We start from the raw sequence: 144,179 nt of genomic DNA, 5'->3' as shown, positions 1-144,179 counted from the left end.
CACAGCAAATATCATTCTCAATGGGGAAGCACTGGGAGCCTTTCCCCTAAGATCAGGAACAAGACAGGGATGTCCACTCTCACCACTGCTATTCAACATAGTACTGGAAGTCCTAGCCTCAGCAACCAGACAACAAAAAGACATTAAAGGCATTCAAATTGGCAAACAAGAAGTCAAACTCTCCCTCTTCGCCGATGACATGATACTCTACATAGAAAACCTAAAAGTCTCCACCCCAAGATTGCTAGAACTCATACAGCAATTCGGTAGCGTGGCAGGATACAAAATCAATGCCCAGAAGTCAGTGGAATTTCTATACACTAACACTGAGACTGAAGAAAGAGAAATTAAGGAGTCAATCCCATTTACAATTGCACCCAAAAGCATAAGATACCTAGGAATAAACCTAACCAAAGATGTAAAGGATCTATACCCTCAAAACTATAGAACACTTCTGAAAGAAATTGAGGAAGACACAAAGAGATGGAAAAATATTCCATGCTCATGGATTGGCAGAATTAATATTGTGAAAATGTCAATGTTACCCAGGGCAATATACACGTTTAATGCAATCCCTATCAAAATACCATGGACTTTCTTCAGAGAGTTAGAACAAATAATTTTAAGATTTGTGTGGAATCAGAAAAGACCCCGAATAGCCAGGGGAATTTTAAAAAAGAAAACCATATCTGGGGGCATCACAATGCCAGATTTCAGGTTGTACTACAAAGCTGTGGTCATCAAGACAGTGTGGTACTGGCACAAAAACAGACACATAGATCAGTGGAACAGAATAGAGAACCCAGAAGTGGACCCTGAACTTTATGGGCAACTAATATTCGATAAAGGAGGAAAGACTATCCATTGGAAGAAAGACAGTCTCTTCAATAAATGTTGCTGGGAAAATTGGACATCCACATGCAGAAGAATGAAACTAGACCACTCTCTTTCACCATACACAAAGATAAACTCAAAATGGATGAAAGATCTAAATGTGAGACAAGATTCCATCAAAATCCTAGAGGAGAACACAGGCAACACCCTTTTTGAACTTGGGCACAGTAACTTCTTGCAAGATACATCCACGAAGGCCAAAGAAACAAAAGCAAAAATGAACTATTGGGACTTCATCAAGATAAGAAGCTTTTGCACAGCAAAGGATACAGTCAACAAAACTCAAAGACAACCTACAGAATGGGAGAAGATATTTGCAAATGACATATCAGATAAAGGGCTAGTTTCCAAGATCTATAAAGAACTTATTAAACTCAACACCAAAGAAACAAACAATCCAATCATGAAATGGGCAAAAGACATGAAGAGAAATCTCACAGAGGAAGACATAGACATGGCCAACATGCACATGAGAAAATGCTCCGCATCACTTGCCATCAGGGAAATACAAATCAAAACCACAATGAGATACCACCTCACACCGGTGAGAATGGGGCAAATTAACAAGGCAGGAAACAACAAATGTTGGAGAGGATGTGGAGAAATGGGAACCCTCTTACACTGTTGGTGGGAATGTGAACTGGTGCAGCCACTCTGGAAAACTGTGTGGAGGTTCCTCAAAGAGTTAATAATATACCTGCCCTACGACCCAGCAATTGCATTGTTGGGGATTTACCCCAAAGATACAGATGCAGTGAAACGCCGGGACACCTGCACCCCGATGTTTCTAGCAGCAATGGCCACGATAGCCAAACTGTGGAAGGAGCCTCGGTGTCCAACGAAAGATGAATGGATAAAGAAGATGTGGTTTATGTATACAATGGAATATTACTCAGCTATTAGAAATGACAAATACCCACCATTTGCTTCAACATGGATGGAACTGGAGGGTATTATGCTGAGTGAAGTAAGTCAGTCGGAGAAGGACTAACATTATATGTTCTCTTTCATTTGGGGAATATAAATAATAGTGAAAGGGAATATAAGGGAAGGGAGAAGAAATGTGTGGGAAATATCAGAAAGGGAGACAGAACGTAAAGACTGCTAACTCTGGGAAACGAACTAGGGGTGGTAGAAGGGGAGGAGGGCGGGGGGTGGGAGTGAATGGGTGACGGGCACTGGGGGTTATTCTGTATGTTAGTAAATTGAACACCAATAAAAAATAAAAAAAAAAAAACAAAAAACTTTCTTTGGGATGCCTGGGTGGCTCAGCAGTTGAGCACCTTAGGATCAGGGTGTGATGAGTCCCACATTGGGCCCCCTGCGGGGAGCCTGCTTCTCCTTCTGCCTGTGTCTCTGCCTCTCTCTATCTGTGTCTTTCATGGATAAACAAATAAATCTTTTAAAAAATCAAAATATTTCTTAAAAAAAGATTTTTCAAGAGCACTTTAGATTTAGAGCAAAATTAAGAAGGAAGGTACAGAGATTTCCTATATATTTCCCCTCCATACACATGCATAGCCTACCCCATTACCAAATATACCCCGACCAGATTGGTATATCTGTTACAACAAATGAGCTTATATTGATACAACATAATCACCCCAAATCCATATTCTACATTATTGTTCACTCTTGGTCTTGTACGTATGTGTGGGCAAATGTATAAAGACACAATTCATTATTATGGTATTATAGTAGATATTTTCATTGTCCTAAAAAACCACCTATTGTGCTCCACCTATGTATCCCCAGCAGCAATAAATGAGTCCTTGCTTTTTCACATCTTCACCAGCATTTAGTATTGTCAGTGTTCTGGATTTGGGCCATTCTGATAGGTGTATAACGGTATCTTGTTTTGATTTGTTTTTTACATTGCTTAAAATTCTTAAATTTCTATCTTTAGAAATCACAAAAGTACTCATAAGAGAGTGTTGATTTTTAAGGAATTTAAACTTTGTAACAAAATTATTATTTGAACTGGGCTTTATTTTCTTCACATATAAAATGCAGAGTTCTGATCAGATGATTTCCAGAATTTTAAATCATGGAAAGAAAATACACTATTTTCTAAAATATTAGAGAAATTCTAATTTTTATATAGTCTTTTTAATTTCAACAGAGATTGCTACTTCCTTTACTGGAGTTATACACTTGTTTTTACACATTATATTGTACCTGTTCCCTTTATACACATGTAGAATTGTCACGGAGATAGAGAAAGAAATTAGTAGGGGACACACTTAACGTGGTTTTAATTTTTCCAGATCTATGGCTGGGTATTACGTAGCCTGTTTTATATACAAAAACACATTTTTTTTAAACTGTTGTGTAGTGACTAATTACTGAAATCAGAATTATTAAAACATACTTGCAATAGAAACCTTTAAAAGTAATGAAGTTATTACTGATATTTTTCTAAAAGTTTTCAGAGAAAAATTCAAAATAAATCAAAAATTCTAATTTTAGTTCAAGGATTAGTTTGATGAAAATTTCTACAACATGCATTGTAGTTCTCTTTCAAGTGGGGATTTAATTCAGAATTCCAAGAATAGGAGGGAGGGTGTCAGATCTTGGGTTCCTCAGAAAACAGACCCTCAGGCAAAGATTTGAGTCATGATGGTGTATGGGGGAAAGCTGGAGGGATCATAATTATAAAGGCAGAGGGAAGCGGGGTTGGGCAGGACAAGCAGTTGAACTGCAATTTGGTTCCAACAGAGGCTCCAACGGATCACATAGGAATTCTGGGCAGATGGACCTTCTGAGATGTCCTGAATTAGAACAAGAGGAGTCAGATTTATATATCACTATGTTGACCAAATATTGAATGAGCACTGCCAACTGGGAAATTCTCAACCTTAAGATAGGCAGCTCCTCTCTGCTGAGGGGAAATCTCTGGAGGGGGACTCAGCTGTGAGTCCTCAGCAGTGACATTTCACAGTCACTGGAAAAAAAGAGAGCTTCAGTCCTGCAGGGCAGTCTGGGCGGCACATCTCCCAACCTATATAAATGCATTAGGGGAGTCTATGCACAGATAGTCAGCTTTTTCTTGATTTTGTGTTCAATATCATTCTTCCACATGGGATCTGCATATCAGTGGATACACAGGTAGACAGAAATACCTGAATCTTAATCATAGTTTAGAGATATGAACTCAGCCAAATGGTTTCATTTTTCTAAGCCACATTTGTTAAAATAAATTTTTATAACATCCACCTTACAATATTTTTCAAAAGTTGAAATAAGATGGCATATGTAAAATTCAACCCAGTGAGTAGAAATTAATATGTACTCTGCAAATGGTATCCATAATGGTATTTACTTTTTCTTTTTTTTTAAGAATATTTAAATTGAAGAAGGAAAGTCATTGTATATGATGAATATAATATATAATTAATGTATATAACATATAGTTAAATGATAATAATTCTTAACTTTTTACTGAGTAGGTTCTGTGGTGGCACTATTCTAGTTGTTTTACACATGATAATTGACATTATCTTCACATCAACTCCAAAATATAGATATTTCTCTTTATTCAAATGAGTGAACCTAGACACAGAGGTGTGACACTATCTCACAACTAGCAGGTGGTGAAGACAGAGTGAAAACAAAGGCTGATTAGCTCTAAGCCAGTGTAAATCCTTATACTGTATATCAAATTTGGTAGAGAAGCTTTAAAATGGGAAGACATGAGATGCCTAAGTGGCTCAGTTGGTTAAGCATCGGTTAAGCATCTGACTGTTTTGGTTTCGGTTCAGGTCATGGTCTCAGGGTCCTGAGTTAGAGCCCTGAGTCTGCTCAAGGATTCTCTTTGCCCCTACCCTCTCTTACACATTCTTTCTCTCTCTTAAATAAATACATCTTTAAAAGATAAATAAATAGATAAAAAATAAAATGGGAGGAGGTGATTTTGTGAACATAAACACTTAAGAAAACTTAAGCACAGTGATGACTTTGATCTGGTTAGCAAGAAAAGAAAGAATAGAGTGTAGGATAATTATGTTATCATGTTATAAGTGCTATACACCAAGGAGACTCATTGATGGCACATGGGGAAAAACTACACCGAAAATTAATTTATACTTGAATCTCTTCTGGTTACTAGGATTACAGATTTCTCTTATGCATATATGAAAACAGAACTTCTATTAATTTTTTTTTTCATATTGGGCTACTTGTTTGTACTTCCCCCTGCCTCCCAAGGTTTTATGAAGATTTTCCAAAGTGTAAACATAGACATATGTTTAAGAGACCTAGCTTTAAGAAAATAAATTTCCAGACCTTAACTTTCCCAAGTATTCTTTCTAAAACTTGATCCCCCAAGTACATATCATGGCTGCTGCTTTTCCCACTTCCTCTTCCCCAATTGCATTTCTGCCACCATTCCCAATCCTACAGTGGACCATTGTTTTTAAGCAAAAATGACCTGTGGTATCAAATCAATGGAGGGTTCTAAATATTGGTATTGGCCTTATGAAGTGAATGAGATTAATGATTGGGTAGCAAATGCTTTAGAAATTCAGATGTTTGTGATTCTTTATTTTTGCCAAAATTAAAGGAGAACCTAATCAAGTTGCCAGCTGACAGATCATAAAATAATTTCTAATGATAGATCGCTATGTGATTTTGTTTATAATTCAAAAAGAATTCAAAGTCTTTGACATTTAGCAAGATCCAAATTATTTTATTTTGTTTCATTTTATGTATTTATTTGTTCCCCAGGGTTCTCTTCTGACAAATTGTGATCGATTCAATATTTTAAGTCTTATTCGGGAATCAGACTACTTGTATTTTAATTCTAGCTTAACCAATTACTAGATGTGTGACTCTGTGTAAGAAATTTCACTCCTCTGTACCTTACTTTTCTCTTCTGTAAAATGGAGATTATAATAGTACTTATCTAAGATTTGTTTTGAAAATAAATAAGTTCATATCTAAAACATGCAAATTACCCTTTGAGCCATACTAAGAGCTACATAAGAGTTAGCTACTCTTCTTATCATTGTAATTATTACTATAATTATTTGTATATGTCAGGCTTATAAAGCTCATTGCTTTACAGAATTGTCAGAGAAACTATGCTGTTCTTTGCATTCATCTCATCCCCTTGGGGAATGAGCTCCTTTACGCATAACTTTCTTAAAGCACAATACTCTAAAAAATTCAGTTTGTGTAACTTAGAAGCATGGAAATTTTTAAATAAGAAAACAATTATACATAGTAACCATTCAGAAAAGTATAAAAGCTAACAAATATTCAAATGCTTCCTAACACAATTTTCTTTACAATCCTACTCTTTATTTTCTTTAACCTTTCTGTAGGTGAAAAAAAAAGTTTTGTCAAGAAATTATTTTTGGATTGAATTGAGTGATGCAAAGGGTGATTCTTTAGAAAAGAACAGTGTTTTAACAGTTTAACCAATTAATTACACATTGGAGGGTGTGGATGAATGCAAAGGCTTAGAGAGAAAATAATAAGAGGAGAATAATTAATGAAGAATTTGAAATTAATAAATAACTAGCTATTCACCAAGTCAGCCATGGATGTGGGTAGTTAATGAGTAATATTAGAGAACAAAAACAAAGGCTATTTTTGTGTTAGTCTTCCACTCAGCAGTTACAGTCCTAGAGTCCACATTTATGTGACCATGAAGTCTCTGAAGGCATCAGTGATTGATTACAGGGGGAATCCTGAGCTCTCTAAATGGTACTTAGAAGGCCCTTATGGGTTGTTTCCCTCTTCTTGCCTTTCATGCTGAATGAATGAAGTCTCTAATAAATAACCTTTGCATAACTGTAATTAAATTACCCAACAGGTTTAAAACACATTTAATTTTCAATAGAAATAAATGTGTGCATTTCCATCTATATTTTGAACTTCCTACATGTAAAGCAATATGCTTCCAAATGTCATACTTGTAATATCATCTTGTTTTTTTTTTCCCCTTGGTTCTTAAGACCAAATAAAATATGTTGCATTTGTCAAATTGTTTGCAGTGCTGAAGAAGCATATCATACAGACACACACAAACATATGCATATATACACACACTGTTCCCCAGCTATACTTTTCTCATGAGCCACAATTTTAATTAAAAATGAAATGGTTTCTTAGAGCTGGTCAATTGCTTAGAAAATGTTAATTATCTGATGAATACTCACTGGGCACATTGTTAACTTTATCTAACTATGTGTGAGGACATTTTATTACGAATACTTGCATCCTGTTCCTTTAAAATGTCATTTTATCTCATTGAGAAACATTACAACCCATAAAACTTTCAGCTTCCTCTGAGACTATAAAAGAGTATCTTGTATGGATTAATAATAGTTTCATTGAAACATTTAGTGGGTGTCAATTGATAAGATTTTTTAATCGTTAAAGAGTTATGAAAACAATATCTGATGAAATACTTAACCATTATTCCACTTGATTATAAGGTTTTGTAATGAACTACAATTGATAAATCTAGGCCTGGTTATTAGTCGTAAAATAATTCATCTGTAGACTTCACAGCCATTAATAATTGCAGAAGAAACCTGAGTGAAATCCAGAACCCTTTTACAAGAAATAGTATACAAGGAAGAAAATATGATCAAATACTAGAGCTGACATTTTGTTTGTGGAGCCTGAGACAGAAATATTTAAAGAAACTTTAAACACAGCCAGGATCTGGCCATCCATTCTATTTCTTATATTGGTCCAGAGCCCACATTTCTTTTAATGTGGAATCTGGCCCTAGGCTAATATGATCTTACTTTCCAAACCATATAAACTTAGAACCAAAACAAAAAGATGTCTTTATGCCATGAAGCAGCTGGAAACTTGCTAAAATGCATATTTTTAGGAACCACAGGTAAATTATATGATCCATTTGATCCCAAATCAGACCCAGAATTTATCATTTATAAATTATCCCATCAGGAGATTTTGAAATAAATGGTCCATGGATTATTTTTAATAATAATATTAGTTTAATATTATTAAATAATAGTCAAATAATAATATTTTGATAATAATTATTAGTTTATTCCTCTAAACTAATATGTTTCAAATACCTATAATACTAAGGTTGTTTATCTTTAGCACTTAGAAAAGTACCTGGTATATAAGTTTCTCAATAAATATTTATTGAATGAATGAATTAATGCACACCTAATTTTTAAAAACCCTATTGTTCCTAAGTTATTTTTTTTTTTTAACTATAAACTCTAGGGATGCCTGGGTGGCTCAGTGATTGTGTGTCTGCCTTTGGCTCAGGGCATGATCCCGGAGTCCTGGGATAGAGTCCCTGCAGAAAGCCTGCTTTCTCCCTCTGCCTATGTCTCTGCCTCTGTCTTTGCCTCTGTCTCTGTGTCTCTCATGAATAAATGAATAAAATCTTTAAAGAAAAAGAAACTATAAACTCTAATAATTTCATAAAAAGTTTTAAGTCAGTCTTGAAAAAATTGTAAACAATTTATTCTCTTTAAAAACAAACATCATTTGTGATTCTTAACGTACCATTAAGCTTGGTTGAGCTTAGAACTTACACAAAGCTTGACAATACACACATAGGCTTCAAATGATGATGGGGGAGTTGTTAAGATTCCCCCTATGAACTCAAGAAGAGAGGTAAGATCAATAAAGTAAACCTTTGGAAAACTAGGAGGCTGATATTTATATAAACTTGGGAAATTTATGTCAACATTTTTGCAGCCAGAGATTTTTAAATGTCAAATAGCTATTCAAATGTGTGATGAGACAATCTAGACCATAAATTTTTAATATTTGCTATCCTCCAAATGTACAATTTTCTAGCTTAATTATTTTTCTCCCATTCTCAGGGAAGTTTTAGCAATGAATCCATAATCAGAAAAAAAAATACTTTTGTATTTGAGAGATTGAATTGTTATAGTGGGAAAAAAAAAAAAAAAGATACAAAAGGTGTTGGGGAAAATAGATGCTCTGCTTTCCAGGTTCATCCATCTGGAATGCGTTTCACATTCCAGTGGCTAAATAAAATTGGATTTCTTCAGTCACATAAACATAACCCAAACTTAAGAAGAACCCCCTGCCTCTAATGTTGTGACCTAAATACCCACTCAAAGAACAAGTCATCGTGGCCTTAAAGGAAAGCTATGCATCCCATTTTCAACCCAATGAGCTTTATTCATAAGGTGATTACAGTAATGTTATAAATCATATTAACTTGTTGGAAAAGAGAAGAAATTATGGAGCCAAATTAACAAATTTGGTATTTTTTCCTTTAAAAATACAGTAATATTCTTTTTTTGTTTTGTTTTTGTCCAGGTGATAGGGGTAGGATAACAATATGAGGCTGATAAGTTAAAATGCTAAGAACATCCGTTCAACTTTTCAGATTATAAATGAAATGTGAGATATTTTTACTTGAAGAAAATGTAAATTTCTACCACAAAATCAAGAATTAATGGTACAAACAACTTCATGCATTTTACCTAGTTTCTACCATCTCCCTATAGTTCCTGAAATTATTTTTATAATCTACCTACATCCACTCACTCCATAACAAAGGTCAGTGCTGAAAAAAAAAAAAAATCAATTACTACAATTGGAAAAAAAAGTTATCAGCATGGCATTCACATTCTTTGCCTTTTTGTCAGTCCTTAGCTAGACAAATAATAGCAAATATCTACACAGAAGCTTACTGAAATCCAGTCATGGCTACTTATATATTTAAGGTTAAAAAGAAATATACTCCAAATAGCAATAAACATTCAGTCAATATGGTATGCTATATATTTGCATATATACTACTTTTTATTTATACTATAGGGACCAGAAATTATTTAAAAATAGCATTCACTTTATATCTTTAGATGTGTGAATTTCTTATTCACTTTTAAAGTCATATGTTTTCTACTTCAGCTGTGTTTGCTTCTCTTTCCAATTAGTAGCTTTAAAAAAATACTCTTGGGGATCCCTGGGTGGCTCAATGGTTTAGCGCCTGCCTTTGGCCCCGGGCACGATCCTGGAGTCCCGGGATCGAGTCCTGCATTGGGCTCCCTGCATGGAGCCTGCTTCTCCCTCTGCCTGTGTCTCTGCCTCTCTCTCTCTCTCTATGTCTATCATGAATAGATAAATAAATCTTAAAAAAAAAAAAAAAAAAAAAAAAAAACCTCTTTTGGGCAGCCCCGGTGGCACAGCGGTTTAGCACCCCCCCGCAGCCCAGGGTGTGATCCTGGAGACCAGGGATCGAGTCCCATGTCAGGCTCCCTATGTGTGTCTGCCTGTGTCTCTGCCTCTCTGCCTGTGTCTCTGCCTCTCTCTCTGTCTGTGTGTTGCTCATGAATAAATAAAGAAAATCTTAAAAAAAAAAATACTCTTTTATCCCAATTATGGAATATGTCTAGGCAAACATGGACTAACTATATTATTGGTGTTAAAGAAACTTTATAAATAAATCAATTTCTATTTAAGGCATTCCTTGACTTATTGACTCTTGCATTATGCCTAATTAAAAAGAAGAAGAAAAATCAGCATCAGGAATGTACCAAATATTTGTGCACCTACTTCCATACCATGGTGAAAAGCACAAAGTAGAAATATTTTACAACATCCCTGTTCTCAAAATAAAAGTTTTACTTGCTCTATTTTATCTTTTTTTGTTGTAATTCCAGCAGAAACTGTGGCCTCTGCCAAACGTGGCCTTTGAATTCACCCAGGCTCAGCTGGATTCACTCCTAGTAACCCAGGAGAAACTAACACTTCAAATAAATAAAAGAAACTAAATTTTCACTTAAACTCACCTATGTGCACAGAAGCAGCTTTTCCCCGTTAAGCAGAAATTTCTGAGTTAACAGGTATATTAGCCAGAGCCTCAGATACTTCAAAGACTTCTTATAATTTAAGGAACATGTGAAAAATTTTAATGTGAAAGAATATCTGATTTTATCAATGACTGGTCATATAAACTATATAATCATCTCAAAGGGTTAGTTCCACTGTTGAAAACAACAAAACATGTAAATTATAAGTATTAGAGCTGAGCAATAAAATGTATAGGATTTGTCATTCATTTTTAAAATAAATATCAAGAGAAATTTTGAAGAAAAGGAAAACAAAGAAAATTAAACAGCCGTATTTAAACAATTGATTTCATATTCTTTTAAGTTTATATGTAGTTTGTTAATATAGAGATAATAGGATCTTGAAAAGGTGAAGAGCCTATACAGAAAATTTCCTGATAGCTGTGTGCTCAGTAGAATCATCTGGTAAGCTTCCTTAACAACTGATGTCTGAATTTCACCTTCAAATCCCAAGTTGATTGGTCTGAATAGGATAGGTCAAAGGATGGAAAGTTTCAGTTGTGCAACAAGAGTAAATTCTGGGGATCCAATTTGCAGTCTGGTGACTATGATAACAATACTATACTGTATACCTGAAGTTTGTTAAGCAGGTGGCTCTCAGGTGTTCTCACTACACATGGAAAAAACAAAAGAATAAAAAAGGTATGTGAGACAATGGGTATGTTAATAAACTCGATTGTTGTGCTCATTTTATAATGTTTACATATTTTAAAACATCAGACTGTACACCTAAAATGTATAAGATTCCTATTTGTCAATTTTACCTCAATAAAACTAAAAAATAAGAAAAAAACTTATGTTGATTCAAATCACAGTCTTGAGAACTGTGCTTCAGAATGAAGACCAAATAAAACAAATTATCCTAATATTCGTTCTTCTGCAAAATGTGTCACATTTTATTCAATAAAATTACTGTGCTTTGTTTTGTGACAGTAAATTTCCATAAAATATATCCTGGTAACTTCTTTAAATTTTTGTATTATTGCTGTTATGTTGATTATAAATTTATTTCAGTTTATGAAGGACCAAAATAAATTAATGAATTCCTAATATATTTTGTTTATATATGAAGCAAAATATTTCATCCAATTTTTATAGTCAGTTATTTATTAAGCTTCTAAACTTTATGTGTGCTGTATTAAACATTCTTATAAAAATCAAAACAATAAATTGAGAAAGGAAATTTCTAAATGTAAAGAATAAACAATAGTCAATGAAAACTACATTAACTGTTAAAGCACAATTTTAATGAAAAATGCCAGTATTCCCCTTTGAATTGAGTAGTTTAACTAAGTGTATATAACCTATATTCACTAAATAACTACAAATTTCCTACTTCATTCTGTACTCTGAAATGTTATCAAGAGAGTATAGTTTCAGATTACAGTTCTTGAAGAAAAGAGGTAAAATTTACTTTCCTAATTTCTGTATTTTTTTCACCAATTACATTTTCAGTTCATTTACATTTTCATTCCTAACAGTTGTGGTATTCTGAATATGAAGACCGAATGCCTGTTACTTGAATATATTTAGCTTAGTATCTTATCATGGTGCACTTTACATTGAAATATCTTGATAATTAAAGTTTCAATGGGTGATTTCTTAAATTTATTAACTACATTATCATTTTATGTACATTTTAATTTACAACCTGAATTAGTAGCTTGTATTATTGTCATTAAGAAAAATAGAAAAAAAATACTAGCAATTATAAGCAGTATGAGTTGATGTAAGCATTTTTGTTAGCCCTAAAGCAGTTCTGATAGTTTTATTGTCTTAATCAACTTAGTCAACTCTCTTTATTGCTCTTTGGAGGTGGTAGTTTTGAACACATGCTGGGGTGTTAGTTCACTGCTGCCAAATTAAAAATGATAATTCTCATGCGTGAAATAACTGTATGGACTAATGACCAAATATCTTTATAATGTGAGACACTGTTGCAGCAGGTGGCCAAACAATTGCACAACATAACATAATATATCCCTAAAGTAAAGGAAAAATAGACACTTTGATACAATCAAAGCAAAGGCATTAGAAAGAAAATATATGTATAAATAGATAATATCATCAATAATTAATACAAACTGAAGATTTAACATTTTATTTTAAATAATAAAAAATCAAACCTCTATCCTAAATGTTTGATTCCACAGGTATTTATAGAATATATATTTATAATGCATACATGAGAAAAGTGAAAATGTAATTAAAGAACCAAAATGATCAGAGCTCTTGACCTTGTGGAATTGATAATCATTTTTCAGGGGATTTACCTCTGGTTAAGTGCACCAATGGCTAGAAAAATTTCTGAAAATAAGACTGATTATGGCAAATAAACGTCTGGGAAGAGTGATTTGGGGGTAGGCAAAGTGTAGATCATGAAATGTGTCACATTTAAAGTTTGACATTGAAATTTATCTTGAAGGCAAAGAGTAGTCAAATAAAAAGTCTATATTTTTGGATCAAGATGGAGGACATGCTTGAAGAAAGTAGATTGATTAGGAGTTTTCTGTAATAATCCAGATTAAGTTTTAGTGTAGGCAGTACTGAATTAATGGCTATGAATGGAGATCAGAGACCAGATTCAATTACTTTATAAAAATTAAATGTACATAATTTTTACTTTAGACTCCCTAAAGACCTGTTGAATCAAAATCTATACTTGGGACACCTGCGTGACTCAGCGGTTGAGCGTCTGCCTTCAGCCCACGGCATGATCCCCGAGTCTCAGAATCGAGTGCCACATCGGGCTTCCTGTATGGAGCCTGCTTATCCCTCTGTCTATGTTTCTGCCTCTGTGTGTGTGTGTTTCATGAATAAATAAACAAGATCTTTAAAAGAAAAACAAAAAACAAAACAAAACCCCTAAATCTATAATTAACATAATACCTAGGTAATCTGAAACCACATATATGATTTAGAACATGTAACATTTTGGGGCACCTGGGTGGCTCAGTTGGTTAAGTGTCTGACTCTTGATTTTGGCTTAGGTCATGATTTCAGGGTTGTGAGATTGAGTCCTGTGTCTGGCTCTGCACTCAGCAGGGTGTCTGCCTGAGATTCTCTCTCCCTCTGCCCCTCCCCCTGCTCTCTCACTCTTTCTTTCTCTCTCTCTTTCAATCTCAATAAATAAATATATAAAATCTTTAGAACATGTTAAATTCGAGCAGCTTATATCACACAAGGTAGAGAGATCACAAGGTAGGTGTTGAAATCAGAAATTCAGAAATATAAATATCAATTTTAGTAGAGAGCACAGAACAGGAATATAAATTTGAGGAACAGCAGAAGATATAGCCATGAAAAGAATTAAAATTTTCTGAGGAAAATGTAGAAAAAGGAAATAGATTGGGAACTTTAACATTCAAAGAGCACTTAGATGAAGGAGCAATGTAAGAAGCTAAAAAGAAAGTCTCTAAAAGGAAATTAAGATTACAATGATGTCATAAAATTCATTCCAAGGGGAAAGAAAGAGAATCTTACTAAGATTGATATTTTCACTAAGAAAGCATCTAAAAAAGATCTCCTGGATATGATAATCAGAGAGTTATTGGTCTACAGTGCAAACACTTTGAGTAAAATAATAAAGTCAGAAGACAATAGGTTGAGTGATTGGCAGGGGAGGAAGAGTATAAAGAAATTTCATTGTGTCTTAAAGAAGAGAGATAAGATGGTGGTTAAGTGTAATAGTGAATCTATAACATGACCCCCAAGGATTTCGACCCTGGTATGATGCTCTCCTCCTGAGTGTGAGGTGGCTTTATTGAATGGCTTCTAATGAATAAAATCTGACTGAAGACATGAAATGTCAATTATGAGATTATATTACAAAAAGACTATGGTTTCCATTTTAGGCAACTGATCTGCTATTCTGTAAAGTTGCTAGGCAAGCGATTGAGCTTGGAAGCAGAATCCAGCCCAGAAAACCCTTGAGATACTGCAACCCCAGCCAATAGCTTAATTGTAGACTCTCGAGCACCAGACACAGAACCACTCAAGCAGCACCCAAACTCCTGACCAAGAGATACTCTCAGGTAACCAATGATTGGGCTTTTCTTTAAGCCAATAAGATCAAGGGTAATTTTTATGTAGCAACAGATCATTATTAAAGGATAACAGTTATAATGGGTAATATAGATTTTGGTACCTAGAATTGGGCTGCTCCCCTAATGTTTATGTAGAAAAAGCATTGGAATCAGATAGTAGACATTGAGGAGAGTGATTGTAAAGGCTTAAAAGTGCACTGAACACATTTCACGGAATGTAGGAGTTTGAGGAGCCTGTGGATGGGTAAGGAAACTACTACTGAAAACTGAAGGAAAGGCGATCACTGTTATATAGTGGGAGAAATTCAGTAAACATTGTCTTCTGCAGTTATGCAGAAAGCTGAACATATGACTAGTTATCTACATGATCTATGTAAGATTTCAAAGCAGTGTGGATGGTGCCGGCTGGTTAATTCTTGCTATTTAGAGTAAAGTGTGAGAGGAAAGAGATAATTCGAGAACAGAATTCATGAAAAAAAGAAGCCATGATTGAAAGGTTTGAAAAAAAAAAAAAAAAATCAAGTGCTAAAATTAAGAAAAGACTTCAGCAAAGATTAAATCCAGGGCACTACCAGGAAAATATGGTCTGAAGCTAAAGGTGTGACTGTGAAATCTTTTATTAAGACCTCACAGAGATCAAAGGTAGTGCCTCAGAGTACTGTTCAGTCACATAAAAGTCCCTTTAAAAAGATTAAGAGTGCATTACCCAGGCCTTCTCAATCAAACAACAGGGTCTCTATGAAGTGTAAGGGCTTGCCCGTCAGCCTCCTCAACAGGAGCCGAAGGTACAGATGGACTTGTACCTACGAGATTTGGTGGTGTGTCTTTTGTCTAATGGAAAGAACCCAAAAAGACGTATAAAAGACCCACAAAGTCCTTTTAACATTTATATATGCAGAAACATTACCAGATTGAACTAAAAAAAAAAAAGGCCCCCCAAACATCTATGGTCAGAAAGTGGCTCTGAGAGCAGAATTAGCCCTCAAAAGGAAAGATCTGGGAAGCCCAGCCTCCCCTCAGTCTGGACTGACACAACCAGAGGGTTTCTCAAGTTGTACTGTAACCTTTTGTGAGAATCTGAGCAAAAGGCACCTAGTCAAGTCTCACTGGATTTCTGAGTCACGAAAACTGAGATAATAATAAATAGTAATGTGTATTATTTTAAGTGGTTAAATTTTGGCATAATAGATAAATTACTGTTAGAGAGGGAAAGATGGATACTAAACAGCATTCTGGATAGATAGGAGTTTGTAGAAAAAGCAAGAGCATTGGTGTTTGGATTAGTCTTGACTATGAGATGTGATATTTCCTTCCTGAGATAAAGAAGATCTAATTATTAATTTGGGGATAGAGTTTGAGAATATACTTTGATGATGATCTGTATTTCCTTTTGTAAAAAAGATTTTATTTATTTATTCATGAGAGATACACAGAGAGAGACAGAGACGCAGGCAGAGGGAGAAGGTTCCCCATAGGGAACCCGATGTGGGACTCGATCCCAGGACCCCAGGATCACGACCTGAGAAGAAAGCAGATGTTCAACCACTGAGCCACCCAGCCATCCCAATGATCTCTCTTTTCTTGAGAAACTAAGATGTAGAGGCCGTCTGCTTAAACTAACCAGTTGGAGTTTGGATAAAAAGAAATCCGGAGGAAGTTTGGGCAAGACCAAACCAGAGACAATACATAAGAATGGTCAGAAAGTGTTGAAGGCAAAACATGAATTAGGGTTAATATATATTGCACAATGGTTAGAATGGAGGCCCTTGGGATGAATGGCCTACGTGTAGTTTCTGAGGAAAAAAAAAGAAAAGATGCTTTACTTGACTCAAGAAGAATAGGGACAAGCTATTCTTTGATATTGCCAAGCAAATATTGAAGTGATAAATTAGGGGACCTATTACAAAAAAGAAAATGCCCAAAGCTAAAAGGGCTCAGCAGATTTGAAGGAGGTGGTGGGGTCTAATACTTGATCTATTGGATCTGGGGCATAAGAAAAAGAAAGAATGCGATGGAGATTGTGATTTTGATTTTGAGTGCTCAGAGCTTAAAGTGCATGGTTTAGCCATTACAGTGCATGATAAAGAAAAAAGTGCACTTCAGTGATACCATATAACATGAGGCCTGGATTTTATGGATACGGCAGGGGTGATTATAGATTGCAGAGATGAGTCAAAATGCTACGGAGGATGACCAATCCCAGAGTATAGAAAATATGTAGATTATAGATGTGAAATATTTTATCTGCTCTGTGACTATACAGAGAAGAAGCATACTCCTAGGACAATAGTTGTAAGTATTAACAAGTTAGTGAGGCTGGTTAGATGCTAAAATATCCACATTTCACAATATTCTCTGGGCCTAAGAGAAATAATAAAAAATAATTTGTGTCACAAATGATATTTATTGTTAAAATACCTGAAGTATCTCTTTGTTGTATCCTTCTAAGCTTAATAAAATATATCTTTGAAATATAATTAAATATGTTTTATCATTACGAAAGCAATAGAGACAGAGAATTTGGAAAATAAGAAATTTAAATGCAATAATACCACTTATTATCTCTGCATTAAGAAATGATATTCTCTTGATATGAAATATTTTCATTTAGCCTTTCATTCACTTACAAACTTAAACCCAAGAATGCACAAATATATATATAAATTGTTCTTGCATATTTGACCCCACTTTAAATGATCAATTATAGCAGTAATATTTAAAATATTAAATTATACCATTGGTATTTTCCTACATTGATATTTTCTTACACCTGAGAGACTTCTTTTAATAATTCATAAGTTTTTCATCATACGGATTTATCCTAATCTACTTAACTATATTATATTCTATCAAATATATGGATGTTTCTATTATTGTTTAATTTGAAAGTAATACAAGCATCCAAATTTAATATCTTTAGGTGCAATACTATTTTTTAGGCTAAATGGTGGAAATGTGCTTGTTAGGTTATAGGGCATGATTTTTTTTTTTTTTTTTTTTGACTGAAGATGTGTGCTGCCAAATTGGGATTATAAATGTTTTCCCTCATATCTCTCAGCTTTGTAGTAGTGATTTTTCTCAATTTGTCGTGATCATTATTGAGTGTGTCCTCTGAGGGTTGACAGACCACAAAATTCAAATATATAATATAATATATAATTCGGCATATATACCGTCTTATTATCTGGCACCATAATTACCAGTGGCTTTTCGTTAAATGAAAAAAAAAATAGCTGAAGTAAGAATCGCAGGCAAATGAATTGAGTTGAACTCACAGCATATTAAATTACATGTTAAATTTGAAACAGTATACGTGTCACCTTCATGTCTAATGCTGGGGCTTGACTTCTGCAGGATGGGCTGTTGGAAAGGGAAGATGAGCTTGAAGTGGGGGAGAACTAGCACCACAGGAACCCCGCAAGCAAATGTGGGAACCCAGGTAAGGACTGGATCCTGTATCAGGTCTCACTAACGTGATGTGGATGTGGACTCCTACAGGAGAAGCTGACAATCTTCTCAGAGCTAAACACACAGGTGAGGCAGGAATCAGTCTGAAGGACTGAGGGAGGTAGAAGAGTCGCAGGCTGAGCTCCACGCCAACAAGGTAAGTCACCAAATGACTGACAATACGAGTCAGCTACAAAAATGCCCAGTGACCCTCACTTGATCTTCTGAGCATCAACAAGCAATATGTGTGCTGCTTTCCTGCAACCCTTTAGACCAAACTCAAAAATCTTTTTTGTAGGGATGCCTGGGTGGCTCAGTGGTTGGCTCAGGTCTTGACCCCGGGGGTCCTGGGATCGAGTCCTGCATGTGGCTCCTTGCAGGGAGCCTGCTTTTCCCTCTGCCTATATCTCAGCCTCTCTCTCTGTCTCTCATGAATAAATAAATAAAATCTTAAAAAAAAAAAAGGAAATAAAAATCTTTCTTGTGGCCTTCCTTAACCAGAAATCTACAGGAAAGAGAATTCTGGGAAACCAAGTTCAGCCAGGCAAAGATATAGCCTCCACATACAAAGTCTTTTTTTTTTTTCCTTGATTTACTATGTTCTTCACATTATTATTTTATTGCATAAAGCATACCGTCTTTGACTTCAAATTTTGATTTAAAGGGTGTACTTAATAACACTTAAAAAATAATTTGAATGCAGAACATTCCTAGACTTTTAAAATATATATTGCCCAATATTTTATAATTTTCTTGTCCTCCCCTGAAAATGACATCAATGATTTTTTTTTAATTTGACATTATTAGGTTATATAAAATTACTTAATTTTGTTTTTACAGAAATAACAAAGCTCTTTCTTTCTCATTTACATTTTATAGGCGATTTTGATTGTTAAATAAATGAAGCATTTATTAAGAAAATGTGCTACCAGTCAAAACAGACTTGGGAACAATACAACAGAATGTTGTTAAGCACACAGCTCTTTTGGTGGGAGGAGAAGTTCATGACCATAATTGAGAGTAACCTACTAATCGCTAATTTTCAGTCTGCCTTGGGCAACCACGGTCAACATATTTCATGGATGGAAAAGAGACACTGGCTAGTGTGTTGTGCCTTTGAAACAGGGATCTGTCAGGAAAACAACTCCAAATTTACACCAACTTCAGTAACTACATAGAAATCTTTTTTTTTTTTTTTTAGTTTTTTTAAGATTTTATTTATTTATTTATGAGAGACATAGAGAGAGAGGCAGAGACACAGGCAGAGGGAGGAGAAGCAGGCTCCATGCAAGGAGCCCGACGTGGGACTTGATCCCAGGATTTGGGATCAGGCCCTGAGCCAAAGGCAGATGCTCAACCGCTGAGCCACCCAGGCGTCCCTAGAAATCTTTAAATATATGCACATGCCTATAAAGACACACTTAGATATATAAATACACACAGTTAATGTTGGCAGAGTGATAGATGCATAGATATATAGAAAATTAGAAAGGAAGGCTGTGAACTCTATAGCTATATTGTATGTTGGAGCTGGCTCATACTGCCTTACAAAAGCATTTTTCCCCCAAATCTAAGTTAAGTCACATTTTGTTGGTGACTTGATATGAGCTATAATGGAAATATTTACACTATGAAATTGATAAATACTATAAATGTGGACTTGGGAGAGAGTCACTGTAAGGGAAAAGCCAGTTCCCAAACTTTTGCCAGCATGCCACCTGTTGTGCGTATGTGTACACACATATGCACAAACACCCCTCCCAACTCTTTTAGAACTATTGCAAGATATATGAAACATTTCATTATTTTAAACTACCCCCCCTGGTAAACTATATTTGTTTCTAATATATAGACTTTTCATGTTTACATATCAGATTCTCCTCTGATTCTGCATTCAACCTGTTGTATCTCTTGTTTTGGTTGAAGTACATGAAAAAAATCTGGCCTCATGCAGATGCGTGGTTAAGAAAGGGAGGAGCATTTTAATAGTCTTTTCAGAGAAGTGTGGAGAGTTTTCTTTCCTACCACACCAAAATTCAACAAGTGGCAGTTTCCAAATGTATGGTTGTGATGTGTAATCTGAAACCCTATCAGTGAACATTTTGTACTCTGACCACAAAACCCATTGGGCTCTTCTGCAGTTAGAAAATCTTTTATTTTTGCATTTATCACACCTTGATCATTTAGAAATAATGATTCACTGGGAAATGTAGATTATCCAAATGTTGATGGGTTTCATGATGCAATATCAAACACACATTCATTAATGTCACCACTGATCTCTTCAGAAAAATATTAGGAAATTGACAAGCTAAAGATAAGTTTTCCAAAGTTCTACTGTTTTTTCCCCCTTGAGATTGTGTATATTATCATTGGCAATAAATACTGTTTCTTGAAAAAAAATAATAAATACTGTTTGTTTATTTATTTATTTATTTATTTATTTATTCCCTCAGTTTTCTTTTCCCCTTGGTGTGGTATAAATAATGGCACATCTCATGATCAGCAGTGTCACATGTGTGACGTTTTATGCACTAGGACACATGAAGTCTATGGTTAATCATTTTATTTCTGCTGAATTTTTAGTTTCCAGATTTTCATGATTATAGATGATACAATGAATATATTATTGGTACACATTTCTCAATTGGTCACCAATTTAGGGACCTATCAAAAAGGCTCAGATGGCCATGGAAACTCCTGGTCAACTCTAGCAGAAGCAGCCCAGAGCTTGAGATCCCACACAGAGCAGGACTGCATTCGGGACTCAGGTGGCAAGAACTGAGAGCCAAAGCATCTGTCAGTGGCAGCTGGGAAGCCAGGCACCTGAGTCCAAGGAGTAAGTTTCCACCCATCTGGGGGTACCTGGAGTCTACTTCACTTGCTGGCTCACAGAGGTCAGCCTAAGGGAGGACCAGCAGGGTGCCCAAATCAAAGAGGCCATTCCTTCATACTTTTCTGCCAACCCGGTGGCTGCCTCCAAAATAATGATCTGCACATTTAACAGGGCAAATGTGAGACAAGGTGAAGCTGGGTGTAGACATTATTGTAAATACCTGGACAATGTCTGACTGCATCCCAAGGAGAGGTACCAAAAGATCAAGTGGCAGAACAAGGTTTTCTAGGAGTGCACACACTTTCTAGAAGGGACCCAAGTGTTTTTTGAGGCCAGCATTTCCAGAAGGCAATACTTCTCAATTAGGAGGGCACCTCAGAATTTTTTGTCTGAGCCAAGTTGCCCCAGCCCAGCCCCAGAGACCAGAGAGGGACAAGGAGCAGCTGCTAAGCCTGGTGCCAGAGCCAACCAACTGAACCTCCAGGGCGGGGTGGTTGGCCCTCACCCCTGCCAACCAGTTCCATCTGCTCTGGGGACTCCTTCAACCTCAAGACAGAGTTGATGAAGCATGAAGAGAGGCTCAGCTGGACCCTGAGGTGCTGGAGGTGCAGGGTGCTGCTGCCCAACACCAGGTGGGAGAAGGAAGATGGTAAGAGAATTGAAACTGCACCTACAAGCTGCTATATATTTGCTTCACTGAAGGCCACCTCCTCTTGGGGACCTCCTCTGCCTAGGAGGCAGGTCAAGTCAGTCCTGTACAGGTTCCTCCCTGGGTCTTACAGAACCACTGGCCACCTTTTAGCTGCTGCCCTCAGGAGAGCAGGAGTTGCTGCAGGATGAGGATCTGGCTTTTAACAAGTATGAGCAGGTGCCTTCAGCCCTCCTGATTTTCTCCTGGGACACACCTGGGCTAGAGGACATGAAGGCCATGGGGACCAAGGCAAATTCATCAGTCTTGAAGCTCGAGCTTCTGGAGGCCATGGAGAAGCTCTTCAGAAATAAAAGCTAGATTGGCTTCACAATAAATAAAAGCATACATACTAACATAAAATAAAAATATTACTAATAATGTATTCATTATATAGCTATAGCTGAAGGTTAGATTAAAGGAGTAGAAAAAAATGGAATTAGTATTTCAAGGGCATTTTTATCTTAAATCTTGTTAGATAACGCCACTTTTTCAATCTAAAAAAAAATACCATCAGATATGACTGCAGCAATGAATATTATAATCATATTTAGTTTCTATACAAAATTTCTTTTAGTGAATATTTATTGTTTACCACAGAAATCACTGAGAAAGATTGTTGAATAAAGTAGAGTGGAATTTACATTATTTTAGGGAGTGAAGAGCAATGTATAAACTAAATGAATAAGAATAAGAATAGATATATCCTGTATAAAAAGAAGATCACTGAAATAAGATGCTATAATTTAGAATGAGATAGTGGCTAATTTAAATTGGTGAGCTTCTAAGATGAATGACAATGAGCCGATGAGGCAAAGAATAAAGGAAGGATATTTTCTGTTTGGAGTTCCCAATATTGAGATAGTATTCATGTTGAAGGTATGATAAGAAAGCCAGTATGGCTGGGACATAGTAGAAGAGTAGAATAATATAACACGAGATCAGACAGGCAAATAAGAACAAGGTCAGGAAAAAGAGTTGGGGTTTAATCCAAAGAGAAGGAAAGCCATTAGAAGGTTTTATACAGAGCAAATATTTAGGTATTTAAATTATCAACCTGGCTGCTAAACAAAGAAAAGGTAGTAGGGAATCAAAAGTGGAAAAAGGGGGGCCACCTGGGTGGCTCAGTGATTAAGTGTCTGCCTTTGGCTCAGGGGATGATCTTGGGGTCAGGGATCAAGTCCCACACCGGTATCCCTGAAATGGAGCCAGCTTCTCCCTCTGCCTATGTCTTTGCCTCTCTCTCTGTGTGTCTCTCATGAATAAATAAATAAAATCTTAAAAAATAAAAATAAAAAAGTGGAAAAAGGGAAGCCAAATAGTCTGCTTGGGCTGCCATAACAAAATACCATAGACTGGATGGCTTAAACAACAGAAGTTTGTTTCTTACAGTTTTAGGGACTGGAAAGCCCAAGATCAAGATGTCAGCATGGTCAGGTTCCAGTGAGATGTCTCTCTTTGGCTTCCAGATGGTACCCTTTTGGCTGTGTCTCCAGGTGGCTGAGAGAGGAGGAAAGGAGCTGATTGCCGTCTCTTCTTATAAGGTACTAATCACATCATGAGGGCTCCACCCCTAAACCAAATTATCTCCAAAACCCTATATCTAAATATCATCACATTGAGGGTTAGAGCTAGAACATATGATTGGGGCCAGGGTGGGGGTAGGAGAGAACAGGACAAAATCCAGTCCATACCACTGAAAACAACTGCAATAGTATGGATGAAAACAGATGGTGCCTCAGACCAAGGTCAAATTGATGGCAGAGAGGAACAGATAACATCTCTTTAGAAGTTGCCCTCTACTCTAATGGTAGAGCTAAGAATGGTCACTAATAGAACAATTACGGCTTGAGGAAATTAGATGATTCAAGCGTAACTCCAAGCTCTTTGACTTGTGTGTTCAAAAGTGGTGCCATTTATGAATATGGAAGACTCAGATTTAAAGAGAAATATTAATAATTCTGCTATAGCCAACTTGCCTTCAAGCTTCTGAACAGGGATCCAACTTGTAATATCAAACAAGTCATTGAATTCATGAGTTTGTGTTTTTTTAGGTATTCCTGGGAAAACACAACATAGAGGTAGCATATAATATTAGGCAATTGGACAGATTCACCTATGTAAATGTGTAATTAGAGATTAGTAGGAAGTTCAAGGCTGAGCCAAGACCAAAGAGTACACAAGTTGAGCAGATTGAGGAAGGGCCAAATTGGATAGTAAGGGAGATTGATAAAAGAGAAAGAAAAATGGGAGAATATGAATTTAGGAAGTCAAAAGAAGAAAGTACTTAAATGATGAAGTTAGGATCCACTGCTTTGACAACTTAAATGGTGTGCTGACAGTAGAAGACTTAAATCATAAATAGAATGTGAGGTGGGGAAATGAGGATGCTGAATATGAACAACTATCCAAATGATTTTAGCTGGGAAAGGGAATGGAAAAAAAAATGGGGATATAGCTAAGGGGAGAGTGAGGCCAGAAGATATTTTTATCTTAATTGGAGATAATAGTACATATTTATATACTGATGGAAATTATGGCATGGAGGAGAAGAAATCAGAGATGCATGAAGAGAATAATCAAAGGGCATGTGTTGAGAAGGCAAAAATAGATGGGATCCAGAGCAGATGCCATCGACAGGAGCAGGGCACGGATCTGTAGAAATAGGGCTGAAAGCAGAGGATATGTATGTAGATGGACAGAGATTGGAGATTTGGTGTGAGGGTGAGAGATTACCCAAAGGATATTCATATAGTGCATTTCCATAATTGCAGAAAGTTTCATCATGCAGCACTAATCTAAATGATTCTTATTATCCTAAATTTATACTCTCTTCTATTTTCTCTTAGAATTTACCTTTTACATATTTTATTTTAAATCTGAAAATTAACTAATTTGATTTTTCCCCAATAGTTAGCCAAGTATCTTTAATCCGTATTAAAACCCTCATCCTTTCCCCATGTCATTAAAATTTCAACTTAGTTATATATCATGTCACTCTTTCATATGTGCATAGGTTCCACTTATAGCATATATGAAATATATAAATGCATATTAATATCTGATATTAGTTATTTTGCTTATTTCTGTCTTTGCTGTTAGGTTTCAAATTGTTTGTATTTGATAATTCATTTGTCCTATTTGTGATACCTTTTTTTATTACTGTAGATTAAGGTATAGTATGACAATTAACCTGGCATTATTTCCCCTATTCAAAAAGTTATCAGCTTTTCTGCTATATTTTTCCTTACCGGGGAACATTTGAATAAGTTTACTATGCTTCCATGCATGTGCATATATTTTAGAAAAGTTCTGTTTGATTAGGATTTAATTATATTATAAATTACTTTGATGATATCACCATTTTAATGCTGTGATATGTTCCTTAATTTATCAGGAACTCTTATTTGATTAATTTTAATAATTCTCTATTCATAAATCCAACATGTTTCATTCCTAATTAATAGTTGTCCTTCCCATAATAAATATTGTATATTATTTTATTAATTTTTTTTCTTATCATATGTTGATTTCCTATGCAAATAACATACTATATGTACCACTTTCTTAATTTTCATGATTTAACATTATCTTGGGTTTTCAAGGTGTAGAAGTATCTTATTTCCCGAAAAAGACCAACCCTACAAATGATGAAAACAATTTTTGATGATTATATGGTATATATAGCTTTTCCTTTTCCTTGGCTAAGATTTTAATTTCCTGTTGAATGTAGTGGAGGGATTTCTATTCTTTTATTTCCAACTAGAATTTCTTTTTAGTATTTTCCAAAAATACTACTGATCAGACTAGAGATATTTTTTTGATAACTAACTTATTATGAGTGAATATTAGAAATGAATGTTATATTTAATATAATAGATTAAAAAATAAAAATAAAAAATAAAATAAAAATAAAAATAAAAATAATATATAAACAAATATAAATATATAATATATAAAATAAATATATGAAATATATAGTATTAGTATATTTTATGCTATACAAGATAAATTTTTAACATTATAAATTGGATGAAAGTATTTTATGATGTGAAAATATCATTTAAAAAATATTCCACATCCTTCGCTTTCTTGAATGATTTTCAAATTTTTGTTCCAGAACAGTTGTGGATAATTCTTTCAGAGTACATGGTAAACATCTGAATCTTTGCCTGGATGAGAATATATTTTGCCTTTGGACTTGAATACTTGGTTTCCTTGACTTAGAAGTCTTTGTAAAATCACTTCTCGGCCTTTTGGCTAAGTTCAAGTTTAGAAGTCTTTGTAAAGAACGTCTCCTGGAGAATGTTGACTTATTATATTTTATCATCTGGTCATAAAAAACAAAAAAAAAATTCTGGTGCCAATCTGATTATCCACACATTGCAGACAACTTTCTTTTCCTTTCTGAAAAATTTGACTTCTAATTTTTTATTTGTTAATTTCTATTTTGTTATTTTATTGGATTTTATTTTTGCCTTTGGGTCTGAAATTTCATTCCTCCAGCCATAGGTAGCTCTGATGATTTGTTCTTATTATTACTATTATAATTTATTATTACAATGGATTCCTTCACATCATTTTTCCTTCCTCTCATTATGAATTTGCTTTTAGATTGTTATGAGGAAAATTAGTCTGTTCTCTTTTTCATAACCTTTCTCTCACCCTTTATACCTCTTTGGCCTTTTACACTTACTTCTTAGTGAATGCCACAACTCAGGCTCTCAGCATACAATGCACTCATCAGATTTGTCCATCAATGTTTTTAATTCATCTAGTAGGACTTTGATATTTTAAATTTTCACATACTCTGTTTCCTGTAAGGCAGTCAGCCTTATTATTTATTTTGATTTGGATTGTTTATATTGTAATATTTTATACATGTAACATAATCTATGTAACACAGCAAAAGCCATAAATCACAACATAAAATGAACAAAGACAAAAAAAGTCAGAGCTGCTTGTGTCCCTTTCTCAAATCCCATTCAACTGCTTTTATGCTTTGAATTTTTATTATTTATTCTTTTGCAACTATTAAAAACTGAATTGTCATATTTGTATATAATTCTAAGTATATTGTTAATTTTTTTTAAAAAAAATAGTGTCATATACTGTTTTTCACTCAGCTTTATGTTTCTAAGATTCATGGATGTTGTATTTACCTTTTCCTCAAGAGTGTATAAAAGTCCACTATAAAAACGGTCCCCAATTTTTGACTTACATCCTGTTTATGAACAAGTGGTTTGTGTTTCTGTTTTATTTTTATTTTTGTTTACCATATCAGTCAATGATGTGCATGTCTCTTCATGCACATTTGTAAGAGTTTTGTAGATAATATACCTAGGAATGGAATTTTCAGAGTGTACATACTTTCAGTTTCATAAGATAATACTGATGTTTTTGCGAGTGTTATACTAACTTGAATCTAATGTTGAGTTATTACAACTCCATAATTTTGTACATTTTAAAAACAGTAAAAAAAAATCACTCTATTTTTTCAAAAGCATTGAAGCTAGGTTTTTGCATTCATTCTCCTGTTTACTTTTCAATATTCCACGCCAAGTTATTGTGATTTTTGAGCAGAATGCCATTAAACTTTGCAATTTATCTTCCCATTCATTTTATGCAATGCTGCATCATTTATCTCAATATTCTCTTATGACTATCAAGAACACATTATAGTTCTTAGTAGCTCATTCCTATTCTATTGATTCAGTGTTATTGGATATCCAGATTTCTTTCTCCCTTAGCATTTTATAGGAATATTTATTGGGGTGAATCACTAAAATCATATCGCAGAATGCTACATGTTTGTTTTTGCTTGCTCATCTGTTTGTTTGAATAATCCAATCTTAACATACCCCTTGAAAGGCCAGCGCTTGATCTTTGAACATTTTCCACATCATCCTAACGTTGTGGTAAGATCCTTAAAGTGGATCCTGCCTGGGATGAAAATACTGTATTCCCTTGAATCATTCCTTATTCATTTGGCAGCTCAGGTAAGAGTCCATATCTGACCCAGTAGGGGTATGGATTTAATCTAAAGTGCAGTTGGGGACAATGATAGAATATAAATAATCTTGGACAAAATTTCACATTTTAACCCAGATATTGGCTGTTAAGTAAAATCTCAATAAAATTGATTTGAACACTTTTCCACAGCATGGACATTATTCTATTTCCATAACTTGAAGCTTCTTGAGTTGGGTGTTGCACCATGTCCATCTTCACAGTTACCTCTGCCTATGACTTGGTGCTTCTATTCTCTTTTAATTCTCTGTTCAGCATCATTTGTTTCTGGAATGTTTGTTTGCTTTTTGCATTTTAAAAATTATTTATATATATAAATTGCCTTGTAGTGAAGTGGTCGTAGGATACCACTTTCTTCTCATGCATGATCTCTATGGGTCAAAAAGAGAAGACTATTTGGGTAGGAAGGAGAAGGGACAGTATTTTGCATCTCAGCCAAATTCGGTATTTTGGAATATAAAGAATGTTCTAATATATCAGAGTTTTGTTTGGATATACAGTCTTTCACATTTTCTTTCAAGCCAACCCACTTCTCAGAAAAAAAATAAATAAATAAACATAGGCTCTCCCATTTTTGCATGCAAAGAAACTTTCTTGCTCTTTCTAAAGGGGCTTTTAAAAATATATTTTACATAGTAATTTTATTTTTTCTTCCATATCTATGTTGAATCCATTGCTGCTTTTAACAGGCTTAGCCAAAAGTAAAGATTGAGTAATGAGTAGGTAGGTGTGTCAAGACTCTTCAAATTGCTGGCATGAAAGATCAATCAGGCAAGAAAGAACTGAATGAAAAGACCATCATCAGGAAAGAAGAAACTGTTGAAAGAATAAATACTTTCTATATTTTCAGAAAACAGCCATGTGGAATGATAGAAATGATTTTTTTTTCTACCTATGTTGCATTTATTTACAACAAAATAGTGAAAATAAAACAAAACAAAATGTCTTCAAAAATCAAGCAGGTGAACATGGCAATTTCTGGGTTTGGAGAGACTCTCCTTTATTAGATGGCCTTTTCCTAAAAGTAGCATGAGTGGAGGACTTGAATCAAGATGATTATTGTCAGTGATGTCACAAGAAGCAGAGATGAGGAACCAGAAAGAAAAGAAAAATTCAAAGCAGGATAAGGGTCCATTGTATAAATGGCTGCTCTGTTGATCCCTTAACTTTAAAAGTAGCAACTTAATGGAATAGCCAATTGAAATATAATCTGGAAGAGGGAAAACATGTCATAGATATTACTAAATCAAAGACTTCAACTATAACCTGGAAAGTCCTACTTAGGGAAAAGCTAACCAAAACAATTCTCTAATTTTCTCCTGCTAAAGAATAATTCAGGCTTTTGGAAGGGTGATAACACAAAGTTCAAACACTTAATTTCAGAGTCAATAAGCCTCGCTTCACTAATTTATATACATGTTGCTTATTTATTCTTCTCAATTTATCTTTTAGATGAAAATGTGAAGAAACAATTTAGAATTTGATGCCAGTGGGGAGAAAAGTCTCTAATGATTCTGGTAAGTTTCTTGTCATCCTGTGTTAAAATTTGTTTTTAAATTTCAAATGTTTCTCTTCCGTTGAAATTGATCACTTATTTTGAACAATCAAGGACATCTCTCAAATTATTTCCCTCTCATGTGTTTCTTGGTCTAAATCTCCTCTGTTGAATTATTTTAAAATTGATTTTGAAAATAATAAGAACCACTATTGTTGCTTATACAATTTATAATTCCAATATGCTCTAGATGGGATTTATCTATTTTCAGCTTCCATCTTCCACAAATACAGGGTATAAGTAGTATACATATTGTTTTGCATTTAAACACCCAGGCAAATGTATTCATGTTTTCTTTTTTGTTTTTTGCCTTAGACAAAAACCATGAAATTGAATGCTTTAAGAAATTATTATTCCTTTTACAAAAGATCAGTACTACTCAGAGTATTTCTGCATATATTATATGTGCAAAGTTACAAGGTACAGTTGAAGATATTATTCTCCAATGTGAAGATGATTTACAACTCTTTAAACCCACCCCAACTCACACACACATACATAAAATATTCAGTGTACATACTGTGTTTAATTTGATTATTTTAACCACTGATATCCTTTCATAACTTGTATTTTTAATGCCATTTTAAATGTAGGTAGCAAAGCAACATCTGTTTACTATCCTTGTTTTAAACCTTATATAGATAAAGAAAAATCTGAAATCTGCAGAAGGTATTTTCAGTTATAGTAACATTGGGCATGTATGACAGAGGTGTTCATTCGCCTGCTAACATTTTCACACAAATGTGGGAATGGAAGCCTGAGGCAATGTGAATAGCAGCTCTTCAAACTTCAAAGGATCTGTGAAGGATTCTTGCTCTGCTCTTGCCATCATGAATTGGCCTATGCTTGGGGAGCAATTAAAATTAAATAGCCTCTGAACAGCAAAAAGTGAAAAGCTCTAGTTCTGAGTATGAACATACTCTATCACAGTTAGTGGCAAAGGAGAAGTGTTAAGAAAAAGCAAAATAACTGAAGAGAGAGGGACATGACATTTTGTATTTAGACTATATATTTTCCAGGCAGCATTTAACTGTAAACATATATCTTCATGTTTCCTACTCTTTTAGAAAAAATACCTGTGTGCAGTATAGTGATATGTATATAGACACACACACTATGTATATAATAATCATTAGTGCACTATTACAAGATCAATGAATCCTTGGAAATTAATCCTTTAAGCATGTTAAGCAGTTATACCTCCTCACTTTGGGACTGTAAAGAAATCCCTCAGATTAGGGCACCCGGGTGGCCAGTCAGTTAAGTGTCTGACTCTTGATTTGGGGTCAGATCATGATCTCAGGGTTGTGGGATGGAACCCCAAATTGTACTCTGCACTGCTTAAGATTGCTCTCTATTGCTCCTCCCCAGCATTAAAAAAAATAAAAAATAAAAGTGAAAGAAAAAAAGAAATCCCTTGTTAATCACAAAATTATAAAATGCCTATTAGAATACAATAAATTCTCACTTTTTTGAGATTAGCATGGATAGTGTGTTCCCCTTCACCACAGAAAGCAATAAACTTAGTCATGCCCTGTTAGAAGTTTGAAACGGTGGCATATTCATGATGCCAGCATTCAGTAGTTGCTGTATATCTAGTCACCTGAAAGGCAAAAGCAATCGAGAGGGGCCGAAGCAGAAGATATGAGCCTAGGTCCCTGACACAGTTATTCAACAGTTTAAGAAAAAAAAAAAAAAATGACATGATGGTCAACCCAACAAACATATATGGGATCTAATCACAGAACTTTCACACACAAATGAAATATTTATATACATCATCTACAATGCTGAAGTCCAGCTTTCTTTAAGATACCGTCAATTTTAGAATTTTGTCATATCGTATACAAAATTTCCCTGTATTCCTCTTAACTCCAATCCATCTGAAATATACAAATTCAAAACCAGAAAGGTTGAAGAAGAGGAAGAGGAAGAAGAGAAGTTAAAAATGATGAAGAAAAACTTATACTTGATTGTCTAGGAAATTGGGAAGGGTTAAAACAAGGGAGTGCAGAAACCTAAGCTTTGGACAGCAAATTAGCACAAATTTATGATCAAAGAATCTCTCTGGGAAACATACTTTTTTGAACAGTGCTAGAAATTATGGTTACCAGAGGAAGCTAAAACTGATTTGGAACATTATTTTAAATAAAGTACTAAACTGTTTTCATATATATTGATTATATTATGTTGTAATCAATATATATATTATGTGCATACTGATTTTATTATATTGATACTATTTTTAATCTGATTCCCATTATTACAGTATTGCTTTTATTTAAGATTCTTGCCTTTGTTCCCCCTGTTTATTTCTCTTTCCTGAGACTTACCTCTTTGGGAGAGAGGATGCAATTTGATAAAATTGAAATTAAATCTTGAAAATTCAATGAGATTGTGTAAATTCTTAGTAAAGCATTACTTACTAGTACAAAGTATCATTCACTAAATGGGGACTGACATTACCCTTTGCTTTGTGTTTATTCATAAATAGAAGTTTAAAAAATATCTTAAGAACCTCTATGTTCAATGTAAAAAAATTGGAAAACACAACAATATATAATGGAAAAATCAATAATTATCCCACATCCCAGGATAAACATTGTTAACAAACAACTGTTATATTTCGTTTTTCAAAAAACTTACTTTTCTGGGCAGCCTGGGTGACTCAGCTGTTTAGCTCAGCCTTCAGCCCAGGGCATGATCCTGGAGACCGAGGATCGAGTCTTGCCTTGGGTTCTGGGCATGGAGCCTGCTTCTCCCTCTGCCTGGGTCTCTGCCTCTCTCTCTCTCTCCCTCTCTGTGTTTCTCATGAATAAATAAATAAAATCTTTTAAAAACAATTTACTTTTCCAAATGCCTGTTTGCATGTATATACATGATTCTAAAGTTTAAATATGTTGAATATACATTTAATATTCTGTCATAGTTCATACATATTTATGAAAAAATTTCTTGGTCTTAATACTTTCTTGAAAGCATGCTTTTTTGGTTGAAAGCTTATGAATGTTTCTTAGAAACTACTTGTGCTTATATATATATATATATGTATGTATATATCACATTCATCTTGAAATATGGAATATTTTTGCTATACTAAAGGATACAGAACTATGTTTAAAATCATCATAACTGCACTAAATGGCTCTTTTTATTCCAAAATTCTTACATTGTACCATATTTTTTAGTACATCATTAATCTTATGAGCTCTGAATTCAAATTGCCAGCACTTGGTAGTATCAATTATTATCTGTTTCACTTTGAATTCTGAACAACCCTTTTACATAGGTATTATCTGGAAAAAAAGAAAAGAACACAGTTCATAGAAATACTGTACAATTAAGTAATGTAAATCATAATATTTATTAAGTTACATAATAACTGCTCAATAAAATTCATCAATATGCCTATGGTCATTTCCTCATATATACTTTCAAAAGCAAATAGATTAATTATTACTTAATAAGAGAAATTATAATAATATTTTGAAATGTATGCTTTAGTTACTCTAATCACTTGTTTGAAAATAAACTATAATTTAAACTTTTATTTGTATATACTTATTAGCAATCTTTCTGGAACTTTCTATATATATATCCTCTTCTAAACTTCCTCCATTTGCTATAACTGCCCTCTAAATTTTTTAGTAGTTCAGCCATGATGACTTATTTGAAGAGTGTCATTTTCTCTTTCCTATCATTACTGTACAACTTTTCTGTAGGTAACATGGTATCAGTAAACATTCTCAATATTACCAAGAACATACTTAAAATTCAACTTGGATTCCTATTTTACAAATTTAGCTGGTAGTCACTGTAAATAGAGGTGTATAAAATAGTTTCATTCATTTTGTTTTTCTAGAGTTAAACAGAGAAAAGTATTCAAATACACATACACACATACACACACAGAGCTATTGAAATTCTCATAGGGTAGATAGATGCAGACAAACATGAATAATGCAAAAACACCATCTCTGAAGCAAAATGAGCGTCAAAAGATGTGAAATCAGTTACCCCTAAGGAACAATGAAACTGTAGGTAGCCTGAAATATTTAAATTAAATCACATTCTAATATGCAATATACTCCCTAAGAGAAATAACTGAAGAGGAATTAGCTTTTTTAGTCCTCTGGGATATCATTTATTACGTACTTGAATTAAACAAAAAAGCATATTTATGGGATTATATATCTGTATATGCATATGTATGCATATAAGGTGGATGCTTTCATTTGCTATTACTGTTGTAACAAATTACCACAAATGTGGTGGTTTAGAAAAATATAAATTTATTATTTCACGGTTTTGTAGGTCAGAAGTACAGTGGCAACTTTAATTCCATCTATAAAGTCTCCTTTGCTGTGGAAGATAACATATTCACATGCGTAACATCGGGCAGTGAAGGTCATGGAAGTCAAGATCTTACCCACTATAGCAGAAGAATCTTAATCTTTTATTATTTTATTCAAAACATATTTTTTATAATTGTAAATTATATGACAGGAAACATGCTAAAGATTTTACCCAGATAATTTGATTTAATCCTCACAAGAATCTACTAAGTATTATCACAGATATTTCATAGATGTCAACACATCTTTTCAAAATGATTACCAACTTGTCCAAAAACACAAAATGAGCTTAAGATCAGCCTGAATTTGGACTAAAGCACAGACTAACTACTCTGCTTTTTAATTTATGCCATAACAAACACACACTCACATGCAGATTCTTATAAATTAGTTCAGTCTTAATATGGAGTAATGAATCAATCATCAAATTAATTTTTGAATATGTCAATATATTTAATAATAATGTTATATGTAGGGCCATCATGACCACAATTATACTCACAAACACAAACACATGTATGTACACATGCATGATGTTGTTGCCTAAAGATTTTACTTTAGAAAAAAAATGCTTAGGGGCACCTGGATGGCTCAGGTGGTTAAGCATCTGCCTTTGGCTCAGGTTATGATCCTGGCATCCTGGGATCGAGCTCCATGTTAGGCTCCCCTGGTCAGCAGGAAAGTCTGATTCTCCCTTTCCCTCTGCTCATGCTCACTCACGCTCTGTCTCTCTCAAATAAATAAATAAAATCTTTAAAAAATGCTTATTATTTTTAAAAAGCTATATAAATCCACCAAAAAATGGTGCAATTAACTCTCATTTTAAAGTCTTTAGAAAGCATTCAAATACTCTCCTTGAATTTTATTTCTAATGAAGCAAAGAGAAAAATTCAAAATTAACAGCGTTCTACTTTTCCAAACGTATTTCCTGATGAGCTCTACCTCTATTTTTAGAGGCCTACTATCAGCACATTAAAACTGCAAATTTATTAGAGGAAATGATAAATTTATGGAACCTATGGTCTACTATGTTTTGGTTACTGTAATTACATATCCTTCTTATGTCAGTCACCAAGGAGCAAATTATTTTTTAATCGCCCAGTATTGCCCTATGCATTTCAGATGATATTAATTCATGATCGTGGGAGCTTGTTTCATGAACACAAGAAAAAAGAGAGTTTTAAATAATTTATTTTCCAGTAAATAATCATGCTGTTTGCTTCATTTGATTTTACTCACTTTTATCCTTAAAAGTAGCTGGGCAAATCGATTCTCAAGCTTGTCTACCTTTGCCCTATACTGGAAATATCTAGGGCTCTTATACTGTCAGTTATACATCTGTGTCCTTTCAAAATACATAGCAGACCCTACAGCCTCGCATATCTATGAACACAGTCAATGTCTGTCATGCCTGTTTCCCACAAGACAATGATTCTGCTCAAGGGAGACAGTAACGTTGCTGTTCCTTGGTTTTTATCTGTCCGCAAGTAAGCGGCTCGCAGAGAAGAGTTATGTTGGATTCCACTTGCTTGTCAGCTTTGTCACATCTTTTTCTTCTGGCTATATATTTTGTGATTACATTTTCATCATTTTCTGCTGATTACATTACTGAGAGTTGTTTCTACAGTGACAGTTTCTATTTGACATTAATTTTAACTATGGATCTGAGTATGGGGCAAGTGCTGAAAACTTGGAGGAGGGAACTGTTCTTTTTATGACACACAATCCCCCTATGAATTAGAAGTCCACTGTGTAGTTCAAAATGACCCCAAATTATACACTGTGTTTATGCTGGGGGTTACAAGATTGTGCACACAATTTCCAGTGAATTTGTGTTAGGTTTTATGAATGTATTTTCCAATCATTTGGTTTTGCACAATGAACTTTTGGTTGATTTGTCTTAAGTGTATAATACAGTATCATAAAACTCAGAGATGTCAAACTGCTGAACTTGGCATTCTTGTCCTATATGGTAATAATAGCAAATACTACAGATATTCTAATTCTTAAAACTTCCATCAAAGTTTAAAAAGAAGTTTTTGGGATTTTTCAGTCAAGAACTACTAAAAGCTGTATCATTTTAGTTGATTAGGGATTGACTTTAAATAAAATGAAATATATTTTATTGTGTTTTTATCATCACATTGATAAAACACCTCGTGATTAGGTATTCAGTGAGTATTTGTACTGTTAATTTAGAGGTATTCAATATGAAAAGTTATTTTTATCATCTTCATGAACCTTAAAAATACCCTGTTCAAAAATAATAATGAAAGAATAGCAGAAGCCAAAGTCATTTCATGTGTCAAATAGCCCCTGTAACTCTTTCCCATACACAATATTCTTGTCTGCCATTTTAATTTACTTATTTTGCTTCTTTTCTTCATGGTCCTCTTTCTTAAATCGTAGGCATAGTAAGCAGTAGGGTTTTATAGAAAGATTACACCCCAATATGACCTTCACCCCAATGTTGGATCTCTTTTCTTATTTGATACATTTAATTCTATTTTATGGATCAAAACTATTTCAGTATTATTTCTTGCTGTTATCTACAAAGAAGCCCGCATGGTTGGAAAAGGTGAGGCTAAAATTCTGCTGCACTCTATTTCCTTTCAGTCTTTCCTAGTAAAGGGGATAGTTGCCATCAGAATTGATCTGTTCCATGTAATAATGCTGTTCTGGAACACTACCTGAGAGATGCAGACTCAGGTATTGGTTCTGCTACGAAGATAATGGAAGGTCTATATCATCCCAGGTAGGGTTAGCTATTTCCTTGTTGCCTGTCTCCCAACTACCTAGCCAATGCCACTTTAGATTGTTTTGGCGGGGAGGGAGAACTTCCCTTCAAATGACCAATTTCTATATTAGTTAATGTAGCCCTAGCTACTACAATGAAGAAAGTATTAGTAGAAACTTATTTCTTTTTGACAATCCCAGCCAGAGTTGCTTTTCCACCACAAGATGACTGGGGGAAACGGACTCTTTCCATGTCATGACTCCTTCAGCACTGTCATCATAAGCAATCTGCAGAGAAGAAGGAAAGAGCAAGGTGAAAGTAAACACACACCCTAAGTGCCTTAGCCTAGAAATATTTCATTTCAAATCATCTCACATCTCATTGGTAATAACTCAGTACCTGACTGACCCATATTCAGAGGCTGAAAAATATAGAATCTGGCTGGGCAGCTGTTTCATGGCAATAAAGCTGCACTATGGATGGAGAAGCAAAACATTAATAAATGTGTAATTCTGTCTAGGAGATAAGTATTGGGGGCAGGTATAGGTGAGAAGGAAGCGTGTTTTGTGTTGCTTGGGAAGAATTGACAGCATATTATATATACTATTTGGAAAAATGGTTTTTTAATGAAAATGTATTTTTTCACAGAAACCAAAATATTTTAAACAAAAGAAACATAGGCCAACTTCATAGGGTCGCTGTGAGAATTAAACGCAATTTTCCATATATGAACTCTTCTTTGCTATTGTTCTTTTTGTCCTTGTTACTATCAATAAAGTTGAAGCTGTAATATATACATATGTATATGGAAAGAGAGTATCCTAACTATATTTTGAATATTGTTGTTTAATGATATCAGGTCAAACCATATGATATTGTCATTTTTATAGTGGAAACAATTTCAAATATCGGCTAATAGTGGTCAGACCAAATGTGATAAGCAGGACATTTTGGTTCCATGGTCTTTGCCCATGGGTGTAACTACTGTGAATGTGTAAATATGTTATATATATACATATATATATATGTGTGTGTGTGTGTATATATATATATATATATATCAAAAGGGACTTGCATATAGAATTAAACTTGCTAACCAGCTGAGCTTCAAATGAGAAGACTATCTGGATTATATACAGCCCAATATAAACACATGGGCCCTTAAAAATCAGAAGAGGTGGGCATGGTGTCAGCGAGAGAGATGTGGCAAAGAAAAAGCATAACACAAAGGCATGAGAAGAACTCAAGCCATCTTTTCTGGCTTTGAAGACAAAAGGACTTGAGTACAAAAGAATGCAGGTGGCCTCCAAGAGCTCAGAACCAAACTTGGCAGACAGACAGCAAGAAAATTGGGACATCAGTTCTCCAACCACAATGAACTGAATTCTGCAAACAACTGGTGTGAGTGTATAAGTAGATTTTAGAGCCTCCAGTAAAGAACTCACCTCTGCAGACTTGTAGCCTAATGAGACCCAGGTCAAGCTTCTGATGTGTAGAACCATGAACCTATACATTTGTGCTTTTTAAGTCACTAAGTTTGTGGTAGCTTTTCAAAGCAGTGATAGAAAACTAATGCATTGTTTTTAAAAATATATTCTGAGACTATTCACTTATCCCATCTTTTCCCTCTGTAGTAGACACAACTGATCTCCTTGCTTGTACTTCACCTAGTCAAAACTATTTTCCATAAGGCAGGCTGGGGAACCCTTTATGTGGGATCCCCAATATGTGAATCAAATACTGTCATTGACCTATCTCAACCTCTCCAAAGGTTTCCTATCAGAGTTTCACTGAAATCCAAAATTTCCTTTGTTATCTATAAAGCTTACATTTTCCACCAACTAAGCTCTTTCTGCAAGGAGATTCAAACACAATGGCTTTTTTCCTGTTTCTCGAGCATGCTAAGTATATTTCCACCTTAAAATGTTTTGCCTGCATTCTTTCTTTGCCTGGAGAGTTCTCTCTCCAATATTAGCATGTTTTCTTTCTACATATTTATTCAGATTTCTGTTCAGATGTCACCTGTTCAAAGCTATCTTTTACATGATTGACATGAAATAGCACCTCTTTCTGATTATTCTGTACCTTCCTATCCTACATTTTTTTCCTGCATAGTAGTTGTCACCACCTGATATGTTTTCATATGTTTATTTCTTATTTTTGCTTATTTATTTATATGTATAATTTTGCCATGAGAGCAAAACTTCTTATTTCATGCAGCATTGTACCCAGAAAGCCAAAAAAGTTCTAAAAATATAGCAGATGTTCAACAAATATGTGGCAGACCAATGCTGGCTTATGAGAGAATAATTTGGGTAAAGAATTTTGTATTACATCCACCTTAGAGTACAGAAGAGGCAGTGTAGCTAAATATTGATCAGATAGTAAGATAGTATCCACAAAGCTGGAAAACAGCAGCAGGACTATTACTACTTCTGTTCACAGATATCTCTGGTTAAATCTTTGACTCCTGCTGTAAGCCTCTAGATTTACATTTGGTGTTTTTGAGTCTTTTCATCTACTCCTGCTATGATCTCCCTTTGGAGTAACTATAACCCATTCGTAGTTGTTTCCCAAAGCCACATTTTTTCTTCTTGGTCCAGATCATTGTAGCTAACTTTTCATTATCATCGTGAATTCATAGCAGAAAACAGTATTGCCTCTTATTTCATAATGGAAAATAATCTAAAAGAAAGCCATCAATAAGTCAATAATCTTCACAATGCTCCCTCTAAGACAATGGCTACTTATGTACCCTACCTCAGTGATTACTCAAAAATCCATCCAGATTCCCACTATAAACTGACTACCATCCTTCATTACTACATATGCACCCTCTCCCTTAACAGGACCCCATTAATCATTAGGCTCTATCCAACTTATTTATTATCTCTCAAGTCTATCCATTTATTTCCATTACTACCATTTGAGTTCAAATGTTCATCATCATCTCAACTGTCTTCACTCACAACTAATTCCATGTAACCAGATGGTATTCTATAATGATGTTGGTCACTCCTTGTTCCTCTCTTTCTTTAAAGCCTTTCAAGATTTTACCATATATGGGTAATAAACTATCTCAAATTTGTTGGCTTGAAATAAGAATCATATTATTTCTTCACAAATCTGTGGGTCAGTTTGGGCTGGGCTTCTCTGGATTGGTCTTTTCTTGGTGTCTCCTAGTCATATATCTGGCTGCACTTCTCTGGTGGCTTCAATGGAACTGAATGATCAAAGACGGTCTCACTCACATATCTGGTAGTTGGTTCTGACTATTGGCTGGACTTCCCTGTTCAGAAGCCTTTGAGCTTCCAGTTAGACAGATAGGGATTTCTTTTGTGGCAATTCCAGGACAGCAAGAGATGGAGAGCAAAAGCTTCAAACTTCCTGATGTTTAGACTTGGCAGTAACACTAAATCAACTCATGTTTATTGATCAGAACAAGTCACAAGCCTAGATTCGAGCATGGGTAAAATAAATGTTATCTTTTGATTGGATTTAGGCAAAATCACATTTCAACAAGCCATGCAAACAGAGATAGGAAGAATTTTTTCAGGTCATCCATTCAACAATTACCATAATCTTCCACAAAGCAAAATTAAAAATTACATTGAAGGTGCTTAACACCTTGGCCTTAGGCTTCCTTTCCTACCAACTCCATTTCATAATATGTCCTCCACTCATTTGCTAGTAGCAACAAGAACTGCTAGGACTCTGATCAAAGTACATCCCTTAAAAAAAAAAAAAGTAATTATTTGAGAAAGGGAGATAGAGTGTGTGTGTGTGTGAGAGAGAGAGCACGAGCAGAGAGGAGGTGTAGATGGAGTAGCAGACTCTCTGCTGAGCAGAGAGCCTGATGCAGGACTTGATTCCAGTACCCTAGGATCATGACGCAAGCCAAAGGCAGACACTTAACCAACTAAGCAACCCAGGTGCCTTCAAAACATACTCTTATAACTGAATTTTCTAGATTTTTCTCCGTGCAAGACCCCTTTTCAACAGTTAATTTGTTTGATTTTTACAATGTATAACTTGTTACTTCACACCTGCATAATTGAATCAACATCTAGCCATTGCAAGACTCATGGCTAAACAGTCACTTTTATGATTCTTCAACCAGCTTATCACCCAGCTCCCTCTAAATCTCTGATGAGGAATTATTTCTTCCAGAAAACATCCTTTAACCTGCTGACTTTCCATCTAATATTTGGTTAAGTGCTGTTCATCGTTCTCTCAACATCATGGTTCACAATAAACTTTAATTTATTTATATGTCTATCCCTTCTTGTAGATTTTAAATTTTTTGAGGGAAGCCATTGTGTCTTACTCACCATTGAATCCATGGGAATCTAGCATCATACAAAGGACATAAAACAAGTTCAATCAATATTTGTCAAATGTTGCCTTGAATCATATTCCAATTGAAAAACCACTACTTAGCTCTGGTGATGCCACTGCTGAATTTGTTTCATGAAAATACAGAGATATAAAATGCCCCCGAAGAACTTACTACTGGGGTTGCCTGAGTGGCTCAACAGTTGAGCATCTGCCTTTGGCTCAGGGCGTGATTCTGAGGTCCTGGGATCGAGTTCTGCATCAGGCTCCCTGAATGGAGCCTGCTTCTCCCTCTGTCTGTGTCTCTGCCTCTCTCTCTCTCTCTCTCTCTCTCTGTCTTTCATGAATAAATAAATAAAGTCTTAAAAAAAAAAAAAACTACTACCCTATTGGCTTAAGGAGTGGGTCTGAATTATAGAGAGTTAAGTCCTATTCTCACTCTTTTTTAAAGAAATACTATAGCAATTTTTTGATCACTGATTTTACTATACAAATATAAACCTTGAATTGTGCTTTAAGACAATAAAATGCTCTCCAAATACATATATTTTATTATATTTCTTTTAATTTTGCCATCATTACATCAATAAAGAACGTCAATAATGGATTCTACAAGCTCATTATTTTATTTTATTATTTTTAAAAGATTTTATTTATTTATTCATGAGAGACACAGAGAAAAAGGGGCAGAGACACAGGCAGAGGGAGAAGCAGGTTCCAAGCAGGGAGCTGGATGTGGGACTGGATCCCTCATCCCAGGATCACACCCTGAGCCGAAGACAGATGCTCAACTTCTGAGCCACCCAGGTGTCCCAAGCTCATTATTTTATGTTAAAAATTGCTGCCAATTTTTATTATACTTGTGATTCCTTCTTTATCACTCTCTTTGTTATCAGTATAGTTTAGTGTCTATAAATGTTAACTTACATCCCTATAAGTTTTTTTTTTTTTTTAATAAAATACCTTTAGAAGGACAGATTTGATTGAATGTTTACAATTGTTAAACACTACAGTTTTTTAAACAGCTAATTACATCTTGGAATTTCCCTCAGAAATCCTTGGAAGAATTTATATTTATCTTTTTTTTTTTTGATGCTAGTTTTTTTTATTTGTTTCATATGCAATTGTTTCATCTATCAACTGTTCTGATTGGTTTGTTCCTGCACTGCTTGCTAAAAGTTTTTTCTATCATATGATTTGCAACATTGCTCATGATAAAAAAAAAAAAAAGATCCTAAATACTCACTAACAGGAAACTGATTAAATAAATTATGGTACATGAACATTATGAACTATGTAGAAATGTTAAGCTATTTTAAGCTTTATTGTTGACATGAAATGTTCTGGCACACGAAGAGGTAAGAAGACATCACTACACATACAGTGTGACTTCAATTTACACTAAAAGGCTAACAATGCATAAACACATAAGTTGGGGATAAATTTATGATAAAAGAAATAAACCCAAATCTTCTTTGTTCTCAAAAAGGAGAATGAGGTGATTTTCTATGGGTAAAGAGTAAATTGTGTGCTTTATGTATTTTTGTGAATCAGTTAATATTTATCAATAGCAACAATAGCTAACATTTGTTGGTAGCTTACTCTGTGATAAGATATCCCAAATTCTAAGCAGTGATTTCCTTAATTTTCATAAAAACTTGATGAGACATCTACTAGTATCTCCATTTAGCAGATTTTGAAAAGTGAGGCACAGAGGTTAAATAAGTAATCTGAGGTCTAAACACTAGAGAGCTAGTGTTTCTAAAAGGAGTTTTAGAATGAAACCCAGGAGTTTTGGGATGAGTTTGTTGTATCACTACAGTTTATGTAGTATTTGTGTGACTGTTTCAACACCATACATTACAGAAATGCCTGGAAACCAGTATTAATCTCAAACAATATTGTAATTTTTAAATTAATACCAAGTACGTGGGGTTTCACTTATTGTTCTGCATTGATTTAAATATAATTTTGTACCTATTCTTGATAATGATAGTGTTTAATTGGAATTTCTTTAAGATTTATTTTTCAGCAATCTTTACACCCAACATGGGGCTCAAACTTACAATCTCAAGATAAAGAGTCCCAAGCTCTACGACCAGCCAGGTACCCCTGGAATTATTTTTATTTAATTTTTTTTAAGATTTTTATGTATTTATTCATGAGAGACAGAGAGAGAGAGGCAGAGTCATAGGCAGAGGGAGAAGCAGGCTCCATGCAGGGAGCCCGACATGACTTGATCTTGGGTCTCCAGGATCACGCCCTGGGCTGAAGGCAGGCACTAAACCGCTGAGCCTCCCAGGGAATCCCCTGGAATTATTTTTAAATTCAATTCCTTTTGTTCCTGTAGGTCAATCTACTACTTACAGAAATACTTTTCTAAGGCAAGTATAAAATCAAAATATTGCTGTCACAGCACTTTTCTATTAGAATTGCAACACTTTAGATACAGATTGCCATAAGAATACTTGTTTCTTTTTGAAACATCCAGCTAAAATACAAATTTTAATATATTCCTAATTGGATCCTTTAATAATACAAAATCCACATAGATCTTTCTAAGATGTTGGAGTTTTCTCCAAATTTTCTCAAACTTACCTTGTAATTTTTGTTTTCCCATTGAAGACTCCCAGCTCCAGACAGACTCACTTGAATGATATTGCCTGCTCATTGCCACCAGCAACTAATTCAACAAACAGATGGCATTTGTGAGACAGTGCTAGACACCATTGTGCATGTGATTTTGCCCATTTGATATTCTTCTGTCTCTTTCTTTAAAATCCAACTCTCTTTCAAGTTTCCCCAATATGTTTTTTAAAAAACCAGATGTTTCTAACTGTTCACACTCTCCTCTGGATGCCTCTGGCATTCATGAATATGGTTTTCACCTTGTATATTTGCACTTGTTTGTGCTCTGCTTTGGGAGCATGTGGAGAAAGCTAAAGAGCCCATGCTCTTTATGTACAGCTAGTTCGTATGTTCGTTAAAAGCAAAGACTTTTTCTTATATCTTTCAACCGTGACTCCTATACATAGTTTCAGATGGTGGACTCTGAGTAATTGGTAGTTGACTATTTCTTGAAGTGAGATTAAAATGGGATGGAAGAAAAAAGAGTAATAAATAATGTAGGAAAATAAGCAGAAAGTCAAGAGAAAAAAAAAGAATAAACTCAAAAGAAGATTAAATGGAAGGAGATGGATAACAGAAAGAAACTATCCATATCCTTAGCTAAATATAATTAAATATGAATTGCAAAGAGATCTTTACACCACAAGAGAATAGTTGTACAGTTTTTAGATATCCGGCTTCTTGTTTTATATTGATAATAAGTCAAGCTCCATAAGTGGACACTGATTTCCAAATTTTAAAAGAAAAATAAAGTAAAATCCTACATATTTTTTTACTATTCCCAAAGAAATATTTTATCATTTTAAATATACTTGAATGTACTTTTGAGCTTAATAAACATATGTAGTGCCAAAGTCAAGCTAAGATACACTCAAAATTTAATTTAGAGGCTAATTTAATAACTCAGCATGTCATCCTTAGTCTTACAGATTTACTTCATTATCAAAACCCCATAGGACACTTTATAATCAAGTAAACAAAATTTAGGAATTACTTAAAACCTCGAAGAAGACTGTAAGAATTTCCCATATCTAGATAAGTTTATTTTTGCTTTAGTTCATATAAACTTTGCTTTTGCATGCCTTATTAAAAAGTAACAGATATAAAGCAAGTCGAGAATAGATTTGTTGTAAAAAGATTCAAATTTACATGGGGCTACTGATAACTATAACATATGAAAAATTCATTTATTGAAAATCTAAACACAGAAAGCTTCTAGTTGGCTAAAATAAGCAATGTGAACTTAAATAAATTTGTATATACCATCTTCATACCAGATACCATTTATAGAGTTAGTTTCTTACCCAAACTGCTACCTGATCTGCCATAACACCACCAAAATTTACATATTAAAAATTATTGACTATTTCTCTAATCTTAACCTTGACATCTTTATGGGTTTTCTATATTAATTAATTCAATGATCATTCCTGGCAGTAAAGCGATAAATCTGGAAGTCATCAAGACCTTTGCCATTATCATTTATTACAATTACATTCCTTGCTTTTCCTTTAGAATTTTTTAAAGATATCTTTTGCTTCAGACTATAGCAAATGGGAGTTAAATAAAAAATAACAACTTACAAAGTGGACTGTACTTGTTTCTCAAAACTACTTTCAAGAGTCTCAACACTATACCAAACAATCTATGATATACAACACAGATTGAGTTCAAATTCCTTTTACACCAGTTTGCTCTGAAAAGTATTTATGAGAATGGGTCACAAACAACTTGATTTAACAGTAACTCAGTATAAGCTTACATATTTTATTTTACTTAAAAAAAATTTAAAGATTTTATTTATTTATTCATGAGAGACACCACAGAGAGAGAGAGGGGGGCAGAAACACAGGCAGAGGAAGAAGCAGGGATCCTGAAGCGGAACTCAATCCCAGGACTCCAGGATCATGCCCCGGGCCGAAGGCAGGTGCTAAGCCACTGAGCCACCCAGGGATCCCCACGCTTACATATTTTAATGTAACCGCTGAATTCTTTAGAAACTTATCTTCTTTTGATTAATTATTTGATTAATTTTGATTAATCTAAGTTAAGACTATAAAACATCCAAATCCAAAAACCCTGATATATTTTCCTCAACTCTCCTCTTCTGAGAAGATTTATAGTTCTTTTTGATTATAGTATCCTTTGCTACAACAAATGGCAAGGCTTTGTATTTTTAATTACACATATGTTCATTATAGTCTTCGAATATTACTTAGTTCTAGAATTTCTTTATAATTCTTTTTATAATTCTTGATAAAATTCTTTATGTGGACTTATATTTTCTTGAGCTTATTGATCACAGATATTTAAACTATGTCTGATACTTCCAAAACCTTATTTATCAGTGGATATCTGTAACTACATTTTTACTTTTTGTATTTAATATTTAGATCTTCTTTCTTGAGTGCTGTGTAATTTTTGACCAGGTACAATGGACTTTTCAGAAAAATTATGGAAGTTTGGGACCATGTTCTTTTTCTTCAAAGTTCAACCAGAAAGATATAGTGAGAAGATAATTTCAATCTAAAGAGCTACTTCGATTTGGGCTTGCAGAGTTTGAAAGACTGTGTAATTCTGTTTTATTAATACTCTTAGAATGCACTGTACCCTTCCAAATTTTTGACTGAGAACCTGGGGTATATGATATAGTACCTCTCCCTTTATCAGGTCCATACTTCCAATATATGTCTCCTCGGGACTCTGAAACTACTAAGTCCTGTTCTGTATTTCAAAGACATTCTGAACACCTTTCTCTGAAGAGCTTCAGAAATCTGCAAATACCTAAGAAAGTCACTGGAAACAGCACTGACATTCTCAGCAAGAAGCACTGGACCAAGTTGTTCTCAAGGGTTCACCAGTAATTCTCACTACAGTAAACACCTTGAGGAAACTACATGCTTGAAGAAGAGAGAGGAGTGACGAAATGAGAACAATGAAGTGAGAGAAAGAAATAAACATGTAAGTACTTTTAATTACATAATTCAAGATTATTACTCAATAATTATTATTCAATATTATTAGAGAAAATATATTATCTCCTCATGTACCTACAGAGAACGTGGCTTTCATTTCTCTACTCTCTATTCTAAATTGATTTCTTTAAGTTGGTTCTCCAGAGATAAGAAATATGTACCTTGATTGATAAAAACCTGAAATTAACCTGATTCTATATTCACTCTTTGGTGGAGCAGATATGTTAAATGTCAATACACACAATAAGAGATCCAGCTTCATATTGTGTCAGATGTTTATTTTTAAACTAAACTTATGGTCAAACTCAAGTTTATATCCAGGGTTACATAGTCCAAGGATGTATTCCAGCAAGAACATAGGAATCTTTTTCCAGATAATTCATTCAACTGGAAACACATCAATAGTCTTCCCATAATTTTTTCCAGATAATTCATTCAACTGGAAACACATCAATAGTCTTCCCATAATTTTTTTTCTCTTTCATATTTTCTCACTACTGAGAAAAACAGGTCAGGTTTGTATTGTGTGTTCAGCTGTCTTCTACTGAAAAGATAACCTCCAGAAGCTCCTACTCTGACTGATAAACCATGTGACATTTGGGGTCTCCTGGAATTACTGTCAATTCAGAGCCAGTGTGCAGTAATTACTGAACTGTGATTATTTTCTTTCTCCAATGCACAATGACTCTGGCAAATGTCTATGTGTCCCTTTTCAGAAGGCTAAAAGAAAGATTAACAGTGTGAATTCTGGGCAGTTTTTTGAGGCCTTTCCTTAAGGAGACCTAGCCTCCCCTTTATTTAAAGAGATTCTATAAATTGGCTCATGTCTGGGAATTGATTGAAGGGCCATGACTCTGTTTTTATGATTCAAGTTAGACTTGTTCACTTGTCCTAGAACTTTTCTGCTCATACAGATCAAACAAGAATTTAAAAGAATCTCCATCTATTTCACTTCTAGAAACACCAAGTTAAAAAAAAAAAAAGATTATATTGAAGAAAGGATATGTGAAGGTAGCATTTATCTAATGGAGTAAAAGCTAACAAAATCCATGTAGTATCTAAAATGATCAACTAACCAACACTATAGGTCTCGTGAGTCAGACTCTTTTTTTTTTTTAAGATTTTATTTATTTATGAGAGAGACACACAGAGAGAGGCAGAGATACAGGCAGATGGAGAGGGAAAAGCAGGCTCCGTGCGGGGAGCCTGATGCACAACTCCGTCCCAGGACTCTGGGATCACGCCCTGAACCAAAGGCAGATGCTCAACTGCTGAGCCACCCAGGCGTCTCAAATCAGACTATTCTGATTCTGATTTTATTCTGCTATCCATTATGGTACCATAACTACCTTGCCTTTGGGGACTAAGTGCTGCCACTTAGTCCCTGACACTCAGGGATCCAATTATTCCCATTGCATTCAGGTTTACCAGTTCAGTGACAGGAGTTCCCATTGGAACTTCTAGATGCCTGGGTGACTCAGCGGTTGAGTGTCTGCCTTTGGCTCAGGATATGATCCTGGAGTCTCGGATGGAGTATCACATTGGGATCCCTGCAGGGAGCCTCCTTCTCCCTCTGCCTGTGTCTTTGCCTCTCTCTGTGTCTCTCATGAATAAATAAATAAAATCTTAAAAAAAAAAAAAAGTGATCACAGATCACAGAGGTCTTCAAGTTTCTGGGGTTCACTTCACAGATTTATTCTTCACAGCCATGGTAAAATATATATTCTCCAGAGCCTTAAATATAGTGACCTTAACGTTGCAATCTCCCTAAGCCTTTGTATCTCATCCACTATGGTATACCAAGGCAATTTTGACAATTTAACTTAATTTAATTTAGGCCACCTTTTGTTCCATGTTTGAGTCAACCAAACAAACCAATCTTTATAGTTTTTTAACCACTCAAACTGCAACATTAAATCCAGAATCTCTGCTCAGTGGTCCCATATCAAAAAATTCAGCCTGATTCAAATTTATGTTCCACTGTTATCCCACATCTTCAATATCTATTTGTACACATATTCCCAAGGCTTTTTTGTATATTTGGAGAAAAATAATGTGGATTTTTGGAGTGTAGCATACTTCCTCATGGGTCACATATTGTACCTCACCTTCATGTGACTCGTGTTTAGTTATAGGTCTAGAAGGAAAAAGAGGTGTTGGTATGGGTTTTGAGGAGAATCAGAAATGTCTTGCAAGGCAACAATCTCTTGAGATACCATTTCAATTTACTTGGGGAAAGCAGAATTGATCATTCAGAGGTGGAATAGCTAATTCTATTTACAAAGATTCATCAAAGTTTGGGCTTTAATATCCCTGGTTTCATCAGGGTCTTTTCATTTGTCCTCATTCCGATTTTTAGAATCACATTTCTTTCCAGCAAATGCCATCAATTTAGCAACAGATACCTTGTGAGGTTAAATATTCAATTTGCATTGTAATTAAGGCACTTGCTGAATGTGATTTTGGATTTGTTTTTCAGCAATCTTAGTTCTGGACCTATAGAAGATAATTATTTCTTTCAAGGAAAAAACAGTAAAGTACTAGAAGAGAGAGATCAACTGAAAAAATAATTTGTAAACCAAAGGGGACCAGAACTTGATGATTTTGAAAAATCAGCTTCTCCAAGTGGCAAAAGATATGAAAAGGCCAAAAGAGTGATCATACCACCTCTTGCAGAAACTTCATAAAATCAAAAGTTCAAGGTCAGCATGTTTAGATACACAAAGGGCCTTTTTAATAGACTAAGGGTATACCTCCTTAAACCTATAAGTTAAATTTTGGAGCACTAGAATATTTGAGAATACTATTTCTGAACCATCTCAATAGAACACCACTTTTAAAAAAAAGATTATATTGAAGAAAGGATATGTGATGGTAGCATTTATCTCATGAAGTAAAAGCTAACAAAATCCATGTAATATCCAAATACACTCATTATTATTTTTATAATATCCAAATACAGTATTATGAAAATAGTTTCAGCAGAAACACTGCCAATTTGGATTAAAAACGACAGAAAGATACACATTTTTAAAAAATCCAAAATTCTACTAACCAGAAGAAAATTTATAAAATTATTCAGTGGCAAGCATGTGTCATTTTCCATGAAAAAGAAAGAATAAATAAGTAGGTAGGAGCAAGATCCCATAAGGTGGAGCCTAGAACCAATGAACTACTTTGAAGCCTTGCAGGGTAAGAAACTCCCTCACCTTTGCTTGATTATATTTCAGAACTTCAGTGAAGACTGACTCTTTTGCTTTTATTTTATCTGGAATATAGAAAGCTTTTATCCTACATCTATTCTATCATTGAATGTTGGGTTTATTGAGGACAGTCATCTCGTTTTTTTAGCTTCCAGGTCATAGATAAGGAAATTTTTCTGCAGGAGATGAACTTAATGGATTACATTCAGAAGCCTCATCTGTATCTGTATCAGACATATGTGATGAGATCCTGAACAATAAATAGATGCTGATATGGTATGAAATTTTCAGGAAACTTGGAAAGGAGTGAATGTATTCTGCAGGTATGAGAGATGTGAATCACTGGGGATATGAGGGAGCACTACAGAAGAAATGCCCTAAGGTTATACCCAATGGGTGTTGATTTGCTCCACTTGAGTATGGTTGGCTCTGTGACTCACTTCTTAACCTTAACAAGGCACTAGGATGAATCTCGCATGATTATGTTACCCTAAATAAGACTCCAATTTAGCCATCCAGACCCTTGAAGAAGCAAAGTTGCATGAAGTAGAGAGGATCACATGGCAGGGAACTCTGGACCACCTCTATATACAGAGGATCCCAGCTCTGTAGCTGCAAGGAACTGAATTTTGTCAATAACCATGAAAACTGGGAAGAGGACCCTGAGCCACAGACAAAATTTCAGCCCCACCTCACACCTTGGTTACAGCCTGATGCGACCTTGATCAAATGACCCAGCTAACCCATGCCCAGATTCCTGATCCACAGAAAATGTGGGATAATAAATACGTCTAAAGTCACTAGTTTTGTGGCAATTTTTATACAGTGATAGAAAAATAATGCAATACTTACTCTGACTTAGGCAATATAATAAGGGATTTAGATCAAGTAGATGGCCACCAAAGTAGAATTTGGCTTTAAAATTCATGATTTTGATGATGTGACATTAACGATAGTGTTCAGTACAAGGTAAAGTAATAGGTTATCTTTTAAATACATTGGATTTCAGGATATATTTTCAGTCTGTATTAGCACAAGGAAATTCAGCAATAACAAGATAGAGATATGCCAGTTGAGTCCCATATCAATTGTAGATTAATACAAAATACATTTGTGTCTTTAATTTGCATTTGGTACATGGAAGCTAAAAGGATCATAAGCTAATCAAATCACAGCCTGAAGACATTTTCATGAGTACAGGTTAAGTGTGTATCACTCCCTGAGCTCAATGCAGGCACTTTCACAAAAATAGGGTATTTTTATGCTATTCCAATGATTGGCAATGAGTGTAAAATCAAGATAGAAATGCCCTAATTTAAAAAGTATGCTTGTAAATTATTATACTGTCATTTCTTGAAACATTTTACCTGATTTCCTAGATATCACCATGATTCTTTCTTCATGGTAAGCAATTGCTTCTGTAAAGTAACCCCGATAACCAGTCAGAATTCTATATATTGACAAAATAAAATCAACTTTATAAGAAAAAAAATATGTAAGAAAAGTGAGGATTTGTAACTTTATAAAATTTTAAAAAATAGTATTCTTGCAAATTATCTGAGTACATACATACTGTACTTGTTTGATTTTATTACATAGAATAAACTTTATGTAAATAATTATATTAATATGGAATATATTAATTTATATGGTATATACTTATATATAGGCATTTCTGTATAAAATATATTGACAATCTAAAGATATTATGATGCTATAAAGTAAAACAAGAAAAGTATTTAATATGATGTTAAATGACTTAAAAAAATCTTGCAGCAGTAATATTCAGATATAATTAGACCTTTTTTAAAGGTTTTTTTCTTTTTTTTAAGATTTTTAAAAAAAAATTGTTTATGAGAGACACAGAGAAGCAGAGACTCAGGCAGAGGGAGAAGCAGGCTCATCACAGGAAGCCTGATGCGGGACTGGATCCCTGGACCCCGGAATCATGCCCTGAGCTGAAGGCAGACGCTCAACTGTTGAGCCACCCAGGTGTCCCTAGACTTTTCTTATTATTCTTCCAAGGATTAATGGAAGCAGAATACATGAAATGATACCATGAAAAACTCTGGTGTTTTGAGCATGCCTCCTTAATTCTAGTAATGGGCAGTAACAGAATGCATGCGTAATTTTAGAAGTATTTTAGATCACATGCTGAACATATCTAAAAAGTGGAACCAATAGTTAGGAACTTAAGTCTCCATGGATTCTAATCTAAATTCCCGCTTTCTAAGTAGAATTTAAGCTCTATGCTATCTTCCATTGGAATAGGAACTGCATGTCTGAAGGACAGATGCTGTACCAGAAGTTTTAAAGATACAGTGGATACTATTTTTATGGATAAAAAATTTAAAAATCAAAATAGAGATAATTATACAGACTTCACCTACCATAACATTAAGAAATTTCCAGGCTTCCTAATTAAAAAAATAAAATAAAGTAACTAACTAACTAACTAAATAAATACCTCTAAAAATAAAATACATATAAGCATTTTAGGAAAGAGAATTCAAAAGAATTGAAGAAATGGAAATTTTTAGAGCAATATAATTGTAAGTAACTTGAAAATTACTATTAATATACTTACTTTTAGAGGGAATCTTGTCTACTACTAAGATTTAAAATTACTTGCAGTCCAAACCTTATGCACTTAGTATATTTTTCAGTGGTTACCATATGATGGATATTTATTCAAAATTTGCTGAATGCTCAACTAATCTTTTTTGTTTTGTTTTATTTTCTTTATGCTACATTTAATTATATTTCTTTGTAATACAACCAGGATGATTTTGTTCTGTAGGGGACATTTGGCAATGTCTGCAGACAGTTTTGAATGCTATAACTGCGCAGGCGCTATTGTCACTGAATGGAGACCAAGAATATTGCTAAGCATTTTACAATGCACAGGATTGTCCTTTACCATAAAATGTATCTGGTGCAAAACACTGTAGTGCCATGGTTAGAAAACTCTGCTTTAAAGAAAGCAAGGTGTGAAATTATTTAATTGCCTGTAAGAGAGAGGTAGAATTGGTGCAAAACACCTATTAGAAGATTGTAAAGGAGCATTTAGTTTATCAAAAATTCTTTTCTTGAATTAGACAGACAATTTCATATCAATACTGCTTGATTTCCTCAACTATTCCTGAACCTGTTCTGCTCTAGATATAACATTTCAAAGGAAGGTTAAATGTAAAGATGATGAAAATGGAGAACACATTGGCAAATCTTCTAATTCTAGAATGACAAAACAGTTCTGATTGCCCTGATGAGAGATTAATTGAAATTGATTTGGGTAGAAAAATAAGATAATTTATTGATATGAATATGGTAATATGAATAATTTGGTATTCACAGCAATAATTTGAGTACTGTGGCTTTTATGCTGGAAGTTTCCCATTAGAATGTGAATCTAAAATTTTAAATGACTTATAATGTAGTAGGAACTCATGACTACATGACACAGATAAACTATTCTAAGGAGTCTTTTTAGGAATTCCAAATAAAATTAGACTCAGCAGGATCAAAGCTAAAGATTTGATTAGAAATATAAATAGCCCAACACAAATTCCTTTGATTTTTAAATTGTTACAGAGTATTACACATCCGTGAAACACTTCTATTTAGTTATACTCACGGTACATAAAAGAAATCCCAATATTAGTATGCTTCAGTCATCCAAGGACAGAATTCAAAACACAGATTTGAACAGCCATTTCTTATCTCTGTCATCTCTTATTTTAAAAAGGGAACATTAAGCTGATTTTAATATTTTATTTGAAACATACTTTGCTGTAATTTGAATATTAAGATGAGTTTTGCCACTCGTAACTTTATCCTCAGTTCTTTTTTTTTTTTTAATTTTTTATTGGTGTTCAATTTACTAACATACAGAATAACCCCCAGTGCCCATCACCCATTCACTCCCACCCCCCGCCCTCCTCAAAATCCTAGAGAAGAACACAGGCAACACCCTTTTTGAACTCGGCCACAGTAACTTCTTGCAAGATATATCCTCAGTTCTTAGCACAGTGCCTGGCACATAGTGAGTGCTCAAATAAATGAAGATAATCATAATCATTCTGTATGAAGATTATAAAGACTTTTTATCAGCAAATTAGTGACTACTTTCCACTTAACATATTTAGTTTCTTTTAATTTTTATTTTTTAAAAATTTATTCATTTTAACCTTAGCAGTGATTAATCGTGTGTGTGTGCTTTCCTTCTTACTTTAGAGTAGGCCAAAGGAGGCATCTTGTTGCCTCTCTGGCTCATTTATTTCATATTGGTTTGCTAGATGTACAAGTATACCAAACTATAATAAACAGATACCAAACATTCTGCTTCAGAATTAAATGTGCATTGTGAAATTATTTATTTTATATGATTTTTCAAAAGGTTTTATTTATTTATCCATGAGAGACAGAGAGAGAGAGGCAGAGACACAGAGAGAGAAAAAAGCAGGCTCCATGCAGGGAAGCCCGACGCAAGACTCGATCCTGGAACTCTAGGATCACACCCTGAGCAAGGGCAGACACTCAACTGCTGAGTCACCCAGGTGTCCCATTTTATATGATTTTTAGAATGCTTGCCATGTTTCTAATCCTCATAAGTATGAATACAAGTAGGATAGTTCTGTATCAAAATGGGGCTCATTGTTATAGAAAATGTCTGTGTTTCAAGTACTATTTCAAACATAATACTTCATTGTATGTTTCTTGGGACCAAATAACCAAATCAAAAGTTAAATCTACCCTAACACCTGTGAAGACAACATGAGTGATTAAACTTTGGCCTGACAGGCTGCTCTAGACAGGAAAACTGGAGAAAAAAAAATATTATGATTACCATCATACCTTTTACTATAGACACACATACACACACATGTGATAAATGAGTATGGGATAAAGTGGCTGAGTTGATATAGTGTCATAGGCAGAAGGTTTATAAATTTTTTTTGCTTTTATCTCCTCAAGTTTGAGAGAGAAAACACAATAAGACCTTGCTCCTTTCCTACTTCCCAATTCAGGAAGGAACTGAGATCATTAGGACTTCATTTGAAGAAAATAATAGATTCTAGATTCTAGATTCAGAAAACTCACTGATATGTGTTTCTAACATCCAACTGGAAGGGGAAAATAACCAGCTACGGGTCACTGCAATTGGGAGTTTGGAGCATTCCAATGACATGGCACTCAGTAGATACTTTGTAAATCACAGGGGCCCAGTGAAAAGACAAGAGATTAACTTTGTATGTCGTGATATATCAAAGGGGAGACGGTTCATAGTATTATAGCATCAGAGCTGAGAATGAACTGGCACAATTCAGCCACAGCCAAGAATGATATAAGAGATGTACATCAAAAATGTTCTGTCACTGGTAAGGCTGGGATCTCTGTGAAATTTTTTGGAACCAAAGACACCAGGTGAGATGGAGTGGTTAATTTTAAATGCATCAGACATGGTTCCCCTTTTGATCTTGTCCTCTCATAGAGAGTCCATATAGAGGCGATGGAGGGAGGGATTTCTTTGTAATCCAATACCTAAGAGGAAACTGAAATTAGTGCTAATAGGAAAGAACATTGGGTGATTATATTTGTACTATCCCCACACCCCAATGTTAAGCAAACTATTTTCTATACCCCTTATTTATGTTATGAAAGCTCTTGGAAGCATTTCAACACTTTAAAACTAAGGGATAAAACTACATTAATATAAACTTACATAAACATGACATTAAAATCAGCTAAAATCTGTAGATGCTTTAACAGTCCTACAATAGATTAGAATATGGATGTGTAAATGAAAATGGATTAAAAATCACAATAAAAGAGATAGTTGAAAAGGTAGCTGCTCTCTTTAAATCAGCCGCAATGACTTGAAATCTGCAAGCAGCTACTTAGAAGAAACTTTTTCTGTATAGAAAAAAGTGAAACTAAAGAAGAGATATGAAAAGAGAGAAGCCTCTTTTGAACTGGCCTGGGCTGTGGGCCAGTAAGAAGGCAGTTTAAGGGAATTTCTAGGCAAAAGACCCAGGCAAAGAGAAACAACCCTTATTAAGAGTGTCAGGTGGCTTTAAGGAATGCAGATTGACCTTGAACTGTAGCAGGTACACCTGGGAAGAATGCCAGAATGGACTTTGTTTCATCAGTGGCCAGCGCAGCAAAAGGATGGTGTTAACTTCAACTGGGGTTAGATACAAAGGTGAACTCAGGATCAGCGTGTGTAGTAGAGTCAAGTTGAAAAGTGTAACATGATCATGCATTTTTAAGTGTTATGTCCCTCCCAAGGTAGCAGAAGAGTTTTGCTCTCTAACCTAAGTGTTTTGCCAGAAACATTGCCAACGAAAGATTAAATAAAATAGAGAAAAGCCCTAGTTTTATTTTTGGATGAGAGGCACAAGCTCCTGGGCAAATACTGGACAAGTACTAGGGCTGGAATAACAGCAACCTTACTTGACTGTTTCTAATGTTTCAGACACTGTGCGAGGTAAATTACATGTATTATCTTATTTAATCATAGCTCTAGGATAGGTTGAATTTCTATGTGACCTATGAAGGAAATAAGACTTAAAACAATGAAGTATTAGAAGAAGACCTCAAATATTTTTAATAACAGAGATAGGATTAAAAATAAGGTGCATCTCTTTCCAGAGTCTGTGTTCTTAAATTCTGTACCACGTTGTACATTGGTGAACCATGTGGTTTGTGAATCAGTCAGGTTGCTTTGATACAAAAACCACCAAGGGGCCAGAAGCACACAAGTGTGAAAACATTTAGTCTATTGGTAGAGCTAGAATCTCCGCTTGACCCAAAAGTTCTAAATATAGAGAATTTGCAGAATAAAAATAAACCTGAAATAAATATTACGTTAGACTTAAGAGAAAAAGAAGCAAACTAAAAATCACTAACAAAGCCTTACAAGCATAGTATTTAAAATTTGATTTTTAAAGTACTCAATTAGTACTGTGCAAGTGAAAATATATGAAGTGTAGACTACTGTACTGGAAAGGAAATGTTTAGCAAAACACTTCACACCATTCCCTCCCTTTACTGGGTGACATTTCCTTGGACAGAAAGACAGCATGTAACCCCCTCAAATCATCTTGTAAACATGCTGAAGTCAGACCTCCCTGTGCGTTGTCCCCAGGTCTTGATTTACAAAGATGACCGAGTGGCCATAGACAGAGTTCGATTCTACTGAAAGAAAAGTTTAATGATACTTACAGTTCCCATAGAAATGGGAGCCATGGCTCACCACACAAAGTCAAAGGAGGAACACCAGATTTTGGGAAGGAAGTCGAAGCAGGGGTGAGGGAAGCACAAAGACCTGACCTTTCTTGGGGTTTCTATAAGAAAGACAAAGGCCAGCTAAATAGTTTAGGGTTGGGTACTTTGAATATCAGCTGACTTTAGGTTATGGGTGTGCTACTCCTCTCTAGGTGCCTAGAATCTGGCCCTGGGATGATTAAAGCTCAAGGATTTTACCTCCTGAGCTCTATAAACCAGATAGAGGAGGTGTGGATCTGGATTGCTTAGTTTGCACATCAAAGGTGTTCTCCAGGTTGTATTCTTTACTATCTCTAAGAATAGGCTAACTCTGAAGGGACAGTCTCTTCCCCACCCCAGAAAGTTTTTTTTTTTTTTTTTTTTTTTTTAGATGTCAAAATATCATAGTACACAGAAAATAAAAAATATATATACAATATACTAGACAAATGAACTAATCGCATTTTCTGGCAGGAGAATCCTTATCTAAGACATGCTTTTAGCAGGATATATTTATCTGTCTACAGTTGCCTATGTGGGGGCCAGCAAACTATGACCTATGAGTTAAAATGTTTTTACCTTTTTTAAGTGTTGTAAAAATAGAATACAAAAATTAACAGAGACTATGTGTGGCCCACAAAGTCTGCAACATTTACTGTCTGGCCCTTTGCAGAAAAAAAAAAAAAAAAAAAAAAACAACCCTTGATTTACCATAATCAAGCAGCAAATCTATGGATTTATGGGGAAAAATAAATTTGCTAGAAACACTGATATTAGAAAGAAAGACTTCCGTTACATTAGGGAGGTACAAAACACTTAAAAATTCATGATAGGGAGATGTAAAGGAGTCTCTGAACCTGTTGAGTGACTTTTTCATTCCAGTTCATGGGACACACCCCGGCCCCACTGCTGCCTTAATGCCCTCTCTCTGTGGAGCCATCAGCCTTCAGCTTCCAGAGAGGTGGAGCTAGATCTTCCCAGCTCTGTTTGGGGTTTGATGCACTGGAACTGTATATGGGTTGGTGGTGGGAATTGATCCCTGTCCCTCATCCATTGAGACATAAGGACTTGATGTTCCTGAGTCAACCCTCCTGTCAGACGTGCCATCTGACCAATGGTCTTCCTCCTTTCTCATGCGTTCTCCACCCTCTCTTGTGTTTCCTTGGGGACAGTTGTTTTGTGGCTGTCTACAAATGCCCTTTGTGACTAATACCATGCAAAACATCTTGTATTTCCTAGGGCTTCCAGGGAAGACAGTTGCCAATTTCACAAAAGTATCATCTGTCGCTCTTCTTGTGTAGGCATAGAATTCCACATCTTACAAAACCTAACTGGTATGATTTTATGCTGTAATAAAATGACTTATAACAATACTTATTCTCTCTCAGGATCTTACAGTTTCAAGTCAGTGGATCATGAAGGACAAATCTTTAAATTTCTTATGTCCGTAGCACAATGCTAATAAATTTCACTTTTCTGAAAAAAAAAAAAAAATACACTTTTCAACTTGACTCAATTAACTACACACAATGATCAAGGGTTTCAAGTTCTAGTTATTGAATTTATCTATGGTTTTATGTGGAAAATGTCATCTAAGCAATGCATATATCAGAATATAAATGAAGATAATTCATGACCCAAACAACTCCCTTCTGTACAACTGATGTGATCAGAACTGGAGCTTAGTTATCTTTTATGTTAATGGGGGCCCAGAGAATGCCCTAATGTGTCAAGGAAAGATTTGAGTTGCTGCTTTTATGGTCTTATACCTCCCTGCGCTTTATCAGTAATCACAATTTGTTGTATTCTTGATATTGTTGGTAAAGTTTACTGGGTAACAACCTTGATTTTCTAAATCTCTAATGACCTCTCTGGTCAAACACAGTTCATATTCAATAATTTTCATGCATGAAAATGTAACGATGTGATTTTTTTTGAGACGTTAAAGAATAAGAAATGAAAACAGCAAACCTGAACATTTAGGATTATGTTATGGACTGAATATGGAAACCTCAAATTAGTTTGAAGCCTTCATCCCAATTATGAGAGTATTTGGAGGTAGGTAGGACCTTTGGGTGGTATTAGGTTGAGACGAGGTCATGAGAATGAGGCCCTCATGATGAGACTAATATCTTTACAAAAAGAGACACCAGAGAGTATGCTTTTTATCTCTCTCTCCAACCTGTGAGGGCAGAGAGAAGTGGTAGCCTGCTGGAAGCCAGAAAGAGCCTTCTCATCAGAACCCAAACACTCTGGCACTCTAATCTCAGACTTCCAGACTCTAGAACCGTGAGAAAATAAATTTCTGGTGTTTAAACCATCTAGTGTATAGAAAATGGTGACTCTGCTAAGATGTGTATGCTGGTGCAGAGGCAGGGATAATGTGTGATGATCATGTTGAGTAGAACAGCATCTACCAAGTGAACACTGAACAAATGAAGATGGATGCTGTCCACATTATAATAATTGGTATTATTTTTCCTCTGACTTCACCTGGTAGGTGGAAGGTAGAGCATCATTGTTGATGTCAATATAAGAGGTGGTGAGCCATCAGCCATCAGAATGAGATGTGATAGTCCTTTTGTGTCCTCCCTGATGCTGATGATAATTCTTGGGAAAAAAAAAATGGTGTCCTGTAACTGTCATGTATGTTAAGCTGCCTATAATTTTCCTGAAATAATACTGAAGGATTCTTAATATTGACTGGCATATTCCTGCTATATTTCATAATTTTCCTTTTTTTAAGATTTTATTTATCTATTCATGAGAGACATAGAAAGAAAGGCAGAGAAATAGAAAGAGGGAGATGCAGGCTCCCTGCAGGGAGCCTGATATGGAACTCAATCCTAGGAGCCTAGGATCATGCCCTGAGCTGAAGGCAGACATACAAACCCTGAGCCACCCAGGCGTTCCAATATATTTCATCATTTTCTATAAATGTAATCTCAAAAGTTTCTTTGCCTCATTGTTAATTAATGTTTTAGTTCAGCCCTCAAGTCATCAACTTCTTTTTTGAAAATGTTGATGAAACGATCACAATACATTATTCTATCCACTTACTTGAAAGTGCTTTTCAACTTTATAAATGACTAGATTTATTCAAACACTATTTATACCGCTATCACCAAAATTCTTTAAATTGTCCATATTTGGCTTTTTTTCATCGTTCTCTTTAAATGTAATGGTGCAAAGATGACTACTTAATGCCTGGCAATATTCTCTCTCTTTCAGATCCATACCATAGTAATGCAGAATCTGAACAATATAATCCATAAATATGTGATTTTGAAACCTGATATTAGATGTTGGAGAATGCACAAGGTGGAGGTGGTAATTTCCAGCCAAATGTGCAAATCATTCCTCAGGGGGCCAGATGCATTGTGTATGACCAGTGACATTGCAATCTGCAATCTTTTCTTTCCTAGGGTGCCAACTGCCCTCCAGAATGAGACACTGTGGCATTGATGTAGAGGCATAACTGCTGTCATAGTTTTTTGTTTTGTTTTGTTTGTTTGACCACCAGAACAGAAATATGCATTTTTGGAATGGCAATATCATTTCCCTTTTATTTATTTACATATTTAATCTTGGTGCACATGTAGTAATACATGAGTAGGATGATATAATTTTACAGCAAAAGATACATGTTTTTCTTAAATTCATTTCAAGATCATTTTCTTTCTCTTTGGGTAAAATATTCAGTATTTTTTAGAGCTATGCTACGTAATTGTTTGTTTGTACCACAATGGAGTTTCAAGTGTTCAGATGATTAAATGAATTGTCCCTTGAGGAATAGAAAAACTGAAGCACTGTTGTGCTGCTTCATTAGACTCCTAACCAAATAGTGAAGGAAAAGTAATTTGAAACAAACCATAAAAGGTTACCTTATTAAAACTACCCAAGTCAACTTAAGACAAATGAATGCAATATAAAAAATTAATTATCTGTAGCATTTTTCATCATTGAATATGCTTAGAATTGTAAAGCCTGCTTATTAAAATAATTTCGATTCTCATTGGATACTTGTTTATATTTGAGTTGGTAGTCCTAGACTTAATTTTAGTTTTTAATTGTTTTTTTTTTTTAAATCTATTTAAAGTTCAGTAGGCAAAGTCCTATTTTCACATTTTCAATATACATTTACTGAGAACTACTGTCAGCCAGGAAATTAGGCCTGATAATAATATCAAAAGCTGATATTAATGAAGCATTTAGTATTTTCTAAGTCCTGTTGAAATATGTTACAGGTACTAACTCATTCCCTTGTTCCAACATGTAGAGGTAAATGCTATTATAACCACATTTTAACCATAAAGAAACTGACTATCAGAGAAGTTAAATTACTTGTTCAAGGGCACAGTGAGAAATTAGCACAGACAAGGCTCAATCAAATGCATGCATGTTAGAACTTTGCTCTTAAGCAGTGAATGGAACACACTTATTAAAAGCTGGCTGCAAAATAACACATTACCCAAAATATATAGTGCCCTGAGGCCTCAGAACAATCAGCTCTGGTAGAGAGGCTTCCAGAAACGTAATAATTGAGTAGGATGAATAAGAAGGAGTTTGCCAGAGAACTAAAGAAACTAAGAGATTCAAGACAAATGCAAGGCCATAGGACACAAGTGAGCAAGAATAGGAAAGGTCAAAGACTGTGTGAGGAGAGTGGTATGACTGGTGCTGAAGATGTGTGTCGGAGAAAGCCGGAAGATCAGCTAACCATTTGTGTGATGACATAGTTGTGATAATCTGCATAACGTTTACTCATCTACTAAATTTTAAGTGCCCTGAAGGCAGGGAATATTTCTGTATCATTTACTCTATTCCCATCAGCTATCTCAATGCCTCCTGCTTCTCAATAAACACATACATGAGTGATGTAGATACAGTTGAGTGGATGAATTGAAGTCAGATTCTGTAGGTCTAAGAAGATTCTTTGTGTGTTTATGAAGGAAAGGGACAAGATTGCTTTTTGTTTGTTTCTTAGAAACATAACTCAAGGGGAGTTTCAAAGGAGTCTTTAAAGTAGTCCCTCTGGGCAGTCCAGGTGGCTCAGCGGTTTGGCACGGCCTACAGCCCAGGGCATGATCCTGGAGACTCGGGATCGAGTCCCACATCGGGCTTCCTGCATGGAGCCTGCTTGTCCCTCTGCCTGTCTCTGTTTCTCTCTCTGTGTGTCTCTCATGAATAAATAAATAAAATCTCTAAAAAAAAAAAAAAATGAAGTAGTCCCTCATGGAGATAAATTATCATTTATATATGTTTCCACAGTATTGTTATTGCTGACTAATTCATGAAAAGTCTCTATTTCCTCCTCTGTCAAATGAGGGGATGAGATCATCAGGTCACGGGTCATGTAGTACATATTAGAGCCTGAGAACATGGTCTTACTGTGTTGATATTTATACATAACAGACAAAACTTGCAACGCAGAGCATCTAAGGCTAGAATCTGGGATGCACAGCGTTGAAGCAAAGGTCATTTATGATAAAAAACACAAAAGCAACTTCAGAGTGGTTATACCTGGCTTATCCCCAGGTTGGGATAAGGGAGAAGATGGCGTTTGAACTTTGGGTAAGTTTTAGAAAAGAAGTGATGCTTATTCTGAGGAAAGTATCACTAAATGATTCGAAAATAGAATTCATATCCTGAGCAATAAGGTCTCCTTAGTACAGCAATTTACTGATACATTGCATAAAAATCTTGTTTTGTAAAACTGGCAAACTTACTCCATCCCAACTCCCAATGTCTTTTTATAACAATAGCTAAGGAAACAAGGGCTTCTGGAAGGTAAGAGAGAAACCATGGCGGGAGATGAATTCCAAATGGCTCCAACTACGTGAGTTCTAAGGTCATGCTTTTTATGATTCAAAACATGAATTGTTTTCCAAAAAGAAATGCCTCTTTATTAAAATAACAATTGAAAATGGTTCATTCTTCTCTTTTAAATATATATAAATATATATATTAATTTATAATAACGAGCAAAACTGAAAATAATATTAATTCTAGGGGAGTAATTTGTATTGTATAGAATACCTGCTCTTAAAAAAAAAAAAAAAAAAAAAGAATACCTGCCCTTACACTCACAGGCAACCTGTAAACAGGTGGGTCCTGTATTTCTTTTCTCATTGTATAAAAGATTCAACTGAAGGGAGCAGTAGCTTTTAAGTAATTTGCCGCAAGTTACAAAATCACAACAAATATTAGAACTAAATACTAAATTTAATGTAAATGCCTCTCAAAGGACTAGAATCTCATTTTCTCTCTGTTAACTCTGACTTTAGCTTCTCCTCATTACATATTTTAGATGTTGGTATTCTCCTGGAGTTATGATACATACTTGGAGTGTGAAACCTTTGGCACTGCTCACAGAACCAGCAGCTGGAGTTCTTCTGGCTTGATTTATCTCAACAGCTGCTTGCAGAATTACTGAAGCCAGATTCCTTTCTCTCTCTACTTTGCTCTTCTTGGGAACTGTTGATGTCATGTTATCTTTTCTATAAAAGCTGTTATGCATCTTTCCATAAATAATGCACTCATGGTAAGGCTTCAACTTAACTTTTCCTTAAACTTCTTTGTTTCTTCTCCTTCCCTTCCCCAGTGACACCTAGTGGTGTTTTGTTATTTACCTCTGTTTTGTTTTCCAAGAAGATATCTTCACCTTGGTGATAGAGATTGTTATTACTTCCCAGTATTTCTCATTAGTGTATTTAGCACTCCATTAGTTTCTTACTTGAAGTGAATAAAATGATTTCTTTTGCTCTTATTTTTTTTCCTTTTATAAGCTTGTACTAGTAAATTGCAGAGGCCATATTTTCTCCACAATCTCTCATCATATATTTTGAACAACAGACCAAACAATTCTTTTAGAGACCATCGCACACATAGCAAATGAGATGTATGTATTATAATGGTGGCATAGATAAGCTGTTGTGAGAATTCACTTGAGTAGGGGATAACGTGGGCCTGGAGTGAGCACGGAAGACATGGAAAGGTCGCATCTTAGATCAGCCTTGAATAAAATTATGGTTGTGCTGTTCATCAAGAGCATACTGGGGTGGATAACTGTTAAAGAGTCTGAAAAATTAATATGATTTTGATCCCCAAGATCTGAGTAATCTTTGATAGAGTGCTATGATGCATTAAATACACAGTAAGTATTTGTTGATTAATTGAATCTAGCAACACAGTTTGATTTAGTTCTCTTTTGATGAAGTAGAAAATGTAATTTTTGTATAGGAAATGATTCAGAACCCTGCTAAGGATCAGAGAAGTGAAGATAAGAATAAGTCATCTTTTAAACAAAAGATTATATGGGGTTCCTGGCAGACACAATCAGTTGGACCTCTGACTCTTGGCTTCAGCTCACCTTATGATCTCAGGGTTGTGAGACTGAGCTCCATGTTGAGCTCTGAGCTTAGCGCAGTCTGTTTGGAATTCTCTCTCCCTCTGCCCTTTCTGCTCATGCTCACTCTCTAAAATCAATAAATAAATCTGCTAAAAAATAAATAAAACAAAAAATTATTAAAAAGCAACAACTACTAACCAGGATATACTATATCCAGAAATGCTTCTCCTTCAGGAATGATTCATAATAAATAACTGTTTGTCATTGTTTACTATTTGCCAGATATTGTGCCAACCTATTCACATACATTTTCTCATATATGCTTATAACAAACTTGCATGGTCCCACCAAATACTCTAATTTTCAAATAAAGAAAAGCAGGTGTAGTGAGGCATAGTGAGGCATACATATACATATGTATATCACAGACATACATATGTGATCTTTGCCAGAAATGTATCCAACTTTCTCTTTTAATCCCAGAAATAATATACTTTAAAGAAAGTAATTTCTGGAATATAATCAAAACAACAGCAATCGTATGATTTTCAGTTTTGTTCCTGCTCACCTGAAAAGAAGCAATTGTAGCCTGTGTTAGGTTGAGGAAAAACTGGAGATTGGTAAATAAATTCTTACTAGTATTTGTCAAGACCAGTGGAGAAGAGCTTTGTCCTGATCCTAGAAAACCTGGCCAAGATTTGCAAATGAGAATATCCATATTTTGTTCAGGAGCATAAAATAATCTGTTAATCTATGAATCTAATCTTTATTTCCTTTACATATTCTCACCAGTGAAAACCTTGCTTAATAGATTGGTCTCTTTTGTAAATTTATCTTTAAATTCTATTCATAGGTGCTGTCAATTATATTTTCATGCCATATGTTAAATTTTGATTTTAGTGGTAAAGGCAGTCATATTTCTACCTGCCTATTTTTTGCCATCTAAAATTTAGTTTCTTGAGATCTTGAAATCTTTTTGGTCTGCCAGCTAACTACATGTTTAGAAAGAGCTGTGAAGACACCATTTGTTTTTTTGGGGGGTCGGGGGGTTGGTACCTATTGACTACTTCAGCCCACAAAGATACCATTTCTTAAACTCCTTTTAGCTATTCGAGATGTTAAATATTTCATATATATAACAATTATGTATCCCAGCAATGAATTCCAAAAGTGTCATTATTATTGCTCAGTATTTTTTATTGTAAGTTAAACTACAATAGATCTCCATAAACATTCTTAACTGCTAACTGCAGATATCACAACTTTTTAAAATTTAACCTGAGTTAAGTTGAACATCTATCTTTTCATCTTATTTTTTAAAATAAATATATTCATGAATTATTTTATTTTTGCAAATCTTATTGGTGCTATTTATATCAACCTAGGTATTAAAATTAAGAAGAGATTTTTTCATTGCTTATCAAATAGTATGCTATTATAATGGGCTTTATATGGTTATTTGTTGATACAATAATGTTTTGTAACCAACGACCACAAAACACATATGCTTAAAACAATAAGTTTTTTTAAGCTTATTCTTTTAAGCTCACACATTTATGGGTTGACTGGGAGATTACCTGGTCTCAGAGGGCCTAGAGATATCCAGGTGCACATCTGTGATTAGCAGTCACTCACCTAAAGAAACCAATAATTGTTTTGTTTTGTTTTGTTTTGTTGTTTTGTTTTCTTGGCTGGACTTTCACTTGTTTGGGGCCTCAATGAAGACACCTCAGCTCTTCCCCAGTTTGTCTCCTATTGTCTAGAAGGCTAGCTTTCATTTACTTGTTCTCCAAGTGAAGTCAGAGAAGCAAGATAAAGCACATAAGAACACAAGATCCCTGGACCCCTAGTTTGGAAATGGAATATTGTCAACTGTTCCATACTCTCCTGACCATAGCAAATCACAAAGCCAGCCCAACTTCACAGTTTCAGAAGAGAAGATCCAATTCTTTCACAACTACAATATTATGAAAGCCTGATGTTCAGAAGAGCAAAGAGTATTTCTATAAGCAGAAGTGAGCACCATTTTAAGGCCAGGCTATAGTGGGCATCCATGAAAACAAACTCTTTTTTTGTACTATAATCATGCTTAAAACACAAGATTTTAGACTCCGTGCAGATGTGGTATAGGACAGAACAGCCCTTTCCTGAAGGGGTTGAGGAGGCCAGCCTTTCTTCCTCTGGAGAAAATGGCCTGAGCTGTGCTATGGGGCAGGCCAACTGATGTGTATAGTAGCAGGGCATCACTTTTGATCTTTTGTTGTTTCTATTAAACTTGAACTGAGATTTAAAAAAAAAAAAATTGCTACAGGGAAGGATGTAGAATACAGGATATTTTTGTAATTTTTTTTGTTTTTACTAATTTTGGTAGGTATTCTCTGAATACTAATCATTGAAGAAAAAAACTTATTTCTGAGAATCTTTATAATTCTATGTGTGTATCTGTTTTGTTTATTTCTAGTCTAGTTTTTATTATTTCCTTTCTATGGTTTTCTGGAGTTATTTTAGTAATAGTTAACTAATTAACAATTTTGATGCCTAGTACTTAATTTGTTGCTATTTTTCTTTTCTTATATATAAGTATGTTTAAATTCTCATACAGTAACAAGTTAGCATCATCTCATAAGTTTGGAGAAACAATAATTTTAAAATATTTGATTATAAATATTTTTTTCTAATTTTAAGTGTGGTTCTTATCTGATAAAAATTATTTATTAGTGTATTCTAAATTTCAAATATGTGTTTGTAAAAAATCTAACTTTTAGATAGTGTTTTCTCATATAGTGGCATTCTGTCCAGAGAAATTACATTGAGTCACAACATAGATGATTCTCACAAACATATGTGGAACAAAGTCAGAAAGCACAAAAGAGGGATCCCTGGGTGGCGCAGCGGTTTGGCGCCTGCCTTTGGCCCAGGGCGCGATCCTGGAGACCCGGGATCGAATCCCACGTCGGGCTCCTGGTGCATGGAGCCTGCTTCTCCCTCTGCCTATGTCTCTGCCTCTCTCTCGCTCTGTGTGACTATCATAAATAAATTAAAAAAAAAAAAAAAGAAAGCACAAAAGAACACATATCTATGTTTCCATTTATATAAAGTTCAAAAACGAAAAATTATCCTTCATGTTTTGGAAATATGTAATGACAAGGTGGTGGCATAAGGGGGTTATGAGAATGCTGGTAATTTGTTTTTCTTGATCTAGGGTCTAGTGACAAGGCTGTTGGTAATTTATGAAAATTCATCAAGCTGTATATATTTATGATTTATGCACATTTTTATATTTTTACCACACTTTACCAGACTTTACCAGACTTTCAAGTCTACTATTTGGGAAGCCTTGCAATCAAGTAGTCCAAAAGCTGCTTAGCAGGTGCTAGGTGGACTCATCACATTTGCACAAATTTAGTCACTGGGAATACAACCATACCAAATGATTTTACAGTTTGTAACTTCTGGAATAACAGGCAACTTGAACTTCATGCTTTCATTAATCTTTCTTGTCCCCTAAGCTCTGTAGGGATGATTCAAAATGGGCCGTGGTGAATTCTGAGCACACAGCTAACTGGTGTCCAGCTTTGAAACCCTGAGATTAGAAAACCCTGGATTTCATAATGTGCCGCTAAGAAATTTACCCAAATTTTGTTCCAAAGAAGACATGGTATTTGTTACTCTATAACATAAGAAAATATCTGATAGCAAAGTACTACCTTGTTATATTTCCTTATACAAATATTTTTAAACCAGCCACAGAAATATGAGGGATTCATGCAGAATTGTCTCTCATAGGCAACTGAATGCATCTATAATACAAAAAGAACTAGTCTAGCATCTAGAGGAGGGCATGTGAAAAATCAGGAGCCATTCCTTCCAACAACTCTTCTATAAGTAAATAAAGAAACTCAGTGAACTTCAGCCCAAATTGCTGATTCACATATGGTGACCAAATAGTACAGTAAGCTTTTTGTATGATTTGTTGCCCAATATTAGGTAATTGAAACAAAGATGTTAAGATTCATAAAAGATATATTTCAAAGCACAGCTGGCTACTTTTCAAAATAGTCATGGATTATTTGTGCAAAATAATTATCGATAATCTCATTCTTCTTCTAGGACAATTTTTATAAAAATATTTTCCAGAAGCTATCTGGTATACCATTCTACTCAATAGTGCTTTATTATCAGTGGTTAAGTTATAACTAAAGAAAAACATATTTATAGATATCACTATTTTTTTTTCACCAAGATTTTGAGCCACTAAGAATATAACTACCAAGCCAATGCAAATGCATATTCATAGCATCTGTATTTATTTGATATGGACCTGATGAGTTCAACTGTAAGTTTTTCTTTTGGTTCATGGCAGAATGAAGTGGAACATTTGGAAATTTGTTATTTTGGAGATTGTTCTTTCATTTGTTCAACAATCATGAATTGTTCACAGTTAAGTCTTCCTCTGTCCCCCTGTGATCTATGGTTCATCTTTCATTGCACTGCCTCCGTTGCTCTGCACCTACTATGTTAAGCCTACTTACTATTCCAGAGTGGCATAAGGTTGTTACTTTTCACCAAAATGTTCCTTTTTCAAATACCTGTGTACCAAGTTTCCTTTTATCTTTCAACTCTTTGGTCAAATATCATTGTATCAGATCCTCACTCCTTGACTACCCAGTCTAATCCCCATCACTCCCTATTATAATTTCATTCTTCTTTCTGTAATATTTTATCACCATTAATAGACAACTTTAAAAAAATATTGTGTTTGTTTTTCTTTATTAGCTGTCTCTTTTTTTCTGAAAATAAGCTTCAAAAAGCATGGGTTTTTGTTTGTTCACTGTAATTCTCTTAGTGTTTGAATCAGTTTCTAGTACAAAGCAGGTGTTCAAAAATGGTTGTTAAAAAATGAATACGTGAATTAATGGAGTATAATCAGCCTCAGTTATTTGAAAAATAAACCCAATACCATAGTAGCTATAATAAAATTTTATTTGTTGCATTTGCTAGGGGTTCCTGTTTATGTCTTCTCACTTCAGGAGCTGGTGGATCCTGAACCATCATAAACATTGCTGCCAATGTAGCAAGGAAATGAGGGTTAAGCAAACCACACACTCATTCTTAAACTCTCTTACTCAGAAATGATAAAGAGAAAATCCAGTCATATTTCAATGGCTTGGCCACAGGTAGGTAAATTTTATCTACCATTTGCCAAAAGAAAAGAGGTTGTTATAATGGCAGAGATAGTATTTGTATATGGTGGTTGGGGAACACCTCTCCTCGAGAGTAACCTTTGAGCTGAACTCTTATTTATTACTGGAGGCTGACAGCTCTCATATCCTAAGACATGATTGAGATCCCAGTTGTATGGGATCTGTCAAAAATGAATAGAGTTATCCTCACCTTTTAGTGTTGCTGCATTAAATAAGATAATTCACTGAAAAAAAAAGATAATTCATACAGAGCACTTAGCAACTGGAAATTAATAATGGAAATTGGTCTGAAAATTAGTAATTGTTCAAAAATGGTATCCATTATTAATATTATTATCACTACCATTTGAAATCATTTTGAATTACATGGAATGGTAAGTCTTTCGTAAAACACTGAAATATGAAAGCGTATCTAGAAGGGAGTTAGATCAATGCTAAGTGGATTTTGTCATAAAAATGGCCATCCATGGTAGTAGGATAGTCATTCAGAGGTAAGTTTTGAATCATGTTTGCTTGAATAAGTGGCTACACACTGATTGACATGTAAGGTAAGTAGCTCTTGAAACCAGGGCAATGATGGGATGTATTGAAGCAAGCAATATTTTGAAGACCAGGCAAAAGAGACCTGCCAGAAATACAGAGACAAATTCTATTCAGAATTTATGTTTTAATTTTTTTTTTATTTATTCATGATAGTCACACACACACACAGAGAGAGAGAGGCAGAGACATAGGCAGAGGGAGAAGCAGGCTCCATGCACCGGTAGCCCGACGTGGGATTCGATCCCGGGTCTCCAGGATCGCGCCCTGGGCCAAAGGCAGGCGCCAAACTGCTGCGCCACCCAGGGATCCCCAGAATTTATGTTTTAGAACCCACCTACTACTAGCAGTTGCCTGAGGTATTAGTAGGGATATGTTGTTCACTGGGCACCTGAGTGGCTCAGTCAGTTTAAGTGTCTGATTCTTGATTCCAGGTCAGGTCATGATCTCAGAGTCATGAGATTAAGCCCTGCCTTTGGCTCCATGCTGAGTGTGGAGTCTGCTCAAGACTCTCTCTCTCTTTCTCTCTGTCCCTTCTTCTCACTTGTGCATTCTCTCTCTCTAATTAAAAAAAAAGGTGTGTGTGTGTGTGTATAATATGCTAAAGTAATCAAGTTATCTTTGGTTACTTTGAGGTAGACAACAGATTTTACAAAGATGATCATGTGTGGGTATGTGCTGTAAAATAGAATGCTTTAAAAAGATTAAAATGATAATATAAATAACTGTATAATACCAAGGTGTTGACTTTAACAACAAGGAGGAGAAACATTGGTACTAGATTACAGGAGGAAATTACAAGAGGAGAACCTTGAAATCATAGATTGGAGGAAATTTTTTTTTTTTTAGGAAATTTTGATAAGATGCCTTTACAGTAGAGAGAGGCAATGATGAATTTGCATATAAAAATAAATAAGAGAAAACTATAACATTCTATGCCTCCAATATTGTTTTAAGCTCAATAATCAAAGTTTAAAGTAATTAGGCATATTTGTTAAACACATAGTACTTATTAATAGAATAATTAACATATATTTCCACAGTAAGGTAAGAGTGTATATCTTAATACTTGATTTATTATGCAAAGGCATTATGCTGTTTAACTCATTGTTGAAAATCATGAACAGTACCACAATTTAAGTCATAAAGTAACTGGAAAGCCTACTTGAAGTTATGCTGTACAAAGAAGAGTTAAAAAGAGAGGAATAAGATCCAATATGGTTGCTTATAATCATATGTACTAATTAGTGTTTCACTGACACTGATTATTAAGGAGCACAGTGTGACTTACATTTCCATTTTGATTTAACACATTTTATCTAGGTGTTTAGTTGTTCATGGGTATGAGAACTTATTTTACCATTCACTGAGATCTCAGTTGTAACTCTGATATTTCTGACTTATCTGAGCTTTTCCCACCTCAAGTTTTAGAAAAAAATAAATTACCATTCCTCAAGGCACTAAATTACTTTTAGTATTACAATTTCTAGTCCTTTGTCTCTCCTTGATCCTCTGACATTTTTTTCATGTCTCCTCTTGTAGTGCACTTAAGCAGAGCTATTTTGATTAAATAACTCCCCAGAGAACTGAGATTATAATACAATAGTCTTCCAAACAGGTTATTCTTGAGTACATATTGCCATTATGCAGTGCAGATATAAAATCAGTATTTCATAAATGCATGTTTCTATGAAATCTGCCAAGTAGATGAATATCTCTTTCATTGTTCCTGACATCATTGAATTATAAATAATAAAGTGAAGCTCAAATTGTTTATTTGCAATGGAACAGCTCTGAGAAAAATCTCAGTTATCAATGATATGGTAACCTCTAGGAAAGACAGTAACTTTAAAATTACAATGAACATGATCTGAAATAATTTCCCTTAAATTGGGCAATTGCTCAGAATTGCCATAAATCAATTCTCCAAGTTCAATAGAGTTAAAATGAGTGGTGAGTACATTCTCATTCAATTCATTTTTTTTTTTTTTTAGATTCAATCTACTTCAGTGTTTTGGAGTTAAGATGGCATAAGATTGGTAAAAGTAATTACTAATTAGCACAATTTCACAGGAACAGAGCATTTCACAATTAGTCAAATAATTTACTCTTCTGAGTAAGAATTGGTTTATACCTTTTAGAAACAGCTCTCAGAAAAAGTACTGTTCCTTCTTTATGTCAAAAGATTACTACCATCATGCACTTGGAAAATTTCAAATTTTAAAGTAAAACATGAGATGATTTAATTGACTCTTTAGAACTCTATTTTTTAAATAAGATAAAGCCAGAGATAGATTTTTTATCAGGGTGGTTAACTATTAATCTCTTCTCACTTTTTATGTAGTTTGACTTTTAATAAAGACCACTGTATGCTAAATCTTTAGCACATAACAAACCTATGAAGCTTGATATCAGTATTAAAATCCCCATTTCATATAGTTATCTTACTCCACTGGCTTCAGAAACAGTAAAAAATTCTTGAAAGATTAAAAAGTAAGCAAAATCACAATGTTTTGGTTATGGAAGAAAAATAAGTTCTGGATATTTGATGTACAACTATGTGGCTATAATTAACAATGGTTTATGGTATGCATGAAATTTGCTGAGATAATAGATCTTAAGTATTATTACATACACAGACACACAAAGAAAAAGAAAAATAGTAACTATGTGAGATGATGGACATGTTAATTAGCTTTATAGTGGCAAATGTTTCACAGTGTATAGGTATATCAAATCATCAAGTTGTACACCGTACTGTTATATTTTAAAATATATGCATATTTTAAAAGATTTATGTATTTATTTATTCATGAGAGACACAGGGAGAAAGGCAGAGACATAGGCAGAGGGAGAAGCAGACTCCCTATGGGAACCTAATATGGGACTTGATCCCAGGACCCCAGGAACATGACCTGAGCTAAACCATTGAGCCACCAGGTGCCCCAATATATGCAATTTTTAATCATCATTTATCCACGAAGCTGATAAAAAATTTATATGCAAAGAAAACTGTAAATCAGTGACAAAGTATAAAAAAATACTTCTTTAAGGAACAAATCACTTAGAAACTGTTTTGTGTTGTATATATTCTCAAAGTGATTTATTTTGGAAAACAAAAATCAGAATGTCCTTTCTAGTTGATTAATTAGAACACAATCTGGCTGTTAATTTTGAGAGATTTTATATACTTTGATAAGAGGTTAGAAACTTAGATTAGTTTTATATCTCTTTCTTGTATTAGGGCTAAGAAAACAAAATAAAGAGAATGATAGCAGAATTGTAGAGTAGTGAAAGGAAATAAAAAGTCCTTTTTGTTATTTAGCCAGTTAAGCTAAAAGTAAAATTTGGAGGTTTATTCCACTTGCTATTTTCTTACTTAAAATTAATAGGTTAATTGTGGTTGGGTATCTACCTAATTTTTTGCATGAAAATATATACTTCCTAATAATGCATTCCCAAATTTTTGTCAATTTTGGAAGGGCACAAGAATTTTCCTGTTGAAAAATATGCCAGGTACATTTAACTAAAAATGTTTGAAATGTAAACTTGGTTTCTAGAATTTCCTGAGCTGTGATTATACATTAACAATGAATAAGATCAATAGTAAGGAGGAGAAAGTAGTTGCTTCAAGGATAAAATTCTTTTTTTGAAAAAAAAATTAAAGCAAAAGACTACTGTATCCTGATTCATCTCCACTGACAGACACCAATGTACCTGACTTTCACCAATCCTTCATCATTTTACCTGCAATCCTACAGCTATTACTGTCTCTTCTGACTTGACCAAACAAGAACACTGAAAAAGAACATTTACTGTATATCTAAATTAATGAAACCAGGGATGGAAAAAGAAGCACTGTGCCACTTGAGATATTTTTGCTCTCATAAAAGATAGAGGTGCTCTTGAGGTCAAGAGCTCTTTGGTTATAACTTCCAAGCATTCTAGCAATAAGAAAAAAATTCTGTATTTTACTGTATTTCTTAAAATTCTTCTTTTCTCCTTTCTTTCTTTCTCTTTTTTTTTCTTTCTTTATTTTTACTATTTGTAGCACTCTTGAAATATAATAGACACAAAAAATCAACTCTCACTTTTTTCTTGGCTGAATATAAAAATTCTGAATATTTTCACATCTATCTTTAATCATTGATCATTTTGCTCTCAGTCTTGGCAAAATGGTTACTGAAAATTTTGTACATAACAGCATGTTTTAAGTATATTTTACTCTTTTAATTTTACTTTAAAATGCTCTTTCTCTTTCTCATCAATTTATTTCATACTAACTGAAATACGAAAGAAAAAAAAGTTTATAGAATGACATTAAAATTTATATACATTTCATATATTTATCATTTGACATTCCCACTGTTTCATTGTTAAGTGTTTTTTTTTTTAAGATTTTATTAATTTATTCACGATAGACATAGAGAGAGAGGCAGAGACACAGGCAGAGGGAGAAGCGGGCTTCATGCAGGGAGCCTGAGGTGGGCCTCGATCCCAAGACTTCAGGATCGCGTCCTGGACCAAAGGAAGGCGCTAAACCGCTAAGCCACCCAGGGATCCCCTTGTTTCACGTTAAGTTTATGTTACCTTTAATCTTAGCTAAATAGCATCTAATACATTGTGTTTTCCTTATAAAATATAATATCACCGATTTTATGGCATTATTATTTTAATATACTAATATTGCAAATCCTATGCATTTAAAATTGTAGAATATTTATCCCAAAGCTGTTCAAGATTTTTATCTATTTGGGTTTTTAAAAATTGAGCCTTCAAATATTATTTTGAATAAATGAAGTTAAAAGTGAAAATCAAGGTCAGAAATAGAACCTAAAATTACTAAAATTTACTCAGGTATCCATGGCTCTAAATAAATTTGGGATTGAGAAGTCATCTTTTAGGGAAAAGAATTTGAGGATGTTTAATATGCTTAAGAATATCATTTTGATACTGATACTGTTAATAGTTGTTTTTTTTCCCTCTCTAGTCATGGACTTTACTTTTTGATTCTGAATACATGATATGTATCCAATGAAAGTAGAATTATGTAAAGTAATCCAGTTTTCAGAAGAATTATTGTTTCACATAAACATAATCAGAAATTTTCCTCCTAAGTGAACATTCCTACCATGTAAAGATATTTAAACAACCAACTTTTACAATATTATCATTATTTTTGTCATTATTATAAACCTACTATAATAAAATTCATTACACCTAAAAACTAAGAAAAATAACCACATCATATATGTCTATATTCTAAGTGAAGTAACTTCCATTTTTCCACAAATTTCTTTTCAGACTCTGCCCACATACATCCATGTTTTACATAATTTCTTCTGTCTTCAATAATTTTGTTTTCATTTTACATTTGACCACAGTCCCATCTTCTCTATTTTTCAATTCCTATTGTTGGCGTTTAGTGTGACAACTCATTAGTGCCTACCCACCCTCAGTGCAGCTTTTCTACTTTATGTAACTGACTATTCACATGCCCAACTGCGTTCCAGTTCAGGCTAAATTTTGGTACACTAAAATTGAAGAGTAGCAAAATATGCCACTTTGGTATAGTGTTTATTTTGAAGTATAGGCAGTTTAAAAACAGCAAATACAGGGAGAGACTTTCTCTAAACTCCCCTTATTTGCCTTAAGACAGATCCCCACAAGGAACTCAGTTGTCATAAATTCCCTGGAGTTTCACAAATTCTTATCACAGGACAGGAGACTAGTAGTGACACGATATACACACAACTTTTGTCACAGCTGTTACATCTTTTATCCAGTCTTCTATGGACCCATTCATCTTTCCTAAAAAGCATTCACTCTCCCCTAAGAGGCCTATGCAACTCCTCCCCTTTTCTTATTAAGATGGTGTTTAATCCTGAATTCTACACCACCTCGGGACTTCTTTTTTCTGGGTATCTCCCATGCATACATCAGGTATACATGTTAAACTTCTGTTTGGTTTTCTCTTGTTAATCTAACATTATAAAAGGGGCTCAGCTCAGAATTCAGAGGGTAGAGGAAAATATCTCTCTTCTCCCACAATATCTGTGTCTAAAATCATTTTATTTCTTGCTCTAATATCCTATATAAACACATTCTGGCATTATCTTCCAGGAAATACATAGAATCAAGCCTATTTCCTATTTTTATAATAATGAAATTCTTAAAATTGAATTTTAAAATATTTACAATAGCATCAAAACTATGAAACACTTAGGGATAAATCTGGAAAAACATGTTTATGAATGTGAATGATCTACATACTGAAAACTATAAAACATTGAGGAGAAATATTAGAATAAGTAGGGAAAAGCTTTTTCATAGATTTGAAGACTAAACCTTATTAAGATGTCAATATTCTCCAGATTTATCTATAGGTAGATTTCTCAGTCAAAATCCCAAAAGGCATTTTTGTAGAAATTGAAAAGCTGATTCTAAAACTTAGAAGCAGCCAACACACAGAAATTAAAATCTCTAAAATAATCAAATAATTTTGAAATAGAACAAAGTTAAAGGAGTAACACAACCTAATTTTTAGACATATTATGAAGCTACAATAGTCAAAACAGTGTGATATTGATGTCAAGATAAGCAAATAGTTCAGTGGAATAGAGTGCTCAGAAACAGACTCACATGAGTCTATTTCAGACTTCCCGTAAGCAGTTGACACTGGTTTTTGTCAAAAGTAAACCAGCAATTCAATGAGCAAGGCTTGTCTTTTCAACAAATAATGGTCAAACAATTGAATAATTATTGCAAAAATATGATTTTTAAACCATACTTCACACTATATACAAAGTTAATTGAAGATGAGTTAACCACTTAAATGTTAAAACCTAGCGCTACAAAACTTCTAGAAAATAAACAGAGAAAATCTTCGTGATCTTGGATTATGGGGAGATTTCTTAGCTATGACACCAAAGGTACAATCTGTCTTTCAATAAATAAATAAATAAATAAATAAATAAATAAATAAATATTAAGATAGTTTGAAGGACCATGTTAAAAGGTTAGAAAAATGAAAAAGCCAGACATTGGGGATAGTGGATTTAAGATGGCAGAGCAGTAGGAGGACCCTAGTTTTGCTTTGTCTTTCAAAAATAGCTAGATAAATGTCAAATCATTCAGAATACCCAAGAAATCTGAATTCTGAGAGAACAAACTGCAGAACTAGAGGGAGAGAAGGAGCTACATCAAGGAAGATAGGAGGTGTGGAAACATGATTCCAGTGAAAGGAGAATCACAGATGCTGAGGAAGGAAAGGAATCTTGATCTCTGAGAGATGAGAAAGAGAGATAGAGAAACAGAGAGAAAGTGTTGTGCAGGATATTGCACAAGAGAAACAGTTCCCCAAAACCGTTGTCTGGAAAAACTAGAGTGGCTGATTGTCACAAGTTTTTATAGGCAGAGAGCTGAAATTTTGAAGTATTAGAAGATTATATCACCATGGGGTGGAGCCTGGGGGGCATAGCTCCTGTAAGGAGGAGAGCAGAGGCCCTGGAAGGAACAGCGTGCTCTGAGTATCCCCTGGGTCACACTGGAAAAGACAGTTCCCCTTCTTGGAGGGGACTGGGGTTAAGGGACACAGCCTCTCTAGGGTCAAAAAAGTTGGCAGGCATCAATGTGCTGCCCTGTTCCTTAGCATAGAAACAGAGACACTTGCTAAAGGTTGCAAACCTTGGTGCTGGCTTGTTGCTGTGCTTTACCATAAACTGTGAACCAGTGAGTGATTGTGTGATGGTTTTTCTGGGACTAACTGGCACCAGCCACAGCATGGCAAGACCCTCCCCCAGAGAATCAGAGTGGGCCTGTGCTGTGTTGGATCCCTAAAATTTGGAATTTTGAAACCCAGCCACATGCCTGAGATAAAACACAGTAGTACTGTGCCCCCTGGCAGGCAGACAGCTCAGACACAGAGTGAAGGCAGGAATCTGACAAAAGCCAGGGACATAAAAGAGGAGACTTTTTACTCTTCTGTAAGTTTTCTGGAAGAGTAGCAGGCACAAACTCCCTGCTTTTGGGAGGAAACAATGGGCAAGGCCATTTTCTCCCCCACTCATTAGCACTAACCAGCATCAATGGGCACCACAGCATCCTCAGTGGAGGTTGGAGCTGCTAACACTACTTTCCTCCCCTACTGTACCCTACAGGTGCATCTTTACTAGGGCAAGTAGGCCTGAGACCCAGTGCATCAGGCTCCTTCCCCAGAAGACCAGCACCAACCCCACAAGTACACCAAGTACACTGATCACAGAATGCTGCAAAGCTTCAGCTCTAGGGGAAATAGGATCTAGCCTCTTTTAACAAGCAGACCAAAACAGACTTGGTTAAAACTTGTCAGACAATGGACAAAAAGCTGAACACTCTGCACTGCAGGCAAGGAGAAACTCTGCAGAGGACTGACCTGAGGGAAAGGACAGCCAAGACACAACAGAAGAGCACACACTCTGAAACACTTCCTGAAGCACCAAGCCCAAGACAGAACAGGATGTCTTCTTAGTATAGCCATTACTTTCAGAAGCAGGAATATAACAGGCTTTCCTAACACACACACACACACACACACACACATATACACACACACAATAGTGACCTAAACAAAATGCCAAGACAGAGGAATTCACCTCAAAAGAAAGAACAGGGAGGCATACAACCAGGGATTTAATGAAAACAGATATAAGAATGATGCCTGAAGCAGATTTTAAAAGAACAATCATAAGGATACTAGCTAGGCTTGAGAAAAGCATAGGAGACACTAGAGAATTCCTAACTGCAGAGATAAAAGAACTAAAAACTAGTCAGGTTTAAATAAAAATTGTTATAAGTGAAATACAAAATTGATGGATGCAATAACAATGAAGATGGATGAAGCAGAGGAAAGAATCAGTGGTATAGAAGATAAAATTATGGAAAATAATGAAGCTGAAAAGAAGAGTGGAAAAAAAAGTACTGGATCACAAATGTAGACTTAGGGAACACAGTGACTCCACAAAGTGTGATAACATTGGTATCATAGGAGTCCCAGAAGAAGAAGAGAGGGAAACGGGGTCAGAAGGTTTATTTCAGTGAATCATAGCTAAAAGTCTTCCTAATCTGGGGAAGGAAACAATCATCCAAATCCAGGAAGCACCGAGAACTCTTGTCAAATTGAACAAAAGCCAGCTATCACCAGAGCATATAATAGAAAATTTTGCAAAATTTAGAGATAAGGAAAGACTCCTGAAAGCAGCAGGGGAAATAAATCTCTAACCTACAAGGAACAACAGATCAGGTTTGCAGCAGATCTATCCACAGAAACCTGGCAGGCCAAAAGAGACTGGCATGGTATATTTAACAAGCTGAAGGGGAAAAATATGCAGCAAGAATACTTTATCCAGTGTTATCGTCATTCAGTATAGAAGGAGAGATAGAGTTTCCCAGACAGATAAAAACTAAACATGTTTGTGACCATTAAATGAACTCTGCAAGAAATTTTAAAGGGGAACCTTCCAGTGGGAAAGAAGAAACAAAAGCAACAAAGACTGGAAAGGAGCAGAGAAAATATCCAGAAACAGAGACTTTTTTTTTTTTTTCAGAAACAGAGACTTTACAAGTAATACAATGTCACTAAATTCTTACCTACCAATAATTACTCTGTATGTAAACGAGCTAAATGCTGCAATCCAAAGACACAGAATATCAAAATGGGTAAAACAAAACAAAACAAAACAAAAACAAAAAACAAAAAACAAGCAAGACCCATCTATATGCTGTTTACAAGCATGTTAGACCAAAAAACACGTCCAAATTGAAAGTAAGAGGATGGAGAACTATCTATCATGCTAATGGACATAAGAAGTATGGAGTAGCCATACTTATATCAGACAACCTAGATTTTAAGCCAGACTTTAACAGGAAATGAAGAAAGACACTATATCATAATCAAGGGGTCCATCAAACAAGAATATTTAACAATTATAAATATTTATGTCCCCAACTTGGGAGCACATACATATATAAATCAGTTCACAACAAACATAAAGAAACTGATTGATAATAATACAATAATAGTAGGGGAATTTAACTCCCTATTTATAGCAATGGACAGATCATGTAAACAGAAAATTAATAAGAAATAATGACTTTGAATGACACACTAGGCCAGAAGGACATAATAGATATATTCAGAACATTTCATCCTAAAGAAGCAGAATACACATTCTTTTTGAGTGCACACAGAACATTCCTCGGAGTAGATCATAATTATTGGGTCGCAAATCAATCTTCACCAAGTACAAAAAGATTGAGATCATACAAACCATATTTTCAGACCAAAATGCTATGACACTTGAAATCAACCACAAGATAAAATTTGGAAAGACCACGAATACATGGAATTTAGAGAACATCCTACTAAACAATGAATGAGTTAACCAGGAAATAAACAAGAAATTTAAAAATACATGGAAACAAATGAAAATGAAAACATGGCAGTCCAAATCCTGTGTGATGTAGCAAAGACAGTCCTAAGAGGTAACTACATAGAAAGACACCTACCTCAAGAAGCAAGAAAAGTCTCAAATACACAACCAACCTTCCACCTAAAGGAGATAGAAAAGGAATAGCAAATAAAGCTTAAAGCCAGCAGAAGAAGAGAAATCATGAAGATTAGAGCAGAAACAGATTATATAGAAACAACAACAACAATAACAAACATAGAATAGATCAATGAAACTAAGAGCAGTTCTTTGGAAGAATTAACAAAATTTGTAAACCCCCCAGCCAGACTTATCAAAAAGAAAAGAGAAAGGAAAAATGGCCCAAATACATAAAATCATGAATAAAAGAATATAAGAGAAAAACAATTATAAGAGAGGATTATGAAAAATTATATGCCAACAAACTGGGCAATCTGGAAGAAATGGATAAATTCCTAGAAACATACCAATTACCAAAACTGAAACAGGAAAACATAGAAAATTTGAACAGATCCATAACCAGCAAAGAAATTGAATCAATATCAAAATTCTTCCAACAAACAAAAGTCCAGGCCCAGATGGCTTCCCAGGGGAATTATAACAGACATTTAAAGAAGAGTTAATTCTATTCTCAAACTGTTCCAAAAAAATAGAAATGGAGGAAAAACTTTCAAACTTCTTCTATGAGGCCAGCATTGCCTTGATTTCAAAACCAGACAAAGACCTCGCTAAAAAGGAGAATTGCAGACCAATATCCCTGATGAACATGGATTGAAAAATTCTGAACAAGTTACTAGCAAATTGAATCCAACAATACATTAAAGGAATTATTCACCACTATCAAGTGGGATTTATTCCTGGGCTGCAGTTTTGGTTCAATATTCATAAATCAATGTGACACATTACATTAATAAAAGAAAGGATAAGAACCATATGCTTCTCTCAACACATTTGACAATAACAGCATCTATTCTTAATAAAAGCCCTCAACAAAGTAGGGATAGAGGGAATGTACCTCAACATCATAAAGGCCATATACAAAACGCCCAAAAGCTAATATCATCTTCAATGGGGAAAAACTGAAAGCTTTTCCTCTAAGGTCTGGAAAAAAAGCAAGGATGTCCGCTCTGACCACTGTTATTTAACGTAGTACTGAAAGTCCTAACCTCAGCAATCAGACAGCAATAGGAAATTAAAAGCATCCAAATTGGTAAGGAAAAAGTCAAATTCACTATTCACACACGATATGATACTTTATATAGAAAATCTCAGAGACTCCACCAAAAATTGCTAGAACTGATACACAAATTCAGCGAAGTGGCAAGAAACAAAATCAATGGCAGAAATCTGTGGCATTTCCATACACCAATAATGAAACAACTGAAAGAGAAATCGAGGAATTAATTCAATTTCCAATTGCACCAGAAACCATAAGATACTTAGGAACAAACCTAACCAAAGGACTAAAATATCTGTACTCTAAAAACTAGAATAGTGATGGAAGAAATTGAAGAGGACACAAAGAAATGGAAAAACGTCCCATGCTCACGGATTGGAAGAACAAATATAGTTAAAATGTCGATACTACCCAAAGCAGTCTACACATTAAATATAATCCCCATTGAAATATCACCAACATTTTAAACAGAACTATAAAGCAAGTAATTCTAAAATTTGTATGAGACCGTGAAAGACCCTGAATAGTCAAAACAATATTGAAAAAGAGAAGCAAAGCTGGAGGCATCACAATTCTGGACTTCAAATTGTGTTACAAAGTTGTTGTGATCAAGACAGTATGGTACTGACACAGAAACAGATACATAGATCAATGGACCAGAATAAAAAGCCCAGAAATGGCTCCAGAATGCTATGGTTAAGTAATATTTCATAAAATAGTAAAGAACATACAATGGAAAAGAGATAGTCTCTTCAACAAATAGTGCCAAGAAAACTGGACAGCAACGTGCAGAAGAACGAACCTGGACTACTTCCTTACACCATCCGCAAAAATAAATTCAAAATGGGTGAAAGACCTAAATGTTAGACAGGGCACCATTAAAATCCTAAAGAAGAACACAGGTAGAAACCTCTTTGACAATGGCTATAGCAACTTCTATGAGACATGTCTCCTGACGCAATGGAAACAAAAGTAAAAATGAACGGAGACTTTGTCAAGATAGAAAACTTCTGCACAATGAAAGAAACAATCAAGAAAGCTAAAAGGCAACTTTGAGAATGCAAGAAGATATTATGACATAATATATATACATATATGTGTATATATATGTATCTGATATAAATGACATATCTGATAAAGGGTTTATCTCCAAAATCTATAAATAACAAACTCAACACCCAAAAAGTAAATAATCCAGTTAAGAAATGGGCAGAAGACATGAACAGACATTTTCCCAAAGAAGAAATACAGATGGTTAACAGATACATGAAAAGATGCTCAACATCACTCATAATCAGATAATTCCATATCAAAATCTCAATGAGATACCACATCATACCTGTAGAATGGCTAAAATTAACAAAACAGGAAACAAGTGTTGGTGAGGATACAGAGAAAAAGGGAATCCTCTAACACTGTTGGTAGGAATGCAAATTGGTGCAGCTGCTCCGAAAAACAGCAGGTTTTCTCAAAAAGTTAAAAATAGAATTACCAGGGGTACCTGGGTGGTTCAACAGTTTAGTGCCTGCCTCTTGCCCAGGGCATGATCCTGGGGTCCTGGGATCAGTCCCATGTCAGGCCCCCTTCATGGAGCCTGCTTCTCCCTCTGCCTATGTCTCTGCCTCTCTTTCTCTGTGTGTGTGTGTGTGTCTCGAATGAATGAATGAATGAATGAATGAATGAATGAATAAAATAAAAATATAACTATCTTTCCACCTGGCAATTGTGCTATTAGGTATTTACCCAAAGGATGCAAAATATTGATTTGAAGGGTCATATGCACCCTGATGTTTATAACAGCATTATCAACAATAGCCAAAGTATGGAAAGATCCCAACTGTCCAACAACTGATTAATGGAATATTAGTGAGCCATCAAAAAGAATGGAATCTTGCCATCTGCAGCAATGTAGAGGGAGTTAGAGTATATTAAGCTAAGTGAAATAAGTCAGAGGAAGACAAATACCATATGATTTCACTTATATGTGGAACTTAAGAAACAAAACAGAATAACATAGTTGGGAAGGGGGAAAAATGAGGGAAAAGGAAATAACCATCAGAGACTCAACTACATGGGCATCCCCAATGGCTCAGCAGTTTAGCGCTGTCTTCAGCCCAGGGTGTGATCCGGGAGACCCGGGGTCGAGTCCCAAGTTGCACTCCCTGCATGGAGCCTGCTTCTCCCTCTGCCTGTGTCTCTGCCTCTCTCTCCCTCTCTGTATGCCTTTTATGAATAAATAAATAAAATCTGAAAAAAGAAAAAAAAAGAGACTCAACTACGGAGAAGAAACTGAGGGTTGATGGAGGGAGGTCAGCAGGGTATGGATGATGGATACTAAGGAGGCCACTTGTGATGAGCACTGGGTATTATATGTTAGTGATGAATCACTAAATTCTACACTCAAAGCCAATTTACCATATAGATTTACTAAACAAAAATTTAAATAAAAAACATCCAGTGACATCTGGGTGGCTCAGCAGTTGAGGTCTGCCTTTGGCTCAGGGCGTGATCCTCATCTGGGGATTCAGCCCCACATCGGGCTCCCTATGAGGAACCTGCTTCTCCCTCTGCCTATGTCTCTGCTTCTCTCTGTGTCTCTCAGGAATAAATAAATAATATATTTTATAAATAAATAAATAAAATATAAAATAAATAAAAAATAAAAATAAAATAAAATAAAATAAAATAAAATAAAATAAATAAAATAAAATAAAATAAAATAAAATAAAATAAAATAAAATAAAATAATAAAATAAACTGAAGGAAAATAGAAAGCATATATTGGGGGCGGCCGGGTGGCTCAGCAGTTTAGGCCACCTTCAGTCCAGCGCATGATCCTGGAGACCCAGGATCGAGTCCCACACTGGGCTCCCATCATGGAGCCTGCTTCTCCCTCTGCCTGTGTCTATGCCTCTCTCTCTCTCTATGTCTCTCACGAATAATTTTTTTTTTTAAAAGCATATGTTGGATAAACACATTTTATCCAGAATGTGCAATAAAATTTTAAGACTCAATAACAACAGCAACAAAAAAAACTCAATAAAAAATGGCAAAATATTTAATATTTAAACAAATTTTATCAAAGAAAATCTCTTATATAGTGATAAGAATTTAATCAATTTAGCAGGACACTTTAGGAGTTTTCAGATTGTTTCAATTACACTTCTAGCATTAGTATCTAAAACATAAATATAATTTTACTTATGTTTTTATTGGACTTCATAAAAGAAAGATGAGACAAATGGACTGGTCTTCAAGTAGATAGCTTGTTTTAAAAATAAAAGAGCGGTATGTATCATTAGTTAATTGGAGCTTACTCAGTTTTTAATTTATATAAAACATCTGTAACTAGTAAGCATTTTGGAGACCATAGTAGTTGGGGAAAATAAAACTAAACCAAATTTGATTTTCTTGGACAATAGAATGTTTACATTAGTTTATACAACTTAATTAATCTTCTTTAGTTTTAATGCCAACATAAGCACTTTCATGTTTCAGTGGCCAAATACAAAGCAAGATATTTGACAAACTCTCCAAGTAGGGAATATTTGTTGCTCAAAGCTGGATATTTGATAAAAAGCCTTTTAAATTGAATCTGATTTTTAAAATAGCCATTTTTCCCTTTTTTCATCAATTTTGCTTTTATGAATTTTGGTCATTAAGGAACACAAAATGCTGAATGGCTCCCAGTGTTTTATTTAGCACGGACTTTAAGCTTTGGGGAGGAATTTTATTTTCTTATTCAAGATATAATCATGTTGATGCTATTTGTCATGGAGCAAAACTAGACAGCTTAGTATTTTAGAGCCAGCCCTTTCCATCAATCATTTTTGAAATAGCAATGGCATTAGCACTGCCGGCTTCCCATTATTGATTATTCTTAAAGTTATAACTCTAAAAGTTCAACGTGATAACATAACCCTATTTTACCAATCAAAAGGTTGAAGGAGAAAGGTTAACACTTTTATCAACTCATCAAAGAAATCTTTGGCATAACCAAACTGCATATGTCAATTCAATATATTGCTTCTAATTTTTTTTTCAAATGTATTTTGGGATTTGAAAAATACTGGAATATGAATTGTATTTAATTTTCTTTTTTAAATAAGTTTCTCTATACAGTGCAGCAATAAGAAAAAACATCATAGTGCTACTTTATTTTAATTGGTATAAGATACTCAAAATGATTCCTACAAAATTAAATTTTAGACTTCTAAGACATGGTCTCCAAAAATATTTGAATTAGTCTCATAATAAATGAATTATGTTGTCCTTTCTCTCTACCACAGTCCATTTACACATGTGATGCAAAATCCATAGAGCCAATTCTCAGGTATCTTCATTTTTAGTAATAAAATTTTAATGTTCTCTAACCATAATAGTGCTGTGTTGTCCACTTAAATAGAAGAATCCTTGAACACTTATATGTATGTTCAAGGTTATTATTTAGACATTTGGATATCAAAACATGAAAACTGTAAAAGACTGCCATAAGTTTCTATTTTATCTTTCAAGATTTTGGAAAGGACATAAAAACATACAACAGAATATTACTGTATATTTTATTACTATTGTGTGATTGAAAACAATAGGGAAAGGCTGGCCAAGGGATACAAACTTCCAGTTATAAGACAGATAATTTTTTTAAAGATTTTATTTATTTGTTCATGAGAGACACAGAGAGAGGGTCAGAGACACAGGCAAAGGGAGAGGCAGGCTCCATGCAGGGAGCCCGACGTGGGACTCCAGGATCCTGGAGTCCCAGGATCATGCCCTGAGCCAAAGGCTGACACTCAACCGCTGAGCCACCCAGGTGTCCCTAGACAAATAAGTTCTGGGGAATCTAATGTACAGCCTGGTGACTATAGTTATCAATACTCTTTATACACTTGAAAGTTTCTAAGAAAGGAGATCTTAAATGTTTTCATCACAAAATATAGAGTGCTGGATTTGTTAACTGTCCTTATCATGGTAACCATTTTACAATATATATACTTGTATCAACTCATCATTTTGTGCATCTCAAACTTACACAATATTAAATGTTAATCATGTTTCAGTAAAGCAGAAAAAAATAATCAAAAAGGGAATTTAAACTGAAAAAGTGGGAAAATATAATCTTAGGGGGAAAAGTAATTTTTCTTTAAGATCCACCTGATTGTCCTTATCCTACTTCTTTCTCCACATACTAAAACAAATCAGCAAAAACAAAGGAACAAATTAACAAATCGCCATTGATTAGCAATAGATTTAGACCAGCAAATGGACATATAAATGTACCTTCTGATGATGGTTTTAAGAATATAATCAAAGCCTGATTCAGATAAGCATTCTCCTCATTGTTTCCTTTTTACAGATTCCAACTTGCACAGGTGTCCATTGTGAAGTTATATTATGTAAGCCTATTGATGTAAAATTTTGTTTTCATTGAATACCTTTGGGTTCACAGAAGTAAGTGCTCATCTTTTCTGTATTAGGCCATCTTGACCTTTACCTTAACTTTGTGTTATTTAGCATGGTTAGAGAAAAGAAATATAGAACATGGAAACTCACTTCTCCAACAAACAATTAAAATATACATTGTGTATTATATCATCTTTATCTTTGACCCCATTTATAATTCTGACTTTTATATATTGATTATGGTTAATAATAACAATTACTCCATGATTTGTATTTATGAGGATATCCATTGTGAGTATAAGAAATGCTTCTGTGACTTTTCTACCTTAGAGCCGGAAGGAACTTTATAAACATTAAATAATTAATTCTCACAACACTCAAAGCAATGTTTAATATTCTCACTTCATAACCAGGGATATGAGAACAGAATCTTAAAGTTACTTGCCAAATGCATTAGATAAAATGCTTGTCAGGTCTAGGATGAGAATTTGTAGTGCAAACGCAGATTTGCAGATGTTGAAACTAGTCTTTTAGAAGGATTATAGGTTATTATTTGCAATTAATATGCTCAGACTTCTTGAGAGGATGATATCTTGTACTTTGTTATAAGTTGGTAAGTAAAATTGTCTTTTTGAAGGAATTGGAACATAGGTAAATTGTGTTAGTAGATGACACAAACCATAAGCTACATTCTACTCTATCCACGTGGTTTTGGCATGAATATGTGATTTTTGAGCTTGAGTTTCACATTTCACTGAGTTTCACATTCCATAATTCATATTTTTTTTTTGTATTCACAGTTGTAATTTGAATTACTTAAGTAAAGCTCATACAAGTAATAAAATAAAACATATACTATGATATACCAATTTTTGTAGTTGAAAGGGACTAGTTTTCTTACAAAAATTATTTTATTTCTATTCAATAGAGCTATGGTTATAGGAAGAAAAAATTCTTGATAATATAAAATTCATTTCAAAAACATCTTACTTGATTCTGTCTTAAGTAGATGAAAGAAGTACTTTAAATGAGAAGCTCTTATAGAAACCAGAAGTCTAGAAAGCATTTATCTTTTTTCATACTTCATATAGCTGATGAAGGATAAAGATTCTAATACAGAGAACAACAACAACAAAAGGGTAACAAAAAGGGGCTGGATTTCAAATTTCAGGTGGTCTGAAAATGCCTATTAAATTGTCTCACACAAAATCATCCCTTTTTCCCCCTATGTAAGTGAAGAGGCAGGGGATGAAGGAATCTTGGCTGTAAGAGAATATGAAATATCTTTGTACACCTGAAACTAATATCAAACTGTCTGTTAATTAAGTAGAATTAAAAGAAAAAACTTAAAAAAAATAGAGAATATAAAATTTAAGCAGAGCTTTTGGATTAAAATTTTCGGAAAAAAATTATTTTTCTTCCATTTCTAAATCTCCTATGTTTCTGAGACATAAACATTTGCCTCTCTACTGGTGACTCTGGGAATATTTAGATTATGATAATATATTAATTGTACGCATGTGCAAAGGTTTAAGAGCAGGCGTTGCTGGTATTGTCTGAGCTTTTAAAGCTAAAGGAGAACTTTATCTTCTTAGTTACAGAAAACGTGTTGAAACGAGTGACAGCCTTATTTGCTTTATTGCTTTTGCCTCAGATTCAGATTGTTCCTATTTCACTTTAAAGGGTATTTGGATTTTTTTTTCTAGCTAGAATGTTATTCTTGCACTATTGCTTTTTTTTTTTTTTATCTCTAGGCTTCTATCAGCTTATTACATGAAGATGAATCTTAGAAGAGTAGAGAAATAAAATTTCAAATTGAAAGAGACAAAGTTTGAAAAGAAATATTTGCCCAAAGGAAATTTATTATGATTTGCAAAGAAAAACAACTCAGTTCTATCCTGACCTTTGGTTGGATTTCTAGATGACCTTTATAGGCACCTTCAAATTCAGGTATGTGAAGAACCATATAATACTAACTTTATAACTCTTACTTAGTGATCGTTTTTAAAAAGTAAAAATCTGGGATGCCTGGGTGGCTCAGTCCATTAAGCATTTCCCTTTGACTCAAGTCATCATCCCAAGGTCCTGGGATTGAGCTCCACCTCCCTGAGACTCCCTGCTCAGTGGGGAGCCTGCTTTTCCCTCTATTCCCCACTTGTGCTCTCTCTCCCTATCTCTGTTGTTATCTCTGTCTCTCAAATAAATCAATAAAATCTTTAAAAAAGTATAACCCCCTTTTAAATTACTGACATTTACTGTAAAAACTGGTATTCTGAAACTTAATTCTGACTAGAAATGTGAAGTGAGGGAACATAGATCATTTTATAATTAAATGGTTTTCTATTTCTACCTTTTAGAATGTTCATTATATGTATGTCTAAAATACATATGATTTTAGATTAGAAAAGAGGCCAAGTGTAGACTGTTTGACTCTAAAAAGAGTCATACTCTCTGTTGGAAATTTATTTACACTGAAATGACTGCATAGCAAAGAATTCCATTCTGAAATGTCTTCTGAGGGCATCATGATGATTTAATTTATTATTTTCATGATCACTTCTAATTTCAGAATACAGGGACATATTAATCAATCATACAAGACACAATTAAGTACTTCTCATAAGTAAATAAATTTCTCCAGTTTGGGTAAAGCAACACCTGAATTTTTATCTAATAAGTTTATTCTCATTTAATATTCAAATATTGTTTTCCAAACCTACTTTTAAACAATTAAAGTGATCTATATTGCAGAAAGTAAATTAATGATTCACATAGTAAGAGTAATCTTAGAGGCAGCACAATTTTCCATGGTGGAGGGAGATAAATTAATTAATCAGCAACTTAAATAATTTTTTCTCTCTAGTCTACACCACCTCCTGATAATTAACACCCTACCTCTTACAGGATACATAGTAATAATGTTCACTAACACACAAACTCCAATTTAAAAAAATGTTAATTGTAGTTTATTAGATAAAATAATTAGTAAAAGTATTTGTTTCCCTTCTTGAAATTGATGATCTATTTTATACGGTACTAGGTAAATATACTTCATATTCCAATCCTAATGCATTGGCAACATTTTCTGGAAGCATTATTTTGAGAAGACTGGAACCTACCTTGACTTCATATGACAGAATTACATGATAGAAGTGATATCTTTCCAAAGTAAAAGAAAAAAACGTATGCCATATGAATCGTGGGTATGCTATCTCAAACTTAAGAGTCAATCTAACTAGTATACAAAATCAAGGTAATTATTTAAAAATGAAGCTAAAATACTTCTCCAAACAGCAACTCATTCTTTGCATATTATTTGCTATCTTGCTAATATTTTGAACCTCGTCAAATAAGACATTGATGTTTAATAAATAATTCAATGTTCTCTGTAAAGTTGCATGTCCAATAGTATATCTTTAAATTCTGGTTTCCCGTCAACATTTAATTGCTCAAACGTTCTTCCCTCTGCCTCTAAAAATAACTAGCTTATAAGCTAAGAGTGGGAAAGATGAAGTTAAGAATGGAGAGAGCCTTTTTATAATTTTTTCTTCACAAAAGTACAGGATTCTGGGATATATCAATTTTATATTTATGCATAGATAATGTTAAGTGAGAGTAAGTATAACCTGTTTTTTTTTTTTTCCAATTTAATTTAGTTGTATTCACTACACATGATTAATCATAGGAAAAAGTATCTATTTTGGGGTTGATCTATATGAAATGTAAAAAAAAAAAAAAAAAAAAAAAAAAAAACCTTCCTAAGACTTACATTAAGTAGACTCCATTAGTGACCTGTCATGAGCTCATGCCCATTAAACCTTTGTAAAATATTTCCAACGTTCTAGGATCTGACAAGGCCATTATAAGTTAATTTAGTATGCAATATTTTTGCAAATACACACAACTTTTATTATTTTCAGGAATTAAAAGTCATTTATAAAAGTGGTTTACATAAAACAAGTTTAATTAAGTAATTTGTTCATTCCCCCATGACAGTCTTCACACATGATTGAAGACACAGGCTGAATAAGCATCATCATTTTTAATAATTTCAACGTGTTCTGATAAATGCAAAAAGACACAGTTGTTGCTAGAAAAGAAATATAATAAAAGTCTCTGCCACATGTTATTGAAATGTAATATTAAGAATGAAGTACATACATGATGAGTGATGCAAGGTAGCCACATTTCATTCTTAAAAACCAGGGTCAACAAAAAAGCAAAATACTAAAGGTACGTAAGCCTTGATTACTTTGGGTGTCTCATAAAAAGTACTTGATTTCAAGAAGATCATAATTACCATTGCATGGTAATTATGGAGAAAAACTATCAAAGAAACTATCATATTGGAGAAAAACTATCAAAGAAACTATCATATTGGAGAAAAACTATCAAAGACAACTGTTTTCTGTTTTTGTTTCTTCCAATAACATTCTTGAATATTAAGCACTTGCAATTCAAGACTCTAACAAGAGAATATTAGATCTATAGTATCCAATCTAAATAGGAAAGAATTAAGAGAGGCTAATGTTATGGTTGAAGTGGGTTAATAGTTATACAATTAAGCAAATAATTTTGATATTAATGCAAAAGCTCTTTCTAGTTTTATGTCATTTGTTCTTGCAGCTAGCAGCCTCTTATAAAATAATATTTGAGGAAGACTGAGAAGACTATTCTCTTTATCTGATGTATTTTCCCACAGTTTATTATTTTTCCACAGTTCTGTCAAGTTATGCTTTTTTTTAAAGTTCTTATTCTAATAGAATTTACCTATATTTGATATAATAATTATATATAAATCCCCAGGAAAATATATTAAGCATGAATAAGTTTGTCAATTTGATGGAAGAGAGAGTGAAAAAGAAACACAAGGGCACTGGGTCAATGCAAACAAGGTTAATCAACTTGATATATCTTGCTAGGGCAAAGCTGGTTACTCATAGCCTACATTTCCAAATGCTTAAATTTTCACTGAAGTTAGCAACTTTGCTTCCAGAAAATTGACGATTATACTCTATTTCTCTGAAATTTATGACTTTCAGTAATGAAAATGCTTTTTAATATAATAATATTTATAGTCTTGCTCTAAAGCACATTCAAAATTTCCCCCAGATGATGGAAGATCTTAGATGAGTAAAATAACTTCAACAAATGTAATACTATATTGAGGTGATTTTTATGAATAATAATAAAGACCATTCACTAAGGCCCTCTGTATACCAGGCACTGGACAAAGCTTTTTGCATATATTATTCCTTTTAATTCTCTTCACAGTTCTATGCTGTGAAGAGTTGTATCACCTTTTTCCATGTTGGGAATCTGAGTCAGAAAGGCCTTTGGCCAAAGTCAGACAATTAGCAAATTAAAAAACAGAGTTTTGTCCTCAGGTTTATTTAGCTTAAAGGTCAATATTTTAAAGAATCTTTTAAACATAAACTCTTTTTTGCATGTTTCACCAAGCCCAAATTGTCCTTTTGCATGACTTAATGTTATTTTATTTCTGAAAAATTAGGTTAGAAAGTTAAATATTGCAATCTCATCTAAGTTTATTCAAGTCATATACTCTATGAAATGCTCTTTCCTTTACACTGTTAACCTTTAATTAATATTATTTTCAATATTTAATTAATATTAACATAAAATTAAAACAAGGAAGTACACATAGAAATAAGGATATACATATCCATACCTAAGTAATTTATTAATTTAATGGACTGATGTTATTATCTAAATACCGTGTTTATATAAAGGTAATTCTACACCATGCACCTTAATCTGAAACTCATTTTGGGTTTTTTTTGTTTTTTGTTTTTTTTAAGATTTATTTATTTATTTATTTATTTATTTATTTATTTATTTATTTTTCATGAGAGACACAGAGAGAGGCAGAGACATAGGCAGAAAGAGAAGTAGGCCCCCTGTGGGGAGTCCCATGTGGGACTCAAACAGGATCCCCAGAGGACGGTCACACTCTAAGCCAAAGGTAGATGCTCAACCACTGAGCCACTCAGGTGCCCCTGAACCTGATTTTTATATGAAAACATGCTGTCTTGGATACAAAAAAAACTAAGAATGGCATCTCACAGCCTAACTGAAATGTAAATGCTAGATTCCATGTGTGTATATTACATTATATGGGACACTGAAGTCACACAAAATTTTCCAAGCCAGAATAGGCATCTATCAATTAATTTACCTTATACACAATGCTGATACAGGATGTATGAGGAAAAATTGGCTCCTATTTTGGTCATGCAATAGATATGATACAATAATCTATAATCAAATACTAAAAGAGCTAACCACAAATTCATTTTTATTTTTATTTTTTTAAAGAATTTATTTATTTATTTATTTTAGAGAGATAGCATGGGTAGGAAGAGGAGTGGAGGACAAGAAGATTCCATGCTGAGCATGGAGTCCCACATGGAACTCCATCTCAGGACCCTGAGAGCACAACCTGAACTGAAACCAAGCATCTGGTGTTCAATGAACTGCTCCAGTCAGGCACTCCAAAACAAATTCATTTTTAGATTAAGATGAATAATTATTTAAGTTTCCATTCAGCATAGCATTGAATATATTCATAAGGCTACTAAAATCTAACTATCTCCAAACTGATTATTTTGGGGTTTTTAAATGTCCCATGGACATGCTTCCTATATGCCATAATTGCCATGAGTTATTCCTAAATTTTCTTTAAAATTAGAATACATGTGTTCTTCATACTTAAATTTCCTTTTCTCTGTTTTGTCAATTAAGTTTTATCCTTCCATTAAGCTGTATTTAAGTCCATTTTTTAAAGACTATACAGTGATCACTTGAATGTTTGAGTATTTTAATAAGGATGTTTAAAAGTGTATATATTAGTTTATGATTATTTATGGAACAACTAAAATATGTGACACATTATTTAAGCATGGGAGCTATCAAGATAAAAGTGACAAAGATAGTCCCAAACTCATGGATATAGAAGAGACAATGATCAAGAAAATAAGTAAATATTTAAAGTACTTGCTATATGCTATTGAGAAAATAAAGTACAGAGAAAAACACTCAGGATGTGGAAAGTTAAAATGGCAAACATCCTTAAGAGGAGGTTACAAGGAAAGGCTCTTTCAAAAAAATGATTTTTACCTGAGATCTGAGGGATGAGCGTTAGCAAATGAAGAACCATTTTTTTCCCTGTGATAATATCAAATTTGCATATGAAAATGTCATGATTGTGTATGAATATTTAAATTTCTCGTAGGATTTTTTACCCTGGAGAAGGACAGTGATTAGTAGATTGCAAATACAACTTTAAACTCCCTGCAGTAGAAAACATTTTTCACATATATATTGCTAATGGGAAAAAACACCATTTTATGTATTATTTATTTTTTATAGTGTCTTTATGTGATGCAAAAGTTTTCCTTATAGCCAGGTGGGTTTATGTTTACTTAATTCAGTTTCAAACTGGGAATGGATTTCATACAAATGTTTAGGCTCATTATCAAATATAACCATGTAAGAGCAGCGTAGTGGACAATATGAGCAAAGCTAAGATTATAATGCATTTTTAATGTTCTGGAAATTCAAATAAGCCAAAGATGAGCACAGTAAAAGTATGTTAGGTCTAGTCCTACATACAACCAGATGTATTTTAATAAGTAATAAATGTAGCTTGACATCCAAAATTCCAATAGAATTACTGGATCACATTATATTGATTTTTAAAACATTTTGTTTCAATCAATGTATGTGATTTCATTTTCTTTTGTACTGATTTGTAGGATTGTGCATTAGATTAGCTTTCCAGAGAAAAATGGTAACATATAAGATTAGGTTACAGCAACAATTCTCTACATTTTATATGTTTTTTTTTTAAATCTTGTTGATTTCTTGGATAGGGTTGCCTTGATTTTAGGTAAATTATTCCTGGGTCCTTGACACATACTCATCAAATGAAACCCTAATTTCACTTTAATTATAAACATAATCTTTGTATTTATTATAGTCCTTCATTGTTAATTTTATTTCCTTTCTTGTCCATATGTATTTATAATCTTCCTATTTATATGCATTTTATCAGGTATTTGAAATTGCATTTGGAATCTGACAAAAAAAAAAGGTAGGATGGAAAAAGGATAAGAAGGAAGTGAGAGAGGAAAAAAAATAAGGACTATAGTTACTTAGTTCATATCACACTGAGAACAAATTTTATATAAATGCTTAGGCTGTCTCTCAAATATAACCATGCATAGGCAGGAAATTAGACAATGTGTGTAAAAGTTAAGTGACTAGAAATAGTCCATAGAAACACTCGTACAGGGCAGCCCTGAATCGAGTCCCACATCTGGCTCCCTGCATGGAGCCTGCTTCTCCCTCTGCCTGTGTCTCTGCCTCTCTCTCTCTCTCTGTGTCTCTTATGAATAAATAAATAAAATCTTAAAAAAAATAAAAAGAAACACTCCTACAACAATTTAGTAAACAGAGGTTTCTAATAAGCTCTTTTTTTTTTCTAAGAGTCTGTTTATTTGAGAGAGAGGGAGTACAGGTACATGCATGTGGGTACCTGTGAGCATAAACAATGGGAAGGAACAGAGCAGGGAGGGAAGGAGAAGCCAGTTCCCCACTGAGAGGGGAGCCAAGTAGCAGCTAATCCCAGGACCCATGAGATCATGACTTGGGCCAAGGTAGACACTTAACTGACTGAGTCACCCAGGTGCCCCTCAGATAAGCTCTTTAAAACTGACATATATTAGGGTAAGTTTGGTTATCTATGTAAAATTATAGAACAATAAAAAGTGCAAATGACTACTATATACAAAACATAAATAGCCTTTAGACATGATATTGAGTAAAAGAAAAATAAGTAAAAGAGTAAAAGGCTCAAAAGGTCATGTTTGATGAGTTCATTATATGAAATTCAGAACCATGAAAAGTTAATCTGTCTTGCTAGATATCAGAATTTTTTTTCCTAAGAAGGGTCATGAATGAGCTTGTTGAGATAAAAGAAACTATATATTTTGATCTTTGTGATGGTACAAGTTTTTATACCTAACTTTTAAGATAATCAACCTGTATATTTAAACTTGTGCATTTTACTATACTATTATTTCAATAATACAAAAAATACAAAAATAGATACCATAAGCAACTGTATTAAAAATAATATTAAATATATATAACATACCTAATTTGAAATATTTAACATTACAGAACAATGAAACTTGACAAAGATGACACAAGAAGAAATAGAAAAGAAATAGAACACACGAATATTCTAAAGTACCGAAGATTTATAGCAACAATCAAATTATTTCTCAAATATAAAACTGACAGATGGATTTACTGGTCAGTACACACAAACTTCTAATTAATACCTCCAAACATATAAAATTTCTTCCCAATATTTATCCCAAAATTATGGAGAATTTAGCATATTGTATTACCTGAATAGGATGAGAAATGAACATTACAAAGCAGTTACCTTCATAAGCACGAAATACAAAAATAATGAATTTATTATTAATTAACCAAGAAAGTAATCCCAAGAAAATTACAACCTGCATATCATGTATATATTACAATAATCAAGTTAAATTTGTATCAACTATTTAACACTATCTTAACTTTGAGAAATTATTATATGCAGTCCATCAAATAAAAATTAAAAGAGAATTTTCATATGATAATCTCAATAGACTCAGGAACAGTGTTTGATGAAATTCAACATTCATTCTTGATAAGATCAGTTATCAAGTCAGTAAGAGAAGGGAACTTTTTTACACTAGTCAATATGTGTTAGTAAGAGTAAGCTAACTGATTTAGCAAATGCCACACACACACCCTACTCCCATCTTCCCCAGTTTAGGTAATTGCAAAATACACTTTTTTTCCTGCAAATAATGGTTCAGTGTATCGGCTCCTTGTTAAGGAACTCTTCTGCGAGGCTCTTCTCAAAGTAGTAACTCAAAAACCTAGGTCTCCTGTGATACTTCACAAATATACTCTATGGCCTTTACTTTCAGCTGCCAAAGGTAGAAACAAAAATTGATGGTGCAGTTTTTATGCGCTAAGTCACAAAGTGGAGCGCGTCATCTATTCCTGTAACTATCTGAAGCAAAACCGATCACTGCTAGTTTCAAGTGAAATGTAAACCTACAACAGTCTTATTTCCAATTAGGAAAGAAAATATGATTTTGTGAATGCCTACCAATTTCAGCTACAAACTTGATCTGCAACATAACTAGAGAAAATATTATACTTCTTATAAGATCTGTTAACTTCCTTTTTGAGGAAAGAACAAGATATGGACATCTGCCATCAACATTTCTTTGAACATTGTATTGGAGGTCTTTTTTTTTTTTTTTTGTATTGGAGGTCTTAACTAAAATAAACTTAACACTTACTAATTAAAGGGCCCTGGGTGGCTCAGTTGTTTAAGCAAAACTTTATTTTGGCTCAGGTCCTGATCTCAGGGTCCTGAGATCCAGCCCCCAAGAGGGCCCTGCTCAGTCTTCCTCTCCTTATCTTTCTCTCTCCCTCTACCCCTTCCCCTGCTCCTGCGTGCTCTTTTTTTCTAAAAGAAATCTTTTTGAAAAGAAAGTTACTAATTAAAAGTAACAAAATTAATGTTAACTAAAATTAACTGAATTGCATTAACTTAAAACACATACAACATAGATTTATATTAAAAATAATTGAAATTAATTGTCTATCACCATCTCTTATTTCCAGCTGTATTTTTATCATGCAGTATTATTCAGAAATACTGAAAAAGAAAGATAGCACATAACAATTTCAATACACCCTAATTAAGAAATTTGTTTTGTTCTCATTTAAGAACAGAAATTAAAATTGGAAGATAGGTTTGTTTTGATTATCCTTAACTGAAAATTTGCATGAAGAGGGCTTTCTAATTGGAGGGGGAGGGGGAACCTAGCATTTATCCAAGTAATTTTATCAATTTGGGGGGAAAGAGAATCATAATAATAGATTCAATTCCTGTGCCTTACCAATTCCAAACAAATTTCTGTTGATTTTATTATCCATTTAAAGTAAAAACTGAATATTCTACGGCTCCTCCTAAGCTCACCCATCTTTTCAGTGTTTTTCCTTGTTGTGGTGGTGGTTGTTGTTATTGTTAATTAAAAGGCTTTATTTCCTAGAGCTTTAAGTTTACAAAAATAAATAAACACAAAATATGAATATTTCCCATATACTCTATCTCTCCAAATAGTTGTCCCTATTGTTAACATACTGCTTTGATGTAGTATACTTGGTACACTTGATAAAGCAGTAATGATACAGTATTATTAACTAAAGTCCAAAGTTTATATTAGAGTTCACTTTTTATATTGAAAAATTCTAAGAGTCTTACAAAATGCAGAACATATGATTCCACCAGTACAGTATCATACAGAGAAGTTTCTAGTCCAAACAACCCCCTATGCTATACTTTGCCAATTCTTTTCTCCCTCTGAATCCCTGGTAGCCATTAATCTTTTCATTGTCTTTACAGTTTTGCCTTTTTCAGAATGTCATAGAATTGAAATCATACAGATTGGCTTCATGCTCTTAATAATAGTATTTAGTTTCCACCATGTCTCTTCTGGTTTAATGGGTCTTTTCTTATTGTTGCTAAGTATTATTGTTTTGTATGAACATCCCACAGTTGGTTCACCCATTTACCCATTGAAGGATATCTTGGTTGCTTACAACTTTTGGCAATTACAACAAAGTTTTTACAAAAATTCATAAACAGATTTTTGTAAGAACATAAATTTTCAACTTATTTGGGGGAATACCTAGGAGTGTGACTGCTAAATATGGTTTATGCTTAGCTTAATAAGAAACTGCTAAATTGCCTTCCTAAGTGACTACCAATTTGCATTCCTACCAGCAGTGAATAGTTATTCCTCTTGCTCTGCAAATTCACCAACAACTGATAGTTTCAGTTTTTTTAATGATTTAAGCCAGGCTAATAGATACGTAGCAGTATCACATTGCTATTTCAATTTGCGATTTTCTAATCACATATGATGTTGAACATCTTTTCATTTGCTAATTTTCCATCTCTATCTTTTTGGCTGATATGTCCGTTCATGTATTTTGTCCCCTTTTTATTCGGGTTGTTGTTTTGTTATTGTTGAGTTTTGAGAGTTCTTCGTATATTTTGGATACAAATCCTTTATCAGATATATCATATCTTTTGTAAGGGTGCCGAGGTTCTTGGACATTTGATTCCATATTTTCTTTCTGTTGTTTTTGCATTTCAATTTTGGAAAACCCTATTGATAGGTCTTCAGGTCCACTGATTATTTTTTTTGGCTGTGTCTGGCTTATTGATGAGCCTATCAAAGGCATTCTTTATTCCTTGTTACAGACTATTTTATTTCTAGTATATCCTTTCGACTCTTAGTTTTAATCTCCTTGTTTACGTTTTGCATCTGTTCTTATTTCATGTCCACTTTTTTTTATTACAGTCCTCAGCATGGATGGTAATCATGTTAAATTCCTAATCTGATAATTACAAAAATTCTTGCCATAGATATGTCTGGTTCTGATGCTTGCTTTGCGTCTTTAGACTCCTTGTTTGTCTTTTAACATGACTTGTTACTTTTTTGTTGAAAGCCAGAGATGAAGTATCCAGTAAAAGAATTGTGGTAGATAGGTCTTTTGTGTAAGATTTTATGCATACTTATATTCACTATTTGCTTTACCAGTAGGAGTCAGTGTCTAAAATTTCTTCTAATATCTTTATTCTTATCTCACTTGTTTCCTTTAGATTTTCCTAGCGACTCCTAAATTGGATCTTGCAGTTTTTCATCTCTAATCCCTGTTGGTATACAGGATCCCTACTGATATGGTAGTAAAGGGTTAGGAGATGAGAAGTCTTCTAGAGTTCTGTGATGAGGTCTCAGTCTTTTCATTGAGCCTGAGTTGGGTATTCCTGTCTCCATAGCAATGGCTAGAGTTGGATTTTTCTCTTTCCACAGGTTGGTGAGGCTTTGTTAAAATTCCAGTTGGTTAGGTTCTTGTAAAATAGTTTTTTTCAGGCCTTGTTAAGGAGACCAGAAAGCATTATACTATTTCAAAATGGCTATTTTCTCCCACTCTCTGTGGGAAAGAAAACTTTTTCAAGTTTCCAATGTGAGAATCTGGCGCCCTCCTGTTGGTAAACTCATGAAAGCGTGGGGGCGAGGCCTCCTTCTGACTGAGCCCCCTGAAGTTTTTAAGTCACAAGGTAATCTACATTAAGTCTCCAGTAATTTACCACTTAAAATTTAAAGCATCCCTACTAATATTGGCTCCAGCTGCAGCCTTCTGGGCTTCTCCTCTTATAAGCTTTGATTCTCTGTATGTGCCTGCCTGTCCCTCTAGTTTTCATGGGAGTAATCTGTCCTGGGACCTCAATTCCCAGAGGCATCTAAGAAGAATGTTTGATTTTCAGTTTGTTCAACTTCTTTCTTGTTGTGAGGATGGGAGTGACAACTTCTAAGCTCTTTATAAGACAAACTAGTATTTGGTAGCTTTAAAATAAAGGTAATACAGTCTCTTTTGTTACAGATTCTTTATTTACAATGATAATTTTGTCTTACTTTCCATCTTCTAGCTTTCATAAGGCATATGACTTTGGGATAATAGAACATGTTCCTCATTGTATTATTTGCTAAACATAATGACTCTATTTTGAATGACCTCTGACTAATTTGAATTAACTCCACGAGCATTGCTTGATAGAACCAGAGAAGTGTCTGGGGAAAATATACAAAATTTTGTCTATGACAGTATGACAAGTATGACAGTGCTTCATTATGAATAACATGATTATAAAATTAACCATTTATTTTTTAAAAATATGTTATTTATTTCACAGAAAGAGAGAAAGCATGAGCTGAGGGGAGGGGCAGAGGGAGAGGGAAAAGCAGATTTCCCACTGAGCAGGGAGCCCAACATGGAGTTCAATCCCAGGACCCTGGGATCATGAACTGAGCTGAAGACAAACATGTAACTGATTGAACCACCCAGGCGCCCCTAAAGTTAATCATTTAGAAAAACTACATCTCTGATAAGACATTTCACAAAGCTTTTAATATGTGTGTGTTTTAATGTATGGCAACAACTTCATTAATACATCCCCAAAATAAATTATTTTCTTTGATATTCATTTATTTTACTAATATGCAGAAATAAATTATTAGCCTGTTCTGTTAAAGGTTTTTATGTTTCTGGACTCGTTATCTGTTGAAATCACATCTGGACTCTGTTGAAATCACACATCTTCTTATACCATGTTTTCAAATAAAAGGAAGTGCTGCTAAAATAATTTATGCAAATAGAGTTGGATTTTTTAACAAACTTATTTTTTAACAATAATGAAAATGGAATCTACTTTGGTAGCAAAGTTTAGGAAAAAGTCAAAAAAAAAACCTTGCATGATTCTGAAATACACAATAGAGGGAATAGAGATATTATTATTATTACTTAAAGATATTATTTATTTATTCATGAGAGACACAGAGAGAGAGAGAGGCAGAGACACTGGCAGAGGGAGAAGCAGGCTCCATGCAGGGAGCCCAAAGTGGGACTTGATCCTGGGACTCCAGGATCATGCCCTGGGCCGAAGGCAGGCACTAAACCACTGAGCCACCCAGGGAACCCCTAGATATTATTTTTTTGATAAATAATGAGAAATATAAATTATAAAAAGAGGACACAATGCTGATGGTGCAAGTTTCCAGGAAGGTTGTTGAGGATTGGAGCATGTCAAAAAAAATTTTGGAGTAAAAGATTAAGATTGGCTTCACTGGTCATTTTCTATGACTGCATAATATTCCTGTGTGTGTGTATGTGTGTGTGTGCATGCGTATTTAGCCATTCAGCTACAGATGGACATTAGATTGCTTGCCTTTTGTGATAACATGAATGGACCTAGAGGATATAATGGTAAGTGAAATATGTCAGACTGAGAAAGACAAATGCCATATGATTTCACTCGTGTGGAATCTAAAACACACACACAGAAAGTGGATAAACAAGGAAAAACAGAATCAGACTATACATACAGATAATAAATTGATGGTTGTCAGAGGGAAAAGGCTAGGAGGGTGGACAAAATGGGTGAAGGGGAGTAGGAGATACAGGCTCCCAGTTTTGGAATGTATAAATCACAGGGATGAAAGGTACAGCATAGGGAATTTAGTCAATGATATTATAATAGCATCATATGGTGCCAGATCATAGCTACACTGTGGTGAAGATGGTGTAAAATATAGAGATGTAGAATGCTGTACTATTTGTATACCTGAAACTAATGTAATATGGTATGGCAACTATACTCAATTTTTAAAAAATTAAAAAAGGGATCCCTGGGTGGCGCAGTGGTTTAGCGCCTGCCTTTGGCCCAGGGCACAATCCTGGAGACCCGGGATCGAATCCCACGTCGGGCTCCCGGTGCATGGAGCCTGCTTCTCCCTCTGCCTATGTCTCTGCCTCTCTCTCTCTCTCTGTGTGACTATCATAAATAAATAAAAATTAAAATATAATAAAAATTAAAAATCAAAAAATAAAAATGAGGGAAAAAATGGTTTCACTGTAGAGTTTAATTGTTAAAGAACAATCGAGGCAAAGTGAATGGAAAGTCTGGGGTTGAGGGAAACAACCGGAACCTAGGGTTCAGACATCATAGACCCTAAGAGCTGTGGAGGAGAGAGGATGGTTGATGGTTTTTGGTTTTTCAGAACTGTCACTGGAGACTTCCACGAAGAGAATACTGTTGCGTCTCTCCCAAATAAATCAAGCACCTCATATTTATCTGACTGACATATGCTCTATGAGTTGATAGCAGGAGGCTGCCCTAGTTCCTGTACCTCCCAAGGAAAACCACTCCAATGCCATACCTGCTTCCACTATCAGTCACATTAACAGAATTCTTTAACATCTTAGAGGAACAAATTCAGACTTTATCCAGAATAAAACATCTGCTTTTGAAAGACACATTAAAAAATAAGTAGGCAAGTGACAGACTAGGAGATATGTTTACAGTACATATATCTGAGTTCCAGAATACGTGTTACACATAAAACAAATTCCAATGTTATAAAGGTGATCCAGGGAATCAAAAACATTGACAATAACAAAAATTTAAAAAGACATCAAGAAACATTCTATACAGGAAAATGACAAGTAGGTAAATAAGCACATGAAAAGTGAGCAACATTACCAGGGAAACGTAATGAAATACATAATGAGATAGCAAGACACATCTATCCCAATGTCGGTGAGGGTATATTACAACCAGAACTCTCTTACTTTGTTAGAATGGGTGTTAAAACAGACCATCCTTATAAAAAATAACATGCTAATTTCTTATAAAATTAAAAATACACCTTCCTTACAATTAAACTTTTCTACTCGGAAGTGTTCAAGTAAAAAAATAAAATCGTATACCAATATAAACACGTTTACAAGAATGTTCCTAGGAAATTCATTCATAATCACCCAAAAAATAAGTAAATAAAACTTAAATGTCTGTGACTAGGCATAGATAAATAAAATGTGCATGTTCACACAATAGACTAGTACTCAGGAATCAAAAGGGCAAATTACTGATTTGTGCAATACCGTGTATAAATCCCAAGGCATTCAACTGCATAAAGAAGACATGGGCAGAAAAGTTCATACTTTGTGATTCTATTTAAATGACATTTAAAACTGAGAAAGCTGTTATATTGTGAAAGAAAACAGAATGGAAGCTACTTCTATGGATTTGGTGAGAATGAGGTGATTATTGACGAGGAACTGAAACAAAGGGATATGTGTTAAGAAAGTGTGCTTTGGATGGATATGTACATTTGTCATAATCTATCGTACTCATATTTAATATCTCTTCATTTCAGTGTTTGTAAATTATACCTCAAAACAAGAAAAGCCACTGGAAGATATTATTTCAATATGTTATTATATCCTTGGTGTTTCAAGAAAAGTTCTTGAAAGAGGATTTAGGATAAAGACACGCTTTCCTGGTCTGTTTCCCTGGCCTTCAAACTGCAAACCCACACTTGTATATCATAACTCATTTGTACTTTCTTCTTCAGAGATATTTCTCAGGCAATTTTCCCACTTCTCTCCTGAACTTTTTTTTTTCTCCTAATCCTTATCATCAACATAAAACATACTCTAATTTCTTTTACCTAAGGGAGGAAAAAACCTATCTCAGCTTCCTATCTTATTTGCCATCACATTTCCCATGCTAGGTTCTGAAATTTTCCCCTAAATGTAATCTTCCTATAGAACTGGAAATGAGAATACTGTGTTCTCCACTGGTAACAAGGACACCTCTGATTTGTTTTTGATTTTTTTTTTTTTCTCTCACACCCTATATCGAATTCTTTGACAAATCCTCTTGTCTCGACTTTGGAGATACATCCAATTTCTCTCAACAATTTCCTACCTCCATGCACTCCAAACACTTTGATCAAAGACACTGTTGCCTTGAGTCTTGATTATTCCCATGGCCTCCTAACTAGTTTCTCTGCTTCCAGCATTTCCCCTCCTGTCTGTTGTCAGAACAGTAGCCAGGATAATCACATTAACATATCACACCTCTGTTCAAAGTTCTCCAATGCCATTGTAGTGCTGACAATATCTTAATAACCTAAAATGCTTTTTCCTTCTGATATTTTTTCACTCTGAGCATTTCTTCTACACATCACGTCTCACTGTCTCCCTTTCTTTCTGTTGGGTAGTACTTTGAGTAGATTTTTCCCTTCCCTCCTTCAAGACTTTGATCAAATGTCTCTATCTCAGTGATGAGTCCCAGTAACATATTTATAATTTCATGTCCCCCTGTGTGTGGGGGGACATCTCTTTCTCTGTTTTATTTTCCTCCATAGCATTCATCAGCTTTTAACATAATGCATATTTTATTTTATTGTCTCAACCTTCTCAGTAAAATATAAGCTTGATGGAGGCAAGAGTCTTTGTTCTGTGTTAAGCATTTAGAATCATGTGTCATATATAATGAATATTGAGTCAGTAAGTCAATTTTGACAATTGCTGGTAGTCTTTTGGTACCTCTAAGATTGACATCTAGTTCTATCCTTGCAATTTTTTTTTTTTATTTATGATAGTCACACACAGAGAGAGAGAAAGAGAGAGAGGCAGAGACATAGGCAGAGAGAGAAGCAGGCTCCATGCACTGGGAGCCCGACGTGGGATTCGATCTCGGGTCTTCAGGATCGCGCCCTGGGCCAAAGGCAGGCGCTAAACCGCTGCGCCACCCAGGGATCCCCTATCCTTGCAATTTAAAGTTATTCATGTTTTCCAAATTCTGTTGAACCTTTGACAAAACATAAACTATCTTTACACATAACATTTCCAATGAAAAACTCTAAACATTAAAAATAATTCAAAAACATTATCATCAAAGTATATTTACAACTGCCTGCTGAAATATGTATAATTATACATATATGTATATATAACATGTATAAATGATAATATGATCATATATATTTCAATCATCTCATTAAAGTTAGTGGTAATGGCATCAGGGGAAGTTCATTTTTCATCTCTAACTCACTATAATAAAATATGAAGTCATTTTTTATTGCAAATTGAAAAAATATTTTAAGGAATGAAATCAGTCCACCATCAGGGAAAAATTGGCATAAAAGTTAAAATATTTATCATATCTTTTACAGCCAAGCTTCTCAGCAGCATAAGCAGAATACATTGTCGTGCTAAAGGCAACAACATACTACATCTGAGTGTCTGAGAGGTAAACACTGGGAATTCCCTCTTTTCTCTGAAAAGTTTGAAAAAAAATGCAAAAATAAAATCAGAGTTGGTATGATATTGTCTTCTGGCCCAATTATGACTGGCCTTTTTCATCTTAATGCTATATTTCCAATATGTTGAGTCATGTTTGTGGAATAACTGTGCTCATTTGAAGGAAATGGATAGTACAATGGTGCTTTTAGACAGGCTGTTTTTTTTATTTTGTTTTGTTTTATCCCTGACACTTTTTTTTTTGTTTGTTTTGTTTTTTGGCTTAAACTACCAGATAAATGGTTTATAGAGGTTAGCATCAAATTTCTTTGGAGAATTACATGTCAAAAAAATTAGGAACTCACAACAAGCTGAAATACTGAAAAGAGGATTCAAATTATTGGCCTGAAGGTGCAAAGATAATTATGACCTCTGTTGCTCACTGCATCCTGGAAGTAACAAGATATAAGAACAATGTAAGTCATTTATGCTATGATATTTTGCATAATTTATTTGTATTTTCTGAAGAACAGCTAGATTAACACTTCCAACCTTTTTTACATTTCCTTAAGGTAGTCATTTACCATTATGGTATTTATAATTCCTTCTTTCTGGACTTATTTCTAGTCTGTAAATTTTTATTTATGAAGTAATTTTTATCATCAGACAGGAAGCTGTCTATAATCTATTATGGAGTCCTTTCTACTCTTGATCCTGAGTATAATTACAGGGCATATCATATTCTTTGCTTTAGGAAATTTATAAAATATAAAATTGCCATTTGACTGATTAGCAAATTGTTGAAATACTGAGAACTCTTACTTACCCTAGGTGTCATGAGAAGTAAGGAACAAAGTTTTCTGATTTCTTAGCTTTGTACATTTTATGAGTCTTGTGACTACTTGTAAATTTTAGGATTTTTTTTTTTCATAAAGAGTATTTTTTCCCCCTAAGTTAAGATGGGCAGCGAAAAACAATCATAAATTGCAGTGGTGGGTTAGTTCTATGCCAACATATCACATGACAAGATAAATCATCTGATTGCCATACATGCTCATCCTTGCTCCCTCTTACGGTTTATGTCCCAAGTTCGCTGTGCCATGGTGCTCAAGTATTTAATTAAACATTTCTCTGAATACTTCTGTGAAGATTTTTTTAGATGAAATTAACATTTAAGTCAATGGATTTTGAATAAAGTAGATTATCCCCCAGAGTGTAGGTGGCAATCATTTGAAGGCCTTAAGAGAATAAAGATTCATCTGTCTCAAGCAGGGAGGAACTGTGCCAACAGACTGCCTTTGGACTCAAAAGGTAATTCTCCTGGGTCTCTAGCAACTGGCCTACCTTTCTCTCTCTCTCTTTCTCTCACCCCTCACTCTTTCCTTCTCTCAGTCTCTGTATCTATCTCCTTTTATGGCTATCTCTCTCTCCATATATGCATATTTATAGATATGGATACACACACACACACACATACACACACATCCAGTGAGTTATATATTCATGTCAATTGCTAAACTTTCTGTTTCATAGAGTGTGTCCTTGGTTCCAAGGTATATTATGAGGAATCCCATGTCAGTCTATCAGAGGTTCTATGAAGTTTTGACTAGTATTGAAGTTCAAGGTATTGTTGGCAAGGAAGGAAAACTCATACCCATGAGATTATGTGCTTATCTGGTCAGAATGAGTCACTGTCCTGTCCCTGCCGAAAGGGTGAAATGAATCTGACATAATCAGTTTGTCTCTGTGTATCTGACTAGTCTCCTCAAGAAATCAAGAGCTCAATATCCACCTCTGTTGCTGAGTCAAATATCAATCACCATCAATAACTATGTCAGCTTTAGTAAATGGCAGCCCATGTTGTTGGGCCCACATATAGATTCCATCTCTGTCACCATGGCTACTCTGTTAGTGTATTTTGCAAGTTTTGGGGTGATAAAGAACAGAGGCTGGTTGACACTGACTGGCTAATTCATCTTATACTTGATTAGTACCTCTTCTGCAATAAATGCTCTCTAATGAGCATTAATGTCCAATACTGAAATTTTTTAATTCATTTATAGATAATTTCAAATGTCTAATTTGTATGCCTTTCCCTTTCTTTAGTCTTCAAATTTTCTTTCAGGCCATTAACAAACCAACTAAGCCATCTTTGAACACCATAAACTCATGTGTATCCTTAGCTCAAGACCATTTTCTCTATATAAAATGGAGATGACCAGGTATAGCATCCAAAAATGCCAACCAGTGGGAGGAACGACGCTCACCATTGTGTTCCAGGGTCACTCCTGAGTGCAGCTGTAATGCAGCAGCAGCTTATATTTAGCATGCTTTCCTAGACTGGGCAAATAATCTGTGAATGAAGCAAGACTTTCCTCCTCCTTTCACAACTTGTCATAAGGACCTCCCATTAGGCAACAGGTATGAATTGAAGGAAAACTATCAGCTCAGCTGATGGTAGAAGACATGGAGTTCACTCCCTGTTTCCTTTCTTTGTGACTCTGAACCTGCTCAAGTCACTCCCCATATGTAGCTTTTCAATATTAATGATGAGTTGAGGGATTCCTGGGTGGCTCAGCAGTTGAGTGTCTGCCTTCAGCTCAGGGCATGATCCTGGAGTCCTGGGATCAAGTCCCACATCAGGCTCCCTGAATGGAGCCTGCTTCTCTCTCTCCCTATGTCTTTGCCTTCTCTCTGTGCCTCTTATGAATAAATAAATAAAATCTTAAAAAGAAAATGATGAGTTGCTTCTGGGCCTGCCCAATCTTATTATCAAATGAGACTGATATTACTAGCTCATGACAAGTGGTTCATGTAAAATATACGTGTAAACAAGTATACATGTAAAAAATACATGCAAAGTATTTTTTTTAATTTTATTTATTTATTTGACAGAGAATGAAAAAGACAGAGAGCACAAGCAGGTAGAGCGGCAGAGGGAGAGGGAGAAGCAGGCTCCCCGCTGAGCAGGGAGTCTAATGTGGGACTCTATCCCAGGACCCTGGAATTATGACCTGAACTGAAGACAGATGCTTAACTGACTAAGCCACCCATATTCCCCTGGAATGTAAAGTATTTTTTAAAAAGACTTTATATTTTAAAGATTTCTTTAAAGATTTTAATTATTTATTCTTGAGAGACACACAGAGAGAGAGAGAGAGAAGCAGAGACATGGACAGAGGGAGAAGCAAGCTCCATGCACAAGCCCCACATGACACTCGATCCCAGGACTTGAGGATCATGCCTTGAGCCAAAGGCAGACAATCAACCACTGAGCCCCCCAGGTGTCCCAAGATGCTTTAAGCTTTCAAAAAAAAGTGAAAGGCAGGTACAGAGATGTCTATACACTTCTTTCCTCCACACATATAAAACTTTCCCCATTATCAACAATACTTATCAGAATGGTACAATTTTTATCAAGGATAAACCTCTATTGACACATTATAATCACTGAGAGTCCATAGTTTACCTTTAGGTTCACTCTTGGTGTTGTGCATTCTATGGGTTTGGAAAGCATATAATACTTGTATCTAGCACTTTAATATCATATAGGATATCTTCACTGCCCTAAAAATCTATGTTTTGCCTATTCACCTCTTCACCCACCCACCTCCAACCCCTGGAAATAACTGATCTTTTTTTTACAATGCCCATATTCTTGCCTTTTAAGGATGTCATTTAGTTGAAATCATACAAAGGGTAGGCTTTTCATATTGGCTTACTCACATTAGTAATGTGCACTTATGGTTCCCCCATGTCTTTTCTTCACTTAATTTCTTATTTCCTATTAGTGCTGAATGTCACATTATCTGGATGGACCACAGTTTATTTATCCATTCACCTAATGAAGGACATCTTGGTTGCTCTCAAGTTTGAGAAGTTATGAATAAAGTCACTATAAACACCTTGTGCATGCTTTTGTGTGAACATAAAATTTAAATTCTTTCAGATGAATACCAAGGATAACAATTATTAGATTGTATGGTAAGAGTATGTTTCATTTTGTAAGATATCACCAAATAATATTCCAAGGTGACTATCATTTTGCAATGATTGAGAGTTCCTGTTGCTCCACATCCTCATCAACACTTGATGTTGACACAGTTCTAGATTTTGGCTATTTTAATAGTTGTATAGTGGTATCTCATTACTACTTTAATTTGAATTTCTCTGATGACATATAATGTGGAACGTGATTATTTCATATACTTATTTGCCATCTTCTTTGGTGAGGGGTCTGCTAAGGCCTTGGGTCCATTTTTCAATCAGATTTATTTGTTTTCTGATTGTTGAGTTTTAAGTGTTCTTTGTATATTTTGGCTACATTCCTTTATCAGATGTTGTCTTTAACAAATAATTCTCCAAACTGTAGCTTGCCTTCTCATTCTCTTGCTTTGTCTTTTCAGAACAACAACAACAAAATTTTAGGGGACATCCTAGTGGCTCAGTGTTTGAGTGTCTGCCTGTGGCTCAGATCGTGATCTCAGGGTCCTGGGATCGAGTCCCACGTTGAGCTCTCTATAGGGAACCTGCTTCTCCCTCTGCCTATGTATCTGCCTCTGAGTTTCTCAGGAATAAATAAATAAAATCTTTAACTTTTTTTTTAATTTTAAGGAAGTCCATTATGTCTTTGATGCTGTATCTAAAAAAATCATCATTATATCCAAAGTCATCAAGGATTTCTCCTATGTTATCTTCTTATAGCTTATGGTTTTGTGCTTTATATTTAGGTTTATGATCCATTTTGAGTTAATTTTTGTGAATAGTGTAAATTCTAGGTCATAATTTTACATGTGTATGTGCACATGTTCTAGTGCCATTTGTTGAAGGTAATATCTTTTCTCCATTGTATTACATTTTATCTTTTGTCAGAGATGAATTGACTGTATTAACAGGTCTCTATTTCTGGGTTCCTTATTCTATTATATTGATCTATTTGTCTGTATTTCACCAATGACACACTGTGTTGATGAGTGTAGCTTTCCAGTAAGTCTTAATGACTGGTGGTGTCAGTCCTCCAACTTTTTCTCCCCCTTCAATATTGTGTTGGCTATTCTGGGTCTTTTGTCTCTCCATATAAACTTTACAATCAGTTTGCTGATATTCATACAATACTTGTTACAAAACTAAATATATTCTTATAGTACAGTCTAGCAATCGTACTCCTTGATATTTGCTCTGGGAAGTTAAAAACTCATGTCCAAGTAAAAAATCTGCACGTGGATGTTTATGGTAGCTTTACTCATTCACACTTGCCAAAACTTGGAAGCAATCAAGATCTTTTAGTAGGTGAGTGGATAAATTATGATACATCCAGACAAAAAGATGCTACTTAGCACTAAAAGGAAATGAGTTATCAAGCCATGAAAGACATGGAGGAAGGTTAAATGCATCTTATTTAATTAAAAAAGTCAATAAAGGGGATCCTTGGGTGGCTCAGTGGTTTGGCACCTGCCTTTGGCCCAGGGCGTGATCCTGGAGTCCCGGGATCGAGTCCCACATCAGGCTCCCTGCATGGAGTCTGCTTCTCCCTCTGCCTGTGTCTCTGCCTCTCTTTCTCTCTCTGATATACATAAATAAAATCTTAAAAAAAAACAGTCAATATGAAAAATCCACATGCTGTATAATTCCAAATATATTACACTCTGGAAAAGGCAAAAATATGGATATAGTAAAATGATCAATGGTTGCTAGAGATGGGGGAAGAGAAGGATAAGCGGAACACAGGATTTTCAGAGTAGTGAAAATACCCTGCATGATGCCATGATGATGGAACTATGTCATTAGACCTTCATCTATGAACACATAGAATGCACAAAACCAAATGTGAACATTCAACTATGGACTTTGGGTGATTATGATGTGCCAATGTAAGTTCATTAATTGTAGCAAATGTACCATGCTGGTAGGGGATGTTGCTAATGGGAGAGACTATGCATGTGTTGGGGAAGAGGCATAAGAGAACATCCTGTATCTTTCCCTACTTGTAAGCCTAAAACTTCTCTAAAAAAAATAATCTTAATAAAACAAACAATCCATTGGCCTATCCTGGATTTTTATTTGATTATTTATCTATACTAATTTTTTGACATCCTGAATTGGTTATTTGGAAAGTATTGCATCACTGAAAGTATGCATATTTCCAAGCACAGACACATATTATAGAATAATATAAACAATCATATTAAAGTCTTTAAGGAGTTTAAAAAGTATGAAGATTTTGGTGGGAAATTGTGAGTTTCTCAAAATGTTAATATTTAGTTGAAAACTCTAAAATTATCATTAACTTTAAATACTGTTACTTCCTTTCCTCAAAGTGATGGAACAACTTATTTGAGTTTTAAAAAATAAACTCTGCAAATACTGAAGTAGGAGTAACCCTAGTTTGTCTATCAGTAATAATTTTAAGTAAATATGGTTTCCTTTGAAAAAAAATTGCTCCTTCAACACACAACTCAAACAATCTGGCATGAGGCTACAGTTAAGTGATAATGCCATTTGTGTAACAAGGTAAAGTAGTGGTATCTATTCTCCAGAACCATGGGTTCCATAGATAGATTTTAATAAACTGTAGCTGATGTAATCAGTTGCTCATTTCAAAAGAAGAATACTGATAGCAACAAAGAAATGTTTTTGTTTTGTGGGTGTGCATGCATTCTGTTTTTGATTTTGTAGAGATAGCAGCATGTAGCAGAGGCAGGGATCCCAGATGCAAAGTTACTGAAGAAATTCAGGGGAGATCTGATGGTTCCTGAACTGAGCTGTGTCAGCTTTCAAAAAAAGGGAAATAATGTAGCTCTCCCATCCCCACCCTCCAAATGTGAAAACCAAGAAAATGCTTTATTGACCTATGTACTTTGTTCAGCACATTAAGGCAAGATGAAAACAAACTGCATTTGTTTTTTAAACATAGGCTTAGTGTTACTATAATTTTAGATTCTATGATCTCTTCTTTGACTTCTATTGCTTAATTCTCTTTGTCTCTTAATCAATTCTTTCCCTTAGTTCTTCCCTTAAATCAAATACATCATCTCTTATATTCTGGGGCAGGGGCGATCCAAAGTCGATGTACCTGAATGATTTTTCTACTCAACTTAAAATGGAACTTACATGAGGAAGAGAGACTTTATAGTATGAGATGATGTGTGTGCATTATCCCAGCTCTGTAAGAGTAAAGTGTATGTGCAATCATCCTGAGTTCCCGATCACCATTTTTCTTACATTCTCTGTAGACACAAACTTAAATGTTCAAACATTATTTCAAAATATATTATCACTATTTTTTCCAACTTCCATATATTACCTGGGTTGTTTAAAGACTACAGCTCTATTAGCTACCTCATTTTTTTATAATATTTTGTACAGTTCCTATTTTTTACTATCTGGTAATGAAAACTGCCTTTGTTTCCTTAGTATGTGTTTTTCTCATTCATCAGTGAAATTAAATATATATTAAAGGTTGCTGTTTATTTGTTTTTTAAAAAGATTTTGGGATCCCTGGGTGGCGCAGCGGTTTAGCACCTGCCTTTGGACCAGGGCGCGATCCTGGAGACCCAGGATCTATTCCCACGTCAGTCTCCCGGCATGGAGCCTGCTTCTCCCTCTGCCTATGTCTCTGCCTCTCTGTGTGTGTGTGTGTGACTATCATAAATAAATAAAAAATTAAAAAAAATTTATTTATTTATTTGGCAGAGAGAAAGATAGCACAAGCAAGGGGAGTGGGTGAGGGAGAAGCAGACTCCCCACTGACCAGGGAGCCTGGATGCTATGCCAGGCTCCATCCCAGGACCCTGAGATCATGACCTGAGCCAAAGGAAGATGCGTAACCATCTGAGCCACTCAGGTGATCTGAAGGTTGAAGTTTAAAGTCTTAGGTTTATTATTTTCAGAATCGAATTTTAAGAATAATTCTTGTATAAGTAAATGAAAGAATGTAAACAAACATATTCTTCCTTTGGCAGCAAGATTATGAAACATATGTTAAAAGATTGCAAGGACCCTTCAGTCCCCTTTCAATCGGATTTTGTTAAAACAACTTCCCAAAGACAGCATGCTTTCATTCTAGTGACTCTTAAGTTTTATTCACAGGTCACAGGAATGGAAATGCAAATTACTTTGCAAATACGAGTTTCTGGAGACTCCTCAACAATCTGACTCCTTAGATGCTTTACAACCTCTTAAATCATTGGAGTTACCTGAAGCAGAATTATGAGTTATTCTTGTCCTTCACTCAGAATTCTAGGTTAGCAAGTGCCTAAGGCAGGGAGGAGTTCGAGTGAATAGCAGGAGTTTTGCTGGCCTATGATTCAGCATGTGTTCCTGGCTGTTTCTTTGTTGTTGGCTACAGAAAATGGGATGGATCTGTTATGTATCGATGCTGATGCTCTCTAGAGATGTTGACAGAGGTGAAGAAATAAATGGTTTGAGATGGGTACATAAAAGTGGCTCTCATGTTGGCATCACTGTTTTATGGTTTTAACAGAGAACTATCTATATCCAGTTAATAATCTCATTTTATCTTGAGTTTCCTGCATTGTTAGACTAAACATAAAGAGCCTTTTGGAACAAAGCTGTGCATAGGTTTTGACTGTGCCTTTTATGTGAGTAGAGCTCACTCTGGTAGGTTGAGAATTCATTAGGTAAATTGGCACTGCAATTGGTTGTGTTTCTATTGAAGAAAAAGAAAACACGGGCATGAAAATTCTGTGAAATATTGATGTTTTGGTTTTTTTTTTCCTTTTTTGAAAGTTTTTCAAGTAAAGCTGTGAAACAGCATAAATTAAAGGTGAATTCTTTCCTCCAAATATTCAATCTCTTAAATTTAGTATTTGCTTTCAGGCAACTGAATTTTTTTTTTTTTCTAGCAAGTTCAAACCAAAAGGGAATTATTACGAAGTATTAGGGAGATACAAATTATTGGAAGTAGATTATAAAAGATCCTGGCCACATTTCCAGGAATGATTTCACTTTCCAAATTAAGTGATCTCTGCCATGATCACGGGCTCCATTGCAGAAACATTCAAACAACTTAGAATCAGAGAGCAGAGGTGACATAACTGCGTTCTCTCTGTCCTGATCTGGCTCAGCTCAAGGGATGCCTCAAGTTTCACATTCCTCTGCCCTTAATTCAGTTCTGAATCTATTTCGTGTGAGTTTATCTGACTGAGCAAACCTAAAGTACATCCAGAAAACCACCTGCAAGGACATCGGAGAAACAGAGTTTTCAAGCTCTCCAAATATGAATGCACGCAATGGCTCCTAAGCATCAATATATATCACATATCCATCACATCTTTAAATAGAAACACTTTTGTAAAGTTTACTATAAATTGAAATTATGTATATAAGACCTTCATTGCCATTTATATTATATAATTAAAGATATGTTCCTGTGAGGAACAGAAGAAAATCAGTATCAAATTTTATACTATATGAGGTGGAAAACCCTGTTGCCTTAATTTCCTTAATTTTTTTTATTTTTTACGGAAAGTGAGGATCTTTGCCTTTTATATAGCACACAGAACTAGGAAAAATAAATCACTGCTCTAGATTTTTGGATAACTTCACTTTAATTAACTGAATGGTATTAAAGTTTTCATGGAAACAGTAATTGGAGCCTAGGAATTTCATTAAGCAAGATACATTTTATTTGTAAATAAGATAAAAATAGATGTCATTATATTATAATATTCTTTCCCTCCCATCTATGGTGGGGTCCTCAAGACCTACCTCAGTCTCCATAATTTTCTAGAAAGACTCACCAGTCTTAAAAAACAAAAACAAGCAAAAAAACTGCTATATACCTGGTTGTGGTTTATCACACAACAAAGACACAGTTTAAAATCAGCAAAATAAAAAGATGCATGGGGTGAAGCCCACATAAAATGGTGCAAGGTTTCCGTTGACACCAACCAATGGAGTCATACAGATAAGCACTTAATTCTCCCAGCAACAGTGTGTGATGATATATGTGAAATAATGCCATGTGACTGACTTCAACTTCTCAGGCTCCAACCACATTTTACCCCAAACCAAAAACAGGCATTCACCATCAGTCACATTGTTAGGACAAACATCTGGGCATGACTCAAAGCTACAGTCATAAAAAAGATACTCTTTTCAAACAAGTATAGTAAGAGCTCTGAGGATACTTCCCAGGAGCGCACCAAAGACAGGGTCTGAAGATAAGCTTTTCTTTGGAATATATGCAGTTTTAGCAACCCAGGTTTACTAAGTTCACTTTTTTGTCCACCATCTTTGATGTGCATGTATGTGTCCAAGAAGTTTGATGAGATGCTCCAGGTTCAGAAGCTAAACATTGCTTTTAGAGACATGGAACTCATCAACACTCTGATTTTCTTTATTTAAAGAAGTAGTCCAGGGTTGACTGGGTGACTCAGTTATGTGTCTGCCTTTTGGCTCAGGTCATGATCCCAGGGTCCTGGAACTGAGCACCATATGGGGCTCCCCACTCAGTGGGGAGCCTGCTTCTCCCTCTCCCTCTGCCCTTCCCCACCCTGCTCATTTTTTTTCTCTCTCTCTCAAATAAATAAATAAATAAATAAATAAATAAATAAATAAATAAAATATTTTTAAAAAAGAAATAGTCCATTTATGCTTATTCTAGAATTTCATTTGTTCCTTTAAACTTAAATTTTCCCATGATTGCACACACACACACACACACACAGACACACACATATATTTTGCTGGAGGGTAACTTATTGCTTATTTTCTCTAGAAAGATTCTTTTGGTTACTTTTCCTAGTCTTATAGACACATCAATCAGAAGTTGGTGCAATACTATAGGAGGAGCATTGAGTCTCTGCAACTGGCTGGCTTGAGTGTGCCACAATCTTCAGATCAAAATGAGTAGAAAACACTTATCTCTCTAGGAATGAACTGTTCATAAAGAAACTAGTGATGTCTTACAAAAATGCATTAGTTTAAATTCTGGCAATCAGAATTTCATAATGCATCTTACTGGACCAAAAATGAGGTATGAACAATATGCATTCCTTCTGAGGGCCTAGGAGAAAATTTTCCAGTTTCTTGAGACTGTCCACATTCCTTAGCTCATGGCTCATCTTCCTCTATTTTCAAAGCCAGCACTGTGGGGCCTAGTCCCGCTTATGTGACAATCTCTCTGATTCCCCATTTTCCGTCTACCTCTTCTTTTTTTTTAAGATTATTTTTTTGTTTGAGAGAAAGAGAGAGAGAAATATCATGAGCAGAGGAGAAGGGTAGAGGGAGAAGCAGGCTACCCCTGAGCAGGGGGCCTATTGCAACACTCAATCCCAGGACCCTAGGATCATGACTTAAGCCAGAGGCAGACACTTAACCAACTGAGCCACCCCGATGCTCTCTGCCTACCTCTTATACTTTGTTTTTTTAAGATTTTATTTTTAAGTAATTTCTACACTCAACACGGGGCTTGAATTCACAATACAGAGAGAGATCAGGAGTCATGTGCACTACCAACTGAGCCAGGCACGTGCCCCCTACCTCTTCTACTTTTAAAGATCATTGTGATTACACTGTCTTAACTCAAATAATATAAGATAATTTCCCCATTAAGTCAACTGATTAGCAGCATTAATTTCACCCACAACTTTAGGCTATTTCCTTTTGTCATATAAATTAGCACATTCACAGATCAGAAACACCTAAGCCTCTTTGGCCACCATTATTTGTAGACATTTTTGAGTCTCATATGCTTCCTACAGCTGGGTAAAAGTCACAATGTGCAAAATTGTGTTTGAAATTTACCCAGTATATTCTCTAATGCTGAGATACAAAAAAGACATTTTAAATTCATGATCAGGCAATTTTTTTCAAGAAGTCAAGATTTTGAATTCCTCAGAAGAGTTTAATTGAGTGGAAGTTAGGGAAATATGACTATTCCTTTCTCTGTATGAATATTAGGACAGATATATTAACATAAATAGAGGCAGGTGTAATTACAAATACATTGCTATTTGTAATTCTTTGTACAATAGCCCTATGATAAGTGACTAAATAATAAAAGCATGAGGCAATTAAACTAGTAGTACTCTTGAAAAGAAAAAAACAAATAAATTAGAAAGTCTGATTACCACGATTCAATATTTTTTGTTTGTAATCATACTATTAACCCTTTACTTTTACCTATGCCTATTAAAAATTGAAGGGGAAAAATCTTCTTAAGGAGATATGGGACTAAATTTCAATTTCTTTACCTCTATGCATTTATGAGTTCTGACAATTTGTCAACTCCATTTATGCTGAAGGTATACAATGTTAATATTTGTCATGACATGTACAGAAGAAGAGTGCTTAGTGCTACATTTTCCATATAATTTTAATAACATTTTTCAAAAGGAAGAAAATTTACAAGTTAAATGTCTAAAAATACAATCCCAATCTTTTAAAAAGTCATACCAATTTTTAAATACTTATGTATTTAATTACTTATGTCCAAGGCTTTTAGGGCCAAGGAAATATTTTTAAATCCAAATGTAATCCTAAATATGTAGAAAATAGTGAAAATCTATACTGAAAAAATATTTCTCTAGCCACTAGCAATTTTATTTTTTTTAAAGATTTTATTTATTTATTAATGAGAGACACAAGAGAGAGAGAGGCAGAGACATAGGCAGAAGGAGAAGCAGGCTCCATGCAGGGAGCCCAATGTGGGACCCGATCCCAGGACTCCAGGATCACACCTTGGGCCAAAAGCAGGTGCTAACCTGCTGAGCCACCCAGGCATTCCGACCACTAACAATTTTAAAAGTTTAAGATTTCTGATCAGATTTAAGACTCTTTTGAAAATTTAGATAACTTAATATTCAAAGACATATAAAATGAAACTAATGAATGCAAATGTAATCATTACCAATGTTTTAGATTTGATCAGATTAACAATATTAGTGGATCAGCAAGTGAACTGGTGATGCCAGTAAATATGACTTGATTTTAAACAGAAAATATGCTTTGTGAATGTTGGCAAACAATTACTTTGAAAGGCAAATGCATTTGAAGTCAGCATATTGTAGGAGGTTTATTTATCTCCAGTTTCATTATAGATTTACATGTCTGTTTCCAGAAATAATGCTTTCATCTTTGCCCACAATATATAAGAGAATATCCATCAAGTCTAAAATCCTCCCTATAGTACCCACTGGAGTGCTGATAGAGTATATTCCTAATTATTTAAGGTAAAGATGTATATTATCTATAAACTAGTAATAGGTAATATAATTAATTATGTAATCTCAGAGCACCATGGAAGCTTGTAACAGAGAGATACAAGATTTAAAGAGTGAATAAAGGGGGACTAAACTCACACCAGTAGAATAGGTAAATACACTACAGAATATTCATGCAGTACAAGAATAGACTGAGGTCAAATGAAACAAACAAACAACAGCTGTATAGATCAGTATAAATAAATATAACAAATTCGGAGAGAAGAAAGCAACGTTAAAATAGAGTTGCCATGGACTTAACTTATAAAAATGTGAACAGTGTATATTAATCAAAGATATGTTCAAACAAATGAGTTAGGCATGAAAAAATGTATTAAAATATAAAGATAACGCATTAAAAGGCATGGGAATGAGGGTAGTGGTTAGTTCTTGGTAGACAGGTGAATTTGTTCAGGAAAGGGACATACAGGATTTCAAATATATTTGTAATGTGTGAATTCTAATGTGAGTTTTGGCTATAATTTTTTTCATTTTTTAATTATTTTTGACCATGTAAATCATTCCATAAACACTCTTCTGTTCCACAAGTAGGATCTGCTAGTTTATGTGTTCTGGGTATCATTTTTCCATGGATGTATAACACAACTCTAGAAAATAAGAGTTAACAGAGCTATTCCTGTCCAAAGCGTTTTGCCTCAAGCAGAATCTCCAAAGTGCCTGTCCTGATACAGCATGTAGAGTGATTTCCTTTAGATAAAAAAACAACTTCTACGTCTGTCTCCCTTAGATATTGATGACAGAATGTGACCAGCAGTACTTCCACAAAATGGAAAAATATATTGGGTGGTAGCTGTCCTTTAACAATTGTCAGTCTGAGGTAAACACTAGACTCTCAGTGCATGAAATATTTTTCTTAACTCATCTGCAATCAAGTAATTTGAAACAAAAATTGTCACTCAAAAACTGTGACATCAGAAAAAAAATTGAATGTGATATTGGAACTCATGGACCTAAAGATTCTTACCAGAAAGTTTGATTGAGGTCATAGTGGGCTCCTTCCCTATAGAGCAGCTTCTGCTATTTCTATTAGCAGTTATATCCTCACAGATTAGTCATTTTTTGTGTGTCCCACATGACCTTATATGCATGTGAAAGATCTTTTTTTTATTTACAAAAGGATTTTTGTTTGCAAGTATGCTTGTAAATACAGGTTAAATAAGGAAGTAAGAACTATAGGAAATAAAGTTTTCTAACCCGGAGAATGCCAGGTGCCTAAGACTGATTTAGTCACTAGATTCAGTCTTAGGTAAGCTTCCAATGCAAGAACACACTTGTCCTAGCTGTTTTGGACTACCATATTTTGGAATACCACAGATTGGAGCTTACAAATGACAGAAATTTCTTTCTCACAGCTCTGGAGGCTGGAGTCCAAGATCAGGGGGCCAATATGGCTGGGTTCTGGTGAAGGATTGTAGACTCCCAACTTCTCACTGTGTTCTCCATGGTTGGAAGGAGCTAAGGATCTCTGTAGGGTCTCTTTTAGAAAAGTACTGATCCCACTTATGAGGGCCCCACCCTCATAACAAGCATTTCCCCAAGGTCCCACTTCCTAGTATCACCACAAGGAGCATTAGGATTTCTACATATGAATTCTGGGGAGACATAAACATTAAAACATAGTAACAGTCATGGAAATACTAGAAATGATGAACCTCCTTACACAATCATGTGTCATTTTATATTTCTGAAATTATTAGCTCAAATTCACTGTCAATGTATCAAATAGTGTCTTATAATCACCATAAAGTCATATGCATTATAGTATACTCTTAATTTTGGATTGCATCCTAAAAACTATGTAAGTGAGGTATGGTAAACCCTAATAATAAGGCTGTTGCTATAAATAATTTGACAGCCTAAAATATGTTGTGTGGTAACTACTGTTTAAAGCACTATGTATTCTAGAACATAACTCTACTAAGGCAGAATTGAAGCAGTAACAGTAAACTGTATTTTTTCTTGATGTCATTACTCAAAGACACAGAGCAGTTTGCACTAATGATAATAGTAATGATCTTTCATTTATTTGGACTTTAAGGCTGCAGTTCAATCAAGCAAACCAAAATATTATCAAAGATTCATTTCATGTTTTCTTTGTGTTTGTTATAAATATTTGAAAAAGAGATGAAAATGTAGTATGATGTATGGTAATATAATATGGAAATAGTCATATATTTTATATAAAGATGCTTTCAGAAAAAGATCTTTTTCTCCTTGAATCAATCAAGTTATAACATAATTAATTTAAAATTACTTTTCACTGTAGCATTGCTTTCTCAGTACAATTAAAATTCCTATATTTATGTGGTAATACATTTTCCTAAATTCCACAGGACAGATAGAAAGTTTAACACATTGGCCAGGAAAGTCTTTCAATTGCATGGCTATCCAAAAGAAAAATCCAATTTCATATCCTAACAACCTTTGTTGGAAAACACAGCAGTGATTTCTTAAAAACTCTTCTTGGGATGACTACAGGCACCCAAATTCCATTCTGAAAAGGCTATAGTACTTGTTCCTTGACATTTTCAAAGTTCATGTGATCCTGAGAAATGATTAAAGGTTATCTCTAGAGCATATTGCTGATGACAGTTTCCCTAGTTTGCTATAGTTCATAGGTAGCAAAGAATGTATTGTTTTAAGAATTTTTATTTTCCTTTTCACTCCATCTCTCAAGTCACAATATAAGTCATTCATTTTCTTCCCTAAGCTGATGTAGAGCTCTTTGTACACCTGATAGCATATCACTAATAATAATATAAGTACATGGCTTAAGCCTTAAAAATCATTTTATTTTTATCACTTCCTTTGATTTTATTCTATCTGAACAGCATATTATTCCTTTATCACAAGTCAAGATAAACAGAAACTAAGAATCATCTTGGAAACCTGCTACCAATAGTTTTATTTCTACAAGGGCTATTTAAGATGCAACTAATATAATATATCTGTTCTTAAGATGCTTGCATTCTTAACATGTATTTTTATTCTAATCTAAAGTTGTTTAATGTATTATAAGCTCATTTAAAAAAATCAGACAATAAATATTGGTAAATCTCATTTACTAGTCTGTTTTAAACAGGTACCTATAACTATAAATATAAATGTGAATAGAATTTATATAATTTTTTTTCTTCACCCTCAAGGGGTAAAATTGTCTCTACTTTAGTGACCACTAATCAAACATTTTGTTAATATGCAACCATTAACTGATTATCGTTTGCTCTATCCAAGGATCTCATTCTCATTTCAATTAATAATTAATATATGACAATACTATCTCTTCCTCTTTCATAGTTTCATATGTGAATTTGTAAGAGAAGGTCTTGCTCTACAGTTCATGGAGAAATTGTGGCAACATTTTATTGCACAGCAGATTCAACAGGACAATTTTCTAAGCTTCCACAGTTAGATACTTACTAATATTTTTTCCCATTTTTTTTCTTTTCTCTTACCCTTCCCTTTGTTCTGTGAAGCAGAGATTTTAATTAGTACTCATTTTACAGATAATATGATTGAGGCAGAGTGAAATAAGTTCTTGCCTAATTTTGCACAACCACTAAGTGGCAGGACTATTATGGATGAGCACCTGTGATGGAGAATAGGTATGTAAAGGTGAGTAAGTTGTGGTTTATTACATTAAAGAACTTTTTTTGAAAGATTTATTTTTAATTCAAGAGACAGAAAGCATGCACACATGAGTGAACAGTTTATATTCTATTAGGTTAAGATTTTATTGAGGGCAGGGCAATTTTCTATCTCAGAATCACTAATACCCGTGTAGTGCTTACCAACCAAGTTGTAGGTTCGAAGTAAACTTTTATTGAATAAAGTAAGGCAGAAAGAGACAGGCAGACTCCAATCTGAGCATGGAGCCCTGCACAAGGCTGATCACAGCACCCCGAGATCATGACTTGAGCTGAAATCAAGAGGTGGATACTTAATCAATGGAGCCACCCAGGTGCCTCTTCCATTAAAGAGCTTAAGTCTACTTTGAGATATTGGTATCTACACATGAGCTGGGCCACAGTGAATGCATTTAAGTACAGGTTAGTAACAGTGATTAAGAGTAAGAGTTTTCAAATCCAATCTGAGAATGAATCTGAACTCCAACATGAAGTAGCTGGACTGACCTTGGACAGGATACTTAGCTTTCCTTGCTTCAAATCGTTTACCTGTAAGTGAGGTAATTATATGGGCAATGCAAATATAGTGTGGCAATTAACTGAGTTGAAGCAGATAAATGATCAAAAACAGCTTCTAATATACAGTTAATATTCAATTAAAATTACTATTATAAGGTGTTTTGGCAACAGTGCAACAACCCATCACAAGAGAGACTATAAGATCATTGTTGAAGCTAGTTAAGTGACATGTAAGAGATATAATATTCCATCTAGTCTATTATTTGTTTACTATCACAAACTATCTATTTTTAACTTATTTTGCATTCATGCATTGAGTGAACAGGTGCATTAGATAATTTGTAAGGCTCTCTTAAACTACAATGTTATACAGAATAAATAGAAGTTGATAGAAGGCCAAGTATTTGGGTCAACCTCACTATGTAGAGTCAGACCAGCTTTGCAATATTTCATAATAATGGAACACTTTCACATTTTTTTCCTGACAGAACTGGACACTTAAAAAAATTAAGTAGGACTTCCTTTAAATCATAACTTTTAATTATAGTGTGAAATTTTCCTAAGATTGATCACAATTTATATCAGGATTATATCATCACTTGTTGTATGAGATTTTGAATGAAATTTTGAAAGTGTTCAAAAGACTCCTAATAGGAAGTAGAGGCAAAAACCAGAGAAAATAAATTATAAATTAGATTGTAGTACAGTTTATACCCTCATGTTGCAGTGATCTGAAACATAAATGAAGGCCACAGGTTGCTTGAGTGCCTACATTGTGCTAAGTGTTAGACTAGACACCATGTCTTTCCAAATACATTTGCAAACTATTTTCAGCACAAAGCCACAGATGATGTTTTTGCAATAGCAAAGTAAAAGAGATCTTACTAAAGCATAGAAACTAAAACATGATTTTTTACAAGAACCAATTAAAGAAAAGGAGCCCTTCTCTTGCCCCTGTAGATAAATGGTTAATGCACTGAAGTGTGATATTTAATTACCTCTTTTTATTTTACATTTCATTATTTTAACTTTCATAGCTACACATGTTACACTGGCCATAAAATTATATAGTCCATTTTAAGGTACGGCTACAGTATTTTTCTGGCTGATTTCCTGATGCACAATGTTTTGCCAGTAGTAACCACACCATGGGAAGGTTTTCCTCCAATTGGTTCCAAATTTATAGCTCTAAAACTTTACCAGTGTCATGTCATTAAACAGAGGAGTCTGTTCCTGCAATCAATTAGAAATCTCTAAGTTCCAGCCTCCTTCATTTGATCAATCTACTTGGCCAAGATGAAGATGTTAATCCCAATTGCCAATGTCTCATCATGCAAAGTACTCTGACCACTATACAAAATCCTACTGTGTTAAATCCTTTCAAAAAGAGAGTATCAATTTGTAGGGAAATAAAAAAAGAGGCTGACTTGCAGAATGGTTGTAAATACTGTAACTGCATCCTTAATGAGAAGCATATATATATATATATATATATATATATATATATATATATATATATTATGCTTGTGGATACATGTGTGTGTGTGTATATATATATATATATATATATATATATATATAGGCAAAAAGATTGTTTGACAAAGGGCTGTTACTTAGTTTTCATAGTTTCAACAGCACAGAAAACGGTAACTGAAACAAATAAATACAGAGATACAGAGTATAAATTACTGGAAAGATAGGGATATTTTGGTCACCTTTTAATGTGTGGAAATACCATTTAATTTATTATATTCTTTTTAAAATCAAGGATTCTTACCAATCATTAGTGACATTATTCTGACATCTTCCCTCTCTCTCTTTATATATAGAAAGCCAGACAAATTGGCCAATTTCTAACATTTCAGTATTTTATTGCTTTATATAAGCTAAAAGAATATGAACATATTGTTTTTATTTAAATCATATCTATGCAGGTACACCTGGGTGGCTTAGCGATAGAGCAGCTACCTTTGGTTCAGGGCATGCTCCCAGAGTCCCAGGACTGAGTCCCGCATTAGGATCCCCACGGGAAGTCTGCTTCTCCCTCTGCCTATATCTCTGCCTTTCTCTCTGTCTGTCTCTCATGAATCAATAAATAAAATCTTTTTAAAAAATCACACCTATGTATAAGAATGGTACTATTCTAAATATGACATATATGTTTACACACATATGTATATTATAGACATACAGATATAATAATGATCTGTGTGTTTATATATTTATGTATTTATTTTGAGGAAATGATTTATCAAAGTACAAAATACAGAAAAAAACCTTGGCATAATTCTCAACTTCTACCTAATTACCATATGCCTATCATGACACACTAATATAAATTTTGAAAAAGTCTTCTTTTATACTTTTATAATATGACAAGAGGTAAAAGAGGATATAATGGTATTTGTTCATACTTTATCTTTAGGCATAGAACAATGCCCAGGAAGTGATTACTAATATTTACTGAATGAAAATATAGACTAATAAATATTCACTTACTTTATTCAATAAAAGTTCACTTCAAACCTACAACTTAGTTTGGTAAGCACTACACAGGTATTAGTGATTTTGAGATAGAGAATTGCTCTGCCCTCAATAAAATCTTGACCTAATAGAATACAAACCTATTAATAGATAATAAAATGCAATGTCATTATTGTCAGATACAGCAAACAATTTCCAACCAATGCTCTATTTGAAAACCTATATGAAGACCTCAGCTGCTAACTGGAAATAACAAAATATTTCCTGGATTCTCTACTATTCAAGGACAGTCATTCATAATTTTTCTCATTTCTATTAGCCAGGAATGCTATACAAAATGCAATTCAGTAGTCATGTTCCCAGTCCAAGGTTTCATTCTTTTTCTTTAAGGTGGGGAAGTTCTTTTATTTTTATTTTTTTCATTGAGTACAGCTGACACACAATGTTAATTCCAGCTGCACAGCATAGTGATCTCACAAGTTTATACATTATTTTATGCTCACCACTCATGACTTTCGTCTTTCTCCTCTTAAAAGATTGCATCTCCACTGACCCTCTTCACTGGGCCTTAAAAACTCTCTTTTTGTAGAGGCAAATAACAAAGTAATAAGTTCTTCACAGAATACCCATCCCATCTTCTCCTAAAGTGCAATCTGCTTGCTTTTTAGCTGACCCCCTCTCCTTCACTTTACTCAATTTGGTGCTCACTAGTCAATTGGTTTCTTGACAGCATAAGAGTGGCTTAGCCATTCTCCTATTGCATTTGTTTCATTACAACTTTGACCATAATCTGGCAAAACTTTCTTTTATGATGTTAATGCCACCTGTTGCTTACTAAAAATCTAAGACATTAACTGAATGTATATACTGTACACACCGCCATGTTAACTAAACAACTTCTCCTTAGCATATGGAAGGCAGGCTTTGGTTCAGAAAATAAATTACACTAAATAGAAAACAGAGTAAAATTCCTGTATTTACAGTTATAAAATATACTCCTAATATGCACGGTGATAAAAATAACCTTCCTATCTCTTTCAAAGTGCTGAGGAAGTGGGGAGAGAGGTCTCAGTATGTTGTCTTAAATAATTTAGAGTACGATTTTCCTGTAGAAGACAGATGGAGGCAGGGAGATACTTAAATGTTGACTCAGGTGATGAATGCAGTGTCCACATAAGTACTTATGGGACATTAAAAAGAAAAAAATAATAATTGAGGTTTCTAGAGTTTTCTGGACTGTGGACATTAAAAACCATTCCTGCGGTGTGTGTGCCTTGAAAAGACACATTTGTGACTATCACAATCCACATTTCTGTGGCAGTTAAGAACATTTAACAGATGTGAAATAGAAATAATAGAAATATCATAACACTGATACTTCATGCAGAACTAATTTCTTGTGGACTTAGCATCCTACCATGAATGGTGAAACCCCTGTCCAGCCTAGCAAAACTTTGATGATAGATACTTGTAGAGTAGAGATATCATAGATCATAGCCTGCTTCTTGCACAGAAAAAAAGTTCTCCTCCACCTACCTAGACAATTTCATTCTCTTCTCTCAGTTACTGCTACAAACTCTGAGCTTATCATTAATCATTCATAATTCCATCTCAACCTCCATCTAATTTTCCAATAATTGCTAGAACGATCCTCTTAAATACAGGTCTGATTAAATTAAATTTATATAAAAAATTTTCAGGGTTGAAGATAATCTCAATCTCTTCATACAGAACGATTCCTCCTCATTTGATTTTTTAACTTAATTGCTGTGTTTACCACCGATTATACTGACTACCATCTATTTCCCACATGCTAATATAGAGATGTCGTGTATTTTATTTCCTAGAATTTCCCCTTGCCATTTTACCTCAGCATCATTGCATAAATTGCTCAATTTACCTGGATCTACACTCAAGTATACACACCCACACATCTATACACACACACATACACACACACATCCGTGTATGGATATGCATGGGATATTTTTACTTTTACTTAGGACCTCAGTTTAAGAAATTTCTGCAGCAAGCACATTTTACCCTTAGTGGAGGAGGAAAGCCTCTTTGGTGTTCTCCTGCTTCTAGCATCGGACCACTATTTATCACACACTATATCACAGAGTATTTTACTATAGAGTACACTAACTCCCCTCATTCTCTCATTATGTGCCATATATTTGGAGAGTAAGAGACATATATTAATGTGTCCTTAGCACTTATTTTAGCTGCTTGCCCATAGTAGATGATCAATAAAAATTTATAAGTGAATGACAAATGTGACCATTGAATTATATTTTTATAATGATAATTGAAGTAGACGATTAAAAATAATGCCCTCCCATCCCAAACTGCCCATGCCCTGATCCCTGAAGTCTGTGAAATGTTATATTGCATGGAAAAGAGGCCTCAATTTTTGTCGTGCCACTAGGGGGTTACTCTTGATCACCTGGCTCTGAAGATGGGAGAGTTTGTGTTCCTAGTCACATGGGACTGTAATAATTGATGTCACCCAAAAAAGGAGCTCAACTCCTGTCTTATGCCCCGATTCTTGTGACTGCTCTACATCGCCTGGCTCTGGTAGCTAGTCGGGCTTATACTCTGGGTCCCACTGGACTATCACCAACAGAGGAAGGGTTCTTAGACAGATACCACCACTCAGGCCCAGCAAGAGGTAACAGGATTAAGGAGCTCAGTCCTATGAAGGAGGCTTTTCAGTTACTCATAATGACTGTGGTCTGAGAGGCAGGCTTCTAATTAAACATGAAACCAGGGACAGACTATAATTTTCTCAGAGATCTCAGAGGTTGGGTACTGTCTTCATGTTCACCCTCTACCATGCTCCAGAGCATCAGTATCTCATGGAGGGAGATTTACAAGTAGCCAGTGCCCGGGTTTTTATGTCCACTGCCCTAGTTTTTTGCAGATGCCAACCCAGAGGACACCTCTTAGTTGCCTGGCTCTGATGGTGGGGATAAGACTGCATTCTTCGGCCCCAAGAGTCTATGGCAATCAGAGGGATGTTCTTGGCAGGCTACCCCCAGGACACTGCACACAATGGACTATGGAATACTCCTAAGTATTCCTGTGAGGAGTTTTCTTTGCTTGCCTTAGAGCTTCAACATGAGGGGGCAGGCCTTAAATATGGCACACATTTAGTAGCCTACAGAGCTGCTCTCGAAGAACAGATGGAAATGCCATCTTGGTGTTGCTCCTCTGCCTTGCTCCAGCTCATCCATATAACCCAGAAAAGAGCTTATATAATCATCTGGAACCCAGGTTTTTGTGACTGCTGCCCAAGTGTATACCTCTAGGTCACCTGGCTCTGGTGGCCAACAGGGCTTACACCTGCAGTCCCATGAGACTAGATATATATAGATATAGGTATGTACATATATATCTTATCATATATGCATATATCAATATCATATATTGCATATATAGATATATGCAAATGAGGTATATTGAACCTCAAATGAGGTATATAAAACCTGAAGTTTTATTGCCATTGAAGACATTGTTTTATTTCATTTTGTTTTACAAATTGAAGATTTCTGGCAACCCTGCATCAAACAAGTCTATGGGTATCATTTACTGACAGCATTAGCTCACTTCATGTCTCTGTGTCACATTTTGGTAATTCTTACAATATTTCACAGTTTTTCATTATTATTATATTTGTTATGATGATATGTGACTGGTGATTTTTTTTAAGATTTTATTTATTTATTCATGAGAGACAGAAAAAGAGAGACAGAGACACAGGCAGAGGGAGAAGCAGGCTCCATGTAGGGAGCCTGATGTGGGACTTCATCCTGAGCCAAAGACAGATGCTCAAGTACTGAGCCACCCTGGAGCCTATGACTGGTGATTTTTTGTTACTATTGTAATTGTTTTGAGGGCCACAATCTATGCCCATATGACGGTGAACTAAATTGACAAATGTTATGTATTTCTGACTGTATCACAGACCAGTCATTCCTCTATATCTCTCTCTCCCCTCAGGTGTCCCTATTCCCTGAGACACAACAATATTGAAATTAGGTCAATTAATAACCATACAAGAGGTTCTAGGTGTTCAAGTGAAAAGAGGAATCAAACATCTCTCACTTTAGATCAAAAGCTAGAAACAAGCTTAGGTGAAAAAGGCATGTTAAAAGCCAAGACAGGTCAAGAGACAGGTCTCTTGTGCCAAATAGTCAAGTTGTAAATGCAAAGGAAAAGTTTTTGAAGGAAATTAAAGTACTACTTCAGTAAACACATAAATGAAAAGTAAATGAAACAGCCTCATTGCTGATATGAAGAAAGTTTTAGTGGTTTGGACGGAAAATAAGCCACAACATTCCCAAAACAAAGCCCAATCAAGAGCAAGGCCCTGACTGTCTTCAATTCTATAAAGGCTGATAGACATGAGGAACCTGCAGAAGAAAAGTCTGAAGCCAGCAGAGGTTGGTTTATGAGATTTAAGGAAAGAAACCACCTCTATAACATGAAAGTGCAAGATGAAGCAACAGGTTATTCAGAAGATCTAGCTAAGGTAATTAATGAAGGTGGCTACACTAAACAACAGATTTTCAATGCAGATAGAACAGCCTTCTATTAGAAGAAGATGTCATCCAAGATTTTCATAGCTAGAGAAAAGAAGTTAATGCTTGGCTTCAAAAAACAGGCTGACCCTTTTGCTAGGGGCTAATGCAGCTGGTGACTTTAAGTTGAAGTCAATGGGGGATCCCTGGGTGGCGCAGCGGTTTGGCGCCTGCCTTTGGCCCAGGGCGCGATCCTGGAGACCTGGGATCGAATCCCACGTCGGGCTCCCGGTGCATGGAGCCTGCTTCTCCCTCTGCCTGTGTCTCTACCTCTCTCTCTCTCTCTGTGTGTGTGACTATCATAAATAAATAAAAATTAAAAAAAAAAAAAAAAGTTGAAGTCAATGCTCATTTACCATTCCAAAAATCCAAGGGCCCTTAAAAATTATGCTAACTCTACTCTGCCTGTGATGTTTAAATGGAACAACAGAGCCTAGATGACAGCACATCTGGTTACACCATAATTTACTGAATAGTTTAAGCCAATTGCTGGGACCTACTAATCAGGGAAAAAAAAAAAAAAAAGGTTCCTTTCTCAATATGACTCTTCATTGACAATGCACCTAAGATCTCTGTGAGAGATGGACAAGAGGATTAATAACAGAAATTTGGAAGAAGTTGATTCCAACCCTCATGGATGACTTTGAGAGATTGAAGACTCTGGTAACTGCAGATGTGGTGGAAACAGCAAGAGAACTAGAATTAGAAGTGGAGACTGAAGATGGAACTGAATTGCTATAATCTCATCATAAAACTTGAATGGATAAGGGTTGCTTCTTATGGATGAGCAAAGAAAGTGGTTTCTTGAGATGGAATCTTCTCCTGGTGAAGATGCTGCACAGGCTGTTGAAGTATCAACAAACAAAGCATTTAGAGTATTTCATAAACTTAGATGATAAAGCAATGGCAGGCAGGATTTGAGAAAATTAACTCCAGTTTCAAAAGATGTTCTGCTATGGGTAAAATGCAATCAAACAGCATCACATACTACAGAAAAATCATTTGCAAAAGGAAGAGTCAATCAGTGAGGCAAACTTCATTGTTTTCTTATTTGACAAAAATACAGGAAGGTTGAATTTTTGTTTGTTGTTAGTTTAAATAAAGTGAAAAACAGAGAAAATAAATAGAAAAATAAAATAAAATAAAAAAATAAAATAAAATAAAATAAAATAAAAATAAAATAAAATAAAATAAAATAAAATAAAATAAAATAAAATAAAATAATAAAAAAGACCAACTATAAGTGAAAAGAAGAAAGAAAAGGAGAATTAAGGTCATAGTTTGAATAAGGTTACTAATCAAATGACTTTAAAATAAAGAGATCAGGATCCCTGGGTGGCTCAGCAGTTTAGCACCTGCCTTCAGCCCAGGGCATGATCCTGGAGTCCCGGGATCGAGTCCCACATTGGGCTCCCTGCATGGAGCCTGCTTCTCCCTCTGCCTGTGTCTCTGCCTCTCTCTCTCTCTCTGTGTGTGTGTATGTGTGTGTGTTTCTCACAAATAAATACATAAAATCTTTGAAATAAAATAAAATAAAGAGATCATATTGGATTATCTGAATGGGCCTAAACCTGGGAAGGGAGGTGCTAAAGAATTGGAAACAGAGCCGACATCATAAGACCCCACAGACCTTTGCTGGTTTCAGGCTTCTGGAAGGAGGCTACAAGCCAAGGTATGCTTTCTAGAACTAGAAAAGATAAGAAAAGGATTCTCCCTTAGGAGTTTAAAAAAAAAAAAAATTAACACATGAGACCCACCGTGGTTTCTGATGTGCAGAATTATAAGATAATACATTTGCGCTGTGTCATGTCTTTAAGTTCGTGTTAACTTGCTACAGAGATGATAAAAAACTTTTAAGCTATTTTACTGTCCTCAACAAAATGATCTAAAATATTTTAAAAATCAACCACACAAGTGATTCAATTGTACTTTAATCTTTCAAATGCAATTTGATATAGATTTTGTCAGTACATTATATGTTCAGAAAGAAATTAACATTTTAAAATTCAAAAAGAAGTTACATAAACAACACTTCAGAAAGGTCAGTGGTTAAATATGTGAGAAGAGAAATACTTTATTAGTTAATTTATTTATTATTCGTTCTTTACCAAACATAAACTTATTATATTTGATATCAACCACAGACCAGTAGCATTCTGATTTAGTTTATTATGACATCCAAGTTAAAGGATATATATGTAATGTATGTAAATTTTGATATCATATAGCTTTCTAGGAACTTCTATTTTCCTGCTAAGATATATGTGATTTCATTCTCTTTGATGTTGAAAAAAATCTATAGTGAGAGCCAGTTTTCTTTAAAAAAAATTTTTTTAGCTTATTATTCACACACTGTGGACTTGAAACAAATTCAAATAGAGTCAGTATTCAGATCAATTGCAGCATATTTATTTTTAGGTAATAATTTTATTAAAACATTTTCTGAAAGAACCTAGAAAAGAATAACACTTGAAGAATAAAACTGATCCATATGAACTCATAAAAAGTAAACCTAAAGTTGATAAGATATTTTTGTGACAGGGAAATGGTTCATTTTTGTAATATGCTTCTGAATTTATCCAGTGTTCTTATGCTTATTATTCAATCCTAATATATATCAATATTTTTATTGATTTTAATATAAATTAAGCAAATTATGTATTAATCACTAGCAGAAGTTGCATGTTTTTTCCAACTTATAAAAAAGATTATTCTCCTGTCTTATTAAGTACATACATTTATTTAATAATAAAACATTTTAATCATTGACAGAACTTCCCTTGAAAAAACTAAAATGATGGTGTAGTGATGTCTAACAGGGTCCAATTATCAATACTATTTTCAGCAATTTTTACATTTAACACCCCATCAATTTCACTTTTTAAAAATCCTATTAGGAGAGAAAACATATGTTCATTTTGGTTTTTTGTTTCTTTCTTTGTTTATTATAGTTAAAACTTTTCTACTAGTAAGTTGCATCTTTAAACATTGACAGATCAGAATGAAAAATCCAGGAAGGAGGTCATCATGTACCGAGGCCTAGTGAAGACACTGGAAGCAATTACAGTTGATCTTTGAACAGCTTGGATATAAACTGTATGGATTCTCTTATAGTTGTTTTTTGTGTTTGTTTTTGTTTGTTTTTGATAAATACAGTACTGCAAATGTATTTTTTCTTATGATTTACTAATAACATTTTTCTAGCTTATTTTAAGAATACAGTGTATAATGCATACATAAAATATGTGTTAACCCACTACTTACTTTATTAGTAAAGCTCTGGTCAGCAGTAGGCTATTAGTAATTAAAATTTGGTGGAAGTCAAAAGCTATATGAAAATTTTCAGCTGTGTGGGGTATGGGCTCCCTTAACCCCCCTACATTGTTCAAGCACCAACAGATACATAACTGGGAATTTAAATAACTTAGGAGTTTTAAGACATGATGCATTTGTCAGCACGGAAAGGCTTGTGTCTTGGCTCTTGACAATAAAGAATTAGACATCAGTGCTCAGTGAAACCACAAGACAGGTTTATAAAAGCAACAGCAAGTGTACTCTATAAGGGGGACCAGGTAGGTTCCAGGAGATGGAGCTGACCCTTAGCTTGTTTGGGAATTGGATACTTCTTGGGTCTTTCTGGTCTTGAAGGAGCTTTGACATGCAGTGGGGTGGTCTCTAATGGAGGCTGCTTCCAATCATTTGGGGGGACTCCTCCCACAGGTTGGGAGGAGACATTTTTGATCTTACAAGGTTCCTACTGGAACCAACATGGCAGCCTTCGCCCTTGGGAGTGGGGAGTTATAATAGCAATGCAAAAGAATTGTAATGAGTCTAGAGGTTCTGGGGCAGAGGTGGAAGAGGAGAGTCAGGCTCAGTACCTGTGTCTCTTGGTTTGTTAGCCCTAGGGTCTCAAAAGCCACAAAGTCAGGCTCTTATGCTCTCAGGCTTCTGATGTGTACTATTTATCACCATCCTTGCCTCTCGCTCCGGTCTAACTACCTGCCCACTCATTCATATGTAGGAGAATATTTATCAAAGAAAAATATTAATGCCAAATAATAGTAGTTGAAGAATGAGAAAAATGCAGGCATCTGATGTATGATATTGTATAAATAAAATATGGTCTTATGAATGCTATTGGAAGTCAATCCCTCTAATACTTTAATCACACAGAATGATGGAATCCTAGATGTTCTTTCTTACATTGGCTTAGAAAATGATCATCGTTCAAGTATACTAAAATGGAATAGAGAAAATTAAAAATTGTTTTAGGGTGATTTACGTGTGTGTGTGTGTGTGTGTGAGAGAGAGAGAGAGGGAAGGGGAGAAGGGAAGGTGGCAGCAGTGAACTGATGAGATGCAGGACAGATTTTAAAGTTTTGTCTTTTTGCTTTTTACATTACTTTTCCCTTAGGTTCAAGAGAACAATCAGTAATATCTCATATGCTTGCTGGTAACATAAGCAGAAAGGGTTAGAGGTCCCCAGAAAAGTAAAGATGAGACACAGCCCATGTGACACAAGGAAGGTCATTTTTTGCTCCCAGCTCTTTTCCATGATCTGTGCTCCACCAGGTTACTTGCCCAAGCACACATCTTGCAGAATTTTCTGGGAGGTTCTTACAAAGAAATGCAAAAAACTCAGTAGTTAAGGATTTTGAGGGAACAAGGGAAAGCAAAAACTAACAGTCACTACAGGCCAGGAAATAGCCTAACCTATCAGACAATAAATCAATGGTAAAACTCTTAGTGCTATTTCAAAAGTAAGCAAGGCTCTGCATTCCTTAACCCAGATAATGAGCCCAAGACCCCATCCAGTTTATGCCCGCTCTGGAATCATGCACACAGTCCCTTTCCCTTGTCCAACAGTTACTTCAGCTTCATTTTAATGTTAAAGTGTCTGCCCTAGATAGAGCACAAGCTTCATTCACATAACATACAATAAATATATGGGCATGTATGCCTGCCCAACCTTATGCCCACCCTCGCCTATGGTGATAAAATTCCCCCTTCTGAATATTCATCTTAAACCCTAAATAAAAAGCTCACCCCTGTTCAGAGTCAAGGCTTTGGAAGTTATTCCCTTTGCTCTCCTTATATGCTGCAAATAAAGACTACTTTGTGTGACAGCGTCACTGCTTCTATCTGTGACTCACCAAGGAGTGACCTCACCTTAGTTCATTACTCTAATTCTACCTCTGCAAGTCTCCAGATTTGACTTTTTTCTCCCAATTCCACATCTCCAAGCTTTAAAGTGCAACTCTGAAGAGAAGATTTGTCTGATTAAAAAAAAAAAGTATATATATATATCTATCAAGAAAAGGGAGTAGTAGTCAATCATGCTACTTGGAACTTCCTGCCTTAAGGGGCTCTCCCCTGCTGCTTTTCTCTGACCTTACTGGACTAAGGAGGAATGAGATCTTGCTATACATCACTCCCTAATCTAGATTACCAACAGAGTAGTTATACTTTTAGGAAAATATTAGCTTAAAAGATGAAACAATTAAATACTTAAACATATAGTATGATACTGTGATTTTAAGAAATATATTTTGGCCATCTGAATATTTGGTTTTCATACGTGGTTTCTGGCTCACAGTTCCTAAAACCTTTGAAACTTTTGTGATAAGGGTAACAGAGGTGTCTTTTGCTATGTAAATGACGTGACCTTTGGGCCACAATCAAGGGCAAGGGCTGTTTGCCTGGAAGACCAAACATCTTGATTAGAAAGTTAGAACTTTTTCCCCTGCCTCCCAACCACTCCTCCCTCCCCCCCCCCCCCCCCCATCCAGGCATATCTGGGAAGGGAAGAGAGGCTGGAGGATCAGTCAGTGAATGACAATGATTTAGTCAATCATTGCTATGTAATGAAGTCTCCACAGAAAACCCCAAAATACTGGGTTCAGAATGCTTCTAGGGTGAAGTGTCAAAATGCAGGGAGAGTGGCAGTCTTGGAGAAGGCATAGAAGCAGGGATCCCTGGGTGGCTCAGTGGTTTAGCGCCGTCTTCAGCCCAGGGCCTGATCCTGGAGACCCGGGATCAAGTCCCACCTCAGGCTCCCTGCGTGGTGCCTGCTTCTACCTCTGCCTGTGTCTCTGCCTCTCTCTCTATGTCTCTCATGAATAAATAAATAAAATCTTTAAAAAAAAATTGAAAAAAGAACCTAGTGGTACTAATAGATTAAATATACGTAATCTAGTTGAATTAAGAATACAATGGGGGGAAAAGAATACAATGGATAAGTAATGAGGTAGATATAGGTAAGGAGTAACTTAAGGACATATCCATCTGGACATCAGTAAATTATTAAAGTTATCAGGGATCCCTGGGTGGCGCAGCGGTTTAGGCCTGCCTTTGGCCCAGGGTGCGATCCTGGAGACCTGGGATCGAATCCCACATCGGGCTCCCGGTGCATGGAGCCTGCTTCTCCCTCTGCCTGTGTCTCTGCCTCTCTCTCTCTCTCTCTGTGACTATCATAAATAAATAAAAATTTTTAAAAAATTATAAAAAAATGTTATCAATATGAAAGAAGTATAAGATATATGTGATGTGGAAAGCAAAGGCATGAGAAAAACTTAGATTTCCTTACTACATATAACCTGTTCACAAATCCTTGAAGTTCTCACAACTCAGCTGCCTTGATATGGACATTTCACTAAGGGCAGAAGGTAATATTAGCCTAAACCTCCTGAATCCTGCATAGTCTACTTTAACATTCCAAATTCCTTTTGAAACTCTCTTTATCTCTCCCCACCCTCCAAGACATATATTGGCAAACATCCCCCAAGCATATGACCCACTGATGTACATCTGAAGAGTCTCATGACTAGGTTTTTACTTAACAGTAAAAAATGACCTTTTCCTAAAAATAGCTAGTCCCCTCAAGGTCCTGTAAACCTTGTGTACAAAATATCTTGGATCCTTGTGCTGTCCCTGAAATTTCCCAACTTGGAAGCATATAGTCAGCCACTCCTCATGACCCCAGGGTAGTTCCAGTCTCCATGTGCTTGCTCAGCTGGGAGTCCTCTTGTCCCTTTCCCTCTGCCCCTTCCCCTCATTCATGTTCTCTCTCTCTCCTCAGATAAACATTTAAAAATAAAATAAAAAACGGAATGAAAATTAAAAATTAAAAAAAAGAGGGTGGCAACTTTTGAAAATTAATGTGAATCTGTTGCTCAAATGAAAAATAAATTGTCAAGATGTTGTACTAAAATTTGCATAGAAGAAAAGAAAGAATGTATTCATGACCATAGTGGACTTTATAAATACCAAACTAAAGCATACCAAAGACAAAAAAAAAAAAAAAAAAAAAAGTGTTAGATAAAAAGAATTCATTTACAAAGAAACAAGAATCCGACTGACAGAAAGTTTTTGAACAGTATCAGATTGAAAAAAAAAAAACAAACAATAAAGTAATAGCTTTATTATCTTGAAAGCAAATGATCACAAATGTAAACTTTTAGATCTGGCTAAAATGTCATTGAAATAGGAAGCGTAGTAAAAATATTTTCAGGAATAAAAACCACAGATGGTTTGCCTTGATTTGTATAGGAAATATGTAACTATCAATATTATTTTAACAATCATAATGTACTCCAAGAGCTATGAAAAAAAGAGGTGACCAAATATCTTGAAAAAAATCAGTATTTGAAAGAAGGAAAGAAGAAAAAAAGAAATAAGAAAGAAAGAAAGAAGAAGAAAGAAAGAAAGAAAGAAAGAAAGAAAGAAAGAAAGAAAGAAAGAAAGAAAGAAAAAGGAAGGAAGGAAGGAAGGAAGGAAGGAAGGAAGGAAGGAAGGAAGAAGAGGAAGAAAGAAGAGGAAGAAAGAATGAAAAAGAAGGAAGACTATACAAAAAGGAGGAAAAGTGAGAAAACATTCATAATAATAAAGAGATAGCATTTCAGAGAATCTGATTTTTTTTAAATGTATGACCTGGTATAAAAACAGGCTGATGTACTTGTCGAATTGTAGACACAAGATAGATGTTGATAAGTTTAGATGCATTAGTATGTAAAAAAATTAACAAAACTTTTTCATTAACTGATAATTGGCTTAATTAGACAAAATGAAGAGACACCAAAATTTAGAGAATCTAATATTTCTGATCTATTAATAAATATAGACATCCTGACCCCAAGAGCAATAGTCTTCAGTATATACAAGCATATGTTGAATATTTTCACAAATAAGCTATTAACTATGTAGGTCAGAAATATATACCAATAAATTCCTAGAGTTAAGTATCAGGTTATATTTTCCAAGGATAAGGCAATAAAATTAGAAAATAATGACCAGGGACCCCTGGGTGGCTCAGTGGTTTAGCACCTGCCTTAGGCCCAGGGCATAATCCTAGAGTCCCGGGATTGAGTCCTGCATTGGGCTCCCTGCATAGGGCCTGTTTCTCACTGCCTATGCCTCTACCTCTCTCTTTCTCCCTGTGTCTTTCATGAATAAATAAATAAAATCCTTAAAAAAAAATTATAGAAAATAATGACCGAAAATTAAGTCTATATATTTGGAAGTTAATCTTATACCTAAAAAGAATAATAATACAACAAATTCAGAAATATTTAGAATTACAGTACTATGGTAATATTATCTGTCAAAATATGTGACAATAATTAAAACTATTGTAAAAATGAAACCTAAAAATTATTAATTCAGAAGAAAAACAGAAAGAAACCATAAAAACAATAACAGCAAAAACACTGAAGCATCAAAAAAGACCAAACCAAAGAACAGCAATGATGACAACAAAATATAGAAACAAATATATTTTTTTGAATGGATTAATAAGAAAGACATCACCAATGAGCACTTGTCAAGAAATACTGAGAGATGATGAAGATAAAATACCAAATAAAATGTATAAAAATAAAACTATAAACCTAGGAGGTTGATTAAAAATACTACCAGAAAAATAGCCTAAGTGTAAGACAATAAAATTAATAATAACTATACAAAAAATAGTCTTTGCAACATAGGAGATCAATTAGAGATGATAAAATATTTCTTTAAACATTAAAGATAAATCCATAATGTAAAAATATTTATTAACTTGATTAATCATTTTATATCATAATTAAAGATTTCCTTGCAATTAAGAACAGTGTAGAAAAAAGTTAATAGATAACTAACAAAAAAAAAAAATAGATAACTAACACAGTAATGAACAATACTTAAAATATCTAAAACTGATGAGGAATTATTAGATTAGGCTCCATGATGATTCCTCTGTATGTGCATATTAAATTTCTTAAAATACTCCTTGAGAATGTACTACAGGAAATTAAAGAGATCGGGGGATAGAGAGGGAAAAAAAGTAGTTCAACTTTATATGACTAAGTAGTTGCCAGGCCCCGTTCAAGTGTGTTTGACTTACGTCAAAAACACACAAAAAGTGTGTTTGACTTACGTCAAAAAAACACAAAAAGTGTGTTTGACACCACTTTTTTGGTCAATGAAATTCTTTTACACGTGTCTATTAATATCGTGTAGAACATGTTGCACTAGAGTCATTAATAAAGTCGAGAATAAGAATATGATGTCCAGTTTCATCATTATTTTTCAAAATGATCCTTGAAGCTATATATGCAGGAAGCAAGAAACAGAAATAATAATTAGCACCTGTGCAAAATCTTGTCCATCTGGAGCACCTAAGAAAATCCAATTAGATCCTCAAAGTAATGAGTGAGTTGAGAAAGTTGGAAGGTATATAGATTTCCAGTTGCTTTTTCCTTTAATGGCAATATCAAGTAGACAATGTAATGGAAGAAATACATTAATCAACAGTAGGAAGACGATTTAAAAATTATAAACCGGGCAGCCCCTGTGGCACAGCGGTTTAGCGCCGCCTGCAGCCTGGGGTGTGATCCTGGAGACCTGGGATGGAGTTCCACGTCGGGCTCCCTGGATGGAGCCTGCTTCTCCCTCTGCCTGTGTCTCTGCCTCTCTCTCTATGTGTGTCTCTATGAATAAATAAATAAAATCTTAAAAAAAAGATTAAAAAATTATAAAGCATAAACCAGTGAACTTGGAGAAAATTATGAAGAATCTACATAAACATAAAAAAATACATTTCACCAAGATATACATTTTTAAAAAATAAGTTAAATGGTGAATTATATGCCATAATGCAAATATCCATGTTTTTCATAGTTAGAAATTTAGTGTAAAAAATAAACATCTCAAATGATTTATTTGGAAATTGAAGTCGTATACCTGAGAAACTTGGAAGAAGAAATGAATACCCATGACTAAACAAATGTAGTAGAAAAATAATTTATAATAATAGATACTATACTAGTTACCATTGAAAAATACAGCAAATATTGTATTTAGAAAAATTGGTGAAATAAAAATGTAAAGTGAATTCATAAATGATCAATAGAATCCCATTAAATCTAATTTGGAAAGGTCTAATAACTTTTTTTGCCTGATTCTGCTCTGTTCCATTGGGTGGGATACTGACCAAACCCACTTAGCTCTCCTGCCATGTCCAATAAAGTGAAGTCAGGAGCATTAGATGCTGCTAGGATGATTTAAAGCACTGTGGATACAATGCAGGAGTCCGTGGGTAAACAGATTTTTCCTTGTTTCAGACACAAATTTCTGAGATGTATTCTGTGCAATGGGATTGATACCCAGGTGTCCACAGTGATAATCAGCTCAACCTGAACTCTGAGATGTGTTTATCCTTCTGAACCACTTAGTTTTTCTAATTCTATCTTCTATGGGATCAAATCCCAAAGTAATTATTCAGGTTGTGGATGCAAGTGCAGATTCTGAAGGGAAACTCAGTTCCTGAAAGAGATGAAAAAAAACAGAGCACCTGGGTGACTCTGGTTAAGTGTCTGACTCTTAATTTCGGCTCAGGTTTTGATCTCAGGGTGGTGAGATCGAGCCTCTAGAGGGCTTTGTGCTGAGCACCAAGGCTGCTTAAGATTCTCTCTCCCTGGCCCTCTGTTCCTACCCACCCCCACCTCTCGAACTCACTCTTTCTCTTAAATAATAAACACCACTAAACTATTTTAAATTCTGCACCTTGTCTGCCGCCATAAATGTATCACTGACTGTCTTTAACTCTTGTAAACTCCATTAGACAAATTAATGTGAAGAAGGAGGCAATATGGGGAAGCCTATTAATTTGACAAGCATGGAACTGAATAGACTCTATTGATACTTTCCCTTTGACCTATAGTCTATCAAGACCTAGAGTGAGGCCTATACACTTAATATTATTGTTTTTATTATATACTTCATATATTCATTGATTTTTGACTCTATCACTTTGTCAAAGTGCTGAAACTATGATAATAAGCCAACTTTTAATTAACTTTTCCTCGACTGTCACAAATATAACTTGCACTTGAACTTTACCTAATTTTATGTTCTAAAATTGCCAAAGCAAAATGATCAAGACTTCTAAAATTTTTACTATACTTTCTACTCCATAATATTGTTCTGTTTCTTCTGTATAAAGAAAATGAATGCTTGATAATCGAAGAGATGCTTCACTCAACAAATAAATGAAAAATGGCAATAGCATTTTATTTTATTATGCTTTATATTAAACTATAATATTACAGCACTGGTCTACAAATTACCTATACTGAAACCATCATACTCTCATAGTCACTTGGGAGCTTTTAGCAAAATAATTGTTCCTCCTGATTGTAGCATATAAGCCACAGAAATGTACAGAAGACTCTTAGGGTAGAAGCCAAATCCAATTATCCACAATGCCTTGAGTAGGGCATGTCTTATATATGCCCTGTGGTGCACTAATAATATTACATATGGTATGTTTATATTTAATATATAGTTTAGTTTGCTACACAGATGATTTATGAATTTAAGAATAAGAGATTTGATGAGTCTGTAAAGGGTGTACCTATTTGTAAACAATATGATAGAATTAAGATGTTTCTTTGAAAAGACTATGTTGAACACACACATTCAGGCTTTATATATATGTGTATATATATATATATATATATATATATATAACATCATTATTTATATAAATGTTTTATATAAATAAATAAATACAATGAGTCAGTTAGTAAAATCCTTTTACCTATAAATCACAGGGGTAATTTTAAGTACTAAGAATAGGAAATATGTGAAAAGAATAAAAGTGCTCAAGAGAGCAGTTTGGAAAAAAAAAAAAAAGAGCAGTTTGGGGGGGGTGCCTGGGTGGCTCAGTTTTAAGCAGCTGCCTTCAGTTCAGGTCAGGATCCCAAGGGGCAGATCAAGCCCTACATCCAGCTCCCAACTCAGCACAGGTCTGCTTCTCCCTCTCCCTCTGCCCCTCCCCTTGCTTGTGTTCTCTTGCCCGCTCACTCTCTCTCAAATAAATGAATGAAAATCTTTAAAAAGAGAGAGAGAGCAGTTTGTGGTAATTAATATGATAGGTATATAAAAAGATACATTACTTGAACTTAAAAGAACCCATAATTAAGTGATGGCCACTTGAAATTTGTAATTAGCCTTGCTGCAGTTTTTGTTGCACTTGCTGCCCTTGCTCAGAAGATCATTAAGAATTTCTGTGAATGTCTTTATGTTTAATCTTATTCATGGATTCTGCTGCTGCTCACAAAACAAAGCCAAAAAGAGAAGTGCAACTGTATGTGGAATTCCCTCCACACAGAGGACATTCATAAATAATTAAAAAGTCCTCTACTTCACACGTTACCCTTTCCGCTGATCACTTAAGTGAGTAACTGAAGTCATTTTATCTGCACTTTTAACAGAATACAGCTCAGAAACTTCGGTGTTGATATCTAAGAAGAAATGTTCCTGTGTTCCTGTTTTTATTTTTTTTAATCAACAAAATAAATTTCAAATCTTAAAAGCAAATGTCTCATTTTTCTCCTTTTCCTTACTATGGTAAAGTCACTGAAAAAAAAATACATTACAACAATGTTTTGAGTACAAGATAAAAATAAATGTTTTGAAAATGTCTGTCTGTTGAATGTCTGGGTCAGCTTGTATGAATATCTGAACTCAAGGTATGTATACTTCATTAGGTTATTTTAAAATTCATGCTTACATAAAGGCTTTCCATTCTAAGCTTCTAAATATTGATGCTACCTCATCTCTTAGTTAGCAAATGGATGACGAGGATTCATATCAAAGAATTACAGTGCCTGTTAAGTGGAAATGTGATTTGGAAAAAATACTTGAGGTGAGGATTAGAGGGGGAGGAAGAAAAGAAGGAGGAAGAAAAGCCAAAAGCCAGCAAGTCAATAACATAAAATTCAATTAGATAAATAAAATTGATAGTTCTAAAGGGGGCTAAAAAAAAGATCTGTAAAGAGCTGAGGGAATTTGGAAAATTGTCCACACACTGTCATTTCAGAACTTTAAACTAGTCCTCATTAATAAATATAATTAGTTCCAGGACCACAACCGCATAAGGCCAATTTTCCTCTAACAGCATTTACAAATTCGACATTCAAACAATGTAGTTCATTACATGGTGCTACTATATCTCTAGATACTTTCTGTGACACATTTTCTAACAACTAAAAAATGATATTGAAACCTATCCCTAAATGTAAATGTTTTTTCTATTTTCTGTTTATTAGTTAAATAAGTAAAATAACAAAAAATAGCTATTATTATAGAAGCAGCAACAATTTTTCCTCTGTTCATTTGTTACTATTTTCTAAAAATTCCTCTTCCATGTTTTTTTTTTTTTTGAGGGGTCTCCCATGATACTTTTTAAAATCTCCTGCCTTATTCTTCATTTTTCCTTTTAATGGAAATCTCTATTTTATATTTATTTTCTCTTCCTTCCCTCTTTGATCTTATCATTTAACATATTCTTAGATTTTGTTTTTCTTTTCAGACTGATTGATTGTTTATTATTTATTTATGTTAGAATAATTTGATTTGCTGGTATTTTACATCAGTAAGTGCTTTTTTAGGGTTGTTAGGAATGTCTGTGGAACTATTAGAGGTATAAACTTTTTTACCTTTAAG

At 34.6% G+C, this 144,179-nt stretch overlaps 1 long non-coding RNA gene across 3 annotated transcripts; it reads left to right on the top strand.

Moving 5' to 3' along the window:
- The first annotated feature begins 36,373 nt into the window (after window positions 1-36,373).
- On the top strand, window positions 36,374-90,236 carry LOC144291079 (uncharacterized). 3 transcript variants are annotated; one of them, XR_013358482.1, is made up of 9 exons: window positions 36,374-36,439; window positions 46,055-46,345; window positions 48,839-49,061; window positions 62,594-62,667; window positions 63,139-63,372; window positions 69,181-69,356; window positions 86,923-87,017; window positions 88,724-88,919; window positions 90,010-90,236. It is a non-coding gene; the product is annotated as an uncharacterized LOC144291079 (long non-coding RNA). The 3 variants fall into 3 exon arrangements; XR_013358483.1 differs by lacking the exons at window positions 86,923-87,017; window positions 88,724-88,919; window positions 90,010-90,236 and adding an exon at window positions 71,918-72,064; XR_013358484.1 differs by lacking the exons at window positions 62,594-62,667; window positions 63,139-63,372; window positions 69,181-69,356; ... (1 more) ...; window positions 88,724-88,919; window positions 90,010-90,236 and adding an exon at window positions 49,711-50,349.
- Window positions 90,237-144,179: the final 53,943 nt, after the last annotated feature.

This window comes from Canis aureus, chromosome 2 (genome assembly GCF_053574225.1).
Source record: "Canis aureus isolate CA01 chromosome 2, VMU_Caureus_v.1.0, whole genome shotgun sequence".
In the NCBI taxonomy this organism is placed as follows: Eukaryota; Metazoa; Chordata; class Mammalia; order Carnivora; family Canidae; genus Canis; species Canis aureus.
The sequence above is the reverse complement of the archived record's forward strand: the minus strand, read 5'-3'. Positions and strand labels throughout refer to the sequence as shown.